The 110,000-nt window shown below is 34.0% G+C and overlaps 2 protein-coding genes across 2 annotated transcripts in view; both read right to left on the bottom strand.

The window, feature by feature from the left end:
- Positions 1-5,756, bottom strand: part of LOC145263634 (isopentenyl-diphosphate Delta-isomerase 1-like) — a 74,486-nt gene extending 68,730 nt beyond the window's left edge. The window contains exon 1 of the mRNA XM_080120486.1: positions 5,551-5,756. Coding sequence (XP_079976612.1) covers positions 5,551-5,696 — 146 coding nt within the window. The 5' untranslated portion in view covers positions 5,697-5,756. The remainder of the gene's footprint in view (positions 1-5,550) is intronic.
- A 12,519-nt stretch (positions 5,757-18,275) lies between these two features.
- Positions 18,276-102,660, bottom strand: LOC145263633 (glyoxal reductase-like). The gene is made up of 8 exons (XM_080120485.1): positions 102,522-102,660; positions 80,879-80,959; positions 77,218-77,325; positions 65,828-66,016; positions 58,337-58,428; positions 36,460-36,570; positions 24,341-24,434; positions 18,276-18,752 (listed from the first exon to the last, which is right to left on the bottom strand). Exons 1-8 carry the CDS (start codon positions 102,583-102,585, stop codon positions 18,607-18,609), a joined length of 885 nt encoding a protein of 294 aa, XP_079976611.1. The 5' UTR covers positions 102,586-102,660; the 3' UTR covers positions 18,276-18,606.
- Positions 102,661-110,000: the final 7,340 nt, after the last annotated feature.

Below are 110,000 nucleotides of genomic sequence, written 5' to 3'. Positions count from 1 at the left end.
CAAGCGGTTAATGGTAGCCGAATGGATTAAGTCTCCGCTAATAGAGCCAGAGATGTCTCGTGATACGGGGTTCGAATTGTTCGACTAGTATTAATCGTGACACCCTACACTGAAGATTTCCGAAAAGATGAAACACTAGTGTCTGTAGATATTTAATTATTATAGTAGAAAATAATTATAAATAAATATATATATATATATATATGTGTGTGTGTGTGAGTGTGTGTTATTTGTTTTTGCGATACGTCTTGAATGAATTCAATTATTTATGAAAGTGCATTTTTACCTAAATGCGAGTTGGGAATAATTTTCCCTTTAAACAATCTGGTACCCCCATTTTAAAAACAATATATATGCCGCTCCCATATAGGGGTACCAAATTGGTTAAAGGGAAAATTATTCCCAACTTGCATTTAGGTAAAAATGCACTTTTGTAAATAATTGAATTCATTCAAAATGTATCGCAAAAACAAAAACATCTAAGTAAATCGCGATACGTCCAAACGGTCGTGCGAGATGGACGAGTGGGTTAAGAGTTTAGGCTCATTACCGCGGGGTCCCAATTTTCGAACCTTGTTAGATTCAGTCACTCTGATGGTTTGTAGACAACAAAACATGTGTCAGTGAATAATTATATTTTAAAAACAATATATATATATATATATATATATATATATATATATATATATGTATAAGGAATGAAAAAATACCAGCGGTGGTTGACGTTATGTTTAAAGAAACATACAAAAACCGAATGAAATTATTAAAAAATCAACGTTTCGTCCTTATTTCAGAGGACATCTTCAGGATAATTGAAATAAAAATGTAAGAAAAGTAAAAGTCATAGATCGTGCGAAAAAAGACAGTTTTTGAATCTTACCCATGTCGGGAAGGACATACGCACACATATTTGTCCTTCCCGACATGGGTAGGATTCAAAAACTGTCTTTTTTCGCACGATCTATGACTTTTTCTTTTCTTACATTTTTATTTCAATTATCCTGAAGATGTCCTCTGAAATAAGGACGAAACGTTGATTTTTTAATAATTTCATTCGGTTTTTGTATTTTTCTTTAAACATATATATATATATATATATTATATACACACACACACAAGGTGCCTTCAATAAGCTTCCAGACTTTTTTCGTATGGTCACTTTTATTGATAGTACACACATGAAACTCTAGTTCCTTTCGAAGTAATCTCCTCCGGCTGCAATGCACTTGTTCTACTGTTCCAACAACTTTTGTAAGGCCCCATGGAAGTCCTCTTGTGTGAGCATGTTAATGACCCTCTAAGGTTAACCTTCAGCTTAGGGAATAACCAAAAGTCACAGGGAGCAAGGTCTGGACAATAGGGAGGGCGAGGAACTCTCTTGATGCCCATCTTGGTTAAATAGTTTGTGACAAGGATGGAGCATCCTGCGGACAAACTTTGCGTAAATCTTCCGCATCTTCACGACTAATTGTTACATCAAAAGATACACTTATTGTCTCTATAGACACACGACTATCCTTGGCTGACACCATAAGAGAGACTTCTTGATCTTCGGGCCAAGATCAAAGTATAGTACCTGTTCTGATGCTACACTCCAATTTTTTTCCTCGGTTAGTGAAGGAGAAATTCTTCACGACTGAGACAATTTTATATTTTTGTTCCTTTCTTCACATTAAAAATGACCCTCATGTCTAACTCTGCCCTCGTGGGGAGACAAAGTAAATAAGAACTCTTATGTTCTGACTTCCTTACTTCTCTCCTCACACCTGACAGACCTTTTGCTTTCCTTGAATCTCTTATGCCATTCAAAAACTGATGCTTGATTCATGCAAGATGGTCCAAAAGCAGTCTGAAGCATTCCATATATCGTTCTTCTAAAGTGTCCTCAAATCCAGATTGCATTTTTGAAATTCACCAGCTGTGACAATCAGGCTTTAGTAGGATGTATTCCAATTCCTGCTGTAGCTGTTCATTTGAACCTGAAATCATAAAAATTGGTCAGTCATCTCATAAGATGTATAGCAATAACATACTGAATTTTCAAGAGTCTATGACAATTTTAAATGCCTGGACCAAAAAGTCTGGACATTTATTGAAGGCACCGCATACTTAACTATAGTGCTCATGTTTATATAAGAGTTCATTTTCTTATGGTAACTGGCCCAATATTAGAAAATGTTGCACCCCTCTGGTGTACACTGAGGTCGAATGGGAAAAATCCGATGCCCGAGTACACCCCAGCCCGACCCAAATAAGATGGCCGATCCAAACGACCTACTTTCAACACAAACAAAATTACACTTCTCCATTCTTTCTCATCAAAACGTACTGATAATTTGAGTGTTTGCAGAGGTGCTTATTCAGATTGGCATTTAGGGTGTAAATTAAAAATACAGAAAAGTCTGTTTGGTGTACGTACTCGTTACAAAAAAAAGATGTCATATTCCAAAAATCGCGTAAATTGATCAGGTGCCACACAAAAAAATTAGAAATATTTATAGACTAAAAAGATTTTTTTTAACAAACTTGACATGGCAACACAAGATTTAAAGAAATTGATTCATAAATGTTACGAAACAAGAAAACACCCCTTTTTTTTTTGGTTTTCAATTGCATAAAATATAATTATTTAATTATAAAAAATTTTATTTGTATTTTTGTATTTATCTATGTTGGCAAAGATATGTTCTCGCTTCTAATCACGGGATTTTAGTAGGCTGGCAGGACAAATATATATATATATATGGCAATCAAGCCACACAGAATATTACACGTTTCACTCTCGTGAAATTTCTTCAATCTTATATATATATATATATATATATATTACATACACAGCCGGTCAGGAATTCGAACCTGGCCACAAAGCCATTTCTGAATCCATTAGCAAGAAGCAAACCACACGGCCAACGTTAACCACAACCAGAAAATACAGTTGAAATTAACATTTATATAAAGCATAAAGGTCTAGACGGCTAGAGTGATCTAATGATAATAACATCAAGATCTGCGTATGTAAGCTGAAGTGACCGATTTTCATTTCAACTTAGAGTGCTCAACAATAAGTACAGAGTTCTTAAAGAGGCTGACATAATGATTACTAATATATATATATATATATATATATATATATATATATATATATATATCTTTGTGTGTGAGCAAATAAACGTATTCAACACGATGTTTATCTTGGAAACCAGTCTTTAAGAACATCAAATCAGAAAGGAATAAAAAAGTTTGGTAAAAAAAAATATTTAAAAAAAAAAAATAAATTGCAGAAAAAATCTTTATGGTGCACGTACCCGTCATGAAACGAATATGTCATATTCCAAAAATTACGTAAATTGATCAAGTACTTGTTTTATATGTAGAAAATGATATTTTAACGATATTTAGCGAATTTAATAGGAAATTGTGACCATTACAAGGCTGATTTTGATCTCGGTAGTTCGAATTGAGTTGTCTTATTTCATTCATTAGACATAGTGGATCAAAACATAACGTCTCCATCATAAAATTTGGGTGTTTGTTAAGATAGAGTCGACAGACCGATTTTTTTTAAAAGTATGTTGTTTTAAGCAGTACTTACTTAACTGTCATGTCGAAATTAGTAATATATCCAAAAATACGAAGAGTCATCAAATACAACTGTTATTGTGTTTGTAGTAAAAAAAAAAAAAAAAAAAAGTCCATCGCCCCATCGGTATGGTGCTAAAAAAAAGCCCGCCATTACAATAGCAAAAATGCAGATAAGTATGTCTCCTGTATTCGCAATCTCCAATTTCTAGAGAAAATGCAATTTCCCTAAAATTTTCCATAAAATTACTTTTAACTATAAATACTTTTCTACTTGATGAGTTTTCGTAATTTTTAGATATATCACTAGTTTCGACATGACATTATGTAAGTACTGTTGCTTAAAACGACATTTTCTTTTTCCAAACAACGAGCTGTCAAGCAGCAAACGCCTAAAATGTTATTGTAGGTCAAAAGGTGTTTATTCTAAAAGCCGTTCTTAACATGGGGAGGTTGTGAGTGTTTATTCCGAAAGGCATTTTCTTATTTCAACCTCCCCGTGTTAAGAACGGTTTTCGGAATAAACACCTTGCAGGTTGGACACCAGTGCAGAGTGCAGTGCAGTATTGCAGTAGTGCAGTCAGTGGAGTGGAGTGCTGCTGCTGGGCAGTGCAGTGCACATTGACCTTATTTTCTTAGTTTAAAATAAAAATTTATGGATTTAGGCGATTTTTTTTTTTTTTTGAATATGACATCTTCGTTCCATGAAGATTTGAAAATATTTTGGTACTTCTGTCTGCACTTACATTACCGTGCTGAAATAATAACGTTATTATTTAGAAAGTCATTCTTAACATGAGGAGGGTTTCTCCCTAAAAGTTTAATAATAATAATAATAATAATAAACGAGATAGCGAAAACCTTGAATTTAACTTGAAAATAACTATTTTAAAACGTGCATTTTTGGCACCGCGCTATTTTTAAATTTTTTTTTTTTTTTTTCAGGTTAAATTCAAGTTTCAGGAGATTTTTGGGGGGTTGTATTACTGTACACATAGATTCGAAAAAGTTGTCAAAAAATATATATATATATAACAAATAAATGTTATCAAAGGCAAGATAAGTTACTTTTCTACCTAACTGGATATATTTTTCGTGTTTTTATTCAACGTAACATGTTTATTCAGCTCGAAAAACATGCAGTGTTTACCGATGTAATGTATTGGAAAATTCAAAATGGCACCCGACTTTCTCTTTAACACGGTAAGTTCAGGAAAAGATGTTATAAATAATGAACTAGACAAAATACTGTTAGAAATCGCTCATTATATGTTACCGTGACACAAGTTGACATATATTCGGTCTTTTTTAATAGTATTTTGTCTAGTTTATTATTTATAACACCTTTTCCCAAACTTACCATGTTAAAGAGAGTGTCGGGCGCCATTTTGAATTTTCCAACACATCGGTAAACACTGCATGTTTTTCGAGCTGAATAAACATGTTACATTGAATAAAAACACAAAAAATGTATCTAGTTTGGTAGAAAAGTAACTTATCTTGCCTTTGATAACATTTATTTGTTATATATTTGTTTTTGACAACTTTTTCGAATCTATGTGTACAGTAATAAAAACCCAGAATGGCTTTCGAAATAACGTTATTTTTTTTTCAGCACAGTGCCAAAAATACGTAAGTACCTTTTAAAAAATAGCACGGTAACATAAGTGCATAAGCACCAACATTTTTTTTTATTTCTGTATATTTTTGTTTTGAAAATAAGTATCGAAAGTTTATCATTCAAAGAGTCGAGTATTACGATTTATCGGTGCAGGCAGCTCAACCAAAAGTAAATAGTATTTCACGAAGGAGCCACTATTCTACAAAAAAAGAAAAAGAAAAAAAAGGGGGCTAAATTTACAAAGTCGAATATATCACAAGGCAGGTGCGTGATCGTTGCATGAAACAAATTTATGAATGAAATACAGATAAAAAAAAAACAAATAAGAAAAAAAAGCGAAGAGTTTTTACCTAGACTTACTCCCGTTTCCGATCCGATTTGATGACGATTTCAGGACTGTGGCTAAACACGGGGGCGTCTGGCTGAATTTCCGACTACTTTTTAAGAAGACGGAAGAACTCCGACAAATCCAGCGAGGCATGGCAAAACAATACATGTTCAGCAGAAGAGTGTCGACTAATTACTATTGCACGCCAAACAGAATTATCTGCCCCTCTCCTGTGACGTCATTACCTGATAAAACAAACAGTTATCTACTCCTCTCGTTACCATGGCAATAACCTATCAAAAAAAAAAAAAAAATTCATGCGTGTCGATTTGGAGTCATCTTCGTCACTATCTTAACATAATTGGCAAATGTGTATTTCAGCGGCGTAAATATTTTCTTTCTTTTCTTTTTTTTACATAGGCATCACCACTTATCAAGGCCAAGCGGCCACTCGAGGGCTAAAGAGTGTACAGTGGAAATTGGACAATATAGTAACCGTTAGTAATGGAAATTCGAAAAATTTGTTAACAAGTGGAACGGCTCATCAGGAACTTGTTTACGTTAGACTTGAAGACAACCATATTGTAGTCAGCTGGAAAGCAGGTAAACGAAGACAATTCCACAGACGTGCAGTTCTAAGAAAGAAGCTGTGTTCATGGAATCTACATTTAGGTTTAGGCACAGATAACGAGTGGGGTGGGGGGAAATTATTGATAGTGTTTTCAACTAGACAAGTGTTTCTTGTAAAAATTTGGCAAGGGGGGACAATAGATTGAAGCTCAGTCAAACACTTTCCATGAAAATAACGATACAGCAGAGACAAATTCGCAACATCTCTTCGGTGAGACAGAGGTTGCAAGGAAGAGAAAAGGATATCTCCTACGAGGCTACAAAGTCTATTTTGAACTCTATCAAGGTAGGATAAGTCCTTTCTAGCAGCTCCTGCCTAGATGTGGCAACAGTATTCCATCCTTGGACGTACCTGGCTCTTATATAGATAGAGAATTGCATCAGTAATAAGATATATACTGGATCGATAGAAGGATCCCACCATTTTTCCAGCGGCCTTGTAAACAGATTTGATGTACCTGTTTCATTTCAGATCGGGAGTAAAAGTCAAGCCCAGAAGCTTGTCAAAACTTGAGGCCTCCTCAAGACGAGAGCCATTCATTTCAATTGATGCCAGACGTGGATCAGAGCGTTGATGATGTAAAGAGAGAAGCTTGGTTTTAGATGCATTAAAAGTAACTAGCTACTCCTTTCCTCATTGTACCACGTGCTCAAGATCAGAGTAAAGAGAATCAGAGAGAACTTGGTCGTTTACTGACTTAGATGTGCTACCATAAATGGTAGTGTCATCAGCATAAATATCTACAAATGATGTAAGGATATGATTTGGAAGATCATTAATGTAGATCAGGAAAAGAGTTGGGCCCAGGATGGACCCCTGAGGGACTCCAGCATTTATACTGTGAGCTTCTGATTTTTGCCCATCAACCACTACTTTTATTAACCTATCAGAGAGAAATGATTTAATAATTGAGAAAACATTTCCAGCTATACCGTAGCTGGAGATCTTGCGAAGTAAACCTTTATGCCATGCCTTATCAAAGGCCTTTGATATGTCAAGAGCAATTGTCCTAGATTGCCTCTGTCGAGAGATTCGCTAATCCTATGAGATATAACTGTTAGCACATCTGCTGTAGATCTAGCAGAACGGAAACCATATTGTGTGTCACTAAGAAGGTTATTTTTGCTGAGATGGTTGATTACTTCTCTATTTAACACGGATTCCAACAACTTACTCATGACGCACAGGAGACTTATTGGCTTGTACTGAGAGGGGGATGAGCGATCACCTGAATTCTTAAATACAGGGTATACTGCTGAGATTTTCCAGGGTGATAGGAAGCAAGTCTTCTAAGACAACGTTTAAACAATTTTGTAAGTATGGGCGCTAGTTCTTGTTGAAGTTTTTTGAGTACTATAATTGGAATACTGTCAGGGCCGGTTGCTTTACTGGAATCAAGGTTTTTGATTAGCTTGGCAACATCACGTACAGATATATGTATATCACATTGCGTGTTTTCTGATACAGGAGGAAATATTGGGGAGTTGGGATAGAGCACATGCTTCTATTCAGGATTCTGTTTGCTATTTACCAAAACTGGTGGGAACCAAGCCGCTGCTCAGCTACTTTGGATTTGACAGACTGAGCATACAACTGTCTTGCGCTCTTTATCACTTTCTTACAATGGTTGCTGGCAGTCCTGAAAGCGGCTTTAGTTTCCATACATCTATTACGTTGGATGCAATGGAAAAAGTGATTTCTGTGCGCAATGGTAGCAGCACATTCTGGAGAGAACCATGGCTGGCTGTTAGGTTTTTGCTGGAATTCTTTTGAGGGTATGAAACGGTCTATACCTACAATTAACCATTCCGTCAGGTCTGATACTATAGAGGACACATCCTTTTTAAACATGGAATGCAGAGGTAGATCTGATATAAATGTACGGAAGTTATCTCAGTTAGCCATAGTGTATCGATATACTATACGATGGAGAGGTACGTCTGGGGACTTATTATATTTTGACAGACAAATTTATAAAAATTATTTATTTTTATTTAAAACACATTGTTAGACCGTCGGGTTGAATAAAACCCGAAAAAATTTAATTTTTATTATTTTTTCAACATTTTTTATTAGACTAAATGTACGACAATCGAGGCCGCCATCTTGTTTTGAAAATTTGACCTTTCTAAGGCTTGCCAGATTGGCCTTTTTTAGGCCAAATTTGACCTTTTTTATGCTCTTATGTCGAACCATGGTCCATGCAAGAGCATAAAAAAGGTCAAATTTGGCTTTAAAAAGGCCAATCTGGCAAGCCTTAGAAAGGTCAAATTTTCAAAACAAAATGGCGGCCTCGATTATTGTACATTTAGTCCAATAAAAAAATGTTGAAGAAATAATCAAAATTAAATTTTTTCAGGTTTTATTCCAACCTCAGGGTCTAACAATGTGTTTTAAATAAAAATAAATAATTTTTTACAAATTTTTGTCTGTTGAATAATTTATGCCGCTGAAATACACATTTGCCATATAATTTAGCTAGAGAGTTGGTGACGCAATGGTGTATGTCACGAAAACAAGAGGTGCTTATTTAAGGCTAAAATAACGCAACTCAGTATTTTTATAGTGCTAGGCGGCAATTAAAATGAAAGAAAATACAGAAATGTTGGGTTTGTTTTACTGTACACACAGATTCGAAAAAGTTGTCAAAAAAAAATATATATAACAAATAAATGTTATCAAAGGCAAGATAAGTTACTTTTCTACCTAACTGGATAATTTTTTAGGGTTTTTAATGTAAAACGTTTATTTGATTCGAAAAACGAGTAATGTTGGAGGCTGCCGGCAAAACAAGAAAAGATGACCACGCTATCTATGAAGACTCGATTATCACTTCAAAATAAGAAATAAACAAAAATGGTGGAAGAAACTCACCTAATAAATGTCACTGCAACAATTTTTCGTCTGCCAAAATTTTAATCATGTGATTACGGTGTAATAAGAATAGAATAAACCATTCATTCAAGTGCTGCTTACGATATAAAAAAATCACTTTATTGGTACTTATGCACTTTTGTTACCAGGCTGGCGGGATGTTTTGTAACTTTAACCCAGTCTGTTGACCTATTCCACAAATTCTAAAACATGCACATCGAAACTCTATGACTGACTGAGATAGCTTCCATACATTTATTTCAGATCTATCTCTGTGTTCCATGTTTAAAAAGAGCATCTCTATAGTCTCAGACATGATGGAATGGTTAATTTTAAGTATAGACTGATTCATATCCTCCAAAAGATTCCAGCAAAAAACCTACCTGCCAGCCGTGGTTCTTTCCAGAATGTGCTGCTGCCATTGCGCACAAAAATCACTATTTCCATTGCTTCCAACGTAATAGATGTACTGAGACTAAAGCCACTTTCAGGACTGCCAGCAACCACTGTAAAAGAGTAATAAAAAATGCAAGAGAGTTGTATGCTCAGTCCATCAAGTATAAAGTAGCTGAGTAGCGGCTTGGTTCCCGCCAGTTTTGGCAAATAATAAATGCATAGAAGTGTGTGCTCTATCTCAGCAATCATCAATGAACCCGAGGTATTCTCGCCAGCATCAGACAAAGCCAAACTCTTTGCCAAGAATTTTGCAGCTAATTCTACCCTGTGCAATCAGGGCCGCCAACCCCGTATTTCCCAGTCTCTGAAAACACACAATGCAACATACAAACATCTGTGCATGATGTCACCAAGCTAATCAAAAACATTGACGCCATTCCAATTATAGTGCTAAAAAAGCTTCCATACTTAAAAAGCTGTTTAAGCGTTGTCTTAAGGAGAATTCCTTCCTAACACCCTGGAACACGTCATCGGTATATCCCATATTTAAAAATTCAGTTGATCGGTCATCTCCTTCTCAATACAGACCAATCAGTCTCGTGTGCATCATGAGTAAGTTACTGAAATCTGTGTTAAATAGAGAAGTAGTCAACCACCTCAGCAAAAACAACCTCCTCAGTGAAGTGCAATATGGTTTCCGTTCTGCTAGATCTACAGCAGATGTGCTTACAGTTATATCTCATAAGATTAACGAATCTCTTGATGGAGGCTTCATATCAAAGGCCTTTCATAGGGTACGACATAAATCTACAGCTATGGTATAGTTGGAAATGTTTTTTATTTTATTTTTTATTCCACTTTTTTTTTTTTACAAGGATAAGGGTTAAAGAATGTACAGTAGTCAATTGGACAATAGAGTAATTGTCAGTAATGGAAATTTGGTAAAATTGTTAACTTAAGGGGAACAGCTTATCAAGAACTTGTTTACATTGGACTTGAATACAACCATATTGTAGTCAGCTGGAAAGCAGGAAAACAGTTCCACAGGCGTGCAGTTCTAAGAAAAAAGCTGTGTTCATGGAATCTATGTTTAGGATTAGGGTTAGGGTTAGGGTTAGGGTTAGAAATTTTGGAATCTATGTTTAGGATTAGGGTTAGGGTTAGGGTTAGGGTTAGAAATTTTGGAATCTATGTTTAGGATTAGGCACAGAAAAAGAGTGGGGGAAATTAGTGATAGTGTTTTCAGCTAAACGAGTGTTTCTTGTAAAAGTTTGGTGAGGGGGGGGGAGCCATAGATTGAAGTTCAGTCGATCACTTGCCATAAAAATAACGATAAAGCAAAGTAGAAACTCGCAACATCTCTTCCGTGAGAAAGAGGCTACAAAGTCTATTTTTAACTCTATCAAGGCAGGACAAGTCCTTTCTAGCAGCTTCTGCCCAGATGTGTCAACAGTACTCCATCTTCGGACGTACCTGGCTCTTATATAGATAGAGAATTGCATCAGCAGTGAGATATCTACTGGATTGATAGAAGGATCCCACCATTTTTCCAGCGGCTTTGGCAACAGATTTGATGTACATGTTCCATTTCAGATCAGGAGTAAAGGTCAAGCCCAGAAGCTTGTCAAAACATGAGGCCTTCCCAAGATGAGAGCATTCATTTCAATTGATGCCAGATGGGGATCAGAGCGTTGATGATGTAAAGATAGAAGCTTGGTTTTAGATGCATTAAAAGTAACCAGCTACTCCTTTCCCCATTGTACCACATGCTCAAGATCAGAGGAGAGAGAATTTTCACCCCAAACAAGGCACGGTGCTATTTTGATATAGGGGGGCTACTATCGGGAGTATATAAGGAGTTTAGCAGCAAGATGTCTGTTCGCATTACACTTGAACTTCTGCATGTCAGTACAGCTGGGAAAGCAGGAACTTGGAAGGGAGTTCCAAAGTCTAGCAGTTCTGGGGAAGAAACTATTAGAGTAGAAGGCTTTCTTACATCTAGGGATCTCTAATGTGTAGGGGTGAGATTTTGCTGTTTGTTGGATTTGTCGGGGGCATTTACGCTGAGGGGGTACAAGGGCTTGTAGATCGTTGGAGCATTCACAATTAAAATACTTGTAGAACAGGCAAAGGGATGCAACATCTCATCGATGGGACAGAGGTTGAAGTCTAGATGACAGTTTAGGACCTATCAGGTTTGCGACTCTCTTCTGAACCCTGTCCAAGAGAGAGAGATTAGTAGCAGATGCACCAGCCCAGATGTGACAACAGTACTCCATACATGGGCGAATGGTGACCTTGTAGAGATACAGGATACTTTCGGGTGTTAGTAGTTTTCTAGCACGGTAGAGAGAGCCCATCTTCTTCACAGCAGCCTTGGCAATGCCCTCAATGTATCTGTTGCAACTCATGTTCCGTGTGAACTTTAGGTCGAGGAGTTTGAAAGAAGTATGTTCAGATAATGTATCTTTAGTTATAGCTATTGGTGGTTAAGAAAGTTTCTTGTAATTATTGAAGGAAACGGGCTTAATCTTGGCAACATTGAATGTAACCATCCATTTTTGTCCCCATTCCACTACAGATTGGCGGTCTTCCTCCAGTGTTTCTACCATTTTCTCAGATATGTATTCATTTGTTTCCCCCTCGTGTCTGTAATAGAGCATGGTGTCATCAGCGAATATATCCATCGCAGAAACAATTTTATCAGGAGGTAATTTATGAATATTAGGAAGAATATAGGTTCACGGATAGACCCCTGAGGTATACCTGCATTTATATCATTGTTTAGATATACAACCAAAAATCATTTTTCTCTGATAGGTTCAATAGAGTAATGGTTGAGGGGCAGAAATCAATAGCTCACAGTATTGATGCTGGAGTCTCTCTCCTGATTTTGATCACGTGGTGCAATAGGGAAAGAGGTGGCTATTATCTTCATCAATGTTCTGATTCCCGTCTGGCATCAATTGAAATGAATGGCTCTCATCTTGGGGAGGCTTCATGTTTTGGCAAGATTCTGGGTCTTGCCTTTACTCCTGATCTGAAATGGAACACGTACATCAAATCTGTTGCCAATGCTGCTGGAAAAATGGAGGGATCGTTCTACCGTTCCAGTAGATATCTCACTGCTGATGCAATTCTCTACCTGTATACGAGACAAGTACGTCCAAGGATGGAGTACTGTTGCCACATCCGGGCAGGAGCTGCCAGAAAGACCTTATTCTGCCACGAAAGAATTCAAAATAGACTTCGTAGTGAAAGATCCCCTTTTCTCTTCCCTGCAACCTCTTTCACACAGAAGAAACGTTGTGTGCCTGTCTCTGCTTTATCGTTATTTTATTCATCTGAACTCCAATCTATGCCCACCCCCCTCGCCAACCTTTCACGAAAAACACTTGTCGTTGAAAACACTATCATTAATTTCCCCCACTATGCCTAAACCCAAATGTAGATTCCATGAACAAAGCTTCTTTCTTAGAACTGCACGCCTGTGGAACTGTCTTCCGTTTTCTTGCTTTCCAGCTGACTACAATATGGTTGTCTTCAAGTCCAATGTAAACAAGTTCTTGATGAACCGTCCCCTTAAGTAATCCAATTTACCAAATTTCCACTACTAACGATTACTACAATTAATCTTCATCAAGGCTGGAGACCATTCGAGGATAAGTGTTGACTCCATTGAAAAAAAATAAAAAAATAAATTTTAAAATAGGATTACTGCAGATTAAAATGTTGATCCAAAGATGTTCCTTTTATTTTGTGGGGTCCTAGAGACTTAATTGATCCCTAATCGTATAAAAAAAAATCTATGCTATGCAGGATTTCAGCAATCAAATCACCCAATGAAAATAATCAATCAATGAAAAATCAATAGTTTATCAATCAATCAGTAATGAATTAACAACCAATTCTGATGTCCATCAAAGAGGCAAGCGTCCATGATTTGTGCTTTGTGCGGCCGTACAAACGGTAAATAAATGATCAACACTCACATTGGAAACGTCCTTCTGTCTTGCGGGCTGAGAAGAAAGAAAAATCCAAAAGATCCAAGACGGTGCTCGGGAGCTTTTAAAGTCCTTAATCTCGTACAGTTCTCACATGGTAACAGGACACACCTGCTAATAAGGCATGCCCAGACACAATAAAAGCAGGTCGCTGGAAGGAGTCGGGGGAGAGTGTTCAGATCCGCGTACCATGAACAGTGCTCTGCATCTCATCAGACTTTTTGATACAACCTATGTCGTGAAATTTTCTTTTCGTCTCAGACCTTTCCTTTTTCGCTTTGCTATATCAATCATTCAACAGAAATTAGAATATACAAAGTATTTTAATGGTGAATGCTCTGACGAACTGCAAGCACTTGTGCCCCCACGACGCAAATACCCTCAACAAACCCAACAAGCAGCTAAATCCCACCCCTTACACAGTGGAGATGCCTAGATGTAGGAGAGCTTTCTACTCCAGTAGTTTATTCCCCACAACAGCTAGACTTTGGAACTCCATTCCGGGTCCTTGCTTCCCCAACTGTACTGACATGCAGAAGTTCAAGCGTAACATGAACCGACATCTTGCTGCTCAACTCCCTACATAGTACCCCAGTAGCTCATGTCCCTGATAGTAACCCCCTACACCAAAGTAGCAATGTGCCTTGTTTGGGATGAAAATGTAATAAAAAAAAAATTTTTTTTAAATTAAACAAAAAATAAAAAACTCAATAGCCAATCACCAAATCAATAACAAATCAATCAGTAATCAATAGTCTAGCAATCAATCAGCAATCACTTAACAATCAATTAATCAACAATGAATCAATCTCCTTCAGAAATTTTTTTTTAACAAAAAAAGATATTTTTATTCAAAACCAAAAAACAATGAAGGGAAAAAAAACGGAACAATGTCGTTGCATTTTAACACAGAAGTTGTGTAATCAAGTCTTGCAATGAAACGAACAAAAGAAATTCAACAAAAATTTAAAAAAAAAAAAAAAAGCAACAATATAACATTTTCTCTTTTAACAGGTTAAAGTAGTTTGCTTGAAGCATTGTTTAATGTGTATATATAAAAATAAATTTTTTAAGAAGGCAGAACAACGTAAAGATGCAATGGATAGACTCAAACTAACACAACTTAAGATATGATGATGGAACCAGCTATGCAGTATATATATATATATATATATATATATATATATATATATGAGCAAACAGTTAATAAAACATGTTAAAAAACACTTTGAAATGAGTTAAAAACATATTTAATCTGAAACACTAGATAAGTGGATAGTCCTTAATCCACGGAGTTTCGAAGAAATACTCTTTCTCATCAGAGGGTAGGAATTAGCAAAAAATCATGTTATATATATATATATATATATATATATATATATATATAAAACATGATTTTTTATACAATATTTTACATGTAGGATTTCTTACTTGTGTCAATAAGAACATTCTACACAAAATATTGTATAAAAAATGTACACATGTATGGCTATATATATATATACAGGGTGGTCGCTAGAAAAGCAGGAAATTTGTCAAACGATTTATTTTTAATAATTTTTACAAAGTTTTTCAAATAAAAATGTTAATTTATACTCATATATACTGAAAATCTCGTCCGTGCAACTCACTGCAGCGTCAAACAACAATTCAATTTTACAACACTCACACGGCACCAGTTAATCACACATTTTATTCATGATCTAAGCTGACCTTCAAATTTCCCGCTTTTCCAGTGACCACCCTGTATGTATGTATATATATATATATATATATATATATATATATATATATATATATATATATATATACCTACATTACATTAGTCTCCCGAAAGAAAATTGAACACACCATTTGATTAACTTTGAAATTAAAAATAACCACCCTGCACAACTCTCCAAATGGACTAAATTTTTCAGTCGAGAGAAAAAAATGAATAAAAAATGATCTGATACACATGTACTCCGAGCACAGCAGAATAACATTTGAAATGATCATTGTTTCTCAGAGCTCCTCGAATTTGCAGTTCCGCTAAACTTCATAGTAGGGAAGAAACCTATATTAAGAATACTTACAAAAACACTAAACACAAGCTAACACGATAAAACATTTCTCGTGACGATGCAACCAGCACAAATAATATACATGATCGATAAAAATAAATCTTGCCAATAATCTAATATCTATTTGCTTGCAAAAACAATTCAAATCCGATCAAAAAATAGTAACTTCAACTTTTAAAAGAATCAAGAATTTACTCAACACCAGACAGGGTACTTGCGCATTTTATTCACTGTACATACACAGATGAACGCAACATATAAAAATTGCTCTGATCCCCACCACGCCACAATTGAAATGAATGGCTCCAGTCTTGGGGGAGCCCCATGTCTTAAAAAGCTTCATTCCTGATCTCAAATGGAACACGTACATTAAATCTGCTGGAAAGATGGTTGGATCAATGTACCGGTCCAATAATTATCTCACTGCCAATGTGATCCCCTATCTCTATAAGAGCAAGGTTCGCGCTACAATGGAGTACTGTTTCCACATCTACGCAGGAGCTGCCTAGCATACCCTGTCCTGTTTTTATAGAGTTCAAAATGGCCTTCGAAACCTAGTAGGTGATGCCAAGCATACCCTGTCCTGTTTTTATAGAGTTCAAAATGGCTTTTGAAACCTAGTAGGTAATGTACTTTTTTCTTCCCTGCAACCGTTTTCCCACAGAAGAGACGTTGCGAGCCTGTCTCTGGTGACCGCTATTTTCATGGTATGTGCTCGTCTGAGCTCCAATCTATAGTCCCCCCTTGCCATGCCACACTTTCACAAAAAAAAAACCCCAAAAAACTCGACTATTTAAAACCACTATATGATTTTCCCCAATCTCTTGTTAGTTGTTGTTTTTTTTATCTTTTTATTGGTTATTGTTTTTCACAACGTTTCGGCCAACTATTCCTCTGGCCTTCGTCAGGTGGTAACCACGACGGATAGGAACTTTGAATCTCCAAACTGCATTCTCAGCAATCACTGTCATCTGTAGTTGTCAACTAATAAAGATTAGAATAATAGTCCGAAATAAAAATAAATTAATATATATAATGCTCATCTCAAAAATGAATTCCAATTAAGGAATAATATATATATACTAATTGATACGGACCTGACTACGGAAGATCAGATAATAAATAAACTTTAATAATAATAAATATTTATAAGATCAAAGAATCCAACCTTGATCGCCCTTTGGGGCCCGTAGCGCAGTTGGTAGAGACGTTGAATCTCTACGGTTCCAGATGGACATTGTCTGAAGATAGCGGTTTCAATCCTACCCAAAGTCGGCCAAAGGTTTGCTTGGCCAAAACGTGGTGAGACGACAACAACTACAGATGGCAGTGAATTGCTGAGAATGCAGTTAGGAGATTCAAAGTTCCTATCCGTCGCGGTTACCACCCGTTGGCCGAAACATCGTGAAAAACAACAACTAATAAAGATGAAAACAACAACTAATAAAGATGAAAAACAACAACTAATAAAGATGAAAAACAACAACTAATAAAGATGAAAAACAACAACTAATAAAGATGAAAAACAACAACTAATAAAGATGAAAACAATCACCAATAAAGATAAAAACAACAACTAATAAAGATGAAAACAACAACTAATAAAGATGAAAAACAACAACCAATAAAGATGAAAAACAACAACCAATAAAGATGAAAAACAACAACCAATAAAGATGAAAACAACAACCAATAAAGATGAAAAACAACAACCAATAAAGATGAAAAACAACAACCAATAAAGATGAAAAACAACAACCAATAAAGATGAAAAACAACAACCAATAAAGATGAAAAACAACAACCAATAAAGATGAAAAACAACAACCAATAAAGATGAAAAACAACAACCAATAAAGATGAAAAACAACAACCAATAAAGATGAAAAACAACAACCAATAAAGATGAAAAACAACAACCAATAAAGATGAAAAACAACAACCAATAAAGATGAAAAACAACAACCAATAAAGATGAAAAACAACAACCAATAAAGATGAAAACAACAACCAATAAAGATGAAAAACAACAACCAATAAAGATGAAAAACAACAACCAATAAAGATGAAAACAACAACCAATAAAGATGAAAAACAACAACCAATAAAGATGAAAAACAACAACCAATAAAGATGAAAAACAACAACCAATTAAGATGACAACAACTAATAAAGATGAGAATAATAGTCCGAAATATAAATTAATATTTAAAACCACTATATGATTTTCCCCAATCTCTATCTGTACCTAAACGTAAATGCAGATTCCATGAACAAAGGTTCTTTCCCTGTTCGGCTCCCATGCTTCCCGGCTAAACACAACATCGTTGCCTTCAAATTTAATGTAAACAAATTCCTGTTTAGTCGTCCTCATAAATAATCACATTCCACTCAATTTACATCATTAACGATTACTTTATGACCAACTTACATTCATTAACCCTTATCCTCGAGTTGCCTCCGGGCCTAGATAAGTGATGACCCCCAAGTAAAAAAATAAATAAATAGTAGGCTATTTGATAAGAGTAGGTCGTGTTTGAAACGAACATATACGCATGAATTGAATTAATAAACGTGAAACTGCAAAACTGATTCCACCATTATATCTCGAGTTGCATCAGTTTGAATCTGTCTGCCACACCTTTGCATTGTTCTGCCTTACATCAACTTAAATTTCTTCTGAACAATTTTTTTTTAGTAACCAACTGTTATGTATGTAATTCATTTAACGATTCATAGTCGCCCCGAAATCTGGCAAACATCCAGAGATTAGTGTATCTTGATTAAAAGTTCTTGTGCCGTTACGTGGTTAAAAAAACCCAAAAAAACTCTGCCATGTCAACACATGCCTAAAAGTTTCTTTCTTTCTCTCTCTCTCTCACTCTCTTTTTCCATCACATGCTATTTTTCCTCTTCTCTTTTTTCCTTTCTCTTCCTCTGCTGTGACATCATCTTGCACCATGGCTTGGTCATCTGCACACATGTTAGTAGCTTTGTTACAAAAATATTAGAAAACTCTTGAAAAAATGTTTGCTTGTCTACAGTTTGTATTGAATTTTTGACATCTTCAATAAAGAATATTTGAAACTTTCGGAAAATTTTTGACGGCTTCAAAAAACTTCTGATGCATTCCAGCAATAATGATGCTGCTTGTTCAACAAGTCAATTTTGTCCAAATCTTCAGCGCTGAGTTGAAAGTCAAACACTTTGCAGTTGTCGGCAATATGTTCCGGATTTGTAGACTTTGGTATAATTCCTGAAAAATAATATTGATGTAAAATTTTTATGAAAATAAAGTAAAACAAAAAAAAAGAAAAAAAAAGAAAAAGAAAAAAAAAAGAAAAAAAAAGAAAAAAAAGAAAAAAAAAAGGAAAAAAAAAAAAAGAAAAAAAAAAAGAAAGGAAAAAAAAAAAAAGAAATAATGCTGGTGGTGGGAGAGAGAGAAGGATGTAATTTTTTTTATTTCACATTCATAAACAATTTTAAGTTTTTTCACATTTTTAAACTTATACAGAAAACGAAATAAAATTTTATTTATTTTTATTTTTTTTACATGGAGTTCACCACTTATCAAGGCCCAATGGCCACTCGGGGATAAGGGTTATTGTGTGTTACTTGGGGGGGGGGCGGTTCATCAGGAATTTGTTTGTGTTGGACTTGAAGACATCCAGGTTGAAGTTGGGAGGGAAACAGGCAAGCGGAACAGAGTTCCACAGGCGTTGTTTGGTTTGGTTGTTTCATGGCATATATAGCCAAACTGATGAGTTGTGATACAACAAAACAGTACTGAATGTGGATGACTATATATTTTAAGCCCCACTCTTCGGGTAGAGCACTTGTGACCCGATGGGGCCCGGACAATGCCGGGAGGACCTTGCTAGTGGATTGAAAAGACAGCCTGCCTTCTGGGTGGTCCCCTAACACGAGTTCAGAAGATTTTGCATTGTTGAACTGATGATGATGATGATGATGATGATGGTGGTGGAAGAAGGGAAATCTGCATCCTAACAGGTAATCAAAATGATCCCTCCCCCTCATCACAGGATGAATAGTTGAAAGATTTAAGTGGCAATCAGAACTATATCTCCCAAGCAGTGAAGATTTGGCACTTGTGTTTGTCTGAAGACCACCAGAGAAAACGAGTCAAGTGGTCCGTTAATTGGTAATTGACCGTGAAAATCCTTTGGGAAGAGAACTGCTCAATGAAAAATGGGAGAGAAAATGTGGTACTCATGCACTTATTGATCCATGCTGAAATAACATTATTATTTAAAAAGCCATTCTTAACATGGAGTGGGGAGGGCTTTTTTGTACCTATTCTGTACTTTAATCTTACGATTGAATAAAAAAACATATCATAAAACTTTAATTAAACTGAGAAATACGATTTAAAAAATAGCGCGGATCAGTAAGTGTACTAACACCGAAAATGTTTATTGCAAGATAGGCTGGATCTCATGAAATTGAATTGTAAGGAAATTGACAGGTGTTAGTAAGCTAGAAATCGCCATTCCTGGCGCATGGACATTTATTGCCTCTGATGACGCGGTAATTTAGTTTTGGGGGCCGCTGACAAGAGAGGAGGAGGAAGAGGCTCGTTAAAACCGAAAACCCTTTTCTCTTCGATAATTTTAAAGGTTTTTTTTTTTTAATTTCTTTTTGTTTTCAGCGTCTTTTTTTTTTTAATTTCTTTTTTTTCTTCTGTGTCAGGGCATTCAGAGTGCAGTGGGAAATGCTTGGATCTTCCTTCCCACCCTTGGAGAACGGGACGTTACTGGACCCCCCCCCCCAGGGACGTTACTGGACCCCCCCCCCAAAAAAAAAAAAAAAACACGGCTGCTGATTGGTGGACAGCCATTTGAGAACATATTGACAGGGGCGGAATTACAACGTTAAGTAAAGACATCTAAACGACAGTGCCATGCATCTTCGGCGACCTACCCGCCGCCTGATAACACGCACCTCTGAACTTTTTCTTCCCAGTGTAACTGATGATAGAAAAACGAAGAACTTTGCTAGTGAATGCCAACCCTCAGATCTGTATAAGTGACTAAGGCAGTTGTGTATATGCTATTTGTAAGGTTGAAAGCAATAATTATTTTATGTTAAGAAAAACAAATTAATCCTGGACTTCTTTTCTTTGTTTTGAAAACACCGTTGCTGAGTGCAGTCTGTTTCAGATCGGCCCTGTTGACAGTTTGGAAGCCGGATCAAGGTTGGAAACAAATAAGCGGACCACGGCAATGGGGACGAATTCGACCACTAGACGGAAACAAAGGTGATGCCACAGGGATCAGCACCGGTTGCATTCTTCTTTCAAGCCTGTGCATCTGAGCTGGCCCTGTAGGGGTTACACACTGTCGTAAATATATCTCACCCGACACTTATATGACTATAAAGCAAGGCTTGCTGTTTGTTTGTTTGTTTGTTTGTTTGTAAAATAAACAAGCAACTCAAGCACTATAAAAGCAGTGGGCGAGTGTTTATTTAAATGGACATTTATTGAGGTCATTTGGGAGCACCGCTCCCATGAGCCAGTGGGTAGAACTACTGACGATCAACACAATAGTTGTAGGTTCAATCCCGACTAGGGAAAAGTGCTAGTCTAGACGCACTGATGAATTGTAATATAACAAAATAGTACTGTATGTGGATATATATATATATTTAAATCCCCGAAACAGTGTTTCATGGTAAACAGCTGATGATCCCTTGAAAAATAAATTATTGGTATTATAGTAAATTCGAGAGCGAGTTGATGCAGTGATTGCAGGTGATTAAATGACTTACTGACTAGATGGTTTTCTAACGAATGATAAAAAATATTTTTTTGTATAGTTTTAAAGGTTAAAAACTTCCAAGACTATATATATATATATATATATATATATATATATATATATACACAAGACGAGAATAATCGAAATAGCATTCCGATGAACAAACCGAGTTATGTGCCTATCAACGTTTCGTCTTTATTTCATCTAGAGGAAGTCTTGAAATAAAGATGAAACGTTGCTGAACACATAACTCGGTTTGTTCCTTTTTATTTTTCTCTCTCTATATATATTTATTTAATAATTATTTACTATAATAATTATTAAAGAGCTACAGACACTAGTGTTTCATCCTTTCGGGAATCATTAGTGCAGGGTGTCACGATTAACGCCGGTCGAGAGATTTGGACCCAGGCAACAAAGCCATCTCTGACTCCATTAGAAAGGATCACGCCCATTCAGCTACCGTTAAACGCGATAAATATTGTTGAAATTTAAACATTTATTTTAAAATGCTTTTTAATGTCAAAGTGATCTAATCATTATATGATGATCTGCGCATGGGAGTTAAAGGGACCAACTTTATTTCCCATGTAAAGTGCTCAACAGTAAGAAATGAGTTTTTTAAAGGGGCTAACACACACACACACACACACACACATTATATATATATATATATATACTAGCAAAAGTACCCGTCGTTGACTGGGTTCAAAAACAGCCTACAGAAAATGGACTCTGATTTATGAAAGTATGATAGGTTATGAAAAGGAAGGCTTGTAAAGAGATAGCTTCAAATTTGGGGGTATCAAAACCAAAGCAAAATATGATGAAAGTAAAAAGAAAATAGATAAACCCCATAATTTATTATACCATACCTGTTCACACTGAAACACTTATCACAATATTCTGTGGATCTATATTAAAAAACCTTGTTAAACTTTGTGACATATTTCCATTCTATGGAGTTCAGGTGCGAACGAACACCCCATAATTTTATTATACCATATTTCTTCAAACTGAAACATAATTATCAAAGTATACTTACGCAGATAGATATGAAAAGTCTTTATTAAAGTTTGTGCCTATTTCCATTCTATGGAGGCCAGGCGTGAACGCAGACCCCACAATTTTATCATACCATCCCTATTTAAGTTAAAACATACTTATCAAAGTATTACTATGTACATCTATATCAAAAACACTTGTAAACGTTTTTTTTTAATCTTTAAATTTTTTATTTCCATACTTTGTGGACCAGGCGCGAACGCAGACCCCACAATTTTAATGAACCACCATTCTGTAGGATCAAACATACCCTTTCCTGTGTCTCGATACATCTTCTATCATTATATGTAATCAGTTTTTTTTTAAAATAGTCAACCATATAAGAGACTATTCGTGACCAGATACACACACACACACACACACAGACATTCAGCTTTATATCATATATATTAAATTTTTTATTTCCATACTTTGTGGACCAGGCGCGAACGCAGACCCCACAATTTTGATGAACAACCATTCTGTAGGATCAAACATACACTTTCCTGTGTCTCGATACATCTTCTATCATTATATGTAATCAGTTTTTTTTTAAATAGTCAACCATATAGGAGACTATTCGTGACCAGATACACACACACAGACATTATATATATATATATATATATATATATATATATATATATATATATATACTAGCTGGCTGTCCGGTATTGCTTGATCATAAAACATGCTTAAACATGATATTTTAATAATTTTATTGAATATTACATATTACGAGGAATAATTTGCCCAGTAAACTAATTACAAAAATAATAATGATAATGTTTATCAAATTCTGTCTGTCCTTGCATATAATATTACATCAGCTGATATTTGGGCTTGACGATGAATGCCCTGGAAAAGTCACTTCTGATTAATGTTTAGTTTTAAAATATGCAAATGAACGAAGGATTTGCAGCAATTTTAAATGGTATCTCTTTCTTTTATTGCAAATTGAACTCATTAATAAGAAAAAATTAAAATAAAATAGTACACCCGGGCCTGAACAGGGGATCATTCGATCTGTAGTTGAATGCTCCATCACTAATCTATATATCCAGATTATAATAAACCTGTTCTTTTTTAAGAAGAAATGATTTGCTGAAATTTTATTATCTCCCTTGCCGATGTACCGTAAAAATATTCCCTTGTAAAAATATTTTTTTTATTTGTAAGAGAGAAAAGCTATTTTTAACATCGGATTTTTTTTCTATATTTATCAGATGAATTTCTGTACAAAACACATCTAAGAACACTGTCAGACATATAAATTATCTTTGTGTGAAATTTGCAAAAGATAGACTCAGCCATTTCAGAACCCATGAGGAACTCACACACACACAGTCACTTGTATATATATATATATATATATATATATATATATATATATATATATATATAGTAGAAATGGTAATTAATAAAAACCTGAAAAAAGTGCTCAATACCGTTGTAGAGCAAGTATGCATTTTATTTTTTATTACCATATTTTTCTGTTAAGTTACATTTTTTGTTTCAGCTACACGACTGTGTCTCGATACATCTATCATTATATGTAATCAGTTTTTTAAAATAGTCAACCATTTAGGAGACTATTCGTGACCAGATACACACAGACATTCAGCTTTATATTATAGATATACATACATATATATATATATACTAACATAAAGTAGAGAACTGCATCAGCAGTGAGATATCTTCTGGAGCGGTAGAAGGATCCTACCATTTTTCCAGCGACCTTGGCAACTGACTTGAGGTACGTGTTCCATTTTAGGTCAGGAGTAAAGGTCAAGCCCAGAAGCTTATCACAGCATGGGGCCTCCTCTAGATGAGAGCCATCCATTTCAATTGATGCCAGATTTTATTTGAGCACTTTCTTTTTCTTTTTGTACTGATTGATTTGGTCGTTTTGTTTTATGGCATATCAACCCTTTTTTGGGTTATTTAATCTGGTCATTAAAAAGAAAAAAATGTTTATTTGTCGATTAGAAAAAAAAAACAAAACCTCCATACTTACCAACATCGTGTTGAACAGCCCAACGAAGTAGAATTTGTGCAACAGATTTTTCATATTTCTCTGCAATCTTTTGGATGACTGGATCCGACAAAACCTGAAGATATGAATAAAACGATTGCAAATGGAACTGCACATCCAAAGTAAATCTCAAGTCCCTTATTTTTATCCCTTAGTCCTCACATTCCAGGAGTGATGTTTCTGACACTTATCATTGGAAAGTTTTCTGATCTTGAAGTAGTATTTTTTTTTTTAGTTCCTTACATCAAGTGGCTTTATGCCTTGTCTGGAGCGATTTTCATGAAAAAAGGTGAAGCATCCATGATCTATTGTGAGTGCACAGTGAACAAGGCATAAAAAAAAAATAACCAAGTTCAGCATTTGCCACCCCCCTCCCATTTAACCCCAAAGTCCTCAGGGGACGTGAAATCCTAGTGCAAATGAACAAACAGTGCAGTTTTAGGCCTTAACATATGTAAATTTGAGTTCCGCACCATGCAAAAAAAGAAATGACTAAGTCCATCATTTGCCCCCCCTCCCATTTAACCCCAAATGTCCTCCAAGGCCGTAACATATTTAAATTTGAGTTCAGCACCATGCAAAACTGCTAAATAGACATACACAAAAATTTTTGGATAAAAATGGTAAAATAGTCCCAAAAATGGAGTGTTTTTATTAGCCCTAAAAGAGCCCCTTGGGCACACCCAAGAGTTATTGCGAAGTATAGACAAACAAAATTATATATCCGTTCTGTTACTTTTTTACTCATATCATGTTTAATGTTTGTGCAAAAATTAAAACCCAAGAGTTATCGCAAAGTATAGACGAACAAAATTATATAGAAATCAGTTAGCTACAAGTTTTATTAAAAATCCAAGGCATCAATTTTTTTTAAATAAGCACAAAAGTGTTAATTTTAGCTATTTTAACTCAAAAGGCATCCCCTAGGGAGGGGGGGGAACAACCAGAGTTTTCCCAGAAAATGCGTTCTGTTACTTTTTTACTCTTATCATGTTTAATGTTTGTGCAAAATTTCAAAAAATTCCAAGGCGTAGTTATTGAGAAAAGTGCGGACGGACAAACGGGCAAGCGGTGAATTTACAGGACCCCCCCCCCTCCTTTGTCAGGGAACCAAAAATTTTTAAATGCAAAAACTGCAAGATTGAATATTTCAAAACTTATTTTTTATTTTTATTCATGAACATCCACAGAATGCTAACCTCAATATATTTCATATGAAAGAAAATTTACCCTTTAGTAATATATACGAAATCTGCATAAATTAAAATATCATATTTAAATGTATTTTATGACAGGGCTAGGTCGGGTGTCCCTGCTAGTTTAGATAAATAATTTTGCAGTTTTAACAAATGAGCTACTGGCCTTTTGGTCAAGATCAAGTGTAGTATCTGTTCTGATACCTACATCGTGCGAGGCAGTGCTGTTCTGGCGACACATTCTCGTGCCCGGAACACCTGACAAGCTTTTTGGGTCGCGTTCTGTCCGCACCCCCACTTTGTCTGTCTTTCTCTGCTCTCCCCCTCCCCCACGGGGGGGGGGATCCGAGCTGATAATTTACGACCTTCCCGCGAGGGAGGGTCGGAAACACCTTCTCTCTTCCCTCCACTAACTTCCCACTCCCTCTCTCAGTTCTATCTCCCCTCTTGCCGCCTTTTGGCGCCACCTCTTTTTGGCGCCAAAGTCGGCTCCCCACTTTGGACGCTGATTCCACGTCACTTTTTTCAGTGAATTTTTTTAAAAGAGGGACCCAAAACGGACACCCCCAGCCCGGGGGCCACCAATATGGATACCCTCAGCCAGGGGCCCACCAATATGGATACCCCCAGCCAGGGGGCTACTGCTCCCCAAGAGGACGAATCCTCAACAGGAGAAAAAACAACTGCTGATGGGGCGTACCGCCCGGGTATGACACCATTGGATGCTCCCCAGAAGGGGGAAAATTTAACAAAGCTCCCCCCAAGGGCGACTCCCCCCAAAGGGGTGCAAAACCAAAATCGGTCGTAGCATCTCACTCCAACCACAAAAAGGAGGAGGTGCCAGACCAAAAGGACAATAAAGGGGACAGCGCTCCCCAGGAGGGCTGCTCTCCCAAAAGGGGAGCAGATCAAGAAAATGAGGGGGCATACCGCCTGGACCTCACAAACGAGGAAGGGGCAGATGGCTTCAAAGTAAACAAAAAAGATCATGCTCCCCAAGAGGCCGACTCCCCAAAACGGGAAGCTGCTCCCGAAAAAGACACTAAAAATGGAGCCGCCGCCCAAATGTGACACTCCCACAAAAGGACTGACTAAGACATCTGGGGAGGCAGGAAGCGTCGCCAATAAACAGGCAGGGGCGACCTCCATAAAAGACCAAAAACGGTCTAACCCCACTAAAGACCCCATACCAACACCAACAAGAGGGTCTGCGTGGGGGAAGACCGTAGAAAAACAACTGTCCCCTCAAGAGTATAAAGACCTGTACCTGACAAAGTACAGACAATACATAGAGGGGGCAGATATAAAACCCATACCAGGTGCCTGGGAGGCGATTGAGGGCAGAGTCCTGTCCTTTGCCATTTCCGATATACCGGAAAACCGCCTCCTAGGGATGAAGAAGGAAGACATGGCGGGGCTCCTCCACAAACTTAACATCCCAGTACTATACCTGTACCAGAGGAGCTTCGCTGTGTGGGACATCCTCCTACCCACCAAGGATGATGCGGAGAGACTCTCCCTCCAAGAAATAAAGCATGGGAGAGTCAAACTAATACCTGAATACCAGGGCAAGAGAAGGACTCGGGTGCAGGTATTTAATGTGCCAACCCAAATACCTGCAGAAGTATTAGGATGCCTCTTCAGCCAGTACGGTGAGGTAGAACAGGTGACCCCAGTACGGTCAAAAACTGGGACTCACCTGGGCTGCTACACAATAGCAATGAGGCTGAAGAGGGAGGGTGTTCGAGCAATACCACCACTGCTGACATACAAAGACGCCAGCATAACGGTAGTGGTGGAGGGCCGTCGTCCACACTGTTGGTTCTGCCAAAAGCAGGGCCACATGGCTAGGAGTTGCCTCCCAAAGGGTAACCCCTAATCAAACACCCCAAAAGGCGGTCACAACCCCTGAAACAACGCCCGCACGAAAACAGGCGGCAACAACCCCTGCAACTGCAGCACCAACCCCAGCTCCAAGGAAAACCCAAACCACCCAGGAGGCCAAGGGGGAAGAATGGAGCACGGTAGTGAGACAAAAGCGGAAACACATAATCCCTTCTGCCACCGTCCCACCACCAGCCCAAAAATCGAGGCAGCAGCCTCTGCAAATGCAGCAACAACAACAGCCACCGCAGCCAATGCCGCGGAAACAACTGCAGCAGCAAAATCAGCAAGTGCAGCAGAAGCAGCAGTAGCAACGACACCAGCGAGAGCAGCAACAACAAAAACAGCTGCAGCAGCAAATAGAGGAGCAGACACAACCAACGGTCCCCACACCAATCGAGACGGGGATCAAGCGGAGAAAAGACTGCTCCTCTGAGGATGAATCCGCAAGTGAGAGGGAGAGGAACTCAACCTCACCTCTCCCCGGTTCATTCGAAAGAATGAAAAAGAAAAACAAAAGAAGAAAAGGGGAAGAAAAGGTGGCCCCCACTCCCTGTGAACATACATCACCCCTAACAACAAAATCCACTTCCACCCCCAAACCATACACTGCACCAACACCAGACACCGCACCAACACCAGACACCACACCAACACCAGACACCACACCAACACCAGACACCGCACCAACACCAGACACCACACCAACACCAGACACCACACCAACACCAAACACCGCACCAACACCAAACACCGCACCAACACCAGACACCGCACCAACACCAACACCAACACCAGGCACCACACAAACACCCGTCCCCACACCAAGGCAAACTGAGCCACTACCTCAAAAAGAAAAGGAAAAGAATGAACAGAGGGAGGGGAGAGACTCCTCTGCCTCTTGCAGACCAACCAGACTAAAGGTCCTTGCCCCTGAGGAACTATGTAATGTAGACCCTCTATCTGTGGCCGCAGACATTTCCCATCGGCAGAGGAAAAACTTAAAACCTCTGCTCGATTACAAACAGATAGAGGGGAAAGATGTAAATATCCCCTCAAATTTCCCGGACGCCCCACTCCTAATAACTTTTGTCAGAACTCCAGAGGCCTGCAAGACCAACTTGTGGACAAGGCTGCAGGCCGCTGAAGGGGCGTTTCCGGGAATTGAACTGGTGAAAAAAAATGACCCTTCTCTTGATGAACTGTCAAAACAATGCAAGGGAAGGGTCCCCGTGTTGGTCCATCCGTCACTCTACAGGGCCATAAAATTAATTTATCCTTTGGACGTCGGCGGCATTGCGAGAGAAGGTCAGGATATGAAAAACTTGACCACCTTGAGCATGGCACATAATGTCGGCGTCCTCTCCCCAGCTGACTTCGGAGCTGAGTGTGACACACCCTAAGGTAGGTACCATGGCTTTGAATTTGGCTAGTTTGAATGTGAGGGGCTTGAGATCACCGGGCCGGGCGGCTCGCCTCCGGCACGACCTTTTGTCCCTGGGAGTGGATGTGGCTGCGATTCAGGAGACGCATTTTGTTTCCTCTGTGGACTGTCAGGTGCTGGCCAGAGATTTTGAGGTTTTCTCAGCATATGGCAGCCCACGGGGGAAGGGAGTTTCCATGCTGGTTAAACGTACCCTGTCGGCGACGGTCGACGTTGTCCATAGAGATGCGGTGGGCAGGCTGGTTGTGGCCGATGTTGCCGTAAAAGATTCTGTGTTTCGGGTGATCGCGGTTCATGCGCCCAGCACCGCTCGTGAGAGGGTCTCATTCTTCAGTCAGCTTGACGCGTTCGTAGATTGTCGGAAGCGGGTAGTGCTAATAGGAGATTGGAACGCCATCTTAGACCCCGAGATAGATAAGGTAGGAGGCGATGCTAGAGGATCGGAGAGGTGCGAGTCCAGCCTGGCTGATCTGATGGCTAGATGCGGTCTGGTCGACAGGTTTCGGTTCGAGCATCCGGGGTGGGAGATGTGGACGTGGACCAATAGCGTTTCCTCCTATCCAAATACCTATTTGGACAGGATGTTAGTTAGGAGAGGCGAAGTAGACTTCTTATCTTGTCCCACGTTCACTTGGCTAGGCCAGACGGACCATAAATTAGTTATGGCCCGGCTGAAGCTAGGAAATAGGCCTAAGTTAGCGGGGTACTGGAAGTTAAACACCTCCCTTCTGGAGATACAAGACTTCCAAGATCAGTTAAGAGAATTGATTAAAAAGGCACTAGTGGGGGCGGTTACCGGGAGTAAGTGGTGGTTAGGTCTCAAAGCCAAGATCAGAAGCTTCTCCGTCAAGTATGCCCAGCGCCTCGCACTAGATAAGGCCAAGACGAAGAAGCAGCTAGAGCAGAAACTAGCCCAGGCTACGGGGGAGGGTGATAGGGTTAGTCAGGAACTAGCTAAGCAGGACCTTCTAGGCGAGACTAGCGAGCGTTACGAAGGCCAAGTAGTTAGAGCTAGGCTTAGAAAGATAGGCAACGAAGCAGTCAATTCTGATGCAGACGTGCGCCGTGAGGTTTCTAGGCGTGGCTCGGACAAATACATTGCGAAAATAAAACATCCGGATGGACGCACCCTGGAATCGACTCGGGAGATCTGCGAGGGGTTTCGAGAACATTTCGAGGAGCGTTTTACGCAGCAGCCCGATCTTCCGGTCCTTGAGTTTAGCGACTATTTGGCCGACTCTCCCCGCCTCGAGGTGGCTAGAGCGGCTGGTTGCGAGGGCCGGGTGACGGAGCGGGAGGTCTTTACTGCGCTGAAGCAGGTCAGCTGTGACAGATCGCCAGGACTTGATGGTCTGCCATACGAACTGTACTTGAGGCTGTCGCCCATGTTTCTGCCTCTTCTGACGGATATGTTCAACCATTGGTTTGCTCAGGGATCCATCCCAGGGCAGGTGACCAAGGGAGTGATCACATTGCTGAAGAAAGGTGACGGGCATGGAGGGGAAGAGTTAGACGACTACAGGCCCATAACTCTGCTAAACACAGAGTTGAAGATTTTGGCCAAGGTCCTGTCGAATCGGCTGCAGGTTGTTATCGACGAGTTGGTTGAACCGGAACAGAACTACGCTGTGAAGGGGAGATCGATTCAGAACAACTTGCACCTGATCCGCACGATCCTAGAGGGGGGAATAGATGACGACACGGAAGCCGCGCTGATCAACTTAGATCAGTCCAAAGCTTTCGATAGGGTCGACCATCGTTTCCTGGCATCTGTCTTAGAGGCCGCCAGTTTTAAACCGGACTTTTGCAAGTGGATCTCCATAATGTATCGACAACCCATGGCTGTCGTGCAAGTCAACGGAAAGCGCTCGAAACCCTTTGTTATCTCTCGGTCGGTTCGTCAGGGTTGTCCGCTGTCGCCCCTGCTTTATGTCCTGGCTTTGGAGCCTCTTCTCCGCAAGCTGAGACATGGGGAGGCAAATTCGGCCCTGCGCGGAATGGCTCTGCCTGGCGGCTCAGCTGCCAAGGTATCCGCGTTTGCCGATGATGTCACGATCTTCGTGTCGGGCTTCAGAGACATTGAGGTCGTGTCGGAGGCACTCACACAGTACGAAAGAATCACGGGGGCCAAGATAAACCGCAACAAGTCGGTAGGATTGCGGTTGGGCGCATGGAGTGGCAACGCAAACCTCCCTGCGCCCTTCAGCTGGACAGATGGCCCGGTCCGGATCCTCGGCGTGTGGTCTCCAGCTTGACAAGAATTGGTTGAGGTACGGTCAAAGGTGGAGGCTGCAGTCAATTCGTGGCTTCCTAGGAAACTTTCCTTAAAGAGTAGAGCTGAGGCGTGCGCCACTTACGTCTTTCCTCTCATCCTTTACCGACTGGCTGTACTTCCCCTGCCTGCACAACACCTAAAAGCTCTTGTCGAACTCTTGTCTCGCTCCTTTGGGACAGAGGAAGACACTGGGTGAGCAGACAGGTCTGTATTCAATGTCCGTGTGAGGGAGGCTTGGGAATGCCGGACTTGAAGTGTCATCGAGATGCTGAGAGGCTGGCCTTCCTGAGCCACTATATGCAGGATGACCAACCGTGGCACCCCGTGGTTACTGCCGCCTTCCCCGACCTCGTTCTCGACCCTTCCATCGAGAGCCGTCGCAGGCCGCGGGGAGAATCTGCCTACATGAAAGAGTGCCGAGCCGCGCTAAAACGACTACCAAGGTCCAGTGACCTTGTGACTGCTACCCGTAAGGAACTCTACAGGGATCTAGTGAAGGGGGCCGCTGACGACCCGCTATGCGCGCGTTTGGGGTGGCAGCAGAGTGAGATCCGCTCCGCGTGGAGCTGGGCGCCAGGTTCGAGTCATCTGAACAATTCGGAGTTCTCTCTGACCTGGTGATTGGCCCGAAATGCACTTCCACTCAACAACATACAATGCAGTTCCGGGTTTTTGGAGTCGCCTGATTGCCCCCGTTGTGGGACAACGGCCGTAGAAACTACGGATCACGCTTTCTTCGATTGCCGCGAACTCCGCCAGTACTGGTTGTATGTCAGCGGAGTGACGGCTCACATCGATCCTGAGCATCCTCGCCCAATTACTGTATCCAATGTTGTGGACAACGTGAGGCCGCCGTGGGACCGGGAAAGACAAATGGTCTACGTTACGATCCTGGCCGTGGCGAGAATGGTGATTTGGATGTCGCGTCTGCAAGGTTACCGAGGGGTGTTGTCTTTTTCTGATCAAGATCTGATCGCGTTCTTTAAACACCAACTACGGGTGAAGATCAGATGTGATAGAAGAAGGCTGCATCGCGCGGCATTTGACAGAAGATGGATACATGTGGCAAGTCTGTGTGTACGAAGAGGAGCCAAATTTGAATACGTGTTCCCCGCCTAGGTGTGGAACGCGCAGTTCTGTAAAGTAAAATTAAACAAGTAGTCTCTCAGCTAGCTGAGTGTGTGTTCCATCCCTCCCAGATTAGGAAGCCTCGAAGATCCCCATCCCCTCTTACCTGCAATTTTTGTTTTCACCCCTTCCTCTAAATTTTACCCATCTTGGAGAAAAAGAAATACAAACTAACCTCCATCCCTTACCCACAAAAATTTCTTTTCTCCATTCACCCCCATCTAGAGGGCATCCCCACCTAGAGACTGACCCGCAGAAGCGAGGTTCCTTTTACAAACCTAGTGGAACGGGCAGTCTATCAACTAGATGGGGTTGGGAGGGTCCTACTAATCACCTTTTGTTTTTTCTTCCCTCGCCCTCGACACAAATGAATTATTGTACCATTTTATTGTTATCTTTTTTGTTTTTACACGTCAATAAAAAATGTTTTAAAAATTGGGAGTTAAGTAGGACGTCCCCAAATATGAAAGGGTGAATGCGGTATTATGGTGAAAGAAGATACTAGCTGGGAGAAACTTTTGACTTTGTTCAGTTCTGGAGTGACAAGGATGACCAACGACCCCCAAAATCCCCCCTTTTGAGTTGGCCATGTGCCTAAGTTTTTTGTTCATCGTTGATTTTGACTGTATTTTTTTAACATGAATAAAAGATTTAATATCTCAAAGTGTAGTATCTGTTCCGGCAGATACTGCAAGCAAAGACCATATGTGTGGGCAACCTCACATATAAGACCTTGGTCAATGTAGGGGCAACCCTTCATACCAATTATCACTATCCAACTCCCCTACTCCCCGGGGAGCTGGTCCCCATTTCCCCTTCGCTCCTCACTTTAAAAATCGGCCTTGTACCTAATTTGCTCGGTGGGGGAGCAAATAAATACCATCTGTTATTCAGATGCTGCACTTCTATTTCTTGTTCTCTTTCGGTGGAGGAGAAATCCTTCACGACTGAGACAATTTTTTTTATTTTTGTACCTTTTCTCCACGTTAAAAAACGACCCTGGTCCCTAACTCTGTACAATATCAAAGTGTCTCCATTTATTTTTGATCGCAAAATGTTTTCGTTTCGATTCTAGCTGATGACACCCAAGGCATCTATATATAAATGTTTAAATGTATGTGTGTTCGCTTTTTGTGTATGTCTACAAAAGGTTTTTTTGGCCGTCATTCTCGGTTGGCTCGCTCCTTCTTAAAACTTTTTATATGCTGTCTAAATAATAATATCTACGACTAAGGAACTCGGGTCGCAGCTATCTTTAATTTACCCGACTTTTACAAGCTATTTTCGAGATACTTTTGATCGCCGCGTAGCGGGGAAAACAGAAACTGGCTTTCAGCGCAAAACTAGGTCAAACATCACGCGACTTAACGTTCTTGCACCTGCTAATTTCGGTTTATAAACGTCAACACACTTATCAATTCATCTATTCCCGTGGTCGAGATGGTTAGGTCACAGGGTTTTTTTTTCTATTTCCTTTCCACCTCTGCGTCAAAGGTTCAGGTTCAAGCCTACCTTTCTACTAAAAAATTTTTTTTTTTTTTTTTTTTTTTAAACAGGGTTGTTTTCATCTACCTCCCCCCCCCCACCAACACACACCTCCAAACACCAGGGCAACGCAAGGTACCCCCTCCTAGTCTATAGTATAAATCTCCCCTGTCTGTTTAAATGTATATATGTATGTCTGCCTAAAATTTTCGACAGAGGCGAGGAATTTTCACGAGATTAGTATCATTTTAAAGCTCGACGTCTCGGATGACAAATATCGAAAAATTGGCCAAAAACATTAATTCCTTCACCCTCACTGGACAGTTTTCTACAATGAGGTGTCGATTTTTTGCAAGCCATTTTTGCAAGTCATTGTATTGGTTGGATTGACTTTGCCTAATTTTAACGTTTCGAACTTCCGATTGCATCATGGTGTAGCGGTAAGACGTCAGATTTTCTTTTCTGCCTTCACCCCATGGGTTCAAGCCACCAGCCTGCCTACTACCACTTTTTTTTTTTTGCTCAACACACCTCCAAACACCCGAGCACCCAGGCTAGTATATTTATATATATAATAAAATATTCAATATTGCATCAACCAAAATATATTTATGCAAATTTTATCACAGGGCAAGCGTTGCCCAGTCGTAAGATATGCCTAAATATGATATTTCAATTTATATTTTATTTATCTATTGCACACACACATATATATATATATATATATATATATATATATACTAGCAGTTCCGCCCGTCTTTGCTCAGGCCCTATGTACTGTTCATAACTTAATGTGCATATGTATATATTAAAAAGTGTGAATATGTACGGTAATTCCTTTCTGTATAATAATATAATAAACTTCCTTAACTACCATAGAGAAAAGTTGGTGGAGACTACAGATGTCAACTTTTTTTTAACTTTGACCTCAATTTTGACCCCTTAATATTTATCAACTTCATCAGACTTTAACAGAAGTAGATTGCTGATACAATTCGGTAAAACGGTAATAAAATAAAAAAATATATGCTTGCTCTGCAATAGTATTGAGCACTTTATTCAGGGTTTTACTAATTACCATTTTTGCTATATATATATATATATATATATATATATATATATATACACACTAGCAGGGTGGGGTGGTAGTGGTGGCTTTGCCCGATCATAAAATACGTTTAAATATGCTATTTTAATTTGTCCAGATTTCGTATATATCATTATAGAGTTGCGATTTCAAAAGTAAAAGAAAAAAAAGTATTTGGGCGCCATCAGCTAGAATCGAAACTGAAAACAAAACTGCAGCATTCAAAGCTGGTGATGTTACCACTGTATCAACGTGACATGCATATGAACGGATTCAAATTAAAAATTAAATATAAACTAAGATAAATATCCAAAATGTTTAACGATTTTTTAAATTTGGAACCATTTTTGACCCCTTAAAACTAAAGAACCATATAAGAACAATATAAGAACCGTCCATAAAAAAAATCTACTCCTTTGAGTGCCACTTTTAGTTTTGGAAAAGATATAGTTTGAAAATATGGAGACAGACAGACAGACAACCTTTTATATTATACTAGCGAGGGGTATCCGGCGTTGCCCGGGTGTTTTTCGGGGTATGTGAAAAAAACCCGAAAATGTGAAAAAAAAAACAGGTGCCCGTGAAAAAAAAACGAAGCCTTCACGACGCGCAGTTGGAAAATAGTAAAGTGTTTAAAAAAATACAGGTGCGCATTTTTGATTGCCGTGACGGCGATAGGTATTCAGCAGTTACGATTTTGTGCGGGACAGTTTCGAATGAGATGAATAAATCAGTTTGTTTGTTTTTAAAAACCCGCTCCCTGTTTATTAGGAGGAGCGAAATGAAAGCTACAGTCTGATATGATGAAGTCGACATTGAACAAACGTTACTTAGCTCTCTTGAGACAACTGGCTTTCAGCCTGTGATTAGAGTCGAGTTTCGCTTTTTTTTTTATACCGAAAACCGAATGTAACGCGTGCCGATGTGGGAAATGTCGAATAATTAACGTTTGAAAGTCAATAAAATTAAATAGACAGGCGAGCTCCGTGGATAACTCTGAGATATTATTATAATTTATAGATGATATAAAAAGTTTTAAGAAGTTGTGAACTGAGCAAGCGCTTCTCTGAAAGAAGCCTTTTGTGGACATCGAGGAAAAGCGTACATACATACATACATACATTTTCGCTTTTATATATATAAATATTGATGCAAAAATGTTTTTGATGCTTATAAAAAAACGACATTTTTGTACCAATCTAATATGCTACATTACAAATAACATTTAACTTCTTCTATCAAGTTGTCGGTTGTTTTTTTTTTTGTTTTTTTTTACGGCATATTGACCCTTTTCAGGTTATTTAATGCCGAATCCAGTGATTCGGAAGAAAATTTTTTTTTTATTAGAATATATTTATTTTTTTAAAGTCAGTTTCTATTTAACCCGTAGTTGGGACCCTAATGTGTGCTACCACTCCGGGTCAGAGTGGACCTGGGAGCAATGGCAATTAAGGGGTGGCTCCACACTCCTCAAAGCCCACAAGCTGGGGCCTCACCATTGGATATGGTTTAAGGTCATATACAGGACCTTTCCATTAAGTGGCTTCATGCATTGTTCGGACCAAATTCCATAAAAACAAACAAACAATAATTTGAACTTACTGGATTATCTTTGGCCGACGTTCCAAGAGATGAATACGCTTGGTAGTGGATGTTGTTGGCAAAACAAAGATCCATGACTTCTTTCTGGATTAAGTGCGGATGATGCTCATTCTGGAGGAAAAAAAAAATTTATGAAATAAAATAAAAATTAATGAAATAAAATAAAAATTAATAAAATAAAATAAAAATTATGGTTTGAAAGTTTTTGAATAAGAATTCTTTTTTTTTTTTTTTTGATTCCAGCTGACTACAATCTGATTGTCTTCAAGTCTAACGTAAACAAGTTCTTAATGAGCCGTCCCCTAAGTAATCCAATTCACGAAATTCCCACTACGATATAATCACATTGACTAATGTATACCCATGAACTCTTATCCTCGAGTGGCCTCTGGGCCTTGATAAGTGGTGATATCTGTGTAAAAAAAAAAAAAAAAGAAAAAAAAAGAAATCCTTTGAGATGAGGTTTCATATTTTGTGCATTCATATTTTTTTGTTTGTTTTTGCAGACTGTTATCCTCATCTTCGTAGTTTCAACTTGATGCAGTGGATGGAGGTGTTGAGTCTCTACATTTCTAGTTGAGCATTGTTTGAAGATAGCGGTTTCAATCCTACCCAAGCAGGCCAGAGGATTAGTTGGACTACAACTATGGAAGGCAGTAATTAGTGGAGATACAGTTAAGACTCAGCATTTCTATCCCGTCATGATTAATCATCTGAAGAAGGCCAGAGGATGAGTGAATCAACGATGAAGATGAAGTTTGCAAAAAAAAGAAAAAAAAAAATTCTTTTCCACCACAAATAAAGCAAACTACCACTTAAAACGTAAGAGATTGTGTCTAACAAGGAATCGTGGGGAGTTGAGCAGGAGTTAGGCTAGACAGGGGAAGAGGAGGGGGCGGCGGGTGTTTTGGTTATTAAGACAGACACGTGTAAATGGGTCAAGGATGAGTATATTCAAAAGAAGGAAGGGGAGGGGGGCAAAAAAATGGAAAGAAAAACACTTTCAAAGCAAGGGGAAAATCAGTCACTTGGCAAAACCAGTTATTTAATTAGTGGAAAAAAAAAAGGTGTATTAGTAATAAATTTGAAATAAACCTAACCCCTTCCTTCTTTTGAATATACCAATCCTTGACCCATTTATACACTGTCTGTCTTAATAACGGAACCCCCCTCCCCCCACTACCTCCTCTTTCTTTCTCTAACCTAACTCCTTCCCTTCTATTATTAATTCTTAAATAAGCGCTCAGTATGGATACAAACTTATAAATTTTAAATTATTAATTTACTCTCCATTTAGAAGCAAGCGCTTGTAACAATAGTGGTTTTAAATAGCCATTTGCCTCGATTCAAAGGGTTTTTTTCATTATTCTCTGGGTTTTTTTTATGAATATCCAATACAAATTTGTTGCGGTTTCAAAATCACTGCCTCCATTTTTCCTTCTTTCGCCACCCCCGTTGCCTCTTCGCCTTCCCTTAAACAAAGGACGCGATAGGCTAACACGAGCTAAACATATGAACATTCTCCGGGTTCAGTGAATACATTCACCTTCCCTTTCATCATCAACTTCACTACGCCTGTCAGAATTCAAATATATCAAACAGAACACCAATAATTCAGGCGACTTTTTAGACAAAATTAATTTAAATCAACAAACTCTCAAGCTACTTTTGCTTTAGAATTTGAATTTATTGTTTGTTTGTTTGTTTGTCTTATTGAGAGCGACGCCTCTAACATCACGCTGGCCAAATGAATACAGCCAGCCCCGGCTCAACAAGTTCAGTTTCGGCCAGGCGCAATCTCGGCCAGGGAGTAGGAGGAGGCTCCCAAAGCGACGACTGACGCTACCAGTCACGTCAACCGAATCCACCAGCCGAAGGATTCCAGCAGCAGCAGCCGCCGTCTCAGCAGCAGTTCAAACAGCCCTTATCAGAACTAAACAACCAGCCCTTATCAGGGCTAATAAGTTTTTTCACTAATGCGATTCACTACTGCTTGCCTCCTGAAACCCACCAGCAGCGAACTTCACTCCCAGTCTCCAGCGGCTTCCTGCTCATTCCCGCAGCCTTCCAGCCCTTGGTGCTTCCAGCTTCCCCCTGCAGCTTTCCTGCAACCTCACTCATACCTTGTTCCTCCGGTCTGCAACCTCGTTTGCACCTGGCTCCCTACAGATCGTCCATTCCTTAACACTGATCCTCCGTTCTCAGTGTCATCCATTCCTTAACACTGATCCCCGCATTCTCAGTGTCCACCGTCCGTTCCGGATCGCCCTGATGTCCAACCGATCGTTCCATACCTAGCGAGCAACCCTGAACCGTGCTACATCTAGAGTACCTGTTCCAGACCTCAGCCTCCAGTGACATACGACCTTCCAGGCGATCAGCATCCAGATCATACGACTTTTTGCTTCCTTTGCAAATAAAAGGCGAACCCTTGTCTTTAACCAAATAACCTGTGTCTGTCATTCTTCTTTGCCTTTTTTGCCGTTTACTTTCTGCCCTTGTTAGTTGTTGGACGACCGGCCTCGCAACAAATTATAAATATATAACAACTATATTTTATTTTATATCTTATTATTGCCTTTGGCTTTTTTTTGAACTTCGGCTGATCATCTGTTTTTAAAAACTTTAAACAAAGGAACTTACCTCTACCCTCGGATACTACCATTATTGAAACGGATTAATTTTCGCAAAAATGGCTGCCTGCTTTTAACATGAATATTACCAAAACACTTTTTTTTTTTAATGGCATTTCACTTTTAATATTTTTCTTTGTATGTGCTACTTTTTTTTTAATGGCATTTCACTTTTAATATTTTTCTTTGTATGTGCTACTTTTTTTTAATGGCATTTCACTTTTAATATTTTTCTTTGTATGTGCTACTTTTTTTTAATGGCATTTCACTTTTAATATTTTTCTTTGTATGTGCTATTTTTTTTTTAATGGCATGTCACTTTTAATATTTTTCTTAGCGAAATTATTGTTTACCAATATTAGTATTTTGCTAGAAATTTTCCTCTGAGGAGATTTTTTTTTTTTTTTTCATGGGTGTCACCACTTATCAAGGCCCAGAGGCCACTCGAGGATAAGGGTTAATAGGTATACATTAGTCATTGTGATTTTAGCATAGTAAACAGTGGGAATTTTGTAACTTGGATTACTTAGGGGGACGATTCAATTAGAACTTGTTCACATTGGACTTTTTCTTTTTTTTTTTTTTTCCATAGGTATCAACACATTATCAAGGCTAAGAGGCCACTCAAGGATAAGGGTTAAAGAGTGTACAGTAGAAATTGGACAATATAATAATCATTAGTAATGAAAATTTGTTAAATTTGATAACTTATATGGAACGGCTCATCAAGAACTTATTTACGTTAGACTTGAAGACAACCATATTGTAGTCAGCCGGAAAGCAGGAAAACGGAAGACAATTCCACAGGCATGCAGTTCTAATAAAAAAACTTTGTTCATGGAATCTACGTTTAGGTTTAGGCACAGATAAAGAGTGGGGGGAATTATTGATAGTGTTTACAGCTAGACGAGTGTTTCTTGTGAAAGTTTGGCGAGGGGGGACCATAGATTGAAGCTCAGTCGAACACTTTCCATGAAAATAACAATACATCAGAGACAAACTCGCAACATCTCTTCTGTGAGATAGAGGTTGAAGAGAAGAGAAAAGGACATCTCCTACGAGGCTACGAAGTCTATTTTGAACTCTATTTGGAATTCTCTTCCGGGTTCCTGTTTCCCCAACTGTACTGACATGCAGAAGTTCAAGTGTAAAGTAAACAGACATCTTGCTGCTCAACTCCCTACATAGTACCCTTATAAATTATGTCCCAGATAATAGCTCCTTACGTCCAAGTCGCGCTGTGCCTTGTTTGGGGGTGAAAATGCAATAAAAAAAGATAAGTAATTAATGAACGCTTGTTAATTTGTTCTTAGTCAATATAGAAGAAATCCTTCTATACCAAGGCAATTTTAATTTTTGTTCACTTCCAGAGTGCCCCTTTTTGGGGAGCCGGTTTCCCCCCATATTAAAAACGATCTTGTGTCAGATTTTGATCTCGTAGGAAAGAAAATAAATACCAATAGAAAAGGTAGGTTTTTAATATCAATATCAGAACAAGAAAAAAACCCCAGGTATATAGATGGGAGGAGAGAGAGATGGGAATGAGAGAGAGAGAGAGAGAGAGAGAGAGAGAGAGAGAATTTCCTCGCATCGAAATGTGGCACAGGGCCAAGCGGTGTGTGGGGGAAACCGGATAGAGAGGAGTGAGCATTCCAGAAGAATACATAAATAGTTGAGACCAGACGCGCCGGCATTCCTTGGTATGAATTTTTGAACTATTTTGAACTCTATCAAGGCAGGACAAGATGTTCTTACATTGAAAACTTACGGGTTAAGGATATTAATTTAAATTTGTATTCTTTGATAGAAGCAATAAATTTTGAATTTTATTTGAAAATTGATCCTTTAAAATGAAATTTAAACAAACTAGAATCTCTCTCTCTCTCTCTCTTTCTATATATATATAGATATATATAGATATACATACACACAAGGTTAAATGTATTCAAGAGTGATAACTAATAAATTTAATAAAGTTATTAAGAGTGCTCAATAAACGAAGAGCAAGATATATTTTTTTTAATACAAAAAAATTTACATAGACATGCTAATGTTTCGGACAAATGGTCAGTTAAAATCAGAAGTTCTTGTCAGGCGCTTAAATAAATGGTTGCTTTCCAAAGAAGAAACCATTTATATATATATATATGCGTGTTTCTGGTGAAAAACATGTCCAGTGTTATGACCATGTAAATTTATTTATATATATATATATATATATATATATATATATATATATATATATATACACTGCACAGAAGGTCAGAAAACCATTGATACCGTTGGTTTCAAGCCTAACATAAGGGAGACCAATGGCTGACGAGAGCCTAACATTATTTACCATTAACCGGTACGAATGTTTTCTGACCTTCTGTAAAGTTTTAAATAAATAAATATTAAGCTCTTATAATGAAATTTTATATATATACATTTGTTCACTGTTTTGGGGAAAGAATTCCATCAAAGTGCTTGATTAGAAAGAAAAAATTTAAATATAAGAGCTTAATATTCGATATAGAGCTTTCGGAAATAATCAGTACAGTTGTGATTTCAAAAAAGTAAAAAAAAAAAAAAAAAAGTTTCTGAACTTTTGAGATAAGGATTGGTTATTAGTATTATTTGGAATCTTTGGACTACTGTTCTCATCTTGAGTGTAATTTTCACGTTTCGGTTGATGTAACCTCCAACCTTCTTAAGGCGTATCTTGTCGAACTTGGACAGGTTTATGTCGAACACAGGAATTTGGACGGAATTTTGGGCAGAGCCCCTTATTTACTTCATGGGGGGTAGCGTGCTCTTGTAACATCAGCCATGGCAGGATAGAGGTCCTAAGTAATTCGTAATTGTATTTTTCGATCGCCCACACTGAGGATTGAACTTTAAACCTTCAGGTGAATATCGCTTTTTACAAATTGATTTTTCCAAGTATTCTAACCACTTGCGGACAATTCTAGTACGAATTTTACGAGCCTTAAACCTTTTTTTATTTCTAGTTGTAAATATCACTATTTATTACTATATGTTAACGTATATCTCTCTCTCTCTCTCTCTCTCTCTCTCTCTCTCTCTCTCTCTCTCTCTCTCTTCTCTCTCTCTCTCTCTCTCTCTGTATATATATATCTAAGGAAAAAAAGAAAAAAGGAAAAGAAAAAAGGAAAAAAGGAAAAGGAAAAAAGGAAAAGAAAAAAAGAAAAAAAAAGGAAAAAAAGAAAAAAAAAAAGGAAAAAGGAACAAAAGGAAAAAAGGAACAAAAGGAAAAGAGGAAAAAGGAAAAGAGGAAAAAAGGAAAAGAAAAAAGGAAAAAAGCAAAAAAGGAAAAAAGCAAAAAAGGAAAAAAGCAAAAAAGGAAAAAAGCAAAAAAGGAAAAGAAAAAACCTGTTTTTATTTCTAGTTGTTATTTATTACTAATTATCACTATATATCACCGTGTAAATATATATATATATAGTGACTGCCAATCAATCGAAAACTGCTTTTTCATAAACTTATTAAATCTATGAAAATTCTTTATTTTTGAACAACTTTTGGTTTTATCAGAAAAACAAAACCCTGAAGTTTATTTCACAAAAAGCACAATTATATAATACTTTTTGATAATTTTAAAGTTTTAAATTGAAAAAAAAAAAAAACAAGTTTTAGCAGAATATAAATAAAACATTTTTTTAAGGTTTTCCAATCAATCCAAAAAAAATCTTTTTATGATAAGAATATGCAAAAATATTAGAATATAATTACCTTATATTTTAATAAATTCAAATAATTCCATTTTTTATCATGAACTCGTACATTTTACCTACCGCCGTCATCTTCGACTGTAGGTACGGGAACCCAGTCGCGTCTAAATATTTATTTAAACATTTTCATGACTTTTAATGTAACTAAATGCAAATACATTTTTTTTTTTAATAATTGAATTAAATTATAATTACAAACGCCATTTGTGGTAAAATATGTTATTTTTAGCTTTATAATTTTTTCCTTCATAATAATTGATCAAACAAGCTTTAATTTTTTCCTAATAATTGTTAAAAGCTTTAATTTTTGTTAAAAGTAAATAAAATTCTTTTTTTCTTTTTTTACATCAAACATAAATTTTTGGCATTTTTATATTTCTCAGTTTTAATATCACTTTTAGTCAGTTTTTAATTTCATGATTAAAATCATTTTTCCTTTCTTATTTTCTAATTAATAATAATCAATGAGCAACACTCTTTTTCCATAAACTAGATCATCTCCAATTCAAGTTGACAAAGACTTTCATTAGAATTTGGTGTCCATTAAAAGGGCCGTTTTTGGTAACCCTCTTGTGCATTATTGTGTACACATAGGTATATTTATATGTATATAAAAAAAAAAAAGGAGAACGGCCACCTAAAACCACTAACCTAACTCTAAAACAGATCCTTTGTTTGATAAAATGCATGCCCATTGGCTGGTAGGAAGGGGCGCGGTGGATACTAGAAAGCTGATTGGCCAACTAGAAATCCTCAACATATATAAAAACAAGAAGCAACGACAGAATTCGCGCATAAGCCTGACGAATCCTATAGTTGGATGAAACGCAGAATATTCAGTGTAGCTTAATCGCCATATATTTTTTATAAATTACTAACTAGCTCTACCTACGTATTGAGCACTTTTGAAGTAAATACTTAAAGTTTACGCATAAATCTATACTTTCGTATAGTAAATTTATGTGAATAAATGAAATAGTTATATATATATATATTTTAATAGGATAGCGGGTTGTTTAATTGTTATGTTCTATTTCTTATCATAAATAATTTTACCAAGAATTCTTCATAAGTTTTGATTTCAGTTTCAATTATGGCTGAAGGAACTCAAGTTTATATATATATATATATATATATATATATATATATATATATATATTAGTGCCAACAAAAAGAAAGTCCGCACTTGTAATCTTTTCAAAAACTCTAAATTTAAGCTAAATTTAATGTAACTGTTCAAACAACCTATACCTCATTTGACTCACCTTTTATTCCTCTAAAATATTTCAATTAAAAGTCAAATACGAACAGGTAAAATTATAGAAGAATAAAAGGTCAATTAAATGAGGTATAGGTTGTTTAAAGAGTTACATTAAATTTAGCTTAAATTTGCAGTTTTTGAAAAAAATACAAGTGCAGACTTTCTTTTTGCCACCTGTGTGTGTGTGTGTGTATATATATATATATATATATATATATATATATATATATATATATATATTTCATGAGTTTATTTCGAATGCACTTAAGTCATATCGAAATTTTTTTTTTTTTTAAACCTTAACTTTATAATATAAAAATCGAAAGAACATTAACTCTATAATAATATATACGAAATCTGCAAGAATTAAATTATCATATTTAAGCATATTTTACGACTGGGCTATGCCGGGTGTTCGTGCTAGTTTAGATAAATACTTTTGCAGTTTTAACAAAAAATCTACAATAATATCAGAGTGTCTCTATGTACACTGAACATCTAAAGAATGCCATATCAATATATTACATATGAATGAGTGCCCTATGGAATTCCCAGGTCTCGCTAGTATATATTAATGCTTTTACTTATTACTTGTATATATTATCTATTGTTTCCAAATAATACAAATAACCAATCCTCACCTCAAAAAAGAAAAGAAGAAAAAATGAAAAAGAAATGAGATTAAATACAAAAAAAAATTAGTTTTTCAAAACTGCTAATATCATTAATAAAAAAAATACAGGGGGGGGGGGGCACTCAACACTTTTGTTTTACTTATATAAGCATTTTTACATCGTTACACGTTTTGGTCAATAACTGTAGACTAAAGACTTTCTCAGGTGATAATAATCTTTCACTTTCAAAGTTTGTACTTGAAATGAAAAGAAAATTACACAAAAAATAAATAAATAAATAAATTTAGCGATATTTAGAAAAAAAGAAAAGGAAAAAAGGAAAATAAGGAGTAAAAGAAAAAAGGAAAAGAAAAAAAGGAAAAGAAAAAAGGAAAAGAAAAAAGGAAAAAAGAAAAAAAGGAACAAAAGGAAAAGAGGAAAAAAGGAAAAGGAAAAAAGGAAAACAAAAAGGGAAAAAAGGCAAAAAAGGAAAGGAAAAAGGAAAAGAAGTAAAAAAGAAAAAGTAAAAAAGAAAAAAAGGAAAAAAAGGAAAAAAGGAAAAAAAGGAACAAAGAAAAAAAAGGAAAAAAGAAAAAAAAGGAAAACAGGAAAAAAGAAAAAAAGGAAAAAAAGGAAAAGGAGAAAAGGAAAAAAGAAAAAGGAACAAAAGGAAAAGAGGAAAAAGGAAAAGGAAAAAAAGAAAAGAAAAAAGGAAAAGGAAAAAAAGAAAAGAAAAAAGGAAAAGGAATAGGAAAAAAGAGAAAGAAAAAAAGAAAAGGAATAGGAAAAAAGGAAAAGAAAAAAAAGAAAAAAGAAAAAAGGAAAAGAGGAAAAAAGGAACAGGAAAAAAGGAAAAGAAAAAGGAAAAGAAAAAAGGAAAGAGGAAAAAAGGAAAAGGAAAAGAAAAAAGGGAAAAAAGGAAAAAAAAAGAAAAAAGGAAAAGAAAAAAAGGAAAGAGGAAAAAAGGAAAATGAAAACAGGAAGAGAAAAAAGGGGAAAAAGGAAACAAGGTAAAAAGAAAAGGAAAAAAAAAAGAAGTATATTTAATTATTTATCGCTTGAAACGTGACTACAAATAAAAAAGTATATCTTGCTCTATTTCGTATAAAGCACACTATATAAACCTCATTATATTCATTGTGATTTTATGAATGAATAGATTTAACATGGAATATTTATTTTTTTTTTACATGGGAGTCACTACTTATCAAGGCCAAAAAGCCATTCAAAGATAAGAGCCAATGAGTGTACGGTAGTCACAGAGACAACAGCATATTAATAGTTAGTGGTAGAAATGGATTATTTAGTGGGGAGGGCGACTTAACTAAAACTTGTTTACATTGGACTTGAATGCGACCATATTGTAGTCAGCTGAAAAGCAGGCCAGCAGAACAGAGTTCCACAAGTGGACAGTTTACAGAAAGAAGTTTTATTCATGCAATTAACGTTTAAAATTAGAATTATGCACAGATAAAGAGTGGGAGAAATTAATGATAATGATTTAAGAAGACTTCAAATGGCTTTTGGGCCATACGTTTTTTGTGAAAGTTTGGTGAGGGGGGGGCATCGATTGGAGCTCAGACGAGAACTTGCTATAAAAATGGAGGAAACTGTTGATGGTCGTTACAGCTAAATGAGTGTTTTTGGTAAAAGTTTGTAAAGGGAGAACCATAGATTAAAGGTATATATTAGCAGGATATATATATATATATTAGCAAAAATACCCGTCGTTGACTGGGTTCAAAAACAGCCTACAGAAAATGGACTCTGATTTATGAAAGTATGATAGGTTATGAAAAGGAAGGCTTGTAAAGAGATAGCTTCGAATTTGGGGGTATCAAAACCAAAGCAAAATATGATGAAAGTAAAAATAAAATAGATAAACCCCATAATTTATTATACCATACCTGTTCACACTGAAACACTTATCACAATATTCTGTGGATCTATATTAAAAAACCTTGTTAAACTTTGTGACATATTTCCATTCTATGGAGCTCAGGCACGAACAAACACCCCATAATTTTATTATACCATATTTCTTCAAACTGAAACATAATAATCAAAGTATACTTATGCAGATAGATATAAAAAGTCTTTATTAAAGTGTGTGCCTATTTCCATTCTATGGAGGCCAGGCGTGAACGCAGACCCCACAATTTTATTATACCATCCCTATTTAAGTTAAAACATACTTATCAAAGTATTTTTATGTACGTCTATATCAAAAACACTTGTAAACGTTTTCTTTTTTAATTTTTTAATTTTTTATTTCCATACTTTGTGGATCAGGCGCGTACGCAGACCCGACAATTTTATTGAACCACCGTTCTGCCAGATCAAACATACCCATTCCTGTGTCTTGATACATCTTCTATCATTATATGTAATCAGTTTTTTAAAATAGTCAACCATATAGGAGCCTATTCGTGACCAGACACTCACAGACATTCAGCTTTATATATATATATACTAGCATGGGTGCCCAGCGTTGCCCGGGTGTGAAAACATTATCAATAATTTTCCCCACTCTTTATCTGTACCTAAACCTAAACATAGATTCCATGAACAAAGCTTCTTTCTTAGAACTGCACGCATGTGGAATTGTCTTCCGTTTTCCTGCTTTCCAGCTGTGTATAATATGGTTGTCTTCAAGTCCAACGTGAACAAGTTTCTGATGAGCCGTTCCACTTAAGTTAACAAATTTACCGAACTTCCATTACTATCGATTACTATATTGTCCTTTTGACTACTCTACACTCTTTAACCCTTATCCTTGAGTGGCCTATCGGCCTTGATAAGTGGTGACGCCTATGTAAAAAAAAAAAAAAAAAAAAAAAACGGTCAATTTTTTAAACTTTGACCCCTATTATGACTCCTTAACATTTATTAATTATAAGCACTACTTTATTTTATATACTAGCATTTCAGCCCGGCGTTGCCCAGGTGTTTGGAGGTGTGTGTTGAGCAAAAAAAAAAAAAAGAGCAGTCAATTTCTTTAACTTTGACCCCTATTATAATCCCTTAACATTTATTGTTTTGGGCTCAAATCAAATCATTAAGTTAGATCCATGTCCAAGGAACCTATATCTAAAATTTCAAGTGTTTAGATCCAAAATTGTCAGAGGAGTTTGGTAGAGTTCTCAAAGGTCCAACCATTGAACTTTGACCCCTTAACAGCCAAATTTATAGCCGAAAACGGATCACATAGATTTTCCCAAATCTCAGTACTCTGTATATCAAATTTCGAGTCTGTAGAATGAAAATTGACAGAGTTATTGCGTAGGAAAATGTACACACACAGACACGTTCACTTTTATAGATATATAGATTTCTTTTCCAAAGGACCGTTTGAATAAATTGATTTAAATTTAAAGTGTTGTGTAATTATTTCTAAAAAAAATAAGTAAAAAATAATGAGCCATGTAGGTAAAAAGGAAACTTATTAGTCACGGTAACATTTATTTATTGTTTTTATTTTATTTTTTTTTTTTTACACTTTTGTTCATTTGTTTACTTCAATTCAAATAAGACAGACCAAAAGAAACAAGAAGCGAGTTAAATTTCTTTTTTTTTTTTTACTGAAAACATTTTAAATCCGAACTCAATTCAAAGAAAGAACAAGCAGAAAAATTATTTTCAAACGAACAATTTATCAACAGAAACAAACAACAAACAGGAACACGTGTTTAGTTAATTTACATTATAAAATTCTGCAATTTGCAATTAACTGCTGAAAGTGTCGGTCTCCGTGCGACCGTATTGTTGTTGTCACATGTATTTATGTTGCTCTCTTTTTAATAGTATTTTCAAGTTAAATTCAAGTTTTACAATATCTTTTTCTTTATTAAATTGTTAGGTGAAAGTACAGAATAGTTACAATACACCCACTAAAGCTAATCATCCATCGGTACCGCACGTTTTATATTTGGTAATCCTGTGACTATATAAACCAATAGTTGAATCAACCAATGGTTGCTCGCCTCTTTATCACGTGATCTCATGATCTATTTCCCCATGCATAAAAAAGTTTTTAACGACCCAACAATGGTGTCTATAATAAAAGTCAAACACAAAGTTTAAAAATGAACAAAAGCATGAAATAGGATTATTAAAGAAAGAATGTGGGTTCTATTGTATTCATTTTTATTTCATTAAAATAAAAAATTTATAAAACAAACAATAATAGAGGTTGACTCTCCAAATCTGACACATATTGAATCGTTAATAAAATTTTCTTTACAATTAATATACGCCTGATTTAGGCACGACATCTTATGCATGTCATTTGAGCAATCTATGATGACGACCGCTGATTTTATATTCAAGTAATCTCGGCACGTAAACAACAAAACGGATTCGTATTATTTGGAATCTTGGGACTACTATTCTGATTTCAAGTGTTATTTTCACAACGTTTCGGTCGATGTAACCTCCGACCTTCTTTAGGTGTATCTTGTCGAACATAGGAATATTTCTGTCGAACTCTGAAAAATTTGGACGGAATTTCGAACGAAACCCTTTATTTACTTCACAATCCGAACGTCGTAAGTAATTCGAACTTGTATTTTTCGGTCGCTCACACTGAGAATTGAACCTTCAATCTTCAAAAAAAATATCGTTTTTTTTGATAATGACTTAAAAATAAAGATAAAACCAAATACTGCTGGAAACCCATGTTATATTTTACTGTGGCATATATTGGAGGGGTTTCTAATAGTATTTTGTTTTATTTTTATTTTTAAATCATTATCAAAACTTTAAATATTTAGGCGTCAATTCGCGGCCATTTATTTTTGTTTTCACCTAACACTCGATACTATTTTTCAAACCGCTTACACGTTCCAAAGTGAGTAAAACTATAAAAAAAACTTTCTCCTGGCGCAAAACTATGGCCACCATTTTTAACATAAAAAAATTATATTGTTTAATATTCAAAAAACTACGTATTTGCGGAAAATTTAAATGTGATATTCATTTTCAGCATAGTCAAAATCCCATAGAAGTCGACATTTCAAAGGAAAATGTTCAGGTGGAAATCAAGTAAAAAAAAAAAATTATCATTATCAAATTATCATTTAAAATTATAAAACGTTCGGTACTTATGTATTTTTGTTATGTGCTGAAATAATATTATTTTGAAAGCCATTCTTAACATGGGAATAGGAGGGTGTTTTGTAACAATTATGTGCTTCCACCTAATAATTTATTATAAAAAAAGGTGCTGTTTACTACAATAATATCAGGGTGTCTCCATTTACGCTGAACATCCACAAAAATAGTAATTGTCTGTATTTTTGAGATGAGGTGTTTTCATTGATTGAGATTGTCGGACTGACTTCCTCATCTTGGTTGTTATCGTCACAACGTTTCGGCCGTTTTGCCCTCCGGTCTTCATCAAGTGTTTTGTATCGAATTGGGGAACCGTTTGTTAGGAGTCTCGAACCAGTTCGATCCAAACACCTGATGAAGGCCGGAGAGCAAAACGGCTGAAACGTTGTGACGATAACAAACAAGATGAGGAAGTCAGTCCGACAATCTCAATCAATGAAAACACCTCATCTCAAAAATACAGACAATTACTGAAAATAAAATGTTTTTTTTTTTATAACTACAAACAAATTTAAATCATGAATTTATTCAAACTGTTTTTTGCTGTTTCACTGTAGAACAAGCCCGCACAAGACGAAATATCAAACATTTAGGTTTTCTTTCTCAATTTTTAAATCATATCTTCGGATTTTTATCCCTATATATATATGTGTGTGTGTGCGTGTGTGTGTGCTTTTAGAGGTGGCGAACTTTAAACTGACAATTCTATTTCTTTAATTGCAGATTTAGCAATTATTGTTTAGTATAAGTTCAACTTGGTTTGGCAATTCACCATGAAGATACTGACACACGTGCAGCGTTTGCAAATTGCAAGTAGTGCGATCAATTTACCGAGAGAAACATTTGATGAACGAATTATTTCAGGAAATAACTCGTTAATTGGCCACTTTGTTCATGTGATTTCACCCCATTAGATTATTTCTTTTGTGAATATGTAAAGTCCCATGTCTATGCTGATAAACCATACAGAATAGACCACTCGGAAAACAGCATTCGATGCGTTATAGATGAGATACAGCCTAATTTAATGCGTAGTCAATTCCCCCCTCCCGCTCCAAAAAAATATCTCTTCTCTATATAAATAAAATGAACTCATTTTTTCCCATCTGATTTTGACATTAATAGGATTAAAAATCAAGATATTTCATGCAAATATAATATGCACAAACGGCAGAACAATATCTGAGGTGTGTTATAGGCTTATTATTTCTCAAATTCCTCGATAATCTTAGATTTCTATACTTTTTCTGCTGAGAAGTCACGGCCAAAATCGGTTAAGATCAATGGAAGTGGTAAAATATTTTCTCTCTAATAAATTCCTCCTCCCCCTGCCACCACTTAACACCGTTTGGGAATCGTTCACAAGGAACAGTTGAGAAGAGAACACCGGTTTGGCTTTGTAGTTCTTTCATGTGAAGTTATTTAAAATCACTAAACTAAGCTGCAGTGCTCTGTGGCGTAGTGGTTAGCGTGCTGGACAATTCACATTATATTTTCACGTTCGCGCCGACCTACCGTAGTCGTTTTTTTTTTTGTTTTTTTTTCCTAAACAACTGGAATGGACTTTTCTTGGTGGCCGAACTGTTAACGTTGCAGATGTTTTTTGTTTTTTTTCACACTTTATTTTCCTACTTTTACTCATGACTCCGGGTTTGATCCTTCCTACTTACCTACCATAACATTTTTTAACCCCCCCGTCCCGGAAACAAACACTCGGGCAACGCCGGGTACCCCCGCTAGTAGTTAACTAAAGATGATTATATCTATATCTATACTCCTATAAATTCGTTTTTCTTTTGTGTGTATTGATATTCATATTAAAACCCCTCTTTTCTATTTATTTAAAAAGAAAATACAATTTTCTTATATATGGGTTATGGAATTGCATTCACTAGCAAAAGATCTAGCTAATTTGCATATTCTTTTAAACATTCATTTTAATTAATTCCCTATTAGTTTTTTCGGTTTTCTTATGGAATGATCATCTTTAGTTAACTATTACATGTAATTATATTCATGCAGATATTCTACATGATTTATACTTGCATAATATTTGCATAAAATCTTTACAGCAAACAAAAAATTGTTTCCATATACATATTTTTGTTTGAATCTATTAGTCTATCTATCTATATATCTATAAAAGTGAACGTGTCTGTGTGCCTGTCTGTGTGTGTGTGTGTGTGTACATTTACCTATGCAATAACTCCATCAATTTTAAGTCTACAGACTCGAAATTTGATATACAGAGAACTGAGATTTGGGAAAATCTTTGTGATCCGTTTTCGGCCAGGAATTTGGCTGTTAAGGGGTCAAAGTTCAATAATTTGACTTTTGAGAACTCTACCAAACTCCGACAATTTTGGGTCTAAATACTTGAAATATTAGATATAGGTTCCCTGGACATGGATTTAATTTAATAACTTGATTTGAGCCCAAAACAATAAATTTTAAGGGGTCATAATAGGGGTCAAAGTTAAAAAATATTTTACCTCTGCGGTCTCTACTTAATTACTCAGACAATTTCTGGTCTAAACATTTGAAATTTTACATAAAGGGTATTCAGAGATAGGGCAAGCTTTTAATCGATTTGGGTCGAAAATTTTTAGTTACCAATATATAAATGTATGTATGTTTGCATGTCTGCCTTAAACTTTCGACAGAAGCGATGAATTTTACCAAGATCAATATCGTTTTGAAGTTCGACCTTTCATACAACAAATATCGAAAAATTGGCTGAAAACATTAATATCTTCACCTTCAACTAGGCACTTTTCTACGGGGGGGGGGGGGGGTCGTTTTTTCTGACAATATTTTTGAAAGATATCCTCTCCTTTCGATTGTCTAGCCTTAATGTAAACATAAGTCACTTCAGGTTTGATGGTCGTCATAACCGCAAAGACGTCAGTTTTTTTTCCTCCGTTCTTTTCCTCCTTTGCGGTACGGACTCGAGCCTGCCTCCCTACTACCACTTTTTTTTTTTTGCTCAACATACACATCCAGGCAACGCCGGGCTGAAATGCTAGTCTATATATCTATAAAAGTGAACGTGTCTGTGTGCCTGTCTGTCTGTGTACATTTCCCTACGCAATAACTCCATCAATTTTTAGTCTACAGACTCGAAATTTGATATACAGGGAACTGAGATTTGAGAACATCTTTGCGATCCGTTTTCGGCCAGAAATTTGGCTGTTAAGGGGTCAAAGTTCAATAATCTGACTTTTGAGAACTCTACCAAACTCCTGACAATTTTGTGTCTAAACACTTGAAATTTTAGATATAGGTTCCTTGGACATGGATCTAACTTAATAACTTGATTTGAGCCCCAAACAATAAATGTTAAGGGGGTCATAATAGGGGCCAAAGTTAAAAAAATTGACCGTTTTGACCTTTTTTTTTTTTTGCTCAGCATACATCTCCAAACACCCGGGCAACGTCGGCCACACATGCTAGTATATATATACATATATATATAAAAATGCACGTGTCTGTGTGTGTGTTTGTGTACATTTCTCTGTGCAATAACTGTCAATTTTCAGTCTACAGACTCAAAATTTGACATACAGGTACTGAGATTTGGGAAAATCTTTGAAATCCGTTTTCGACCAGAAATTTGGCTGTTAAGGGGTCAAAGTTCAACGATTTGAACTTTGAGAACTCTACCAAACTCCTCAGCGAATTTTGGGTCTAAACACTTGAAATTTTAGATATAGGTTCCTTGGACATGGATCTAACTTAATAACTTGATTTGAGCCCGAAACAATAAATGTAAAGGGGTCATAATAGGAGTCAAAGTTAAACGAATTGACCGCTTTTTTTTTTTTTGCTCAACATACACCTCCAAACACCCGGGCAACGCCGAGCTGAAATGCTAGTATATATATATATATATATATATATATATATATATATATATAAATAAATTCAAGTTTTACAATATCTTTTTTTTTTTTAATTTGTTAGGCGAAAGTACAGAATAGTAACAAAACACCTGCCAGCCTGGTAACATAAGTGCATAAGTACAAATAAAGTGATTTATGATATCGTATTCAGCTAAACCTATAAAAAGCGGCACTTGAATAGTTTATTTTATTGACACTACACCATAATCACGCGATTAAAATTTTAGCAGATGAAAATTTGGGAGACAAAAGAGTCAGGAGCTCCAATATTTTTATAAAATGGTTTTAACTAAAGTTTAAAATACAAAAGTCAAGTATCATGGTTCAATTGTGCTCTAAACTTGATTTTCAGTTTACATTATGGAGACGGACGTGTTTTTGTTGAGATAAGTGATTTCAATTTTAATCATACTTTTTATTTTTAGATTCAAATATTAATAACTCCATTTTATTTCAGTATTTAATTTATGTAACTTTCGGAAGAACCCCCACCCCCATCCGCTTTTCTTTTTTATCGTAAGTTTCTTAAAACATGACTAGCTAAAGTTCAGAATAAAATCACGCTTTTCTTGTAACGGTTAATTTAAAAAAAAAAATCTTTTTGAACGCTGTTAACTTAAATTCCTCATTTCAGTTTACATTATGGAGACGGACGTGTTTTTGTTGAGATAAGTGATTTCAATTTTAATCATACTTTTTATTTTTAGATTCAAATATTAATAACTCCACTTTATTTCAGTATTTAATTTATGTATTTCTGTTTTATTAAATGCTAGCTTTTTTTTTTTTTCTTTCTCGTCCATAAATGTTTATTTATCTACCAAGTTGATTGCAAAAATAGATTACGAATTTGTACTCATTCTTAGTTCGTGAGAGGGGAATCTATCACCATACTTTCCCTTAAACACGTCCGTTGGACTTTTATTAAGTAGAATACTTAATAGTTTTTTTTGTTTTTTTTTTTTAAATGGAGAGTAGAAAACGCACTGTGGATGCGTTATCAGCAGCTCCTGTTACTCTCGCTTCTTCTTATTTGTCCCTCAGTCCTCATTTTTTAATGAGTGATTTTTCTGACAAAGGGAGAAGAAAAAGCTGTTTTCTAGGTTGGCAGTATTTTGCGCGAACAGTTGGCAGAGATGACGGAAATTTTCTGTTTCTATGTCTATCCTTGTAGCCATGTCACTAGTAAGAGTGCTGGAGGTAAACGTTTTGTCTGGGCTGACGTTATCCGCCTGATAGTCAGGGACCCGAACCTTGGATTAACCACCAAGGAGGCTGTCCTATCAGCAGGTGCAAAGTACTGGAGCCGCTGTATTGCCATTTGGTGAATGGATTCTGGACCATGCAGTAGCTTCTGGTGGGGCCTCTCGATGCCATACTAGTGGGTAATTGTTACGGCTTTACCTTATCATTAGCTACAAATAAAAAAAAAATTTAAAAAATTCTTTGTTTCTTTTTCTCTCTTAGTTTCCCCTCTCTGTCCTGCTCTAAGTAAATCTGACGACCTAGTCCACAAATTCCAAAATTTCATCATGACAAGTTTCAAGAAAAAATACACGATTAAACCCGGTTCTCCAACTTCCAACGTAGACCCCTACTACCATGTCTCCTTCTCCAACATCAGGGGTCTACGTTCTAACCTTCCAGAGGTTGAAACCCAATTACAGGAGACTAAACCAGACCTTTTATTTTTAAGTGAAACTGGCATTGGATAGGCTATTTCCCTAGAAGAGTTCGCAATTAAAGGTTACTCTAACTTAACTTCTAAATCTGACCCCCAAGATCGCCATGGGCATGGAATATGTGCCTATATTAGGGATAGCTTTCCATGTGGTAGGGACATCTCCAGGGAAGATCCTAACTTACCCTATATGTGCTTCCGGGTTGCTTTAGCTCACACTACAGCATTTATATTTACTCTCTATCGCTCCCATAACAGCGGAGTTACTATCTTTCAAAGCATATCTGAGAAAATTGACCAAGTCCTATCTGCTTGTCCTTCAGCTAACATTCACGTATGTGGTGACTTCAATGTTCACAACGTCGAATGGTTGACCCACTCTAACAAGACCGATGATGAGGGGAGGTTCTGTCATGATTTCTCCATTGTCTATGACCTCACTCAGATTGTTCAGGAACCTACCCGTGTGCCCAACAATGACGGCCAGTATGCGAGCCTACTAGACCTTTTTCTCACAACTTGCCCTGAACTATGTTCAGTTTCTGTTCTGTCGCCTCTTGGATCTTCCGACCACTCTGTTGTATCAATTAAGATAAAAATGAAATGTAATAAGTCCCCAGACGTACCTCTCCATCGTACAGTATATCGATACACTAAGGCTGACTGGGATAGCTTCCGTACATTTATATCTGATCTACCTCTGCATTCCATGTTTAAAAAGGATGTGTCCTCTATAGTATTAGACCTGATGGAATGGTTAATTGTAGGTATTGACTGTTTCATACCCTCGAAAAAGTTTCAGCAAAAACCTAACAGCCAGCCATGGTTCTCTCCAGAATGTGCTGCTGCAATTGCGCACAGAAATCACTTTTTCCACTGTTTCCAACGTAATAGATGTATGAAAACTAAAGCCGTTTTCAGGACTGCCAGCAACCATTGTAAGAAAGTAATAAAGAATGCAAGAGAGTTGTATGCTCAATCTGTTAAGTCCAAAGTAGCTGAGCAGCGGCTTGGTTCCCACCAGTTTTGGCAAATAGCAAACAGAATCCTGAACAGAAGCGTGTGCTCCATCCCAACTATTATCAATGGACCTGAGGTAATCTCGTCAGCATCAGACAAAGCCAAACTCTTTGTCAAGAACTTTGCAGCTAATTCTACCCTTTGTGATCAAGGCTGCCAACCCCCAATATTTCCTCCTGTATCAGAAAACACGCTATGTGATATACGTATATCTGTACGTGATGTTGCCAAGCTAATCAAAAACCTTGATTCCAGTAAAGCAACTGGCCCTGACGGTATTCCAATTATAGTACTCAAAAAACTTCAACAAGAACTAGCGCCCATACTTACAAAACTGTTTAAACGTTGTCTTAAGGAGAATAGTTTCCCATCTCCCTGGAAAATTTCATCAGTATGCACTGTATTTAAGAATTCAGGTGATCGCTCATCCCCCTCTCAGTACAGGCCAATAAGTCTCCTGTGCGTCATGAGTAGGTTGCTGGAATCTGTGTTAAATACAGAAGTAATCAACCATCTCAACAAAAATAACCTTCTTAGTGACACTCAATATGGTTTCCGTTCTGCTAGATCTACAGCAGATGTGCTTACAGTTATATCTCATAGGATTAGCAAATCTCTCGACGGAGGCAACCTTTCTAGGGCAATTGCTCTTGACATATCTAAAGCCTTTGATAGGGTATGGCATAAAGGTTTACTTCATAAGATCTCTAGCTATGGTATTGCTGGAAATGTCTTCTCAATTATTAAATCATTTCTTTCTGATAGGTTCATAAGAGTAGTAGTTGAGGGGCAAAAATCAGAAGCTCACAGTATTAATGCCGGTGTCCCTCAGGGATCCATCCTGGGCCCAACTCTTTTCCTGATCTATATTAATGATCTTCCAAATCACATCCTTACATCATTTGTAGACATCTACGCTGACGACACTACCATTTATGGTAGCACATCTAAGACAGTAAACGACCAAGTTCTCTCCAATTCTCTCTCCTCTGATCTTGAGCACGTAGTACAATGGGGTAAGGAGTGGCTGGTTACTTTTAATGCATCTAAAACCAAGCTTCTCTCTTTACATCATCAACATTCTGATCCACATCTGGCATCAATTGAAATGAATGGCTCTCGTCTTCAGGAGGCCTCAAGTTTTGACAAGCTTCTTGGCTTGACCATTACTCCTGATCTTAAATGGAACACGTACATCAAATCTGTTGCCAAGGCCGCTGGAAAAATGGTGGGATCTTTCTATCGATCCGGTAGATATCTCACTGCTGATGCTATTCTCTATCTATATAAGAGCCAGGTACGTCCAAGGATGGAATACTGTTGCCACATCTGGGCAGGAGCTGCTAGAAAGGACTTGGCCTGCCTTGATAGAGTTCAAAATAGACTTTGTAGCCTCGTAGGAGATGTCCTTTTCTCTTCCTTGCAACCTCTATCTCACAGAAGAGATGTTGCGAGTTTGTCTCTGATGTATCGTTATTTTCATGGGAAGTGTTCGACTGAGCTTCAATCTATGGTCCCCCCTCGCCAAACTTTCACAAGAAACACTCGTCTAGCTGTAAACACTATCAATAATTTCCCCCACTCTTTATCTGTGCCTAAACCTAAACGTAGATTCCATGAACAGAGCTTCTTTCTTGGAACTGCACGCCTGTGGAATTGTCTTCCGTTTTCCTGCTTTCCGGCTGACTATAATATGGTTGTCTTCAAGTCTAATTTAAACAAGTTCTTGATGAGCCGTTCTATATAAGTTATAAAATTTACCAAATTTTCATTACTAATGATTACTTTATTGTCCAATTTCTAATGTACATTCTTTAACCCTTATCCTTGAGTGGCCTCTTGGCCTTGATAATGTGGTGACGTCTATGTAAAAAAAAAAAAAAAAAAAAAAAAAACAAACATTTATTCTTGAGAACTGACCTGAAGGACTGCGGGACGGATTTTGCAATATCCTAAAAGTTCTTTCAGATGCTGCGGGTGGTAATTTGATATTCCGATTGCTTTTACTTTACCTGGAAAAAAAAAAAAAAAAAGCATTGACCTTCTAAATAAGCATGAGAAGCTTTCTTGGCTTCGGGCCAAGATCAAAGTGTAGTATCTGTTTTGATGCTGCACTTCCAATTTTTCGTTCTCCGTTATAGTGAACAAGAGATCCTTCACGACGGAGACAATTTTTACTTTTGTTCCTTTTCCCACATTAAAAACGACCTTGGTGTCTAACTCTGCCCTTATGGGGAGGAAAGTAAATAGGAACCTTCTTAATATTATATACTAGCAGATGTATCTTGTGTTGGCCGGGATTAAATGTAATGTTAAATTCCTTTCTAAAAAAAAAAAAAAAAAAATGGAGTAAAAAAAAAAAAAAAAAAATGGAGTAAAGAAAAAAAAAAAAAAAATGGAGTAAAGAAAAAAAAAAAAAATGGATAATGAAAAAAAAAAAAAATGAAGTAAAGAAAAAAAAAAAAAAAAATGGAGTAAAGGAAAAAAAAAGAAAAAAATGAAGTAAAGAAAAAAAAAAAATGAAGTAAAGGAAAAAAAAAAAATGAAGTAAAGAAAAAAAAAAAAATGAAGTAAAGAAAAAAAAAAAGGAAAGAAACTGACACATGTGCATTGTCAAAAAGAAAAAATATTCGAGCTGAGATCGAAACTAACACCTAAAGACATTGAGTCACGTATGATAACCATTAGGCCAGCTTGACAATCTTTAAAAAGTGTTTTCAAACCTATTTATTCTTAACACAAGAAAACTGTCATATGAACGATTCATGCATTCAGAGTCGTAAAACAGTTGACAAACAGATATAAATTCGATGACGCCCAAGTACCAATTTTTGTATTTTTGACCACTTATCAGTCTTTTTTTTCCGGATGAAAATGGATTAAAAAGTTTTCCACATATCTGAATATCCTACATACCAAATTTCAAGTATGTAGATCAAAAATTTGTTGAGTATATAGGTTGAGAAGTGTCCTCTCAAACACATTCTCACTTTCACAGAATATATGAAAGACTTATTAGGTTTTTGTGCTTATGCAAAATATTAATGTCTTCAGCATGGATGTTGCAAATCTATCACCTCTAAGAACAGACCATACTACATGCATTCTTTCATTTAAGCAAACATTGCTAAAAATATTCCAAAAGAATGTTAAAAGCTTAAGAAAAAAAATTTTTAATTGAAAAATAAAAAAAAACAAATCTATATATCTATAAAAGTGAACGTGCCTGTGTGTACATTTCCCTACACAATAACTCTGTCAATTTTAAGTCTACAGACTCGAAATTTGATATACAGGGTACTGAAATTTGTGAAAATCTTTGTAATCCGTTTTCAGTCAGAAATTCGGCTGTTAAGGGGTCAAAGTTCAATGATTTGACCTTTGAGAACTCTACCAAACTTCTCCACAAATTTTGAGTATAAACAATTGATATTTTAGATATAGGTTCCTCGGACATGGATCTAACTTAATAACTTGATTTGAGCCCAAAACTATAAATGTTAAGGGGTCAAAGTTAAAAAAATTTGACCTCTGCGGTCTCTACCAAATTACTCAGACAATTTTTAGTCTAAACATTTGAAATTTTACATAAAGGGTATTCAGAGATAGGGCAAGCTTTTTAATCATTTTGGGTAAAAAATTTAAGCTTCCGAGAGGTCAAAGTTCAAAAGATTTGACCTTTGTTGTGTCTAGCAAACTACTCACCGAAATTTGGGTCTAATCATTTAAAATTTTGACATAACGGGTATTCAGACAGGCGGCAAGCATTTTAATCAGTTTAGGGGCAAAAATTTGGCTGCCAAAATGGCAAAGTTGAAAGAGTTGACCTTTGCCGATTCTACGAAATTTCTCCGCCAATTTTGAGTCTAAAGACTTGAAATTTTAGATGTAGGTAACTTGGACATGGGTAAAACTTTATATTGTGATTTGAGACCAAAATAATTGTTAAGGGGTCAAAATTGGCGTCCAATTTATAAAAAATTTACCTCCGTGGTCTCAACAAAATTACTCAGACAATTTTGGGTCTAAATAGTTGAAATCTTACATAAAGTGTATTCACGCGTAGGGCAAGTTATGAACAGTACATAGGGCCCGAGCAAAGCCGGGATGAATTGTTAGTAAAAAATTTTTTTAAAAATTAAAATTTGGAGATGGTCACAGTCTGCGGAATAATACTAAGGTCAACCAAGTTGATATGACATCCTAGTCGTGAGGGTGTGTTACTGAAAACGACTTTTTTTTTTTTATTATCATTCAATTCATGCAGCACCCATTTATCCAATATTTTTGACTTCCCGATTTGCTTTAAATGGCGAACAACTGTTGAGTGGCCGACTTCGAGTTCAACAGCAACTTCTCGTGTGGTTTTACGAGGATCGGCTTCAATTAAGGCTTTCAAAATGTTCGTTATCAACCGCAGTTTGCCGGCCGCGATCGTCTTCATCTTAGAGGTTCTCATCACCATTGGGAAATTTCTTGAACCACCATTGCTCCATACGTGCGTTAGTAGTTCCTGGGCCAAACACATCATTGACATAGCAAGCTATTCTATTTTTGAAGATTATAATATTATTCTATTTTTGAAGATTATAATATTATTCTATTTTTAAAGATTATAATATTATTCTATTTTTGAAGATTATAATATTATTCTATTTTTAAAGATTATAATATTATTCTATTTTTAAAGATTATAATATTATTCTATTTTTGAAGATTATAATATTATTCTATTTTTAAAGATTATAATATTATTCTATTTTTGAAGTTTATAATATTCTTCTATTTTTGAAGATTATAATATTATTCTATTTTTGAAGATTATAATATTATTCTATTTTTGAAGATAATAATATTCTTCTATTTTTGAAGATTATAATATTCTATTTTTGAAGATTATAATATTATTCTATTTTTGAAGATTATAATATTATTCTATTTTTGAAGATTATAATATTATTCTATTTTTGAAGATTATAATATTATTCTATTTTTGAAGATCATAATATTATTCTATTTTTGAAGATCATAATATTATTCTATTTTTGAAGATTATAATATTATTCTATTTTTGAAGATTATAATATTATTCTATTTTTGAAGATTATAATATTATTCTATTTTTGATGATTATAATATTATTCTATTTTTGATGATTATAATATTATTCTATTTTTGAAGATTATAATATTCTATTTTTGAAGATTATAATATTATTCTATTTTTGAAGATTATAATATTCTATTTTTGAAGATTATAATATTCTATTTTTGAAGATTATAATATTCTATTTTTGAAGATTATAATATTATTCTATTTTTGAAGATTATAATATTCTATTTTTGAAGATTATAATATTCTATTTTTGAAGATTATAATATTCTATTTTTGAAGATTATAATATTATTCTATTTTTGAAGATTATAATATTATTCTATTTTTGAAGATTATAATATTATTCTATTTTTGAAGATTATAATATTATTCTATTTTTGAAGATTATAATATTCTATTTTTGAAGATTATAATATTCTATTTTTGAAGATTATAATATTATTCTATTTCTGAAGATTATAATATTATTCTATTTTTGAAGATTATAATATTCTATTTTTGAAGATTATAATATTCTATTTTTGAAGATTATAATATTATTCTATTTCTGAAGATTATAATATTATTCTATTTTTGAAGATTATAATATTATTCTATCTTTGAAGATTATAATATTCTATTTTTTAAGATTATAATATTATTCTATTTTTGAAGATTATAATATTCTATTTTTGAAGATTATAATATTATTCTATTTTTGAAGATTATAATATTATTCTATTTTTGAAGATTATAATATTATTCTATTTTTGAAGATTACATTATTCTTCTATTTTTGATGATTATAATATTATTCTATTTTTGAAGATTATAATATTATTCTATTTTTGAAGATTATAATATTATTCTATTTTTGAAGATCATAATATTATTCTATTTTTGAAGATTATAATATTATTCTATTTTTGAAGATTATAATATTATTCTATTTTTGAAGATTATAATATTCTATTTTTGAAGATTATAATATTCTATTTTTGAAGATTATAATATTCTTCTATTTTTGAAGATTATAATATTATTCTATTTTTGAAGATTATAATATTATTCTATTTTTGAAGATTATAATATTATTCTATTTTTGAAGATTATAATATTCTATTTTTGAAGATTATAATATTATTCTATTTTTGAAGATTATAATATTATTCTATTTTTGAAGATTATAATATTATTCTATTTTTGAAGATTATAATATTCTATTTTTGAAGATTATAATATTCTATTTTTGAAGATTATAATATTATTCTATTTTTAAAGATTATAATATTATTCTATTTTTAACTATTATAATATTATTCTATTTTTAAAGATTATAATTTTATTCTATTTTTGAAGATTATAATATTATTCTATTTTTGAAGATTATAATATTCTATTTTTGAAGATTATAATATTATTCTATTTTTGAAGATTATAATATTATTCTATTTTTGATGATTATAATATTATTCTATTTTTGATGATTATAATATTATTCTATTTTTGAAGATTATAATATTATTCTATTTTTGAAGATTATAATATTATTCTATTTTTGATGATTATAATATTATTCTATTTTTGAAGATTATAATATTATTCTATTTTTGATGATTATAATATTATTCTATTTTTGAAGATTATAATATTCTATTTTTGAAGATTATAATATTATTCTATTTTTGAAGATTATAATATTATTCTATTTTTGAAGATTATAATATTATTCTATTTTTGAAGATTATAATATTATTCTATTTTTGAAGATTATAATATGATTCTATTTTTGAAGATTATAATATTCTATTTTTGAAGATTATAATATTATTCTATTTTTGAAGATTATATTATTATTCTATTTTTGAAGATTATAATATTATTCTATTTTTGAAGATTATAATATTATTCTATTTTTGAAGATTATAATATTATTCTATTTTTGAAGATTATAATATTATTCTATTTTTGAAGATTATAATATTCTTCTATTTTTGAAGATTATAATATTCTTCTATTTTTGAAGATTATAATATTATTCTATTTTTGAAGATTATAATATTATTCTATTTTTGAAGATTATAATATTATTCTATTTTTGAAGATTATAATATTATTCTATTTTTGAAGATTATAATATTATTCTATTTTTGAAGATTACATTATTCTTCTATTTTTGAAGTTTATAATATTATTCTATTTTTGAAGATAATAATATTCTTCTATTTTTGAAGATTATAATATTATTCTATTTTTGAAGATTATAATATTCTTCTATTTTTGAAGATTATAATATTATTCTATTTTTGAAGATTATAATATTATTCTATTTTTGAAGATTATTATAATATTCTATTTTTGATGATTATAATATTATTCTATTTTTAAAGATTATAATATTATTCTATTTTTGAAGATAATAATATTCTTCTATTTTTGAAGATTATAATATTATTCTATTTTTGAAGATTATAATATTATTCTATTTTTGAAGATTATAATATTATTCTATTTTTGAAGATTATAATATTATTCTATTTTTGAAGATTATAATATTATTCTATTTTTGAAGATTATAATATTCTTCTATTTTTGAAGATTATAATATTATTCTATTTTTGAAGATTATAATATTATTCTATTTGTAAGATTATAATATTATTCTATTTTTGAAGATAATAATATTATTCTAATTTTGAAGATTATAATATTCTTCTATTTTTGAAGATTATAATATTCTTCTATTTTTGAAGATTATAATATTCTTCTATTTTTGAAGATTATAATATTATTCTATTTTTGAAGATTATAATATTATTCTATTTTTGAAGATTATAATATTATTCTATTTTTGAAGATTATAATATTATTGTATTTTTGAAGATTATAATATTATTCTATTTTTGAAGATTATAATATTATTCTATTTTTGATGATTATAATATTATTCTATTTTTGAAGATAATAATATTCTTCTATTTTTGAAGATTATAATATTCTATTTTTGAAGATTATAATATTATTCTATTTTTGAAGATTATAATATTATTCTATTTTTGATGATTATAATATTATTCTATTTTTGAAGATAATAATATTATTCTATTTTTGAAGATTATAATATTCTATTTTTGAAGATTATAATATTATTCTATTTTTGAAGATTATAATATTCTATTTTTGAAGATTATAATATTATTCTATTTTTGAAGATTATAATATTATTCTATTTTTGAAGATTATAATATTATTCTATTTTTAAAGATTATAATATTATTCTATTTTTGAAGATTATAATATTATTCTATTTTTGAAGATTATAATATTATTCTATTTTTGAAGATTATAATATTATTCTATTTTTAAAGATTATAATATTATTCTATTTTTGAAGATTATAATATTATTCTATTTTTGAAGATTATAATATTCTATTTTTGAAGATTATAATAATATTCTATTTTTGAAGATTATAATATTATTCTATTTTTAAAGATTATAATATTATTCTATTTTTGAAGATTATAATATTATTCTATTTTTGAAGATTATAATATTATTCTATTTTTGAAGTTTATAATATTATTCTATTTTTGAAGATTATAATATTATTCTATTTTTGAAGTTTATAATATTATTCTATTTTTGAAGTTTATAATATTATTCTATTTTTGAAGTTTATAATATTATTCTATTTTTGAAGTTTATAATATTATTCTATTTTTGATGATTATAATATTATTCAATGGCTAAAATTTTATGACAATTGGTAAAAAAGAATCAATATTTTCAAACCAATAAAATATGCCCAAATTTGCCAACATTTGTATATATATAGTGTCCTGCAGACAAACTTCAGTTTTACTACTTCGGGTGTCTCCCCTGTGGCCTTGCCAGGCCACTAATATATATATATTATGCTTATTATGTAAAAGAAACTTTGTGTGTATGGGAGCTCATTCCCTATAAACTCCGAAAATACTGGGATGATTTTTATGAAATTTCACACAAATGTACATTATGTATCTGGCAATGTTCTTCGATAGGTTTTGCTTCGATAAATAGTGAAAATCAATAATCGAAATAATCCAACGAAAGAAGGAACACATGATTTTGATGAAAGTTAACATCTTACACATACCAACATCACAAGTGCATTTGATGAAGTTTTATTACCATTTTATTACCACACAAGCAGAAAGGCCCAGCATATAAAAATCAACAGTAGGTTCTTTGATATAACAGGGGCTACTCTCCACAAGAAGAAAAATATATATTAATATTTATGATTGGTACAAGGTCATCATCGTCAATTACCTTCACCAATCAGCGATTCCATTTCATACCAACTTTGTTGTCGTAACTCTCTGTTCCTCTTGTCTTGTGGCTTCATATCACTACTTCCAGGCCAGTGGATGAGGTACAAGTCGAGATATTCCAAACCCAGACGGGACAATGACTGCTGAAACGCTTCACGGCATTTTCCATTACCTTGATCCCTTGGGGCTGAAAGAAATAACAGTAGATTGAAATTTCATATTTACGAAAGTATACACACGCACACACACACACACACACATATATATATATTATGGCAGTAGAGTTTAGTTTCCTAGAAGTACATCCAATGAAATAACAGGTGTCTACCAATGAGTGCTCAATGAGTAAACAGAGCAGGTATATGAAATTTATTTATACAAACATTGATGGCTACATATGTGCATACATGTTTCTGTAATCACCCGTGCTGGGGAGATTACGTCCTCAGGCCAAGAATTACCCTCGAAAACTCTTCAGGGTAATTCTTGGTCTGAAGACGTAATCTCCCCAGCATGGGTGATTACAGAAACATGTATGCACATATGTAGCCATCAATGTTTGTATAAATAAATTTCATATATATATATATTTCAGGTTAATATTTTATATATAAATTTATGTAGATTTTAGTGATGGGACGATTCAAAAAATTTTCCCGAATTCAGATACAATTACCAATTCCGTTACAATTCCTAATTCCGATTCTTTTAAAATTAATAAATTTTTAATTAGAGATTTGTTGTTTTTTTTTGTAAATTTTCAAATTTCCGGGTAATTTCCACGTATATTTTTTTCTCAAATGTTTTCCTTGTAATTGATTGAAAACTGTAAGACAACAAAAGATTTATTTGATTTTAAAACAAAGCCAGTTCGTCAGTGTACAACATACTACTTGAAAGTTTTCATAAACAGTTGAAAATAGTCGACGATTGGTAGGTAAAATGAGAAAATGATATAAGAACAAAATATTTAACGGTCCTCCCATTGTTACGAATGAATTTCTAAATAATGTTGCTATTTAGATAGCCATTTTTAACATGGGAAGGGTGTGGGTTTTGTTAACTATTCTGCGCATTCTCTCTGTGAATGACGTTATAAAAAATTTGTGGGTTATTAAATTGATTTGCTTTGTGTAAACAAAAACGAGATGCAAATAATAATGACGACCACAACAACAACAATAACGATGATGACGACAATTTTTTAGATTAACACTCAGCTAAATCCCCATTCGAAAAAGATATATTACTTTATAGCGTAAAATAATCAGTAATTCATTTTTGGGAAGCTAGCACACCAGATTACAATCCACCATTTTAGTTTGCTAAAAAGTACGCCAAAGAGTATGCCAATGCACCAAATTTCATACCGTCATAAAAACAAATTTCTACAGAAAAAAAATTATTTGTACATTTTTATCTAGCGAATAAACATAAAATTATGTATGAAAAACCATATTTATTATTTTTTTTAAATCCAACAACGAAGTTGAAGTTGACGTTTTGTTTCTAAAAAAAAATTAAATTTTTTGATAAATCTCTGTGTGGCTTACTGGGAAAATATTTTTTTCTGAAGAATAAAAATTAATCAAGTTTTTTTTTTACAAGTATCTTCATCCATTTATCTAGCCAATAAACATAAAATTACGTATGAGAAACAAGGTTTATTGTTTTTAAAATCTAACTTATATTCTAATACAACTAAAAAAAACAAAAAAAAAACATGATTCTCAATTTTTAGGCGATTACATGTAAACAGCTTGAAAAATTTTGTGGTAAAAATACAATAAATCACCAAACAATAAGTTTCGTATATGAATTAAACAAAAACTGATCTTATTGATCAGACAATGTTTTAAGGACATGTAACCATCTTATTGATCAGACAATGTTTTAAGGACATGTAACCATCTTATTGATCAGGCAATGTTTTAAGGACATGTAACCATCTTATTGATCAGGCAATGTTTTAAGGACATGTAACCATCTTATTGATCAGGCAATGTTTTAAGGACATGTAACCATCTTATTGATCAGGCAATGTTTTAAGGACATGTAACCATCTTATTGATCAGACAATGTTTTAAGGACATGTAACCATCTTATTGATCAGACCATGTTTTAAGGACATGTAACCATCTTATTGATCAGACAATGTTTTAAGGACATGTAACCATCTTATTGATCAGACAATGTTTTAAGGACATGTAACCATCTTATTGATCAGACAATGTTTTAAGGACATGTAACCATCTTATTGATCAGACAATGTTTTAAGGACATGTAACCATCTTATTGATCAGACAATGTTTTAAGGACATGTAACCATCTTATTGATCAGACAATGTTTTAAGGACATGTAACCATCTTATTGATCAGACAATGTTTTAAGGACATGTAACCATCTTATTGATCAGACAATGTTTTAAGGACATGTAACCATCTTATTGATCAGACAATGTTTTAAGGACATGTAACCATCTTATTGATCAGACAATGTTTTAAGGACATGTAACCATCTTATTGATCAGACAATGTTTTAAGGACATGTAACCATCTTATTGATCAGACAATGTTTTAAGGACATGTAACCATCTTATTGATCAGACAATGTTTTAAGGACATGTAACCATCTTATTGATCAGACAATGTTTTAAGGACATGTAACCATCTTATTGATCAGACAATGTTTTAAGGACATGTAACCATCTTATTGATCAGACAATGTTTTAAGGACATGTAACCATCTTATTGATCAGACAATGTTTTAAGGACATGTAACCATCTTATTGATCAGACAATGTTTTAAGGACATGTAACCATCTTATTGATCAGACAATGTTTTAAGGACATGTAACCATCTTATTGATCAGACAATGTTTTAAGGACATGTAACCATCTTATTGATCAGACAATGTTTTAAGGACATGTAACCATCTTATTGATCAGACAATGTTTTAAGGACATGTAACCATCTTATTGATCAGACAATGTTTTAAGGACATGTAACCATCTTATTGATCAGACAATGTTTTAAGGACATGTAACCATCTTATTGATCAGACAATGTTTTAAGGACATGTAACCATCTTATTGATCAGACAATGTTTTAAGGACATGTAACCATCTTATTGATCAGACAATGTTTTAAGGACATGTAACCATCTTATTGATCAGACAATGTTTTAAGGACATGTAACCAACTTGTTTTAAATCTTGGGAATGTTAATTTTCCAAATCAAAATTTAGTATAAAATATGTGATTGTTGAAAGTTATAAAATCTGCACTCCTTCCCTACTACTAACCCTAACTCTGGGTGGTAACACGAAAAATAAAGCAATTACATGTAATTTTATGATTTTCCTGGATGGTCTTAGAATTAGTGGTAAAAATTACTTACCTGCTTAAAAAGTTAGAATGTACCGGAAATTGGATCATTTTACATTATATTTATATGCACAACTGAACAACCAGTGTATTCACATATAATCGCCTAAAAAAGTAGAATCTTATATGTGGGGGGGGGGTATTTTAAATATAAATAAAAGTTGTCTTTTTTTTTCAATTTACAAATTTCTAAAAGTTTGCACTTTCTAAATTCTATCCAAAATTTTGATAAACTTGTCAGATTTTCATCTATATTTTTCAGGTATACCAAAACCAAACCAAATATAAGGAAACAGGAAATATTTCAGAGGATGTGGATTCGGTATGCATTCCTCAGCTACTGAGGTGATGGTATCTGTAAAGTGAGTGATTGGGTCTTTCACATGTTTTCCAGGTAAGAGTGCGTTCGCATAATGATTTGAATTTATTCCAGTTACCTTTTTTAAGGTTCCAACGAAGAATTTTTGAGTTTGTTTCAGGACCAAAGTGTTCTCATATTATTGGAAAGTGGTTGCTCCCACAAGTGTCCTCGTTCACTGTCCAGTTGTAATCCATAAAGATACTAGGATCAATTATAAAGAGGTCAATTGCTGAGTATGCGTTTGTAGCAGAGTAAATAAAGGTTGGTTTTTTGTTATTATATATGCATAGGCTATTGTTGTTGTTGTTGTTGTTATTGTTGATAATATTTTCTATAATGATTCCTTTTCTGTCACCTAATAATATGAAGGGGCAAGGAAGTTGGTTAATAAGTTTTTCTATCTCTGTTTCATCTATAGGGTCATTTGGGGGTAGATAGATGGAGTAGATTGTGACTGTTCTAAGTAGGGTGGTTGTGGTGGCAATTGCCTGTAAATTAGTTTGTAGATTTATTTGGCTTTGTGCTGTGTTTTTGTTTATGAGAATGGATGTTCCTCCACAAGCTCTATTTGGATTATTTGTTGTGTGGTTATATTCAGTGAAGTTACGAAGATTAATAGTTTCAGATGGTTTTAAAAAAGTCTCTTGTAGGCATATTATAGAAGGGCAGAGATTGGATATTAGTAGAAGTAATTCATTCTTGTTGGCTTTTATACCTCTGCAATTCCATTGGATTATTTTGTTAGCCATAGTTTAGTTTTATGTTTTTGATTTCCTAACTGTAGTTTCTGAACGTATATACCGTTCATTGGACAAAACAGGGGAGGGTAGAGCGGTAGCCCTTAATATATCTAAGGCTTTTGACAGGGTATGGCACGATGGTCTTCTAACGAAAATTAGATCATATGGAATCGCTGGAAGAATTCATAATGTAATTAAATCCTTAAGTAATAGTAAAATAAAAGTTATCCTCGACGGTCGTACATCTAAACAATATGACATAAATGCGGGAGTACCTCAGGGGTCTATCCTTGGACCTCTATTATTCCTGATATTCATTAATGACCACCTTGATAAAATTGTTTCGGAGCTGGGTATATTTGCCGATGACACCACTCTCTATAACAGATATGAGGGGAAAACAAATGAACACATATCCAAGGAAATGGCAGAAACACTAGAGGATGACCTCCAATCTGTAGTGGAATGGGGACAAAAATGGATGGTCACATTCAATGCTGCTAAGACTAAGCTTGTTTCCTTCAATAACTACAAGAAACCTTCTCTACCACCAATAGCAATGGCCAAGAACACATTGCCTGAAAGTACTTCTTTTAAACTCCTCGGTCTAACGTTTATAGGGAATATGAACTGGAATAGATACATTGAGAGCATTGCCAAGGCTGCTGCAAGGAAGGTTGGCTTCCTCTACTGTGCTAGAAAACTACTTACGCCTGACAGTATCCTATACCTCTATAAGGCAACCATTCGCCCATGTATGGAGTACTGTTGTCACATCTGGGCTGGTGCATCTGCTGCTTGTCTCTCGTTACTGGACAGGGTTCAAAAGAGAGTTGCCAACCTGAAAGGTCCTGAACTGTCATCTAGGCTTCAGCCTCTGCCCCATCAACGAGATGTTGCATCCCTCTGCCTGTTCTACAAATACTTTAATGGTGAATGCTCTGACGAACTGCAAACTCTTGTACCCCCCCGACGTAACTACCCCCGACAAACCCGACAAGCTACTAAGTCTCATCCCTTTACAGTAGAGATCCCTAGGTGCAAGAAAGCCTTTTACTCCAATAGTTTCTTCCCCAGAACTGCGGGTCTTTGGAACTCCCTTCCGGGATTCTGCTTTCCCAACTGCAATGATATGCAGAAGTTCAAGTGTAATGTTAACAAACATCTTTCTACTCATCTCCCTTCATAATGACCCCACTAATTAAGTCCCTGATAGTAGCCCCCTGCTTCAAAGTGGCACTGTGCCTTGTTTGGGGTGAAAATTGAAAAAATAAATAAATAAATAAAAAAATATCAGTGGTTGTTTTCTACTATTTGATTATGGGGTTTCGGAGGCTCTGTCGTTTGTTTCCATTATTTCCAAGGATTTAAATTTGTTCCGATCTGTAGTTCTGGTTTTTGACGTGGAGCGAGATCTGTCTTTTTTGGGGTTTTTCATTTATTTTCTGTTTGGTTGGTGTGAGATTTTATTTTTTTTCTTTGTGGAGGGTACTAGGCGATTGTTCTTTTGGTTTTGGGATGTTTTCAGTTTGTGTGGATTTTTTGTTAGAGGATTGTGTTTGATTTTTGGGATCTGGTGGGATTTTATTTTCAACTGTTTGGTAGTTATTTTCAAGTACAGCTTGAGTTGACGGCAGTTGCTGTAAGGTGGCCCTCAATGCCTCAACTAGTTCATGAAGTGATTTTATGAGGGTAGAGATTTCCTTTAGTTCAATGTTTTCTATTGTTTTTAATCGATTTTTGGTTGCACCTGCATATGATCTAGTTGGTTCTGTTGTGGTGGCTGTTTCAATAATTTTTCTAGCTTCGGTAAAACTTATGTTTTTGGTATATTTTAGTTTTTTTTTTTTTTTCTTTGATCCAGTTTTGACAGAGCGATGAGTATGCTGGATGGTTCTCACCATAGTTTGGGCATTTTATATTTCCTTGGCATTCTGTTTCCTGGTGTTCATTACTGCTACATTTTGGGCATACTGTTTTCCTAGTGCAGTATTCTTTGAAGTGGCCAAATTTTTAGCAGTTTAGGCAGCGAAGTGGTCTGGGAATATATGTTTCTACTTTAATGTTAATATATCCAATCTTGAGTTCAGTTGGTGGAGTAGGAGTATTGAAAGTTAATATGTATGTGTTGGTGTTAATTGTTTGTTTGTTTCTTTTTATTGTAATTCTTTTAGTATCTATAACTTTTTGTTTTTTTTAGGTTTGTTTTTATTTCTTCTAGAGAGCAGGTGTTTAATTCTGGACATCTGATGACTCCCTTTGAGGTGTTGAGGGTTTTGTGAGGGTAGGCTTTGATGTTTATATCATGGAACTTTGTCCATGTTAAAATTTCTTCGGCACTACTTTTAGTAGATACTTGTATAAGTAAAGTTCCATTTTTTAATTTTTTTGTGTTCAGATTTTTGTTAATAATTCTTTCGATTTTGAATGGGGACATTTTAGTTAATTAAAATAAAAGGGAGAGGGGCTGTTGTTTTTGGTTTTGCAGAACAAAATTAAGTTTTACAAAAAAGATCAGAAAACAAAAAAACATCAATGTAGGTGCATTTCATCTCAGGAAGCCAAAGGCAAGCCTGATCTGGTAGCACCAGATTATGAAAGGAGAGAAGCTTAGTTTTCGATCAATTAAAATTAACCAGCTACCTTTTTCCCCCTTACATCGCGTTCTCAAGATCAGAAAAGAGGAAATCAGAAAGATCTTGGTCATTGCTGACCTTTGAAGTGTTGCTATAGATTGCGATGTCGTCTGCATAAATGTCTAAGAATGAGCTAAGAATGTTCGCAAAAACATTTTTATCAAATCACGTGTACTAAATAAAGCACCTGTCATTAAAGTTAGAGGTTATAGATCTAACTGACTTTTGACCTGTGGACATTCCACAGCTAATTAAAGGAAATGCACAGTAATTTAATTAAAGATAGTAGAAAGTGGATCTTCGGTTTACTTTCCGCAGCTTCATAATTCTCACTTCCCCCATTTTGTCCTTTAGTCCTAAAATTTCATCAGCGATATTTCTGACAAAGGTGGAAGAATTGCTGTTTTCTGAGTCAAAATCTATCCAACACTTATTCTCAGCTAATTTTTGACCTCGAAGTAATAGCAGTATTTCATTTTTTACTTTTTAGCTCCATACATCAAGTGGTTTCATGCCTTGTCTAGAGCAATTTCCATTAAAAAAATTCAATCACATGATTTACTTGTAGCGATATTGGAATGTGGATGTTAGAATCGGAAATTTCCATTTTAGGTGAAAATCAAACAGAGGGTAAGGAATTCCATTAAAACTTGGTCTTGGGGGGGAGGGTATTCGCCATGACAAATAAGACCCTACCCGAGAGCTCATCATTCAAACTCCTTGGTCTAACATTCACAGTCAACATGAATCGCAACAAATACAATGAAGACATTGCCAAGGCTGCTGCAAAGAATGTGGCCTCTCCCTCCCGTTCTAGAGAATTATTCACACCAGAGAGCCACCATTCGCCCATGCATGGAATATTGTCCACCACATCCGGGTTGGTGCATCCATCGCTAGTCTCACTCATTCTTATGACAGTTAAAGATTAGATATACAGCATCATCACATTTGATACTTGCCGTATATGTTATTTGCCGTGTATCTATTAATTGCTGTATATCTATTAATTGCTGTATATCTATTAATTTTGTATATCTATTAATTTTGTATATCTATTATCTACTATTAATTGCCGTATATCTACTAATTGCTGTATATCTATTATATCTATTAATTGCTATATATCTATTAATTGCTGTATATCTATTAATTGCCGTATATCTATTAATTGCTGTATATCTATTAATTGCTATATATCTATTAATTGCTCTATATCTATTAATTGCTGTATATCTATTAATTGTTATTAATTGCCGTATATCTATTAATTGCTGTATATCTATTATCTACTATTAATTGCCGTATATCTATTAATTGCTGTATATCTATTATATCTATTAATTGCTGTATATCTATTAATTGCTGTATATCTATTAATTGCCGTATATCTATTATCTACTATTAATTGCCGTATATCTATTAATTGCCGTATATCTATTAATTGCTCTATATCTATTAATTGCTCTATATCTATTAATTGTTATTAATTGCCGTATATCTATTAATTGCTGTATATCTATTATCTACTATTAATTGCTGTATATCTATTAATTGCTGTATATCTATTATCTACTATTAATTGCTGTATATCTATTATCTACTATTAATTGCCGTATATCTATTAATTGCTGTATATCTATTATATCTATTAATTGCCGTATATCTATTAATTGCCGTATATCTATTATCTACTATTAATTGCCGTATATCTATTAATTGCCGTATATCTATTAATTGCTCTATATCTATTAATTGCCGTATATCTATTATCTACTATTAATTGCCGTATATCTATTAATTGTTATATATCTATTAATTGCTCTATATCTATTAATTGCTGTATATCTATTAATTGTTATTAATTGCCGTATATCTATTAATTGCTGTATATCTATTAATTGCTGTATATCTATTATCTACTATTAATTGCCGTATATCTATTAATTGCTGTATATCTATTAATTGCTGTATATCTATTATCTACTATTAATTGCTGTATATCTATTATCTACTATTAATTGCCGTATATCTATTAATTGCTGTATATCTATTATATCTATTAATTGCTGTATATCTATTAATTGCCGTATATCTATTATCTACTATTAATTGCCGTATATCTATTAATCGCCGTATATCTATTAATTGCTCTATATCTATTAATTGCTGTATATCTATTAATTGCCGTATATCTATTATCTACTATTAATTGCCGTATATCTATTAATTGCTATATATCTATTAATTGCTCTATATCTATTAATTGCTGTATATCTATTAATTGTTATTAATTGCCGTATATCTATTAATTGCTGTATATCTATTAATTGCTGTCTATCTATTATCTACTATTAATTGCCGTATATCTATTAATTGCTGTATATCTATTATCTACTATTAATTGCCGTATATCTATTAATTGCTGTATATCTATTAATTGCTGTATATCTATTATATCTATTAATTGTTGTATATCTATTAATTGCTGTATATCTATTAATTGCCGTATATCTATTATCTACTATTAATTGCCGTATATCTATTAATTGCCGTATATCTATTAATTGCTGTATATCTATTAATTGCTGTATATCTATTAATTGTTATTAATTGCCGTATATCTATTAATTGCTGTATATCTATTAATTGCCGTATATCTATTATCTACTATTAATTGCCGTATATCTATTAATTGCTATATATCTATTAATTGCCGTATATCTATTAATTGCTATATATCTATTAATTGCTGTATATCTATTAATTGCCGTATATCTATTATTTGCTATATATCTATTAATTGCTATATATCTATTAATTTGCTATATATCTATTATTTACTGTATATCTACTGAACATTGAGTCTGGTCAGCACTAAAATGGGTGACCATTTGGGAATACCAGGTGCTGTATGTGCTCTCTGCTTATCTTGGCATTGTTTCCAGTTGTCATGGACTTCCTCTTGCCACGGGAATCAGGCAATTCTGATTCAGGAGAGATTTTGTTGCAAATTGCGCAACGCTTGCTTCACAATTACATATGCAGACACTCTTACAGGGGGTAGCCATTGTCTCTCGAGACATTTTTTAATTGATACACAGTAACTTATACATGTACAATAACTGATAGATATATGGTAATTAATAGATATACAGCAAATAACAGATATACAACAATTAATAGATATACAGTAAATAATAGATATACAGCAAATAACAGATACACAGCAATTAATAGATATACAGCAATTAATAGATACACGGCAAATAACAAATACACGGCAAATAACAAATACACGGCAATTAATAGATATACAGTAAATAATAGATATACAGCAACTGATAAATATACAGTAATTTGACAAAATAATTGAAACACTTGTTCAATTCAAAGAAAGTTGATGCCATATCTTCCACGATTTTTGGCTTCAAGTTCACAAGAGTTTGAGTCGAAAGTAAATGAATCCAATGCCAACTCGGTAGTTGCTTTGGCATCAGTAGTCCAATGGTTTCTTCCCATGATGCATTGCAATGTTTGTCAGACTGTGTTGTCTAAAAGTCCAACAAGAATGAAACCGACATGATCATTAGTATTGTGATTAAAAGAAAAAAAAACAAAAACAAAAAAAAAACGAGCAGGTCAACTATTTTGGTGGTTGAGGTTCAAGACAAACTGCAACAATTCACCATTTTTCATCTTATTAGGTCATATAATGTTACCCTCAGTTTACAAAAATCGGAAAACCCATGACAAATATAGAATTTGATTTTGTTTGGCTTTACAGCATATTCAACCATTTCTGGTTATTTAATGCCGAATGCAGTGAGATTGGAAAAAAGATTTAGATTTTATGCTTGAAGTAGTTTATATCTTCAAATATTTATTCATATTTCATGGTTTCGTTGTTTTATAGCATATCGTCAGGTTGTTTAGTGTTTATTATGCTTTAAGTTTATATTTATTCATCGTGTTTGGTTTGGTTCTTTTGTATAAAAGAGCGTTAGTTTTTTACTTTGCAGAACACGATTGAGTTTTGCAAAAGGAGAAAGGAAAAACAATCTAAATGTTTGGTACATTTTAAGTAATGGAAACTAGTATCCTTCCTCAGACAGCCTGATTGGGTGGCACCAACTATGCGGTCAAAGAATGTGCTAAATATATATATATATATATATATATTTATATTGCAACAATTGTAACTTCCCTACCGTTTGTCGATCAACTATTTTGTCAAAGAAAAGTTTTTAAAAATTTACATACCTAATTTGCTCGTGATGAAGATGTCATCTCGTTTCAGGTTGTATTTGGGCAACAATTTAGACAAACATGCACCAATGCTTTCTTCGTTCTTATAAACAGAGGCGGTATCTAAAAAAAAAATTTTAAAAAGGAGAAGACTGAGTAGTTGGTTGGTTCTTTATATCAATATTTATTTGTAGAGTTTGGTTTGGTTGTTTTGTTTTATGGCATATCAATCCTTTTCGGGTTATTTAATGCAAAATCCAGTGATTTTGGAAAACGTATTCATGTTGTATTCAGTTATTTTGTAGAAAGTTTTTATTCTTCAAGTTCTTTGTATCTTCAATCGAGAGTTTGTAGTTTTTGGTTTTGTTGTTTTATAGAAGATTTCATTGTTTTTGTTCTCTGCCCTGCAGAACATGAATGAGTTTTGTAATGGGAGAGGGAAAAGGTTACAGTATTAATGTTTTGTACATTTGAAGTTAGGAAACCAGTCAGGAAGTGGGGAGAATTAGAAAGAGAAAGGAAGTGGGAGAGATAGAAAGAGAAAGGAAGTGGGGAGAGATAGAAAGAGAAAGGAAGTGGGGGAGATAGAAAGAGAAAGGAAGTGGGGGAGATAGAAAGAGAAAGGAAGTGGGGGGAGATAGAAAGAGAAAGGAAGTGGGGGGAGATAGAAAGAGAAAGGAAGTGGGGGGGGGAGATAGAAAGAGAAAGGAAGTGGGGGGGGAGATAGAAAGAGAAAGGAAGTGGGGGGGGAGATAGAAAGAGAAAGGAAGTGGGGGGAGATAGAAAGAGAAAGGAAGTGGGGGGAGATAGAAAGAGAAAGGAAGTGGGGGGAGATAGAAAGAGAAAGGAAGTGGGGGAGAGAGAAAGAGAAAGGAAGTGGGAAGAAAGAAAAGAGGGAAAAGGTTGGTTGTTGGTTTTGGTTTGACGGAACATAATTAAGTTTTGCAAAAAGAAGTTGAAAAACAAAATGCATCAAATGTTAGATGCATTTTGCCTCAAGTAGTATTAATATTGTCTCAAATAACAAAGGATGGTTATAGTCAGCTTATATACTTCCTAACTTCCGGTGTGGCTGCTACCAGAAGCGGTGACAAGGCAAATAAGTTCTCTCACTTTTATTGTTCTTCAATATTTTTATTGTGATGCGATTTATTGAAATAAAATGCAAGAAAAAGGACATTATTAAAAAATATACAATAAAAAATTAACAAAATTATAAAAAGATAAAAATAACACAATTAGTTTTTATTTGCACTTTTAATAATAAAATAAAAAAATAAAAAATTAATTTTTTTTTTTATATATTCTCAAGTTATATTTTTATATATAAATTCCATGGCTTTCACCCAGACTTGATATTTTTATAGTCTGCTATTTCCTAACTTCCGGTATAGTACTACCGGAAGCAGTGACAAAGCAAATCAGTTCCTTCACTTTTCTTGTTCTTCAGTATTTTTTTTATTGTGAAGCGATTTATTAAAATAAAATATAAGAAAAGGACATTTTTGAAAACGTATACGATAAAAATTTAACAAAATTATACAGATAAAAATAACACAATTAGTTTTTATTTGCACTTTTTAATAAGAAAATTAAAAAATAATTTTTTTTTTATTTTATTTTGAATTTTGGAAGAAATATGTTTATGAAATTATAAAAATGCTGTTTTAAAAAAAAAAAAAAAACAGATTTTTATTTTAATTTATATAAGAAATATGTTTATGAAAGCATAAAAATAAAATTATCATCAAAATAACAAATGACATTATTGAAATCAAAATAAAATTATCATCAAAATAACAAATGACATTATTGAAATCAAAATAAAATTATCATCAAAATAACAAATGACATTATTGAAATCAAAATAAAATTATCATCAAAATAACAAATGACATTATTGAAATCAAAATAAAATTATCAAAATAACAAATTACATTATTGAAATCAAAATAAAATTTCAAATATAATAAAAAAAATTCACTTAGTCAAATAAGACCAAAAAACTTTTCAATGACTATTAAATGAAAAAGAATATCCTTTTTTTTTTTTTTAAACTCAGATGACCAGCTCTCCTCAGTTGAAAAGGCCTGCAGAGAGTTAAAATAAATTTATAATGAGATTGGGCCAAGTTTGTGTTTTTTTTTTTATTCAACTCATGCATATATTATTTCATGTGTCCACCTGAAATGGTATGGAGAAATATTTTATGTATGTATTTTTGAATACAAAATCCGGAAGCCATCACCAAGTAGACTGTTTCCCTTTTTATCAAAAATACATACCTTTAGCAGGTACAATATTAGCACAGCTTAAATTATCCGCCTTCACTTTTTAAAGTCAGATATTACACTGACCAGCTCTCCTTATTTGAAAAGGCCTTAAATAAGGGTTGAAATAATTAATTTATAACGAGATTGGGTAAAGTTTGTGCTTTTTTTTTTTCAACTTTTATATCATTTCACGAAATGATATGGTGAGCTATAATATTTCAGGTGTCCATCTCTATATACAAAACCGGAAGCCATCATCAAGTAGACTATTTCCTTTTTATCAAACATACATACCGTTAGCAGCTACAGTTATCTCCCTTTCATTAAGTCAAATAATGAAACTTACACAGATTAACAAAAAAAAAAAACATCGGTCGGGCTACTGTGACCCTCTCTCCAGCAGATTTCCCTGTCCTCCATCACAGCTGCCTCAGATTTTCAAGATCACAGTTGGCATCATGTGAAATTTGCTGGATGTACGTGGATCTAGGTCATCCTATGCTCGTGTGCCAGTGTTGTGGAATCCACGGCAATACATTCTCACCAGCTCTTGCTTGCTCCTCTGGCAGTGACCAGCAAATCATAGATGTTCCCTGATGGTAGTAGATATGGCAGGTAGGTTGCCATAAAGTTGCTGCTTCATAAGATGATCTTGCCAAGATATATTTAACACTGTTTTCAGTATACAGGTGTTTTTTTTTGTTTGGTTTGTTTTGTTTTTTTTTTACATAGGAGTCACCACTTATCAAGGCCCAGAGGCCACTCGAGGATAAGGGTTAAAGAGTGTACAGTAGTCAATGGGACAATATCATAGGAATTATTAGTAGTGTAAATTTGGTAAATTGCATTACTTAGGAAGGGAACAGCTCATCAAGAACTTGTTTACATTGGACTTGAAGACGACCATATTGTAGTCAGCTGGAAAATAGGCAAACGGAAGAGAGTTCCACAGGTGTTCAGCTCATGAAATCTACGTTTAGGTTTAGGCACAGATAAAGAGTGGGGAAAGTTATTGATAGGGTTTTCAGCTAGACGAGTGTTTCTCGTGAAAGTTTGGCAAGGGTGTACGTGCCATTTGGCTTTCTTTTCAATCTTTTGGTGAGTGTCCAGGCTGTAGCACTGTAAACAAAAACAGACTCCACCACTGCTCTGAAGAACTGCCTTTTCAGTTTGACAGTAAGCCTTGAAGTCCATACTGACTGTAGCTTATCTAATGCAGTGCATGCTTTCGAGATGCAAGTTTCGATATCTCTCTCCGTGGAACCTATGTTGCTGCCCAGGTACGTAAACTCAGTGACTTCTTTTAATGTTGTTCCGTCTAGAGATGTTAACAAAAACAACGAAACAAACGTGTTAACACTTGAATTATTGTTAGGCGACAAAAGAATTAAATCCATAATTACCGATAGCTCTGTATCCAGCAGCCAGCGCTGCATCGAGAACCATTGAGACGGTATCATTCCCTTGGATCTTATATGTGCCAACTATGAAAGAAGAAGAAAAAAAGGCAGACGTGAATTTCCTGTATTGTTTATAATAATCGGATAATTGTTCTCATATTAAGTGTTATCTGCACAACGTTTTGGTCGATGTAACGACCGTTAGATTTAAAATAGCATTTACATTCGTTGCTGACGCTTACGGATGTTTATATTTGGCCTTTTTTACGCTCTTGGAACCAGGTTTTTGGCCGCCATTTTCTTTTTCCTTCTTTTTTTTTGTTTGGCCTTAAAAAGGCCAAATTTTAAAGCAGTATGACAGCCTCGAATGTTGTACATTTAGTCATTTAAATGATAAAAAAAAAAAATGAAATTTTTTTTTCTGGTTTTATTTTGGCCTTTCGGTTTAATAATGTGTTTTATACAAAAATAGTTTTTATAATTTTTTTGTCTGTCAAATAATTTACGCTGCTAAATTACACAATTACCATAATTTTTTTATGGAAATCTACTTAATAAAAAAAAAGTGCTGAATGAAATTAGTCATAGAAATTGTTGAATCAGTTTATTTACTATCGATTTTGTGTTAATTAACGAGTTTAATTATTCTGTTATTTAACATTTTTTCATTTTTAGTTTGTTAAGATAGTGTTGTTCAGGTATTGTATTCGTGTATTATTATTTTTTATTCTCTTATGAAGAGTTTTTTTTTTTTTTTTTACTTAAAATTATTTCATTGTTCAAATGATTATTTTAGTGTCCTAAATTATTTATTTCAAAATGTTTTTTTTTGCCTAAGTCAATGAGAGTTATCTCCCTTTGATAATCTGCCTCTAAAACATCAGCACGTTTTGTTTTGTTTTTTGTTTTAATTCAATTAAATTAAGATAACCGTGATATTCCCTGAGGATTTCGTCCTGGTACACCACTTAATTTATTGATTTATTTTTTTCCAATATTTTCAACAAAGATCGTCTGCTCCTTTGGCTGATCGGCATCTTACGTCAGATTACGGTCAAACCTGAGCGTTTGATGTTGTGAACTTTTTCCCCACTACGATACAAGACACTGTCACCCCACTTCTGAGTGAGTATCTGGATTTGTAATGTTGTACGATTTTTCATATTGAGTCGAATTACCAAAACCAGAAAGATTTACAGACATGAATGCTTAATAAACTCAAATAATTCACTGGTACATATATACACATTTTATTTGCTCGTTGACAAACAATGAAAAGTCATACGACATTACAAATCCAGATACTCACTCAGAAGTGGGGTGACAGTGTCTTGTCTCGTAATGGGGAAAAAGCTCACACCTAGGTAAACCTTTACATTTTTCTTTTTTTGCCCCAGAACATCTTTCTCTTTTCTTCCCAAGGGGAACAACTCACCCGGCGTCTACCCACACCGGTGCTCCTTACCCAAATTCCCCTACAACGTCATGTTCCTAGCAAAGCCGAGCGGGCAGTTAGTTATGTCGGGTTCGAATTCTGCACAAGTACCAAATCTACACTTCAAGGTTTTGTATTTTTGGTTCTAATTGAAAGTAAATTTATTTTTTTTTAAATTATGAAGTCAATAAAACTGTTGATAGATTAGTAGGTAACCTCCCCCCCATGATGCGCGTGTAATTGTGAGGCAAGGACTGCGCAATCCCCAACCTCACCTCTCCTGAATCGGCACTGTTTGAGTCCAGTGGCAAGAAGTCCAGGACAACTGGAAACAATGCCGAGATAAGCAGAGAACACATACAGCACCTGGAAGTTCAGAATGGTCGCTCATTTAGTACTGACCAGGTTCAACCCCCCCCCCCCCATATGTAATACGATGTAACTGTAATTTAATATTATCATTCTAAATTTTTTACCATTTAAAAGAAAAAGCTTCAAATAAACTGCTAATATTTTTTAAACAATTTTTTTACAGCATACAAAAATAATGAAAATGCGAGACAAAAATCGTGTTTACATTATCGACGCTTTAAAAACAACGTTCCTATGAAGTGACGTTTTTGAAGCTGTAGACATACTCACGTTTTAAAAATCTAGCAAAAATCAAATAATTGTCATATTTTCCTGAAATTTTCGATATTTATTCATTATTAAATAAAATTACATAATCAAAGTAGGTTTTGTTAAATATATTAGAGGATATATATTTTTTTTAGATGTTCTACCTTTCCCCTATATTTCATGGTCCAAAAACTAAACAAAATAAATGTAGATCAATAAAAATTTCAATATTTTTTAAAACTGAAAAGATCAAGTAATTAAAAAATAGTTATTTATATATATATATATATATATATATATATATATATATATATATATTTGTTTATTGTTATATAAACATGCTCACATCCCGCTGCTACAAATAGCCACTTGTTTCAATCAAACAACAGATATCATCAGGCAGCGACTTGACTATTCAAAAGTTCAATGAATAATCTTATAAGGTTATTCATGAATAGTCAAGTCGCTGCCTGATGATATCTGTTGTTTGATTGAAACAAGTGGCTATTTGTAGCAGCGGGATGTGAGCATGTTTATATAACAATAAACAAATATTATCAGCTCTTTTTATTGAGCACTATCTAACAACCTCGTTGGATTCATTAGTCCATTACTTTTGAATATAAAAAAACCCGAGTATATATATATATATATATATATATATATATATATATATATATATATAATCCTGTTATTTATTTCACTTACCTTAAAGTTGTAAATAAAATTGGACATAAAATCAATATTATGTTAAAAAAAATAAAGTAATATAATTTGAATTACAACAAAAATAAAACAGAATTCGAAAAAATAATTATTTTTAAAAAGCTTTAAATGATATTAAATTCAATTATTACGTGATATGAAGTTTAAACAGATTTTTTTTAATAACAGGTTTCCAATAATAAAAAAATATATTTGTGTAATAGAATATAAGACTATTGAGATAATAAAAATTGGAAATCCAAAATCGGCCTAAAAAATTCATTTCGATTTTATTATTTTAATTAATAGAGGGTGATCTGTATTTTTTACACTTTTTTTTTTTCAAAAAAGTACGGAGGCCTGTAAGCAACATTATCTTTAGATACATAAGTTTCAACAGAAGACATTAAAATTAATTTTATTAACTCTCGTCTGTGTAGTTCGTTAATAAAAATCTATTTCTTTTACAAAAGGTAAGTCTTATATTGTTTTTTTTATCTATAGCAAAAAAAGAAAACTGTTACTTCCATTGACAATTATAACGCGAATACTCATCCATAGAAATTGACACAGACACACAAAATGATGATGTCACTATTAATGTGTACAATGCTGACGTTTTACACATTGCCGTGGAGATACCTATAAATTAGACAATGTATTCGGCCATGTTGGGGTTTCTCATATTTTATTCTTCCACACATTAGAAAAAAATTGGGTGCTCCTACACTATTGGGACGAAATTTTGTAGTCGATAAATGAAGTTTTCAGATAAAAAACTGGTTTTGTACTGATTTGACCAAGAAGAAATTGGAGTTATCGCCCTTTGACAATGGTGTCGTCCGTGTAATGCAGAAGTTCTGAATTTTCAAATCACATTAATCTGTTTTTATATTTCAATTAAATCTCACAAATTTAAAATAGTCTAGTAATTTTAATGGCAGAAATTGACAGGGGGACATAGATTTGAAATTTTGGTGCTTCTACAGAATTGGGACGAGATTTTGTAGTCAATAAATGAAATTTTCAGATTAAAAAAAACGATTTCAACTGATTTTTTGCTCAATTTAAATAATTTACAATGGTAGCTTCCAAATTATGCAGTCGAAATTACCTGAATATTACTGAATTATTAAAAAATGAATCATGTTAGTAAGTGAAAAATTGCAGCCATCTTGTTTAAATCAAAGCAGAAAATTACCTCCCTTTTGAACTCTCCTGTGTCTTTCGATCGTTTTCTCCAAATTCTATTTATTATTTTCTTTAATAATTTTCTACCTTATCGATTTTCGTAATTTTTGGATATAATCATCTTAAAAATACGAGGAATACGTAGATTCCATTGTTTTCATGTGAAATTCAGTTTTACGATTTCCGAAATTTCGTCCCAGTAGTGTAGAAGCACCAAAATTTTTTTTTAACAAAGAAAAGTGGAGCAGAGTTCAACCTATTTACAGAAAAAACAGAAATACAGAAAAATCTTTATGAAATAAATACCCATCACTGAACGAAAATGGTCATATTCCAAAAATTATGTAAATTGATCCAGTATATTTTTTTTTTTTTACAAGGGAGTCACCACTTATCAAGGCCCGAAGGCCACTCAAGAATAAGGGGTAATGAATGTAAGGTGGTAGTGTAGTAATGATTAATAATGTTCCACTGGCCTGCTTACAACATGATAGGTTTCAAGTCCTATGTAAACAAGTTTTTGTTGAGCCGTCCCCTCAAATAATCCAAATTTTACCTAATTTACACCATCAACAATTACTACACTACCACCTGATATCCATTAACTCTTATCCTCGAGTGGCCTTCGATTAATTCCTTGAAAAAGAAAAAAGAAAAAAGACAAGGGCAGAATGATTTTCTTTATATAAAAAAAACATACTTTATCAATTTAGTGCTTTTTGGAATATGACATTTTCGCTCGGTGATGGGTTTATTTCAGCACGGTGGCAAAAGTGCACAAGTTTGTTTTTTTTTATTTTGGTAAACGTCGATGTTGGAATACCCTGGCCAAATCAAAATCACTGCTAAAAAAAAAAAAAAAAATCGCCCGTGTCCATCAAACTTAAAAATCGAATCAGAAACTTGAAAACAGAAGTAAACAAACTTTCTTTTCATCATTACCAGAAAAATATATTCCCAGTTATTATTTTAGTAAGTACAAATTACTGATTTTTTTTAGTGGTGATTTGGCCAGGGTATTCCGACATCGATGTTTACCCGTAAAAGTTTGAAAAACCGTGATATGAAGAAGGTCGGGAATTTCATCACCAAAACTTTGTGAATATGCCATTGAAGAATAGCAGTCCAAATAATCTCATTAATACAATTTTTCAAAATATATTATTTACATTTAATAAGGTACAGTTTAATGAAGACATTAAAAAGTGAAAATATCACAAAATAGGTTATATTGTACGTATCTATTTTAGACTGAAGATCAAAAAAAAAATTTCAGCACTTGATGACGAGTGTGCGCAAACATTGGTCTATTTTTCAGCCCCCCCCCAATTTGTTTTTAAAAGCTAAAGAAAATGCCAAATTGATTTTAAACTCCAAAATAATCGAGCATGTTGATGAAGCTAAGATAAGTAGGTCCCGCAAATGAGCCTCGTTCTGACATTTTTTTTTTCAAACATGGAAGTCACCACTTATCAAGGCCTGGAAGCCACTCGGGGATAAGGGTTATTGCGTGTACAGTAATCAATGGGATAATATCGTAATAATCATTAGTAATGGAGATTTGATAATGTGTCTCACTTAAGGGGGCGGTTTATCAGGAATTTGTTTACGTTGGACTTGAAGACATCCAAGTTGTAGTCAGGTGGAAAACAGTTGAACCAGTTTATTTTTACTATCAACTTGTGTTAATTAACGAGTTTAATTATTCTGTTATTTGACATTGTTTCATTTTTAGTTTAAGATAGTGTTGTTCAGGTATTGTATTCGTGTATTACTATTTTTCATTCTCTTATAAAGAGTTTTTTTGTTTTACTTAAAATTATTTCATTGTTCAAATGATTATTTTAGTGTCCTAAATTATTTATTTCAAAATGTTTTGTTTTTTTGCCTAAGTCAATGAGAGTTATCTCCCTTTGATAATCTGCCTCTAAAACATCAGCACTTTTTTTTTTTTTTGCTTTTTTTTTTTTTTTTTATTTCAATTAAATTAAGATAACCGTGATATTCCGAGGATTTCGTCCTGGTACACCCACTTAATTTATTGATTTATTTTTTTCCAATATTTTCAACAAAGGATCGTCTGCTCCTTTGGCTGATCGGCATCTTTCGTCAGATTACGGTCAACCCTGCCTGAGCGTTTGATGTTGTGAACTTTTTCCCTACTACGATACAAGACACTGTCACCCCATTTCTGAGTGAGTATCTGGATTTGTAATGTTGTATGATTTTTCATATTGAGTCGAATTACCGAAACCAGAAAGATTTACAGACATGAATGCTTTTCTTCCCAGGGGGAACAACTCACCCAGCGTCTACCCACACCGGTGCTCCTTACCCAAATTCCCCTACAACAACATGTTCCTAGCAAAGCCGAGCGGACAGTTAGTTATGTCGGGTTCGAATTCTGCACAAGTACCAAATCTACACTTCAAGGTTTTGTATTTTTGGTTCTAATTGAAAGTAAATTTATTTTTTTTTTAAATTATCAAGTCAATAAAATTGTTGATAGATTAGTAGGTAAACCCCCCCCCATGATGCGTGTGTAATTGTGAGGCAAGGACTGCGCAATCTCCAACCTCACCTCTTCTGAATCGGCACTGTTTGAGTTCAGTGGCAAGAAGTCCAAGACGACTGGAAACAATGCTGAGATAAGCAGAGAACACATAGAGCATCTGGAAGTTCCGAATGGTCACCCATTTAGTACTGACCAGGTTCAACCCCCCCCATATGTAATACGATGTAACTGTAATTTAATATTATCATTCTAAATTTTTTACCATTTAAAAGAAAAAGCTTCAAATAAACTGCTAATATTTTTTGAACAATTTTTTTACAGCATACAAAAATAATGAAAATGCGAGACAAAAATCGTGTTTACATTATCGACGCTTTAAAAACAACGTTCCTATGAAGTGACGTTTTTGAAGCTGTAGACATACTCACGTTTTAAAAATCTAGCAAAAATCAAATAATTGTCATATTTTCCTGAAATTTTCGATATTTATTCATTATTAAATAAAATTACATAATCAAAGTAGGTTTTGTTAAATATATTAGAGGATATATATTTTTTTTAGATGTTCTACCTTTCCCCTATATTTCATGGTCCAAAAACTAAACAAAATAAATGTAGATCAATAAAAATTTCAATATTTTTTAAAACTGAAAAGATCAAGTAATTAAAAAATAGTTATTTATATATATATATATATATATATATATATATATATATATTTGTTTATTGTTATATAAACATGCTCACATCCCGCTGCTACAAATAGCCACTTGTTTCAATCAAACAACAGATATCATCAGGCAGCGACTTGACTATTCAAAAGTTCAATGAATAATCTTATAAGGTTATTCATGAATAGTCAAGTCGCTACCTGATGATATCTGTTGTTTGATTGAAACAAGTGGCTATTTGTAGCAGCGGGATGTGAGCATGTTTATATAACAATAAACAAATATTATCAGCTCTTTTTATTGAGCACTATCTAACAACCTCGTTGGATTCATTAGTCCATTACTTTTGAATATAAAAAAAAACGAGTATATATATATATATATATATATATATATATATATATATATAATCCTGTTATTTATTTCACTTACCTTAAAGTTGTAAATAAAATTGGACATAAAATCAATATTATGTTAAAAAAAATAAAGTAATATAATTTGAATTACAACTAAAATAAAACAGAATTCGAAAAAATAATTATTTTTAAAAAGCTTTAAATGATATTAAATTCAATTATTACGTGATATGAAGTTTAAACAGATTTTTTTTAATAACAGGTTTCCAATAATAAAAAAATATATTTGTGTCATAGAATATAAGACTATTGAGATAATAAAAATTGGAAATCCAAAATCGGCCTAAAAAATTCATTTCGATTTTATTATTTTAATTAATAGAGGGTGATCTGTATTTTTTACACTTTTTTTTTTTCAAAAAAGTACGGAGGCCTGTAAGCAACATTATCTTTAGATACATAAGTTTCAACAGAAGACATTAAAATTAATTTTATTAACTCTCGTCTGTGTAGTTCGTTAATAAAAATCTATTTCTTTTACAAAAGGTAAGTCTTATATTGTTTTTTTTATCTATAGCAAAAAAAGAAAACTGTTACTTCCATTGACAATTATAACGCGAATACTCATCCATAGAAATTGACACAGACACACAAAATGATGACGTCACTATTAATGTGTACAATGCTGACGTTTTACACATTGCCGTGGAGATACCTATAAATTAGACAATGTATTCGGCTATGTTGGGGTTTCTCATATTTTATTCTTCCACACATTAGAAAAAAATTGGGTGCTCCTACACTATTGGGACGAAATTTTGTAGTCGATAAATGAAGTTTTCAGATAAAAAACTGGTTTTGTACTGATTTGACCAAGAAGAAATTGGAGTTATCGCCCTTTGACAATGGTGTCGTCCGTGTAATGCAGAAGTTCTGAATTTTCAAATCACATTAATCTGTTTTTATATTTCAATTAAATCTCACAAATTTAAAATAGTCTAGTAATTTTAATGGCAGAAATTGACAGGGGGACATAGATTTGAAATTTTGGTGCTTCTACAGAATTGGGACGAGATTTTGTAGTCAATAAATGAAATTTTCAGATAAAAAAAAACGATTTCGACTGATTTTTTGCTCAATTTAAATAATTTACAATGGTAGCTTCCAAATTATGCAGTCGAAATTACCTGAATATTACTGAATTATTAAAAAATGAATCATGTTAGTAAGTGAAAAATTGCAGCCATCTTGTTTAAATCAAAGCAGAAAATTACCTCCCTTTTGAACTCTCCTGTGTCTTTCGATCGTTTTCTCCAAATTCTATTTATTATTTTCTTTAATAATTTTCTACCTTATCGATTTTCGTAATTTTTGGATATAATCATCTTAAAAATACGAGGAATATGTAGATTCCATTGTTTTCATGTGAAATTCAGTTTTACAATTTCTGAAATTTCGTCCCAGTAGTGTAGAAGCACCAAAATTTTTTTTTAACAAAGAAAAGTGGAGCAGAGTTCAACCTATTTACAGAAAAAACAGAAATACAGAAAAATCTTTATGAAATAAATACCCATCACTGAACGAAAATGGTCATATTCCAAAAATTATGTAAATTGATCCAGTATATTTTTTTTTTTACAAGGGAGTCACCACTTATCAAGGCCCGAAGGCCACTCAAGAATAAGGGGTAATGAATGTAAGGTGGTAGTGTAGTAATGATTAATAATGTTCCACTGGCCTGCTTACAACATGATAGGTTTCAAGTCCTATGTAAACAAGTTTTTGTTGAGCCGTCCCCTCAAATAATCCAAATTTTACACCATCAACAATTACTACACTACCACCTGATATCCATTAACTCTTATCCTCGAGTGGCCTTCGATTAATTCCTTGAAAAAGAAAAAAGAAAAAAGAAAAAAGACAAGGGCAGAATGATTTTCTTTATATAAAAAAAACATACTTTATCAATTTAGTGCTTTTTGGAATATGACATTTTCGCTCGGTGATGGGTTTATTTCAGCACGGTGGCAAAAGTGCACAAGTTTGTTTTTTTTTATTTTGGTAAACGTCGATGTTGGAATACCCTGGCCAAATCAAAATCACTGCTAAAAAAAAAAAAAAAATCGCCCGTGTCCATCAAACTTAAAAATCGAATCAGAAACTTGAAAACAGAAGTAAACAAACTTTCTTTTCATCATTACCAGAAAAATATATTCCCAGTTATTATTTTAGTAAGTACAAATTACTGATTTTTTTTAGTGGTGATTTGGCCAGGGTATTCCGACATCGATGTTTACCCGTAAAAGTTTGAAAAACCGTGATATGAAGAAGGTCGGGAATTTCATCACCAAAACTTTGTGAATATGCCATTGAAGAATAGCAGTCCAAATAATCTCATTAATACAATTTTTCAAAATATATTATTTACATTTAATAAGGTACAGTTTAATGAAGACATTAAAAAATGAAAATATCGAAAAATAGGTTATATTGTACGTATCTATTTTAGACTGAAGATCAAAAAAAAAAATTTCAGCACTTGATGACGAGTGTGCGCAAACATTGGTCTATTTTTCAGCCCCCCCCCCAATTTGTTTTTAAAAGCTAAAGAAAATGCCAAATTGATTTTAAACTCCAAAATAATCGAGCATGTTGATGAAGCTAAGATAAGTAGGTCCCGCAAATGAGCCTCGTTCTGACATTTTTTTTTTTCAAACATGGAAGTCACCACTTATCAAGGCCTGGAAGCCACTCGGGGATAAGGGTTATTGCGTGTACAGTAATCAATGGGATAATATCGTAATAATCATTAGTAATGGAGATTTGATAATGTGTCTCACTTAAGGGGGCGGTTTATCAGGAATTTGTTTACGTTGGACTTGAAGACATCCAAGTTGTAGTCAGGTGGAAAACAGGCAAATGGAACAGAGTTCCACAGGCGTGCACTTCTAAGAAAGAAGCTTTGTTCATGGAATCTACGTTTTGATTTAGGCATAGATAAAGAGTGGAGAAAATTACTGACAGTAGTTTCAGCTAGACGGATGTTTTTTCGTGAAAGATTGGCGAGGGGGGACCAGAGATTGGAGCTCAGACGAGCACTTCTCATGGAAATAATGATAAACAAAGACAAGCTCGCAATATCCCTTCTGTGGGGAGAGGTTGCAGGGAAGAGAAACGGCATCCCCCACTAGACTATGAATTCTATTTTGTACCCTGTCAAGGCAGGATAGGCTTTTTTTTTAGCAGCTCCTGCCCAGATACGGCAGCAGTACTCCATCCTTGGACGTACTTGGCTTTTATATAAATAGAGAATTGCATCAGCCGTGAGATATCTACTGTAGCGGTAGAAGGATCCTGCCATTTTTTTAGCGACCTTGGCAACTGACTTGATGTACGTGTTCCATTTCAGATCAGGAGTAAAGGTCAATCCCAGAAGCTTGTCAAAACTTGAGCCTCTCCAAGATGAGAGCCATCCATTTCAATTGATACCAGATGGGGATCAGAGCGTTGATGATATAAAGATCGAAGCTTGGTTTTAAATGCATTAAAAGTAACCAGCCACCTTTTCCCCCATTGTACCACACGCTCAAGATCAGAGAGAACTGTCATTTACAGCCTTTGATGTGTTGCCATAGATGGTCGTGTCATCAGCATAGATGTCAACGAATGATTAAAGTATGTGTTTTGGGAGATCGTTTTTTTTCGTCGATATTTTTGAAAGTCATCCTCTCCTTTCGATTGTCTAGCCTTAATTTAAACATAAGTCACATCTGGTTTGGCGGTGGTTGTAACAGCAAAGATGTCAGATTTTTTTTTTCCTGTTCTTTTCTTCCTTCACGGTACAGATTCGAGCCTGCCTTCCTACTACCAGTTTTTTTTTTTTTGCTCAACACACACCTTCAAACACCCGGGCAACGCCAAGCACCCATGCTAGTATATATATATATATATATATATATATATAGGGCTCTATGGTCAAATTTATCTTTAGTGGACCTTTGACAACTAAATATTTTCGTTTACTAGCCAAATAGAAAAGTTACTAGCCAAACTTTTATGGTTTTTGGAATATGACATCTTCGTTTCATGACGAATATGTACATTATAAAGATTTTTCTGTAGCTTTTTTTCATAAGTGTAATTCTGAATATACAACAAATTTTATGTTGATACTTGAACGTGTAAACATTTTAAATTCTTCAGATATTTTTTTAAACAGCCTTCGTAAAAAAACAAAGCAAAAAAAAAAAAAAAAAAAAAAAAAAAAAAGTATATAGTTCTATTAAACTTTTATTGTTTAAATAATTTAACTTTGTTTCATTTTATTAAAAAAAAAAAAAAGTTGAAAAGATATTTTTCACTCAGTAGTGAGCTTTGCAAGATTGTCAGTGAAAGAAATACAATCGCCAAAAGATAAGCGTTTCATTATTTCTATTTCTAAATACAATCGCCAAAAGATAAGCGTTTCATTATTTCTATTTTTGAAAAACCACTTGCAAATGCGACTGTTTCCCTCGCAATGTAGAGACCTGATATATATATATATATATATATATATATATATATACAATTGCAAATTACTTAGGATTTCTACCTAGAATGCTAACCCTGTGGATTGGATGAAGGGTTCCTTTCGAAATTTTGTGCAGATTTCAGAGTTCAACAAGTTTTTTTTTTGTTTTTGTTTTTTTTTTTACAAAGGAATCACCACTTATCAAGGCCCGGAGGCCACTCAATGATAAGGGTCAATGGGTATACATTAGTCAATGTGATTATAGCGTTTTTAACATAGGTATTGAGATTTTTGTAAGTTTGATTATATAGGGGTACGGTTCGTCAAGAACTTGTTTACATTGGACTTGAAGACAATCAAATTGTAGTCATACCTGAAAAGGTTGGAGGTTACATCGATTGAAATGCTGAGTGAATAACACTCAGGATGAGAAGAATAATAATCCAAATTAGCAACCATCATCTAAACAAAATTCAAAAATATAATTACAATATTTCCTTTTTATTTTTTTACAAGGTAGTCACCACTTATCAAGGCCCGGAAGCCACTCGGGGATAAGGGTTATTGCGTGTACAGTATGTTAGTATTGGAGATTTGATAAAGTGTCTTACTTAAGGGGGCGGTTCATCAGGAATTTGTTTATGTTGGACTTAAAGACATCCAGGTTGTAGTCAGATGGGAAACAGGCAAATGGAACAGAGTTCCACAGGCGTGCACTTCTAAGAAAGAAGCTTTGTTCATGGAATCTACATTTTGGTTTTAGCACAGTGGGGAAAATTTTTGACAGTGGTTTCAGCTAGACAGGTGTTTATCGTGAAAGATTATTGAGGGGGGGGGGACCAGCGATTGGAGCCACTCGGGGATAAGAGTTATTGCATGTACAGTAATCAATGGGATAGTATCGTAGTAATCGTTAGTATTGGAGATTTGATAAAGTGTCTTACTTAAGGGGGTGGTTCATCAGAAATTTGTTTATGTTGGACTTGAAGACATACAAGTTGTAGTCAGGTGAGAAACAGGCAAACGGAACAGAGTTCCACAGGTGTGCACTTCTAAGAAAGATAAACAGTGGGGAAAATTACTGACAGTGGTTTCAGCTAGAGGGGTGTTTATCGTGAAAGATTGGCGAGGGAGGGGGACCAGAGATTGGAGCTCAGACGAGTACTTGCTATGAAAATAACGATAAAACAAAGACAGGCTCGCAACGTCTCTTCTGTGGGAGAGAGGTTTTAAGGAAGAGAAAAGGGCATCCCCCACTAGGCTATGAAGTCTATTTTGTACTCTGTCAAGGCGGGATAGGCTGTTTTTAGCAACATAGCTCAGGGGAAGTTGTGAGAAAAAGGTCTAGAAGGCTAGCGTACTGACTGTACTTTGGTTCTAAATGTCCTTCAAAAAATGAGATTTATCTTTTTTAGGCAATTACATGTTCATAATTGTATTTGATTATACTCTTTGCATAGTAATGATTCTTTTACATGCAAATGTCACGATAGCAGATAACTGATTGCACTGATAACATTACATTAATTCTGCTCATGATCGCAACTGAATAAAGACAGCATGTCAGGTTTCTAAATCCACTGAAAACAAAACGAACGCATCTTAATCTACGAGTGCAAAGTTGTTTTCATCAGATATGACTTTGAAATCGGATGCGTTGATGACTTCATGTACCTGGGCGAATATTATGACACTCTGACACAATACGAGAATAAGGATTACACATTTAATTTATTACAGAAAGGATGGATATGTCAAATCTTCAGTCAAAAAGGAAAAAAACCTTCAAGGCCTGATGAACACTATGAAAAGCATCCTATGAACAAGTTTCTGTATAGATCGTTGCCCAATGTGTCGACAGTTGTAAGGAGAAGACAACTAGCGCTTGCAGGATGTCACAATGAACCTGACTTATTCTAGTCCCCATGATACAAGGGGAAGAGCAGGTCATCCTTATTGTGACATCTATAATATGTCACAATAAGGCTATCATCAAGGGAGAAACTGGTCTATCAGGGACAATTTGCTGTCAGCAATGACCAATCAAGAGCTCTCGAACTCAAAATTTGTCAACAGTTCATCTACATCTTTTGACATTGAATAACTCAAGATACATGGAACACACTAAAAAAAACACTCTGACACAATACGAGAATAAGGATTACACATTTATTACAGAAAGGATGGAAATCTCAAATCTTCAATCAAAAAGGGAACCAAAATAAAAACCTTCAAGGCCTGATGAACACTAAATGACACATAGAAAGTGGCTAGATGGTTCATAAGTAGCTTAAAACATCTAGAAAAGACATCCTATGAACAATAAGAGTAGTGGTTGGCAGAAATCAGAGGCCGACAGTATTAATGCTGGAGTCCCTCAGGGGTCCATCCTGGGCCCAAATCTCTTCCTGATCTACGTCAATGATCTCCCAAAACACATACTTAAATCATTCGTTGACATCTATGCGTTGATGACATTCTTCAGGGTTTAAATGTATTGTAATGTTTTTATGGTGGTCGAAAAACGTTTTTCAGCCGCCATATTACTTCCTATTTACTTGCCTCCCCACGAGGGCAGAATTAGACACAAGGTCGGTTTTTAATGTAGAGAAGCATTTATTACTAAAAAACGAAATGGTGAAATATAAAAGCAAGTTAAGCTAAAAGTAAAAAAAGAAAAGTTGTTTTTTTAAATCAAAGTATTAAAGAAAAAAAAAATTTTTTTATTTGCTCACGGTTTCTATATTCATCATTCAAAGGGTCAATAATGGTTTTACGAGTGTTTATTTTGGGTAACTACCGGCTTCCATATTTTGTTCGGTAAAAAGAGACAAACAAAATAGGGGGGGCTACAAAATGCATAATGTTTGTGCAATAATATTTTCAAATTGGTTTTAATCTGGTGATAAAATAACTGACAAGAGTCATGTTTATATTAAAACTTAATATTTAAAAAAAATTTAAACACAATTAATTAACAATCTATGTTGTAACGGAACATTTTGAAATAATGAAGTTTTGATCTTTTAAAAATTAATTCATTTTTAGGAAGTTTCTTTTTCTTGACAATTCAACTTATTATAGTATATATTAATTAGAAAAAACGCTAATTTTAAAAAAAATTAATTAAATTTATATCATTTTTTTAATTGCAACTTCAAGTTTTTGTTCAATACGTGTATTTAATTTAAAAAAAAAATAAATATGTTTTACTTATTTGAACTCTTATGTTTCATAATAAATAGAAATTTCGATAGAGTTATATATATTTTGTTCAAATTTCGAAAAAATAAATTAGGGGGACATGCACTAAAAAAAGATATTTCCCCTTGTATATTTGATGAAAACTGCATTTTATATGTAATTTCATTCTAAAATGGATAAGTATCGAAAATTTCACAAAAATATGACCATTAGTTGATTTTTGCTAGATTTATTAAACATGGGTAGGTTTTCACGCTCAAAACGCTTACTACATAGGAACGTTATTTTTAAGCACCAATTATGTAAACATGATTTTTGTCTCGCAATTTCATTATTTTTGTACGAAGAAAAAATTTTTTTAAATTATTACTGGTTTATTTTGCCCTTCTTTTAAATGGTACAAAAGTTAAATTGATAATATTAATTTATAATAAAGTTACATCGTTTTACATATAGGGTGGGGTAATTCTGCCTAGTGGACATTTTTCTCCTAATTTCTTCAAAGAACGAAAAATACTTGCATCTACGATGCAATGTAGTGTTTGTCATCAGGAGATGACTCTCAAAGCATCGTGACACAGATTTTTCGGTGCAAAATTCATAAGAATCAGAAGACATTCATTAAAAAAGGATCTTTTTTTTTTAGAAAACTCTAAGTTAACTTTACAAGAATTTATAAAAATTGTGTATCGAACCCGTATCAAATTAGATATAAAAATACTCCAAGTTTTGTCATTTTAGTATGTGTAACAATTTGGAGCTTATAATCAATTTAGCATTTTCTTTAGCTTTTTAACATTTTTTTGGGCGGGGGCTGAAAGTTTTTCATGGCCTGAAAAAGTTTTTCATGGCCTGAATTAGACCAATCTTTGCGCAGGGTCCGCACTCGTCATCCAGTGCAAAAATTTCACTTAATTTAATCGAGTATTTTTTTTTTTTTTTTTTTTTTATTGTGGAAAAACACGTTTTTATGATAACGCGTTGATGATAGCCATCTTGAAATTTTTTGAATACGTCACGAGGAGATAACTCAGTTTAAAGCACCGACACTCCCTCCCCATCTTTAATACTAGCTTTTCTTCCTAAAAATCGAACCTTTTGCTCGGTATCATAAATTGTTTTTTAGCTGTGAAAAAAAAAAATACTTTTTTTTTTAACATGTGGGTCACCACTTATCAAGACCCGAAGGCCACTCAGGGATAAGGGTTATTGCGTGTACAGTAATCAATGAGATAGTATTGTAGTAATCATTAGTATTGGGGGTTTTGATAGAGTGTCTTACTTAAGGGGGCAGTTTGTCAGGAGTTTGTTTATGTTGGACTTGAAAACGTCCAAGTTGTAGTCAGGTGGGAAACAGGCAAGCGGCAGAGAGTTCCACAGGCGTGCAGTTCTAAGAAAGAAGCTTTGCTCATGGAATCCACGTTTGGATTTAGGCACAGATGAAGAGTGTAAAATACTGATATGACCTTTCCAGAGTTGTCGAACTTACTTTCGACTTTGCCGGGCATAAGAGCAAAAGTCCACTGATCCACTGATGTCAGCCCACTGCTACGAATTTGAAATAGAGACATGTAAGTGAGAAAAAGCAAAAGTAAAATCAGGGAGTCGTCTCCTACGGGAGAATTCTTTATGGGGTTTGTATTACTATACAGAGATTCGAAATTGTCAAAAAACAAATATATGTTATGAAAGGCAAGATAAGTTACTTTTCTACCTAACTGGATATGTTTTTAGTGTTTTTATTTAATGTAAAATGTTTATTCAGCTCGAAAAACATACAGTGTTTACCGATGTATTGGAAAATTTAAAATGGCGCCCGACTTTCTCTTTCACACGGTAATTTTGGGAAAAGGAGTTAAAAAAAAAAACTAGACAAAACCCTGTTAGAAACTCGCTCAATATGTTACTGTGACATAGGCTGACATATATTCGGTGGGTTTTTAAACAGTATTTTGTATATTTTTTATTTTTAACTCATTTTCCCAAACTTACTGTGTCAAAGAGAGAGTCGGGCGCCATTTTAAATTTTCCAATACATCGGTAAACACTATGTTTTTCGAGCTGATTAAACTTGTTAAATTAAATAAAAACACTAAAAACGGCAGTCTTGCAGTTAAGTACTGGCAAAGTTCGACAACCTCTAGACGGGTCACATGAGTATTTTACATCGTCAAATCACGAATATTATGAAGTATAAGTTTTAAAATATAAATAAAAATTATTAAAGTTTTAAAATAAATTTAAAAATATGTAATTAATATATAAAAAAAAAGACAGATTTGCCATATTTAACAGAAAAATGAAACAAGTTTTAGAAAGTGTATTATTGTCTTAACAGAAAAACGAATAAAATAAAATAATGAACCACGTAACAAAATATAAATTTATACTCCTATACGGAACTTCTTACTCTTTTGACTTCCAATGTTTCCTCAGCTAAAATTTTAATCACGTGATTACAGTAAACCATTAATTCAAGTGCCGCTTGTTATTCAATTCAAATAATAAGAAAAACGAATAATAATTTGATTAAAATACTACTTTTTCTAAAAGTACACTCGAATTCATTCATAATTGTGAAATTATTCAAAAATTGATTTTTTTTTTTATAATTACACAATACTTTACATTTAAATCAATGTATTTAAACGGTCCTTCTAGTTTTACGATATCTTTTTATTTATTAAATTGTTAGGTGAAAGTACAGAACAGTTACAAAACACCCGCCTGTCCGGTAACATAAGTGCATAATACCAAAAAGTGATTTGTTGGTTGGTTGTTTTTGTTTTACGGCACATCAACCTTTTTCAGGTTATTTAATGCCGGATGTAGTTATTTTGAGGCACGATTTTTAATGGAGTATATATATATATATCTTTTTTTAAGTCAGATTCTATTTAACCTATAGTTGGGACCCTAACCACTACCACTCCGGGTCAGAGTGGACCTGGGAGCAATAGCAATTAAAGGGTGGCTCCACACTCCCCAAGGCCCGCAAGGTGGGGCCTCCCCATCGGATATAGTTTAAGGTCATATCCAGAACCAAATTTTTTTTTTTTTTTTCTTTTTTGTTAATATCGTATTCAGCTAAATCCATAACACGCGGAACTTTAATTAATGGTTTATTTTATTGATGCTACACCGTAATCACGTGATTAAAATTTTAGCAGACGAAACCTTGGGAGTCAAAAGAGTAAGGAAAACAAAGTTTTTATTACAAATGTATTGAATTAAAATAAAGTAAAAACTATAGCACAAAACGAAGATTTTGTTTCCGTAACAAGGTTACAATTCTGAAATTTGACAACAGCATATTCTTTTCATTGTTTTGACTCTCGAGTGTGTATCCGTTGATATCTTATGTTTTTATATAGTGATATGGTTCTAGTTAGGCAGAAAAGTAACTTATCTTGCCTTTGATAACATTTGTTTGTTATATATTTGTTTTGTGACAACTTTTTCGAATCTATGTGTATAGTAAAACAAACCCTTAAATTAAAATTGTTTTTCTTTGATTTGAATTGTTTGAAGTTAAAATAAAATAATTAAAACATATAGCTGATAATTCTCGGTTGATTAACTGTGTCGGATATATACCTGAGGATCAAAACAACGAAAAGAATATGCTGTTGTCATAGCCCTACTAATAAAATATCAATAATCGTTAACATTTTTTGATTAGGTTCTGCCCCTGCCTGTGCCGTCTCCCCCCCCCCCCGATCTCTAAACTGAAAACCAAAAATGTGATTCCTTCGCCTTATTTTAAAATTATTTGGTAATCGTGAAGAAAGAGAGAGCCTGTTTCCTCCGTTTGACTATAGGTGGCGTTAATGTCTGTCCACCCAGTTACGGAAGCACAAAATGTATATAATGGCACCGTTGAAATAAAAATAAATGTTTAATTTTAAACATGTTTTTTTTGTTTGTTTGTTTGTTTGTTTTTTGCAAACATATTTAAGTTTGTTTTTGTTTTTTTTTTCAAACATATTTACGTTTGTTTTTTTGTTGTTGTTTTTGCAAACATATTTAAGTTTTATTTTTCCAAACATTTACGTTTTGTTGCTAGTTTATTTTCAAACATTTACGTTTTTTTTTGTTTTTACGTTTTTTTTGTTGTTTTTTTTTTGCAGGCATAAACTAAATATTTTTGAAATATTTTTCTTTTAGAAAAGTTTGCTTATGCACTTATTGTACCACGCTATTTTTTTATTTTTTTTTTATAGTAGTTTCAAGTAATATTCAGGTTTTACAATATCCCTTTTCAAATATATATATAAATACTCGGGTAAAACTATACAAACACCGTGACAGCGAATTAACCCTAACCCTAACACTAACCCTAACCCCAACCCCAACCCTAACCCTAACCCTAAACCTAACCCTAACCCCTAACCCTAACCCTAACCCTAACGCTGTCACGGTGTTTGTATAATAATACCAATACTCGCGGAAAAAGTAAAATAAGTCCAGAAAAATTAAGAAAAAAGAGGGTGGGGGTCAATAAAAAAAAAGATAAAAGAAAAAACGTTGACTTTTTTTTATTATAAGAACGTAAAAAATACTCGCGGAAAAACGGTTGTACCCATAAATATGTTTAAAAGAAAAATATAGCAAAAACATTTAATTTATGCTTGCAAAAAAAAAAAAAAAATTAAAATTAAAACAAAAATAACGTAAATGTTTGAAAATAAACCAGCAACAAAACGTAAATGTTTGGAAAAATAAAACTTAAATATGTTTGCGAAAACAAAACAAAATAAAACTTAAATATGTTTGCAAAAAAAAAAAAAAAAAAAAAAACATGTTTAAAATTAAAATATAATAAAAACATTTATTTTTATTTCAACGGTGCCATTATATACATTTTGTGCTTCCGTAACTGGGTGGACAGACATTAACGCCACCTATAGGCAAACGGAGGAAACAGGCTCTCTCTTTCTTCATGATTACCAATTATTTATTATTATTTTATTATTTTTTATATAAGTTTTTTTTTTTAAACTTGCGAAGAACTGTTTTACAATTGCTTTAAAAATAAGTACCAAAAAAGTTATTTTTAATATCGTATTCAGCTAAATCCATAACAAGCGGAACTTTAATTAATGGTTTATTTTATTGATGCTACACCGTAATCACGTGATTAAAATTTTAGCAGACGAAAAAATTGGGAGTCAAAAGAGTAAGGAGAATAAATATATTTTATATTAATTACATTTTTTTAATAATTTTTATTTTAAAACTAATAATTCGTAATATTCGTGATTTGACGGTGTAAAATACTGATGTGACCCTCCTAGAGTTCTCGAACTTTGCCCGGACTTAACTGCAAGACTACCCTAAACACCCATTTAGGTAGAAAAAGTAACTTATCTTGCCTTTGGTAACATTTATTTGGGGTTTGTTTGTCAAAAAAACAAATATATAACAAATAAATATTATCAAAGGCAAGATAAGTTACTTTTCTACCTACCTTTCAGTGTTTTTATTCAATGTAACATGTTTATTCAGCTCGAAAAGCATACAGTGTTTACCGATGTATTGGAAAATTCAAAATGGCGCCCGACTCTATCTTTAACACGGTAAGTTTGGGAAAAGGTGCTATAAATATAAAACTAGACAAAATACTGTTAGAAACTCGCTCAATATATATTACTGTGACATAGGTTGACATATATTTGGTGGTTTTTAATAGTATCTTTTCTAGTTTATTATTTATAACACCTTTTCCCGAACTTACCGTATAAAAGAGAGAGTTGGGCGCCATTTTGAATTTTCCAATACATCGGTAAACAATGTATGTTTTTTGAGCTGAATAAACATGTTACATTGAATAAAAACACGAAAAATATATCCAATTTGGTAGAAAAGTAACTGATCTTGCCTTTGGTAACATTTATTTGTTATATATTTGTTTTTTGACAAAACAAACCCGGCGGACCTGAACGAGAATCCCCACCCTCATAATTGTTATAGTATGTAGTAGTTTTCGAGGTTGGGGGTATTCCGAAAGCCGTTCTTAACACGGGAAGGTTGGAGGTGTTTATAATACGCTGAGTAAGTTGCAAAAAAAAAAATAAATAAATAAAATACCAACTGTGGAAAATACCGGTTAAAATTATGGGGGGGGGAGGGGGGGTGATTCTCGTTCATGTCCGTCTTTGTTATGATTAAATTGTTAAGTGAAAGTACAGAAGTCACAAAACTCCGTGCTCTCCCCATGTTAAGAATGGCTTTCTAGATAATAACGTTAATATGATAATATTGCAGTACGGTATAATAAGTGCACGAGTTTAAAAATGTCTCCATTTCCTTCAATTAAAACATGACATTTATTATTTAATGTAATCGACGAATATTCGTCGCAGATTATATATATATATATATATATATATATATATATATATATATATATATATATAACACAACAATACTTACATCCAATGAGCGGCATTAAAATGCCGTTATTCAATTTGACTCGAGGAAGACGGGAAGACATCATTTTCTTCTCCTGTTTGATTCCGGTGTCGAATTGACAATGTCGCCAACTGAGATTTGCAAAAACCCGCTAGATTGGGGGGGGGGCGGCATAAAATCTCCAGAAAATCGCTAGATTTTTTACTTTTCGAAACAGAGATTTTGAAAACCCGCTAGATTGGGGGGGGGGAGACATAAAATCTCCATAAAATCACTAGATTTTTTACTTTTCGTAACCGAGATTTTGAAAACCCGCTAGATTGGGGGGGGGGGACATAAAATCTCCAGAAAATCGCTAGATTTTTTACTTTTCGAAACAGAGATTTTGAAAACCCGCTAGATTGGGGGGGGAGACATAAAATCTCCATAAAATCACTAGAGTTTTTACTTTTCGTAACCGAGATTTTGAAAACCCGCTAGATTGGAGGGGGGGGGACATAAAATCTCCAGAAAATCGCTAGATTTTTTACTTTTCGTAACCGAGATTTTGAAAACCCGCTAGATTGGGGACCTAAAATCTCCAGAAAATCGCTAGACAGAGATTTTGAAAACTAGATTAACAAATAAAAAAAAAATCTCCAAAAAACAAAACAAAACAGAACAAAACAAAGAAACACTAGATTATTACTTTGTACATTATGTATAGATTTAGTCGCTGCCCAGATTCAAGAGCGTTTTTATTTTAGACATAAATTTAAAGTTAAATTCCATTTTTACGGTATCTTTTGTTTATTAAATTGTTAGGTAAAAGTTCATCCTTTCACGTTAAGAATAGATTTCTAAATAATAACGTTATTATTTCAGTGCAATCAGTATTAAGTACCATACATTTACGAATATAAACATTACGTCTCTCCCTCACACACATCGATATATGTTATTATATGTATAATATTATATATTATACTAACATATCGACGATGCCTCTGTTCAGTGTCGAAAGACAAAGGATACCCCCTGTAGGGGTAGCTGCGCGTGTAATTGTGAGGCAAGGGTTGCGCAATCACCAACCGCACCTCTCCTGAGTGGGCACTGTTTAGGTTCAGTGGCAAGGAGTCCATGACGACTGGAAACAATGCCGAGACAAAGAGAGAGCACATACCTGTAAGTTCCAAATGGTCACCCATTTTAGTACTGACCAGGCTCTACGTTGCTTAACTTCGGTGATCCAGCGGCAACCGGTTTGTCAACGTGATTAATGCACATTCAATAAATTATAAGTTTTAAATTATATTCCTTGTCAAATAATAAATTGTTGTAAATTCTAATATTAATGTGTCTGACTTTTGCAAATAAATATTTTTTTTTTTTTGGACTTTGGGTTATTGGGAGGTTTTGCTTGTGTAAGAAACAAATTATGAAATCACAATTTTTATCCATCCAAAAAGAAAAAAAAAACACGCCCTCCCCAATATCTATATAAAAAAAACACGGCAAAAAGAAAAAAGCATCCATCCAAATATATATATATATATATATATATATATATATATATATATATATATATATATATATATATATATATCCATCAAAAACAAAAACATAACAAAATAATCCGAAAAGCGCAAAATTTAAGCAAAAAAAAAAAAAAAAAAAAAAAAACAAGGATACAAACGCCAAACTCCTTTCCTTTTCAGAATAATGAATGCTCCCTCGAACGGACTGCGTACGACGACATCAGAGCCGATGCATATTTTGCTAAAGGGGTCTCACTCGTGTACGTCAGCCAAAATAAAAAATTGTTTAAATTATTTATTTTAAAAATATTAACCATTAAAGTTTTTTTTATTTTAAATTTCCGAGTTGTCAATTTAGTTTCATTTCGTTTTCCGGTACGTTTGATCTGACTTTTTGATCAGCTGTCGGTCTACAGAACGTCGGCCATATTTGATATTCTTCATTAGTTATTTTACACAAGACATATACATTTTAATCACGATTTTCTCTAATTCAGGTGGGTACAGTAAATAAACTTTTAACTGGAAATGATCTCTAACGTATTAATGTAACACAAGAAACAGAAAAGAAACATTTTTAATGCGTACACAGCTTTATTTTCTCATATAACCTCAATACGCTTTGAAGGGATTTTACCTAAACAAATGTTAGCAAAGGCAAGATAAGTTACTCTTTTTACCTTTATTTGTTATTTAGATTAGGTCCACCTCCACAATTTTCTTTTAAATGGCGACTTTGATAGGTTTTCGACTATGCTGAATACGGAAATTGCCTTGAAATTTTGCAGAAATGAGTAGTTAGCGAGATATAAAAAGTTGTATTATGCATTGTATTCTTTGGAAGCCATCTTTGTTACGCGCGTGCGCCATAAACAAATCTAAGATGGCCGCCAAAGAATATAATGCATAATACAACTTTTTATATCTCGCTAACTACTCATTTCTGCAAAATTTCAAGGCAATTTCCGTATTCAGCATAGTCGGAAACCGGAAAAAGTCGTCATTTAAAAAAAAAATTGTGGAGGTGGACCTAATCTAAAAAAGTTACCTTGTTTTTCTTTTCGCAACTTTTTCGAATCTTAGGTAAAACAAACCCAATTTAACTTTTAAAATCCTATTTTAAAAAATAATTCTGCTTAAAATAAAGAACATAAAATACTAGTTAAAAAAATGATATAAACATTTTTTTCTTGGCATTAAAAAAAGGAAACAAACAGAGCCACAAGACCGCAAGTTAGGGATCCTATTTCCAGACTTTATCACTGACTCTCCCAGTCTAATTTGTATTCTCTCTTATATTATAAAAAGTAAATATTCCCGAATTAATTTACGTCCTGAACCCTTATTTATTTTTATGTTTCACACCTACTTGGCAACGTCTATATGACGCCTTAGAAAATTTACAGTTGAATATTAGGTACTTGTGCAGTTTAGTCAAGACATTAAAAAAAATGAAAATACCGAAAAAAGTTTAAATTGTATGTATCCGTAATAGAACGAAGTTCTCCGGAAAAAATTTTCACTTAATTTCATCAAGTAGTTTTGTTGTTTTTTTGTTGTTTTTTTTACAGCGGAAAAACATTTTTATGAGAGCGGGTTGAGGGCAGCCATCTTGGATTTATAAAAAAAAATTGTTTGAATTTTAGAAATAACAAAGGGAGATAACTCCAATTAAAGCGCTGGCACCCCTTCCCATCTTTAATACTAGCTTTTCTTCCTAAAAATCGAACATGTTGCTCGGTATCATAACAAATTGTTTTTTCGCTGTAAAATTAAAAAAATTACTTGATGAAATTAAGTGAAATTTTCTTTCGGAGAACTTCGTCCCATAACGGATACATAGAATGTAAACATTTTGGTACTTGTACAGTTTAGTCAAGACATTAAAAAATGAAAATATCGAAAAAAGTTTAAATTGTATGCATCCGTTATAGAACGAAGTTCTCTGAAACAAAATTCGTGTTTGTATTACTGTACACATAGATTCGAAAAAGTTGTCAAAAAACAAATATATAACAAAGGCAAGATAAGTTACTTTTCTACCAAACTGGATATAGTTTTTTTGTCTTTTTATTCAATGTAACATGTTTATTCAGCTCGAAAAACATGCAGTGTTTACCGATGTATTAGAAAATTCAAAATGGCGCCCGACTTTATCTTTAACACGGTAATTTTGGGAAAAGGTGTTATAAGTAATAAACTAGACAAAATACTGTTAAAATTCGCTCAATATATGTTACCATGACATAAGTTGACATATATTCGGTGTTTTTTTTTTTATATAGTATTTTGTCTAGTTTATTAATTATAACACCTTTTCCCAAACTTACCGTGTTAAAGAGAGAGTCGGGCGCCATTTTGAATTTTCCAATACATCGGTAAACACTGCATGTTTTTCGAGCTGAATAAACATGCTACATTGAATAAAAACACAAAAAATATATCCAGTTTGGTAGAAAAGTAACTTATGATAACATTTATTTGTTATATATTTGTTTTCTGACAAATTTTTCGAATCTATGTGTACAGTAATACAAAACCAAAATTTCACTTAATTTCATCAAGTAATTTTTTTTATTTTACAGCGAAAAAACAATTTGTTATGATACCGAGCAAAATGTTCGATTTTTAGGAAGAAAAGCTAGTATTAAAGATGGGAAGGGGTGTCAGCGTTTTAACTGGAGTTATCTCCCTTTGGTATTTCTAAAATTCAAACAAATTTTTTTTATAAATCCGAGATGGCCGCCTTCAACGCGCTCTCATAAGAACGTGTTTTTCCGCCGTAAAAAAAAAAAAAAAAAAAAATACTTGATGAAATTTTAAGTGAAATTTTTCTTCGGAGAATTTCGTTCTATAACGGATACATAGAATTTAAACTTTTTTCAATATTTTCATTTTTTTAATGTCTTGACTAAACTGCACAAGTACATTTTTTTACAAGTACCGAATATTATTAAAACACTAAACTTTTTTTTAATCTTATCTTGACCTGCTGTGTATATCTTATAAACTAATTAATGTTTGTTTGTCTTTTTGTTTTGTTTTTACGGTTTGAATTTATTCACATTTTAGAGAAGAAAAAAAACCCGCCAGCGGCTAGATTCCAAACGAACTCTCCAGATCCAGCGGGAACCCCGCTAAATTAGCAATCTTGCGAATTGAAATGTGTCCGTCTTTTTAAAATATCCGGCCTAAAAATAGGCTTTTTTTTTTTTTGCTTTTTTTTTTTTACCACTATAGAATAAGCCCGATTAACATAACTATATGCTTATTTAAAATTAAACCTATTAAAATAAATAATGCAGTAAAATCTTTATGATGTACGCACCCGTTACGGAACGAAGATGCCGTATTCCAAAAGTTACGTAAATTGATCAAGTGGTTATTTTATATAGAAAATCATTTTCCTTTACGATTTTTAGCGATTTTAATAGAAAATTGTAGCCATTTTTTATCTCGGTAGTTCGAATATAGTTGTCTACCCCCTTATTTATAAACATGGTGGATCAAAACATAGTGCCTCAATCCTCATTTTGTTATAAACTTTGATTATATATATATATATATATATATATATATATATATATATATATATATATATATATATATATATATATATAAATGACTTGATCATGTTACGTGGTTTTTGGAATATGACATCTTCGTTCCGTGACGAATATGTATATCATAAAGTTTTTTGTTTTTTTTTAAGACTTTCCTGTATTTTTGTTTTGAAAATAGGTTTAATTAAACACCAATAAGTAGATTGACCCGTGGGCATGGATAAAAGTGAGGTGTGAGAGCCATCCTCCAAGGCATCACCTCCCTCTTTTCGGAAGAAACAATGGTATTTTGCCTGCCACGCCCTTAAGATGGATCGGTTTCTGACAACGGGACTTTAAAGGTTATTTCTGACATCTAAGCGAGAGTGTTACTGTCAGAGACAGGTAAATGAATCCATATTTCTAACTAGGACCAGAGAGAAGTATCTGTTCTAAGAAACTATTTTGGTGCTTGAACATAATTCCCTTTATATTAAAAAAACAAAGAAAGAAAAACCAGTATGATGAACGAAAATATCATATTCCAAAAATTAGGTAAATTGATCGAGTAGTTTTATTATTATTTTTATAAAGAAAATAATTTTTAATTTATTTATTGCGGACTATTATCCTCATCTTTTTTTTTTTACTTGTTGTTTCATGACGTTTCGGCCAACTATTCCTCTGGCCTTCGTCAAGTGGTAACTGTGACGGATAGCAACTTCGAATTTCCTAACCACATTCTCAGCAATTACTGCCTCCCATAGTTGTCGTCTCACCATGTTTTTGGCCAAGTAACCCTGTGGCCGGCTTTGGGTAGGATTGAAACCGCTATCTTCAGACAATTCTCACCTGCAACCGTAGAGATTCAACGCCTCTATCAACTGCGCCACGGGCCCAAGGTTGAATATTTTGGTCTTATAAATCCATATTTATTTATTATCTGATCTTACATGCGACGGGATAGGAACTCCGAATTTCCTAACCGCATTCTCAGCAAGTACTGCCATCCATAGTTGTCGTCTCACCACGTTTTTGGCCAAGTAACCCTTTGGCCGGCTTTGGGTAGGATTGAAATTGCTATTTGGAATAGTGCAGATTCAACGTCTCTGTCCACTGCGCCATGAGGCCCGAAGGGCGATCAAGGTTGAATTTTTTGGTCTTATAAATCCACGTCGGGTCCGTACCGAATGTCGTATATATTATTTAATTAGAATTCATTATTGAGATGAGTATTGTTTATAATTTATTTTATTGCGGACTATTATCCTCATCTTTTTTTTTTTTTATTAGTTTTGACCAACTCTTCCTCTGGCCTTCGTCAGGTGGTAACCGTGACGGGATAGGAACTCTGAATCTCCTAACTGCATTCCCAGCAATTACTGCCATCCATAGTTATTGTTGTCTCACTAAAAAAAAAAAAAACGAAGATGAGGATAATAGTCCCAAAATTTTTTTATTTTTTATTTTTATTTATTTTTTTTATTACTTTTTCACCCCAAACAAGGCGGATTGCCACTTTGGTGTAGGGGGCTACTACTGGGGCACTATGTTGGGATTTGGGCAGCAAGATGTCGGTTCACGTTGCACTTGAACTTCTACATGTCAGTACAGTTAGGGAAGCAGGAACCTGGAATGGAATTCCAGTCTAGCGGTTTTGGGGAAGAAACTACTGAAGTAGAAAGATCTTTTACATCTAGGGACCTCTGTCAAGGAGCGCGAGACTAGTAGCCGATGCACCAGCCCAAATGTGACAGCAATACTCCATACATGGGCGAATGGTGGCCTTATAGAGGTACAGGATACTTTTGGGTGTTGGTAGTTTTCTAGCATGGTAGAGAGAGCCTACCTTCCTTGCATCGGCCCTGGCAATGCCCTCGATGTAATTGTTCCAACTCATGTTTCCTGTGAACGTTAGGCGAAGGAGCTTGAAAGACGTACTCTCAGATAAAGAGTCGTTGGCCATTGCTATAGGTGGTAGAGAAGGTTTCTTGTAATTATTGAATGAAACCAGTTTAGTCTTGGCGGCATTGAACGTGACCATCCATTTTTGTCCCCATTCCACTACTGATTGGAGGTCATCCTCTAGTGTTTCTGCCATTACTTTAGATATATGTTCATTTGTTTTCCTGTCGTGCCTGCTATAGAGTGTGGTGTCATCAGCATATATACCCATCTCAGAGGCAATTTTGTCGGGGAGGTCATTTATGAATATCAGGAACAGTAGAGGTCCAAGGATAGATACCTGGGACACTCCTGCATTTATATCATATTGTTTAGATGTATGACCGTCGAGGACAACCTGGATTCTTCTCTTATCTAAGAAGGATTTAATTATGTTATGTATTCTACCAGCGATACTGTATGATCTAATCTTCCTGAGGAGACCCTCATGCCATACTCTGTCAAAAGCCTTAGATATATCTAGAGCTACTGCTCTG

This window comes from Euprymna scolopes, chromosome 39, assembly GCF_053919585.1.
Source record: "Euprymna scolopes isolate OS-2025 chromosome 39, ASM5391958v1, whole genome shotgun sequence".
Classification (NCBI taxonomy): Eukaryota; Metazoa; Mollusca; class Cephalopoda; order Sepiida; family Sepiolidae; genus Euprymna; species Euprymna scolopes.
Note: the sequence above shows the minus strand (reverse complement) of the source record. Positions and strands in the feature narration are given on the sequence as shown.

Bases quoted from the DNA above. Each gene is read 5' to 3' on its own strand.
- LOC145263633 (XM_080120485.1), bottom strand. From the start codon at position 102,585: ATGATGTCTTCCCGTCTTCCTCGAGTCAAATTGAATAACGGCATTTTA. The intron at 66,017-77,217 runs GTATGTAAATTT...TATTTCTTTCAG, and splicing joins CTTCATCACGAGCAAATTAG to CCCCAAGGGATCAAGGTAAT. The intron at 24,435-36,459 runs GTAAGTTCAAAT...TCATATCTTCAG, and splicing joins CGTCGGCCAAAGATAATCCA to GTTTTGTCGGATCCAGTCAT.